The sequence below is a fragment of the Dromaius novaehollandiae genome, chromosome 2 (genome assembly GCF_036370855.1).
Source record: "Dromaius novaehollandiae isolate bDroNov1 chromosome 2, bDroNov1.hap1, whole genome shotgun sequence".
Classification (NCBI taxonomy): Eukaryota; Metazoa; Chordata; class Aves; order Casuariiformes; family Dromaiidae; genus Dromaius; species Dromaius novaehollandiae.
Genome location: NC_088099.1, coordinates 5,713,837 through 5,839,384, shown reverse-complemented (window position 1 = coordinate 5,839,384; position 125,548 = coordinate 5,713,837). Strand labels below are relative to the sequence as shown.

The 125,548-nt window shown below is 39.8% G+C and overlaps 1 protein-coding gene and 1 long non-coding RNA gene across 7 annotated transcripts; one reads left to right on the top strand and one right to left on the bottom strand.

Annotated features, from left to right (window-relative positions):
* Nucleotides 1-4,633: 4,633 nt before the first annotated feature.
* CTDSPL (CTD small phosphatase like) lies at nucleotides 4,634-89,862 on the bottom strand. Of its 3 annotated transcripts, XM_026096485.2 has the most exons (8): nucleotides 88,957-89,859; nucleotides 39,168-39,322; nucleotides 32,115-32,147; nucleotides 25,598-25,699; nucleotides 20,258-20,314; nucleotides 12,856-12,948; nucleotides 11,002-11,187; nucleotides 4,634-9,108 (listed from the first exon to the last, which is right to left on the bottom strand). In XM_026096485.2, the coding sequence occupies exons 1-8, from the start codon at nucleotides 89,030-89,032 to the stop codon at nucleotides 8,983-8,985; spliced, it is 828 nt and encodes a 275-aa protein (XP_025952270.1). In that variant the 5' UTR covers nucleotides 89,033-89,859; the 3' UTR covers nucleotides 4,634-8,982. The 3 variants fall into 3 exon arrangements, with proteins under 3 accessions (XP_025952270.1, XP_025952276.1, XP_025952283.1); XM_026096491.2 differs by lacking the exon at nucleotides 32,115-32,147 and having other exon boundaries at nucleotides 88,957-89,858; XM_026096498.2 differs by lacking the exons at nucleotides 4,634-9,108; nucleotides 11,002-11,187 and adding an exon at nucleotides 12,675-12,719 and having other exon boundaries at nucleotides 88,957-89,862.
* LOC112980718 (uncharacterized) lies at nucleotides 89,835-102,863 on the top strand. 4 transcript variants are annotated; one of them, XR_010387526.1, is made up of 6 exons: nucleotides 89,835-89,916; nucleotides 91,967-92,055; nucleotides 95,371-95,515; nucleotides 98,387-98,486; nucleotides 100,058-100,182; nucleotides 101,017-102,863. It is a non-coding gene; the product is annotated as an uncharacterized LOC112980718 (long non-coding RNA). The 4 variants fall into 4 exon arrangements; XR_010387528.1 differs by lacking the exon at nucleotides 89,835-89,916 and having other exon boundaries at nucleotides 90,256-92,055; nucleotides 98,372-98,486; XR_010387527.1 differs by lacking the exon at nucleotides 89,835-89,916 and having other exon boundaries at nucleotides 90,257-92,055; nucleotides 102,265-102,863.
* The last annotated feature ends 22,685 nt before the right edge of the window (nucleotides 102,864-125,548 follow it).

Genomic DNA, 125,548 nt, shown 5'->3' with positions numbered 1-125,548 from the left:
TGCTGGGGGCACTGCCTCCTCCTACATCTGCTAGTTTGGCACCAGATTTGTTCCCCCCGCTTCCCCCCTCCGCAGTTCAACTTTTGTCCATAATTCTTGTTATGTTCCTCAGCCAAATACCAAACAATTTGAAGTTTTCCTGCTTAAAAAAGGTCAACAGCAAAGCTTTGGAGGAGGGGAAAAGTCATGCTAGAGAAGGTAAAGCAAAACCATTTTCAACTCGAGCATTCAAGAAATACTGATATCCCCCTTTATTTTCATGGACTGATGTGCTGATTCTGCATTTCCACGGAAGAAACAGAAAGCAGTAAATAAAATGAGTCTGAATGCTTATCTATCTTGTATTCAGTTGTGGAGATACCACTTCCTTTTGGAAAAGAAACTCAGCATTCATTAAGGAAATGAAGAAATTACCTCCGAAACACTGAGAGAGATTTTCAGCTGAAGGCAGGCATTACCCATGGACCTGCGGAGTTCAGCCCAAATGGGAGACTAAGATACCAAAGTTTTGGTGACGTTCTTACTTGAGATAATGACTTTTCTTTTTACGGCGCCTTTAAAAGGCAACGCTGCACAGCTGCACCATCTCGTGGTCCGACCAAGCCCTGCACGGACAAGGCCTTTAAACCCTTCCTTCGTTTCAGCAAATCTTTAAACATGGCTGAGAAAAAAAGCCAAGCGCTGCCAGGCTGCACGGCAGCTTGTCGCACCGCAGTCCAGCGCCACAGAATCACCCTGCACCTCCAGCCATCTCCAGTACTTTCCGGCAGCTAATCCTCTTCTCCGGGATGTAATATACCAACCTTTCTCGATTTCAAATTGCAACCATCATCCCCCAGTTATTATATCAAGAGCTGTTCAACAACTTAGAGACCAGGCCCAGTGAAGCATTGCTGGTCTAAGTCTACCTTAACTGAATTACTAAGACATCTATAGAGGTTTCAGATACGATCAAGGCTCCATCGAGCTAAGCATGTACATACAGTGAGCCTCTATAGGCCTCACTACTTAGAGAAAAGCATCAGAAGGTTTAGGGATACAAAGCTATACACCCATGCTATAAAGAGCCAAGGAAAGAATCTGTACCTCCTGAATCGTAGCTCTACTGTTTTACATAGCAAGTGGCCCTACTAAGCTAGAAATGGGCTCAGCTCTTGACAAAAATCATCTTCCATTCACCTCATAAATGCATTTGCTCATGAAGAAATAAAACAGCCCAACACACCAGATGTTGCTTTTGTCAAGCAACTTTAGTTGCATAAAAATACATGCAAATTTTACATATATCCATGGTTCTGAACCTTTCACAGTTTGGCATGTAATAAACAGGTTGTTAAGCAGAGACTAGGAAAAAAAAACTTCCAAAAATATTCTTAGAATAATTTCCCTGTGAAAAACATGCATGAAAACATTATGCCAGTGTCACCAGCATTCCTGTGGGATAACCTGCTAGCATATGCCTAGTTCATACCAGCAAACATCATCAGCATAATGTCTCTTATTTTCAGACTCTTCCACATGCTACACTCTATCCAAAGGCTTTTTCTTTGCAATATTAAGATGCTAGTATTTTTGTTCATATGAAAGACAGCTCAAAGATGTGTGCCAAATGAAAAACAATCTCTCACGATCATCTTGTTCCAAATGCAACTCATGTAAAACGCTGCTCCACCACTTCCCTCCAGTTTGCTTAGGGTATAAACGTGGTTTGACTGCAAACTGGTAGTCACCAGTTAACCTAGGACCGGTAGCAGGTCCCCTGGTCAAAAATCACCATCGATGGATGGTTTTGGAATAGGAATTTCCATGCTTTTTGCCAAGTGCTGCAGAGACAGATGCCACCACAGCCTGTGAGAGAAGTGAAACAAAACATAGTGACACGCCTCCTGATCCACATCCAGGCAAGTGCTAACCAGGCGAATCCACGGTCGTCACCTGAAGAATCAACTGTCTGCTTCAGGGGGTGCCCTTGAACGCAGTACGAGAGATGCTGCACCCAGGAACTAAAACATCTGCATGGGAAACCAACATAGTCTGCATCACTTCTGTTTTTTCTTAGCACCTTAATTCCCAGAGAAGAATCCACTATCCTATTCCCTTCTCATTTCCAACTTACCCACAAGGCTTAGGTGGCTTTGGAAACAGAAAGCTTTTTTTTTTTTTTTTTTTTTTTTTTTTTTTTTTAAATTCAAATTTGCACCAAGTTAGCAAAAAAAAAAAAAAAAAAAAAAATTGAACCCACCTGCCAAACATGCTTCTAGAGGAAGAAGCCCTTGATGCTCAGCAGTCAAAGCTTTAATTTTTATTAAAGCCTAGCAAATCAAAAGACTCAAACTGGAATGGAACAAGGAGAACTTTCTGCTTTGACTAAGTAAAGTCTTTGCTTTTCCCCCCAATATTTCCCCTAAGCAGAATGGTGTGGGGAGGGGAAGGGGATTTCTGGGGGGATTTTAACTATATGCACTATCAGACATGAAGCTGATGGAAAAAACAACATACATTGTTTATTAGCAAACTGAATTCAAAGCATGAGAAAAAGATCAGTTATAGTTACACTGTAAATGAATTTTGTTTTCATCACAGAAGCTTATAAAAATATGACGAAGGAAACAGATCTTTGTGAAGCCATGAAGTCCTGAAACAAACTTCAACATCCTTGAGTATAATGTTTATTTAAATGCTGGGAATTCATAGGTGTTGTACCATTGCATTTGTAAGGATGAAATAACCAACCCTAATTATCTGGAAGAACAGTGCTTCTCAGAGGGGGAGGAGAAATGATTCTGGCTTAGAGGTGAATCATCCACGTGCCTTCAAGTAGCGACGGTCTTCTCCTAGCTGGAGTCCAACCCAAGATGACTGCTAAGGTTGACAGGGGCTTGATGAGTTTTATTTATTTATTTATTTTTTTTTGGCCAGCTAACATGAAACAAATTTCTGTGCAAGATACACAAACACTTATTTTCCAGCATTTTCATGTAATTTACATCCTGATCAAATGTGTCTACATTACTAAATCAAGAATGGTTGCAAAATTAAATGACGACAATCACAGAGAGAAGAGCAGTGGAAGATAATTGTAAGACAGGTTTCACTGCGGTCCAGGGCATACGACTAAGCTGACACAGCTACCATCTCCAAAATTCAGTTTGCTGCTGATCTAAATAATGACCAAACCTTACCTTTTTAATTGCTGTATTAGGAAGGTGTGTAATTGCAGATGCACTTCTATTCTACTGAGTCAAATCGATTCTCTATTAAGTCCACGATGCTACTGGTGTATGTCCTATGCTTCAGAAATGCTGGTTGACATGGTATCAGGCAATTACAGGACAACCTGCTCTTCCACACGGCTCCCTTCTAATTAGCACTTGCGGCAGCTTTAAATCAAACATGTTTGGAAGCTGTCCAGGTTTGAGTTTGCCAACCTGTCAAAAGCGATACATTACCCAAAGATCATTTATTTTCCAGTAGCTCCTGTAGAACCACCAGAGGAGCCCAGAAGAACTTTGCCTGGTTGCCAGTGAGCCTAGCTGGGCTGGTAGAAAACCAGGATTGCCCTGGTCTGCAGCACGAGGATTGCTTGCCAGGGAAACTGCTGGAGACTGCAGAGCCCCTGGAGCTGCAGCCCACCTGGAAGGGCCCCATCCCTTCTTGGAGGGAATTTCAGAACAGCTGGCTTTCTTTCCGAGCACAATAATAAGGGGAAAAAAAGACTGGAAGGCGTATGTACGTACAGACCATGGTGGATTCAATTTTGCAGACACTGATTTTTAATTAACCAGGATACAACAGTATCTTTTTCTTACCTACATAAAGGAGCTAACTGTTTATGAATTTTGAAATACTTGCTGTACTGAAAGAAAGGAATCTTTATGCTAAGCAGCAGCTATGGAGATTGGTGCATTTATTTTAAAAACAAACCAAAAAAAACAAAAAGACCCACCAATATGAAGTAAAGGCAGTTTATCTTGTTCTAACTGATCATAGGAATAACAAGCAGAAGTAAGAAAAAGTCTTGGGTTTTGTTTTTAATTGCAATTAATGTGCAACCTTTAGCCAGCTGCTTAGTCTAACAGGCTTAAGGTTTTCTGCTCATAGAGCATTAATAATAAGTGCCTTTTCCTAGAAAGGAAGGCTCTGCCTAAGTCTTACTGTGTCAGATTAAAAAGTCCCAAAATAGATTTTTCAACCAAATAAAGTGTTTTATTCAGATATTCATTTGGATACGGCAATGATTTTAAGAACGGCTATTCAAGTAGCTGAAGTGAGCCCTTCAAAAGTAGTCACACAGCTTTGAGACTTGAACAAATTATGGTATGATCTCATCCAAGAGATCTAAATAGCTGGAACATCTGCCAGAGTCGCCACCAATTTATTTAGCAGAGTTCATCAGTAGTTCATCAGCTCTGTTTGCACAAGCAGGTGCCAGGGCAGTCAATAAGGAGTCCTATACATGATTTAAAAAGAGGAAAGGAGGAGGAGAGTGGAATAGAGATGGGTGATTTTACTATCTAACACGGACGTGCACATAGCAGGAATAAAGTCCCTGTCAAATTACAGCAGTGACTATTACTTAAAGAAGAGGGGCAGAGATTCTTTTTCCCAGAGAAGTATTACATGCACAAGTAACTATATTGTTAAAAATTTTTATTCGTGACAGTAAAGAAACCATTCAATACCTGATTGACAACACTTCTCTCTCCTGAAAACACTCATATGGTATCTGTAGTGTTTCTCAAGTATCGCTGGATTGTTCATTGCATTAAAGTGTAAACAGCTCCATTATTAGAGGAAAAAAACAAAACAAAAAACAAGAAACATATCCATTGCTTACTCCTCCATTAAGAAGTTCCCAACAGATCTTTAACAAGAAAGAAAGAAAAAAAGAAAGTCAGCTGGATTTTTACAATATCATGTGAAACAGAAGACCGACAGCTGGTTTTGCATAGTTAGCCCAGAGATTTTTAAGCAATTCCCCCGCGCAAGTCTCACCTGCCCTCCTTGCCACACAAAGGCATACATCACAGCACCTTGGAAATCAGAGGCACAAACTTGTTCTTGTTTTACAAATAGGGCTGTGCGGTACTGTGTTTTATTAGTAAAAAGAATCCGTAAAACATAGGATTATGTGTTTGTAAATTATATAGCTACAGATTTTTTACACTGAAATTTCAAAAGCTGCAATATCAGTACACACCAGTGTCATTTAGATACTTTATTGTCCCCGACCACTCTAATCAAAATCATGCTGTGATAAAGTGATTGCACACACTGATAACCAAACCTCTTCAGGTGTTGAGTTTCTTCGATGTATAACTTTGCTGTTTAAAAAACATTAAAGGGCAAAACAATAGACAAATTATTCTTCCAAAGCTACCTAGATGAACACAGCAATATTGTACATTTGCTAAGATCTTCCATTCAAAACTTGCCACACTTCCTGGTGTTTAACAAGTATTTTGCGCACAGCCCTAGTTTACAAATGGCAATTTAATCATAACACTTCAGTTGAATTTCAAGAATCTAAGGCATTCTGCCTTACAGCTTAATTTAAAAAATACCTATACAGGCAAAAAACCTTTTTTAACCCAACATAAAACAGACAACAGAACTTCAGGTCAGGCAGCATTTCTTTAGCTGCACAGAATTATCAACTGGAAAAGACTTAATACTTCTATGATAATATCCAGAAATGTATCTGAAAACCAAGGTTTATAACAGCCCTGGTGACCTGCATGCATTAACTGCACTTTAAAATATGTAAGAGATTTAGGAAGTAATATTTTTTCCTATTTTGATTTTCAAAATCTTGTACTTAAAATACAATCAAATACCCGTATTGTAAATTTTACAAACATTCCACTCATTTATCTGGCTTTATTGTTAGAACTATATTGCTTTGTTAAAATCTAGGTATTTTAAATATATACTGTATGTATAACCAAGCAAGCTTGAAACTTGAAATTTTAGATATGACAAATAGAGCCAAAATAAACATAGTATGATAGTTTGATCCCCTGCCCAAATTAGGGATACTAAGGAAAGCCAAAACTTGACCTTAGAAGAACGCTCCCAGTTTTACATCCATGGGAATCAGGTTTAAAAAAAAAAAAAGTGTCTCATTCTGCAGTGAGAATTAACATGGTTAGAAATCTACAACAGAAACTATAGAAAATACTCTTAAAATATTAGCACGAAACACAACTGTTGCTAAGTTTGACCCCTGTGTTGTCACCAAGTATCATTTTAATGCTTTAATCAGTGAAAAAACAAGCCTTTACTGGAATTTGGAATATTTCAAGAGCCAAACCAATACAGCACAAGTATGGTTGTACAGAGTGTCACCAAAACAGTTCTTCCAGATGTTGGAACAGAAGTTCAGTTGTCCATTATATGTGAATTGTAAAACAATACAAGACACTTTAATAATCAACATTCATTCACAGACTTAAGGCAACTGGTTCATGAAATCACTGCTTTCATAAATGCAAACTAATGACATGGTTTGTCTCACATACAACAGGTCACAACCATGAAATGGTAACGTCTCAATGGGGTTATTTATTGTCTAATTGAAATATTGTTTGGTCTAATGCTAGTGAGAAAAATCTTTGAATTTTTTCAGTCATTCCTATCATACCTGCACAGCTAACTACAACCTGAATACTTCCCTGCAAACTGTATTTGAGGCCTAGAAGCAACAAATACAGTTGAAAATACTGCTCAGAGAACAACTTTTTGGCAGCTTATAGTTTCATTGCTCTGAACAAAAACAAAATCAAAGAATCTTAAACTGAACCTAAATGTTGATGGACTAACCAGAATCCATATGTCCTTTTTTCTCTTTTTCTAAACAATGTAGGGTTTATTATTTATTTGTCAGTTCTATCTTCTGTCGTGGCACAGAAATATACAGTACTAAGGTAATGCCAACTGGTAAGAAAACACGATGGCGATGCTGTACAGACTCATGAGTGTCATGGAACTGCCTGCAACACCCCCCTCGCCACGAGACCCAGCAAGCACTTGGTGCAAAGCTGCCCTGCAAGGGGGCAAGTCATCGTTCTGCTTTATACTGCACCTACGACAACCTACTCGCTGCCCGCGTAGGCTGGCCTGCCCTTCTATGAATGAATTTGTTAAGCTGCTTCACCAATGTTTTAGACAAGGGTTACACCCCAAGTCCATCACAAATTGCGTTTTGTTTTTTTTCTCCAAGTCGTCAAGACTTTTTCAAGAAAAAAGGCAAAGGGGATCAGCTATTCAGAATTTAACAGGCCAGTTAGAAGCACTGATTGCTCCGTTTAACTTTCTTTGAAGATAGCCAAATGCAGCTGTAATTTTTACATTTGTAGATTTCTGGTGCAAAAAAAAAAAAAAAAAAAATTAAAAGGTGACACTGGAAAGGAGAAAAAAAGAATGTGTGCCTTTTTCTTCAAAATGCTTAAAATAGTTAAAAGTTACACTAGGGTACCAATGACACCACAAAAGAGCAAATGCTAAGCAGACTGAGAAAAGGTTTCAGTTAGAATTTTAAACCTCTCAGAAGCAGAGACATCTATTCAACTCCAAAAACAAAGGATCACTTTAGAGAAAATTCCTGCCCTTTTAGCAAGAGTTGATACAGCTCCCAGTCTGCACCTCACACCTTAGGAAAAAGAAAAAAAACAGAGAAGGTGGAAAAACACTTTTTGCATTTTACATGCAAAAGAAAGGAGAAGGCTTTATCCCAATTGAAAAAAAAATACAACAATAAAAACTTCCTTTGCAGGTCACCTTTAACTGAGTTCTGTGGTATATCAGGTACCATCGGATTAATACATAAGGGTGGGTTATGAAGCCTGCATTTTATTTATTGCCCAAGTTTGCAGCTTACAGAAAATGTTTCATAGCACAGGCACAGTGGCAAAAACAGTATAACAGCCGATGGTCAACTCCATTTGGTGAGTATACGGTAGCAGCAATTAAAAGAAAAAAGTACTCCAAACAGCTCAATACAGATCCAGCTTACCCAGATGGGGTTTTTTTTTGTAAGAAAAGAATTTTAAACTAATAAATAGATATCCTCCCCACTCTCCCCAGATAATCATTTTCCAAATAACGATATGGCATGGCAGTTGTGCGTAAGCAGAGACAATAGAACTTCATCTGTCTAGAATAAAAGGTGCTTTAGATCTATTTGCCACCCTATTTTCTCAATTCCATCATGCCCTAATACTCAAACAACTGCAGATATGTTCAAAACTATGTCCAAAATCAGATCAGTGAAACAAACATACAATGCAAATCGCCCCTCCTACAAACTCTTAAACCTTCTGAGCATGACAAAATGTAATACAACTTAATGTCAATGTGGAGACAAGAACCCAGCATCTTTGTTTCAACTTTTTCCTTTGTTATATATTACAGTGTTCTATAAAATTTTTCCTTTTTCCTTTTAAAGCATTTAGACAATACAAGACTAAAAGATGTCTGGAAATACGTCTTATACAAAAATGAATTTTTATCTTAAAATAACATTCAAAAAGGCACTTCATTCTGTAAGAAAAAATTCAGAGTCAGGTCAACTGCTCTAAGCAGGAGGGGGTAAAATTGTCTGCATAGTGGGAGGGGAAGAAAGGGAGAGAAATTAACTGCTGAAATACAAGCTTCTTTTTTGGCATGTTTTAAGAAAAGCTGATCCAGTAAAAGGTGTCCATTTATGAAATTCATTAAAAGAGTCCCATTTAAAATAGCTTCTTTTTTTTTTTTTTTTCTCCTTAAAAAAGTAGTCTGAACACATGACCTTAGGAGTCAGGCTTCTGAAGGCTTAACAGCATCACTCGTGATTGTCCTTCGTGTACAATGTAACAGGAAGATCAAGAGTAGCACTTCTGATAGGAGTGACCTCCCCAAAGCTTACGCTTGAAAGAGCTGAAAAAGACGGAGACAGCCTCTAGCAACTGCAATCTAGTAGCAGAAGTCAGTCAAGGTTAAGGGCTACCTGTTGCAGAGTTTATGAAGCATACTGTAAACTTCTTCCTCTTTGCTTAGTCCTTCAAAGAAAGGAATAAGATCTAGCAGCTCCGTGTCTGTCATGTCATCAAACCAGGACTGCACAGGCACCTGAAACAAAGCAAGCAACAAATGCTAAGACAACTTCATGACATCAAGCAAGCACATGAGCTTTGCCCGTGCAGACGTCCCGTAACACTCACTGCCACTGCAGTAAGGAAAGCTGCTAGTCATGAGAATTCCAGTGCAGTGCCAGGTTCAGGCTCATATTTTCTCGTATGCAGCTACACATAGCGCATTAACTCCAGATGCACTGTAAAACCAGCAAGACATGCAGTCGACCTTTTTCTATATGGAATAGTCCAGGTAACCTACAGGAGACAACACCAGGCAGCTCAATTTGTTCCGTCTCCTTGATATTCAGGATAGACTGGGAGGAAGATACAGATTATGGAGCTGTATTGACACTCCGCTTGGAAAGAATTATTTACGGGCAAGTCATTTTTTCCTTTAAGTATTATCGGTGTGAGTCACTAAATACAGGCATGCAGCAACAAATCCCTCTGGCAAATGAGACTAAGGAGGAAACATTTAAACAGTTACTGCAGAGGATTAAAATCTAAGACCTTGAGAGTGGGTTCAGAGAATAACGCATATAACAACACTCCTTAAATGCACAGGCTGGATTTGGGGAAGGAGTTCTGTATATCTTCAGTATGTAAGTATAATGAGGTCTTTTAAAGACTACTTTGGATCTAGTTATGTGCTCTGGTTTCTGCATAGACTTGAATATCAGTTAGCTAGCAGCACTTTTCTATACATGACTAAACCATTCTGACAAGGCCCTTGATTTCATCTCCCGACTTTCTACAGCTCATTATTTTCTTGGCACTGAATTCTGAGACACCAAATGATGATCTGGATCAGGTTTTAATTTTAACCATGAACACTGGTTATTATAAACAGCAACTTTAAACCATGTGTGGCACCAAGCAGAAACATGTTTTCTCCTAATCATTAAGAACAACAGAGTATCGAGATCTGAATTTAAAAGCTGATTGCTGCAAGACAAAAAAGCTCACTTAAAATGCTATTTCTGTAAGAGGCAGGACCATGCAAACAGCATCCCTAATAAAAGCTTCCTATGTTAATTTTAACAGTTCACAAAAAAAGCCTAAAAGTGTCCAAGAAAACAGTACACGGCCTGGTTGTTTGAAAGTCAGTAGATCTAAGGGGATTTCCAGCTTGCTATCCTGGCAGCTACAAAACAGATGTGAGCATCCGTACTGATCTGTAGCAACTGATGGAGCAAGTGCCAGGCCACTCCATTACAGGTTCTAAGGCTCGTATGAAATACATAATGAAAGCATGCACTGCTCCTAATTATTTTAAGTACTGTTGCTTTCATTTTATCCTTACTTCTAAAACTCGATGAACTTGCTGACTAACATTTCTAATCATGAAGTGAGCTATTACAAAAATACTTAAAAGGAGAAACATAAAAGAAATACACCAGGATCTTGATTTTTTCTCCCTAAGCCATGAATACACATCAGATAGTAACTAGTAAAACTGATTATCTTGTTAAAAAAAAAAGTCATACAATGAAGGAGATTGAGTACCAAAAGCAGTTCAAATAAGCCACCCTTACTGTAATCACCACTCTGAAGATCAAAAACTGTGCTGGAGGGCGACTTTACTATTTAGAGCTAGGCCAGTTATGCAGGCTCTACACTGCTTGGTATTTTTCACGACTGATAGACTTCTCATGCCAAAAGCTAAAACTGAAAACAGATGAACAGTCACAACTATGACACACTGTCAAGATGCATTTGCTCTAGTCCTTTCACCATGTGACAGCAAACACTAGAATCTACCTGCAGCCTGAATGCAGAAACTAATACAATTAACATTTTGAAAGTGTATTTTCTGAATCAGAAAGTCTGGGCAAAGACCAGAAAGATAAAGTTACACGCGAGTACCTTAAATACTAAGAATACTTACTGCATTTTCAGGATGGAAGATGTAAGATGCAGGAGAATTATCTACTATAATAACTTTGCTCAGCTCACGTCCCAGTCGACTCAGATCCTTCACATAATTTCCTCGGTGGAAAACACAGGATTCTCTAAAGAGCCTTGCCCTGAACACACCCCAGCGATCCAGTAAGTCTGCTACTGGGTCTGCATACTTAAAAATATAAATTAGAAATCTGAAGTTAGCAATCTGCAGGTAAGACTATTTCACAGAACCAAACAAAGAAGGGATACAAAGTAATTTCAGACAAATGTTTTCTCTTCATTTTCTTCCTTCCTTAACCACCAGCAAAGCAGAAGCATTTAGTACAATGATAACACAAAAGTAGAACAGTTATCTTTCTAAAGAACATAATTTGCATGCTAATATTTTCTGTGATTTGTTGATTTGCTTTTATTTTTAGGATCATCTTATAGTTGTCCTTTCACACCTAAAAGTTGATGGACCCAGAGACCTCAACTAATATTACCATAAAACCAGTGAACACTAATAGAAAATCAATATGAAGCCAATTGCACAGCAGATTCATTTCCTTGCACCTCTGAAGAAAAAATGCAAAAAAGGCACCTGACCTTGATGTAGCATTCTCAAGTGATGCCCATGGAATGACTGAGTCAGTAAGAATCTTAAGATTATCAGACTACATAATTGGGCCATAAAAGATCAGATAAAGATGCCATTAGGAAAAATGCCCATGTACAAAACTGGGAAATTCTCAAAACAACAGTATCTCAAATACATATATCTTTCTCTATATAAAAGGATACTTTGTGTGAGGCATGACTTCGGATCCAAAATATGCTGAAAGTTGTTCAAGCAAAAGTATCTAAATAAGAAACTGGGGCATGAGTGACTATATACTTGAAAATTGTAGCCAGAACTTATTTTTGCAGGATAGGAGTTACTGTTTTTCCAATTTTTTAAACTGAGAAACAAAATTAACATTGAGGTCAATCATCTCTTGACTAAGAAAGCTGTTACACAGATAACTGCAGTAAGAAATTGTTCCATTTCTTAGGATTTTCACAGTGTGATTGAATAGACTACAATAAATAGGTTGCAGGGAAGAATCCTCTGAGTAAGGCAATCTAGCAGATCAAACAGGGTCCTGTCCCCTCCCACTGATTTCTACAGTCCTAAAGACTTGCAAAGACTTATGTTATTGTAGCATAGCAAGTTTATATTTAAAAATGATCAATATAGTTTTAAAACAAGACACCACAAATACAATACACTGAAAGAAATGAAGAATTTAAGATGTCTACTGCCGCAATGTCTACCACAAAACTACCTACAAAGTACTACAGCTACCAAGGATCAGAGGGCACAAAATATTCCTGTTAACATTTTAGGCTTTACAGTGCCTAATTTTCTAACCCCAAATTATAATTGCACCTTGACAGTACAAAAGCGTGTTCCATATTTTCATACCCAAGTAATTTCTGAATCATTGGCTGATTATGTAGATAGTGTTAAATACAGTGTATTTTATTTCATGCCCAGCTTTAATATACTGCTTTAATCGCACACTATTTGTTCTAATTTCCCACTATAACCATGGCAACTTGTAAGCCTTTCATATTGGCATTATGAGCAATGCATGGAGGCTACATTATGAGACAAGCCCATATGTGATATTGTTACCATGGTAACACTTACCCACACACTAGCAGACAAAGTACACACTGTCAGACAAAGAAGCAGAAAAGAAGGGGAAAAATTAAGATAGTGCAGACTGTGGAAATAGTTATCCATAGAAAATCCACTCAAAAGTCCACTAACCAGCATTAAAGCGTTACTGAGAGGCAGAGACTAACAAACCTTGGCTAGACTGGCTGTGAAGAGGACACATTCAAAGAGTTCTCCCATCCTCTGCAGAAACTCATCCACATGTGGTCGTTTCAATACATAAACCTGGAATGACAATGACTATTTAGGTCAAATACTGTTTAAGGTAAAACGAGAAAAAAACAACCTCCACCCCCACACTGCTGTAATCCTAACGCTTGAAGAAACAAAGTTAGCATGCAAGTAGTTCAAACAAAAAGCTGAAAGAAAAAAAAGCATACCAGATAAAAGCAGACATTCAGTAATGAGAAATCTGAATGCATGGGCTGCAGGGACCCATGCTGATTATGCAATTGCAAATACTGTGCATCTTCTGCAGTGATGCTTTCTGAAAAATTAAAGGCAAAGTGAGACAGTAGGGCTTCTCAAGAAATGAGGATTCGGATCTCTCAACTGAAATGATTTTGGTGCTGCTGCCTTCAATCCTGAGCCTTACAGAAAAAGTAAATCTGAAGAAACTGTTATGATGATAGGAACTGCACAACAGGGAACCGTTATCCTCCTGTGGCTAATTCTTTCGTTTTCTAAATTCCAGGCGCTAAGTGCCATATCGCACTACTGATAGCTATCAGTCATCTAGATCTATAGAGAGATATTCACCAAAAATTTCCATAGCACCACTCAGAATGTGCAGCAAATGCTGCTTTTAAAATTCAGTGGCAAAGCCTACATCATCTTCTACTGTAGCCTTGTCATAGGTATTCATGATATCTCTCATCTTAAATAAATATTCTCAAATTTCTCTCTTCTTAAACAGCTTGATTTCAACAAAGGAGCTATTTTGCCTATTTTCATTGACAACCATATGAGTAACTTCGTTGCTTACGCTGATTAATTAATACTGAAACCATCCCTGCCCCTCTTTTAAGAGCAAGGAAGATGCTTTGCATTCACAGAAAACACCAAGATAAGATAACTCCTGTGCAGAAAGCTTACAACTAGTTCAAAATAAACTGGGAAGCTGAAGAGGGGAGTCTGCTTGAAAAAATATTTATCTTGTTTGCAGTTAGATTAAAAGTTTGAGAAAACACTGGCAACATTTTATCTTCTTAGTTTAGCAAACAATCCATAACACTAGAAACATCAAATAGAAAAGTAATATATAACTGAATTCAAGAAGTACAAACATGATGCAACTTCAGTAATTTCATTCTTCAATATGTAGGAGAAGTGGATTAATTGTATGTATTTTACTAGATTCATAGTAATTAAAAGGCAAAGGGCATAAGGCACCCAGAGAAAGAGCCTGAAGGAGGAAAAATATGGAAATGCTAGCTTGAATTGAAGTGTAACAACTAAAGCCTTGAGTAAAAAGTTGCACAATAGGGACATGAAATGGAAAACCTAAATGTGAAAGCAAAGTTTTATTAAAAACATATATGGTGGAGCTCTACGTTAATGACTAAAGCAAAAATGTTAATTACTTTTTCACGCAGCACATAAAACAAATCTTCATGCTTGAGCTAAGTTATTTCTACTAAGTTTAGTTAAACTTTATTTCTGCCATCTCAAGAAATTCAAGCAATGCATTCAAACTTTGATATGGAGAACAATTTATAACCTAGATTTATTTTTTATATTTTTAAACAATCTCAGCAGGCACCTGACCAATCAATTAAATAAGTGCGACATTTTATGAATTAAAGTTAAAGACACTTAACAGATGTACTTCAGCACTGCTCTCTTTCCAGATAATTGCAGTGAAGTTTCCTGTATTTTACTGGGCACAAACCAAGTAATTTCCTCTCCTCTAACAGCGCAATTAATTTTTCACTTAAAACCAGCAGAACAACTTTCTTTAGTAGTATTTCCTTTCCAAATCAGTTCCTCAAACGTTTAAAGCGACAGCACACTTGCAGACATTCTCCCTTTCAGGAGCCAAAAACAGTGTATTTGGTTTGCCAGTTAAGAGGAAAGACGGTACGATGCGAGTTAATTAGTAACTCTAGAATTCATTACGAAGCTCTTAATTCTTTAACCTTAAATTCCATTCCTGTGCTTATTTTTGAGAGTGCAAAGAGCCAGGCGAAAGAATTCCCACCCCAAAGGCTTAAAACCACTCTTGGAAAGAAAGTTCTTGAACCTCATATTACTTTCCCTTTTAAAAATCAGTGTTTTCAGTCACAGCAAAAGAAGTCCTCCTTTTCCTCTCCATCCCTATCTATGTCTGTGTCAGTGAAGCATTTCCCCTTGGAGTGCAATTACTGACTCCAGGCCAAGCGTTTAGGTGTCTGCAACACAACCTGTCTCCTCCACGAAGGGTGTCTACAGTAAATCAACCCAGCAGCAAGACACAGAGCTTCTTAACCACAGACTTGTGGGCAGAAGTGGGTTTAAAAAGTAAGTATTTGGAATATGCTCTCTCTTGGTGATTCGTAGGTCTTCTGTAGCTTCAACTAGTCTGTACTAGCTGTAAATATATGGCATTTTTAAGTTGTATCGTTGCCATTCTGCAGTTCCGACCTCCTGCTCCATCACGGAGCTCCCTCTGCTTCCCAGTTTGGTATCTCTTGCTGTTTTTCCTCATCTTACCTACTGGACCCTGGCCAACAGATTTTCTCCTCCTTTAAGTGCCTCATTAATAATACACATAAACTATTAGGATGACATCTCACCACATTTCTTCTCCTCTTTCTCTAAAAAGCCCCTACTTCTATACCCCCTTCTTTTAAACACCACTGTTTTTCCAGGACAACATTTCTTAGTACTCTAGATGGATATTTCCCTTAGTGTTGCTTTGAGAAGTCACACTTAGATCCTGGAAGCAACTGCAAGTGTATTGGTATCCTGGGCTACAAGATCTCTTTGGTTTACTTCACATAAAAAGCTTTCTTCAACTGACAGTGCAGCTCTTTTCTCCTCTTCCTCATTTGGAATTTTGTCCCTTCACTTTGTTAGCTGCTGGACTTGAATCTCAATGCTGCATGGTTATTTGTGGCTTGGCTTTTTCTCTGTTGCATGACGTCTTCAGTTTAAGTCTCTAGACTAACTGGCTCCTGGCATTTTTCTGAGATTTATATACTGTCCTTGGGGCATTACAAAAAATGCTCCACTTTTTCTGAGCTATATGTGCTCACTAAATTATTCCTTATCACAGTAAGAATTCAGAGGAACACAGTCTTTTTTTGTGAACCTTACTCTGACAATTTTGAAACATGAAACAGGCACTAGGCATGTTTTCACAGGATTCTGTATTTACAACTGTTAATGGCAGAATACAAGTAATTATCTTTAATTGTTTTCAAGCAGTTCATATTTCCACATACATTTTCCATACCTCAAAGGGGTCTTAACCTGAAAAGACTTAGTATTTGCAAACCAAAAGAGAAACCCAGCCTAACTGTAATCCATTAAAAATAGGAAACAGAGAATGGCCTTTTAAAATTAACTTTAAAATAATGCAATCTTCAAGTAATGACAAAGAAATCTGCCCACGACAACTTGAGCTTCTGTGATCTCCTATTTCATGCGATAGGCGGGTCTTCTGAACAGCAAGCAGAAAGTAACGCATGCTCTTGTGTCTTGTCTTCCCGGTTCACACTGTTGTGGTTGCCTCCCAGTGCAAGTAACCAAGAATAGGCCAGTTAGAATGGATACAGCCTATCCTGGATTACTTGAACCAGGTCACAGCCTTCTGTAACAGAATTAAGGAATTCTCTCCTTTATAGGAAGAAAGTTTATTATTCAAACAGTGTTTTCCTCCACCAATGAAAAAGACATTTGTACGTTATATTCAAAGTATATATGCTAAAACATTTCCTTGTTTTTTGGGAACAAAAAATGAGTAATTATTAATTGAATATAAAACACACTTAAAATCTAGTTTTACTCAAGTACTATACAAATTACATTAAGGAATGGAATTCCAAGCAATACCGAAACAAACTCTTCCCAGCTGCGCTCTTTACTACTGACAGCTTGAGGCACAAAGTCATTGCAAGTTAATTCGAATAAAAGAAAGGACTGTTGTACCTTAAGACTCTCCAGCCATTGTGGATTACAGCTATTTTAATGCATGGTTTCTAATCCACGGGTTGTGACCACTCTGCTCTTGTTAAATGGGGATCACGTTCCAAAAGAAAGGACAAGTTTGTGCAGAAATTAAGGTACAAAACAGGCTGACCATCTTTTCTGCACCCACTATTTTCATCTGCAATAAGCTTCCTCTAAAGAGCGCTCTCAGTAGCAACACATTTCACTGGACTTCCCACAATTTCTCATTTATAATTTGGTAGAACAGGGGAACAACTTTGATTCCTTTTATTCAAAGAACCAGAGAGAAATTAGAGAACTGGCCAGAAGACTGTTAGTTCGCATTAAAAGCACCCTCTTTCTAACTGCTATAATTTCCAACATGAAACTTGGAATTAATCTGTAGCTTTAGCTGTCTTGTAGGTGGGCATAGTCTCTGCAGGCATGAAAACTTCTATAACAACAGGAAAGAGAGGCACCTCTACAATGTGATTTATTTCCTTGTAAAATAAAGTGACCATGACAAATCCATTCCAACAGACAGGTATGTTAGGCTGGAAATAGAAAGATGGGAGAGGGACAAGTGCTGCTCAGAACAGCTATTTTTTTTACCTAGGGAAACTGGTTTATACAAGCACCCTTTAAGATGATGATTTGAACTGTCCTCCCTGTAGAGGAACAAGAGTCTCTCTGACCTTTGGATTATAAAGAACATAAGGTAGAATAAACTCCCCAAACTAAAGACAGCCTTTTTGAATAACTCTGCTGCACCAGTGGAAGACTACAATGTTTACCATGAACAAAAACTCGCTAGCTAAGTCTGTCTCAAATCTCTTGCAAAAGTACAGCAATACAAGTTCCTTCATAAGCAAAGGGATTTTAATTCCTCATGTAATAGTAACTTGTATTTTTGTTATATGACATTTGAAGAAAACTTAGTCAAATTCCTTTCTGAATGGGCACTTTCAAAATAGAGTTCTCCATAGGTTTTCTATGGAGTTGGGTCTAAGGCAGAGCTTGAGTACAACAACACTCTTTCAGAAAGCCTCTTGTTTGACAAGACACCATGTTACTGATAAAACACATAGGGATGTGAACTACTGACAGTATAGCACCATATCACAGGATCTCTGACGTGTTATTTTAAACAGGTGGAAGTACTTTCCAATGCCAATTATTCTTGAGTACATAAACTCCTTAAGAAAACAGACAAACATTATATAGATGCTAAATTCTGACAGATGACAAAAGGTGCTGACATGGGTTCAGTTCACGCTCTAACTGAAAAGCTACAGGTTTCGATTGGGAACCACTTGCTAACACTCTATAGGCTGTGTTAATTCATGTCAGACTGAGCCAGAACACCCGCTTTCACTCTTCAGATTATCACACTAAAACAAAAAAAATACAGGCCATAGTTGTAGATTAGTTTGGCTGCAGAGTTGGTTAGAAACACAGGAATCCAAGACTTTGCGTGGTCTGCATACCCTATAAATTACCTTTACTTCAAGGATCTCAAAATTTCCTTACCATTTATTTCACTTTAACAGCTCAGATGGGACTGAGATATTTTACCCATTATTGAGATTAAGAACTTGAAATACAAAGGGATTAAGCAAATTCCTAAAAATTACACAGGAAATCTCCACCAGAGCACTTTTAGAGACTAACTTTACTTGACCTTCTCTATCAAGCACATCCTTCCTCCCCTTCACTTTTAGGGTATGCATGGATCTACTCCCCTTGACCAGGGTTTTACAACTACATATTTAAATAGAAATCCATGTAGTTTTCACATGCAGTCACCTTGAGTGCCTAACTGCATTAAGTTTGTTCAAGAGCTTGAAAATTTGCAGTGAAGAAGAGTGGGAAAGCACAGGCAACTGTATTTCCAGCTTGAAGTGCTTGACTGTAAAGCCTTAATAGTCTTATTATGTTTTTCTTCAATACATAAATAAATAATATTGACAAACTAAGTGATCACTTTACTAGCTATTTCAAAATCTTTAGACAGTTTATTTACTTTCAAAAACATTCTAAAAAGTTTTGGGAGAGAAAAAGTCTGCCTTACAGCACCAAACAACTAAAGCCCACATCAAATGAAGACAGACGCTATCACAACAGATAACCTTCAAAATGTCACCGATATGTTTTAAGTTTGCCAGTAATGAATGCTTAACAGCTTAAAATACCCTAAATATCAGGGTTTTTTTCCCCTACATAAAACAGGCACAGTATAGAAGCTGTCAGAGCAACTATCATTTTAGAACGTGTTTCAGTCTACTAGCTGATATTTAATAATTATTTTAACAAAGTAACAATTACATTGATGGCTTTCATAACATGACATTAAACAAAAAATACGAATTAACTTTATGGCCTACGAACTGTTCCAAGATAAAAATAACAACATACTTGTCCAAGCAAAAAATAATGTATTTACTTAAGACAAGATTTTAAAAATCAAGGTATTACAGATCTTCATTGAATCATATCCAGAGAAAATCTGCAGCTCAATAAAAATCTACAGTAACCAACATAAACAGTTCAAACAGTTTGCAAGCTTCACATATCAAAGGCTCAACTTTACATCAACTGGTGCAACATGTCTCCAGCATGAACTTTAGTGTCTGTCTGAAGAGAAAAATCTACAGTACTAGAATGTATTTCATTCAGTATTTTCAGAAATGACTACTGATCAAAGGCACCAAACTGAGATACATAAAGGGAACTGATTTTCAAATTATGGGTGTTTTGCATTTACTGAAAATCATTTCACAGCATCTTAAATAAAGTTTTGAAAGAGTCAGACAAACAATTATCCTTTTTAAATTTTGTCTGGACCACTTAAAGATGTTCAAGTACGTGAAGAGTCCTAATATGAGAAGCCTAAGTTACTTACAGGAGAAAAAGGGACAGAAGTTAAACATAGATTGGCACAAAAACAGAAGAAATGTCTTTATGCTTCTACAAAGCTGTGTTCATATGAACTACCAACACATACTGAAGCTTACTTCCACCCACTTGTCTGTGCAGGGAATGAGAAATGTAGCAGTCAAGCTGTTTTTCTGGGACTAGCAACATTTGAAAACCTTTAATTCTCTACATTTCCTGTTTGTAAATGATTTACCATTGACAAGGAGTCAAGTACTGAAATCCTGACAGGGATATTCTAGAGAACTGAAGCAGTTAAAATCAAGACTAGGAGTTGGTTAGAAGCTACGTACCTGATCAAACATGGATGCCTTTCTGAATGATATATTCCAGAGTACAGCTTTTGTATTTTGCAAAAAAAACAGCTATTAAGTGTAACGCAGCAAACAGGGAGAAAGGTAACACACGCTCTGGGATACCGAGGACAGTCCCACCACCAAGCCTGTGACGAGGGAACGGCAATGCTTACCTGATGTATGGTTCCATCAATTTCAACAGGAACAATGAAATCAGCGTTGCTAATTGGCTGCAAGAGTGACAAGAAAACAAATCGACATTAACAATAAGATCATTAGAGAAGAAATTTCGGAAGCAAAAAAGTACCTTTCAGGAATGAGCTCATAATCATTTTTGGTTACACAGATCTACTTTTTGTGCACATATCATTTATGCACAAAAGTTTAAAAAGTCTTATATCTGTATTTGCTGAATGGTGTGTTTCCCAACTTCCCTCAATTTTTGAGCTTCATATAGTCTAAAACACTTTAGTGACTACCCCTCACTACTGCTGAGTACATACTGAGCCTGCTTACCAGTATAAATATCTAGTCAGATAAATTTATGGAGTCTGGGTGGATGACAAGAAAGAAATTCAGCTATTTTCTTCAAATATCTATAAGCACAGATTCTAATTTAGATAAGCAATTACTCATTAGTTAAAAATAAAGAAGCTGATAAAAATAGCATCTGATATATTTAAACCAAGAGCTGCAACAAGGGAAGACTAAGTAATAGTCATGATTCCCAGGAACCTCAAAAACTTGCCCTGCCAATCAAACTAATCATGCAAAATTGAATTTTAATCCAAAAGAGAAGAGGAAGCACACACTATCCAAGATCTCAAATCCATTTTTCTAAACAGTTTGAGACAACCTACTACATAGACTCATTGTGAAGAATTGTCAGTCTAGGAAAACGATTCCTTGCAAAAAAGCTTAAGTAGAAAAAAGGCCTTGCAAAAAAGACTTTAAGAGAATACAGCTTGATCTTGGCTAGACAGTAGCGGCAGTTGGCGAACACAGAGCTAAGAATGTTTACTAGTTTAAGTGGACATCAAATCTGGGCAGAAACCTTCAGTGTGGCTCACGCATTACCTCCATGATGAAAAGATCGCATAAACATGTCTGGGTGAAGTTTGTAACTCACACCACGTTCCACCACTTGGAAACAGCCAAGGCACAGAGCTGTCTAATTTAGTTTTACAGGACAGATTAACAGACAATATGCTTCACAGATAACAGCCTACAATGAGGACTGGTAATAGCTTGGCTGATAGCTGGGGTGACATAATTAAGCTTACGATGGAGAACATCTTCGCTCAGCTCTATCAGACTGCTACAGGCTCTCCCATGTGATTTTCTGGATCAGCCAGAAGATTGATCTTAAGTGCCAATAAGAAGAGAGTGCCCCTGAAGAGTTTCTGAACCATTTGGCAGGGTGGTATCAAGAAAGCAGAGAAGCACTAAAGGTAGATAAAGCAGCAGATCACAAACTGAGAAGCCTAAACAGGCGCTCTAAGAAGAAACAGTAGAAAGGAAATTCTGCAATATTAATCTGATAGCATCACTTTGAACCCATTCACTGGAGAAATGAGATTCTAATTCCACTGCCACAACACCTTTTTGAGAGGACAGTAAGACCACCAGAAGAATTTACACTGAGAGCTACACCTGCGATTGCAAATACCGAAGTAATAAAAGCAGCTGGCATTATCTGACTTCTGAGAATGCTGTGTCAGAGACTAAGAAGCAACACTGAATCTACTCATACGGACAAACCAGTATGGGGAAATGAACCTTTAGAGCAGATGTTGAAAACCTCAGCCCTTTTGATGACCACTAGTGCTAGTATGACCTGAAGAACTCCTCAGACGTCTGCAGATGCAAGCCAGTTTTTTCTTTAGCTGACATCAGACAATTTCCCTCTTTCTGAGCTGTCCCTCTTTCTACCTCTGAAACAGGACAGAGGGACAGCTCAAATCTGTCATCTGCATGGAGACTCTCAGGCAGAGATGATGATATTCTGCAGCATCTCTCATTGCCAGAGAACAGGTACACAAAAGCATTCTGAAGCTTCAACTTAAAACAAATCCAAATGAACTTCCAATAAGTTTTTAAGTGGGTGCCAGCTCTGCACATACTTTGAAGGAGACTTGTACTCACTTGCAAAATCTATATATGCACGACTTCCTTAAGCAAGATAAATATTCTGTACACACACAGAAAGTAGGAATAGTTCACTGCAAGCTGCAAAGGTTTGGAAGCCCATTGATCAAAAGTCAGCTATGACTGAACTTTGTTACCAATGGGGAACAGCAAAGAGAAGTCAGAGAACACATTCTGCTTAGACAACTGAATTTTTGCTAACAAAGAAAACTTACCCTTAGACTTTGCAACACTAACCAAACCACTCAACTACATATTTGCTTCCACAACTTGTATTCTGGATACTATGCAGCTGTCCCATTGGGACAATAGATAAGGAAGAAAGCACTGACAGGGGTTCTGCGTTTCATCATCATGATGGGAAGACAGAAGAAAAGTCCTCGACAGCTTGCTAGCTCAAGGTTTCTGGGGCTGCACACACACAGCACATACATACCTCAATTGGGAACCACACAGACAAACCATGAAAGAACATAACGTATTTCTGCTGAAAAATCTTTTCTTCACTTGAAAATACTTTTATTTAATAAAAATGTTCAAAGTTTTAAACGTGCTTTAAAAATCTTCCATAGACGGTTCTGAGTATGACTACATTCCAGACTTGCATGTGGTTTAATTTATTTTATACAGAACAATGCTTACATCTCCTTGATTTAATAATTTGATTTTTGCTTCTATTGCTGTTTTATGATGGGAATCATAATTATAACGTCTATCTATTCCTTTTTACTCTTGCCAAAGCACCTCAAACTTTATTCCTTTAATACACGTTTAACATAAAAGACTAATACCTCTTAAAACTTCACAAATATGCAGGGGCATAAAAAGATGAGAATTACCCTCCTTCAGATGTTGCTGCTTTTGCAAAGAAGCACTTTAAAAACCCTGCATCTCTGGTTGTGTTAAAAAAAATTTGCATTTGAAATATGAAGCCTATTTCATAACCAAATTATGCATTCCCAAAACATACATGTGTTTTAAATAAAGCTTTTTGCACAAAAAGAGAAGTACAAATTTATGTATGCTCTTACAGCTTTTAAGTTGAACCTGCCTGAGAACAGGCTTTAAATGAGGAGAAAAAAAAAGAAAAGCACTAACGAAACTGCAAAAGGAACATAATTATTCAGGCAGAGCAGTGTAAATATAGGTATTAAAACTCCTGGTCTTCTGGAAATCATCAGAATATTTTTAATGACCACGATGGCCTTACTTCAGCTGAAGCATCTCCCTCTCTATGTCACAAAATCCAAACAGCACCACTGAGTACACTGAACAGAGTGCCAGACACTAAATACTAAAGCCATTACTCCAAAACCTGGTTTTCTGTTATGTACTACCATCCCAGTGCTTCACATTATTTGCCTGTGACAGCACTGTCTTAATTAACATGGCGCTAGTACTACAGAAATCATTGCAACTTCTGCCTAACACATTTTACTTCAAAGGAAAAAAGAACCAGCTTTCTCTTCCTAGAAGAAAATACTGCTCAGCATTCAAGACTAGAGTAGAATAATCTTTAAATTTTTCTTAGGTATCATTTAATATCCATAAATATCATTTAAATACTCATTAAATATCATTTGAATAAATGGAATGATTAACTTTAAAAAATGAGCTGCCTGAGCAAGCACTCTTGGCAATAAAGGCAAACCTCCATTTTACAAGAAAGGATTTACACTATGTCAACTACGAAATATGTATTTCCTTAAAATGGTTTAAAAAATACTTTATGAAAGACTTGAAGGGCATCTCATTTTCTTTCAAGAATCATAAAAACATAGCACAAAGTTATCCACAGCATTCAAAAAGAAACTTTCATTTTTTACATTCCAGATAGTCTAATACTTTTTTTGTAAATTTAGACTTTCACATTCAGTTTTCCCTTCCTTTTTTTGACTCTCTCTTTAATTAGAAAGGCATACTACATCCCTTTCCAATCCAGCTGTGTTTCTAATTTTCCTAAAAATTCTGAAGTGCCACTTCAGACAGGGTATAGAAGACAATGATCTGGAACCGAGGTTAAGAAACTCTTGCACACCACCACAAATTGGTATATACCGCTAGGCACAATAGAGAAAGAGAAGAATCTTAAGTTTCAGTTTGACTTGGAGGCATAGGAATATTTGTTCTAGTATCGCCATATAAGGTCATCTTTAAGTCAACAAAGACAGACTGTTGCCAAATTCTAACCACAAAATGAATTATGGTTTACATATTTAAATGCTGGCAAATAAATATTTGCCGGGTTAGACTGTTGGAGTTATGCTTGCAGTGAAAAATAAGAGTGCAACCAAAATTAGAAGACTACAAAGCTAGTGGTAACTCTGGCTTGATACTGGTAAGGAAACATACTATTGAATCTTAGTTCTCCAGCATCAGTGTATAAAACTAGAAGATGCTCTATAATGTCTGACATTTGCTGATCAGAAAGACTACTAGTACTCTGAGTCAGTTTAGGTTATTTGTATTACTGAGTTCTCCTATTCCAACTCTAGACCTATATAAACAATAGAAAAATACCACTACACCCACAACATGTAAAATTATGAAGGGGTTATAAAAGTTGCTTCTACAAGATGACTGACTCATCAGGAACAGCTAAAATGCTATTTGATTTCCTGTTATGAAAGCTCAGTACTTAAAAACAGACTTAAAAACTATGTTTGGGACAGCAGACTGACATTTACTTACCAATAATACAGAAAACAACCTTCTCTGGCAGTGGAGCATCACCAGCGCTCAAGAACTACCGGTTTAAGGTACATCTACCTAACCTAAAGCTGTGCTGAATTTCCATTCTGCTAGACTAGCTGCAGCATCATTTGAACATCAAAAACAAAACCATATATTCAGAGCAACAGTTTTTGTACCTGGTAGATACTCTACCTGCTGGAATAGCTACTACTGAAAACCATAAGGTCAGTAATCATTCAAGCCTTGTTTCAATGACTTCCTCAAAATCTGCCTCCCACCTTGCCAAAAGCAGTGATTGCATTGTTCCCCTTAAAGCCAAACTAGGATGAATAATCATAAAAGTGACACTGAAGCTGCTGCAAAAGAAGCTCATGACTAGATATAATGCTGGGTTTTAAATAATGAGCAACAGAAAAACTGAAAACTGCTGAATGCCATGAAGGAATTAAATGGCTTAAAGCTACAAACTGAAAAAAAACTAACAAGAAAGTGATCTGAAAGAGAATGTTTTCCTCTATGAGCAAAAGCAATAGTGAATCAAAAAAGAGTTACCAGGCATCCTAGGATAGTCTGCAAGACTAGGTAACGTGCTAGTGTTAAGAGGTTAAACAGTTCCTATATTGCTTGCTAAAAGAATCAGGTTGTAAGAGATCCCTTATGAATTTACATACCTTAAATGAACTGTGCACTAAAGTTTCATCTAAATCAATGACCACACACTTCTTCCCATAGTCTGATGCTGTCAGTTCTGGCAGGAGGTATTTAGCTGGTGGCTAAAGAAAAAAAGACAAGAAAAAAAAAAGTAAAATCTGTTAAAAGGGCACTTTCCACTAACATTACTATTCTGGTAGTACTCAGTGGACATTGAAATACATGAATCAAAGCTGAATGTTTTTCTGGGCTCATTGCAAGTACACATATGGAAATCAATGGCTCATGCAATACCCATACAGACTTTTCAATTTTTTAAAATGAAAGACTTGTGCAGAATAATCTCCAAAGCACTGGAAATGAAGATGGCAAAACACCACTAGTAGCAAAAAAACAACACTGAAAAATGGAACATCTTTTCCCTTTGATGTCCCTTCCAAACACCTCAGGTTTTGTTGCCATTGGCGTCCTACTCAGAGTCAATGCCAGTACTAGAAGCATACATTTCGGCCCATATCACCCATACGGACACTTACACCAATCATTATTCCTGTTTGCTATGACACATGTTAAGATGGAGAAACCAATTCTGAAGGAAGACAACATGATTAATTTTATCTTGCAAAACATGTCTCCCTGTAACCTTTACTACTTGTTAGGGTACTGACCAAGAGCTTTCACATGAATTATGTTCGGAATCAAACCATGAAAACTGCAGGAAAGAAACCTCCCTCAAAACAAGATTTTTTTTGGTTTTGTTTTGTTTTTTAAACAGTATGCTGCCCTTTAGAAAAATGGTACCAATTATACAATGTGAAGGAGGAGCTCCACAAAAATTTTTCTGAAAGCAAAGACGACTTTGGTACTGTATAGTTTCTGAAAGAACAGAAATTAGAGATAACTATCATTTGGAGCTGAAACACTGCTACACTGTCACTGGTTCAAAGAGATTTTTTGGAATGAAAAGGACTGGCTTTATAGAAAAATATGAATAAGGAGAAGCTCAGAACTGACAGGAAATTAAATATACTAAGAATATAAAAACTGGATATAGAACTCTGCTTCATTCTTTTGCTATTGTTTTATCTGTTCTATTAAGATGATGTTGCCATGATAAGGACATATCTATCACTCTTTGTTCTTTTTTGATACAATAGCCTTTTATAGAGGTATTTTCAGAGATCTGTGAGGTCACCACTTTTGCAGATAGAGGTGTGATGAATAAATATGTAGATACCTGCTGAGCACAATAAAGCAACAAGTACAGATTTTCTATTAATCACCGATTTATTTCAGATGGGTATTGGTCAATGATGCCTAATAAGTTATTGTTTAAATGAAGTAACTAGTTGTAAAACAAATAAGATTCTGGACTTAAAATCAAACAAATAAACAGTCGTGAGCCAAATTATAAGTTCTTGGGAAATTTTTAGAAGTGCTCACTGAAACTGTGGAAGCTGCTTATCTTACAAGTCACTTAATATATTTTCTCTTAGAACACCTCTATCAATGACCTTCAAGGAAAAACTACTGCTGCTTAGTGTCTGTAGAGGATGTATTGTGATGTAGAGTCCTCACAATGATCTAACTGCACCAGAATTTTTAGCATTAAATATATTCCAGCTTTACCATATCCTCTCTAGGTTATAGAGGGTCCCACATGTACATTACTACCACAAGTAGTTGAGCACTACCTATGCTTGTTTGCTAGAGAATGTATTTGCACAGTAGGTTAGGAACAAATCTAAAGAATTTAGGTGTTTCACTCTCACCTAAAAATCTAAAATGTATTTAGGCACACCATATAATTATTCCATAGCAAGAAGTATACAGACTTAAAACCTAAACAGACAACAGGCTTATTAACCATCCCTACCACCTCCAATTAAGAATGATATTCTTCAGAATCCGTACTTGGACAAAGACTTCTCTTTTCACCAACAGAGCTCTTTCCTCTGCTGCACAAATTTTTTCAAGTTATAAATATATATTTAGAAAATATAACATGGAAACAAATCTTTTTTCATTTATAAATATGTACATGAAAAAACTGTGACATTACAGTGTTCATATATCTTTGACTTTTATCTGGAAACTAGTAAGCCTGTCATCAGAAAAAAGAATGAACATAGACAGGACTATAAAGACATGAGAACCTTACAGGCAACAAATCTGGATTCCTCTAACTGTATGGTGACAGCCTATTCCTTTTTCTTCCTCATCCACCTGTAGCTCTGCTTTCTCAAAAGTAGCAGCTGGGAGAGGAAGACACTCACCTGCAATACCTATGCATACATGCTGGTTACTCCTATGGTTTCTCTCCCCTTTGAGTTTTGCTTTAGGAGACAATGTTCAAATTTCAGCCTAACTTTATCTAACATGACTACGTCTTCAGGTTTTTCTTGGGGAAAGTCACCCATTAAGGCAGGCCAAGCCTTTTACAAGCTGTGCCTTTTTGATTTCAGCCCAATTCCACTTTCAAAGTGGGATACTGAGACATCTAGTCAACAGTCTGCACGCTTGAAGATTAGAAGTAAATTTTCCCACCTCAAAAACTTCACCTATGTTGCCTTCAACCTTGAAAACACTTTTGCTCCCTGACAACCTGAGACAAGAAAACTATCCTGAAGCTGAAGTTACTACAAGCTGCGAGAATGCTAAATATCTGATGCAGAAATTTAGTGCAAGGATGAAATTTTTGAGGCTTACAGGATTTGTACATATGATATTAACCCATTTGTTTTGCCATTCGAGTTTCTGATTCTACAGCAATTTCCATCTATAAGGAGTAGCAAAGCTTTTTACGCAAAAACTGATGGTACTCAATATTATATTTTAATTCCCTCACTAAGCTGAGGGAAACTTGAGAAACATCTAGAAGAGTTGCGATCAGCAGATTTTCATCATAGCTATTTGTGAATAGTTAGGGATCTTTAATGGACTTTTCTTTTAAACATACTAGCTTTAAAGATAATTAAGATTTTTTATGTAGCCAACAGCAACTCATATTTACTACGTAATACTCTCCAAAGTACTGCAGACTTTCCATAAAATTCCCCAGAAAAATAACAAGTGGTATCTTAGCATTGCAAGACTCTGCTTGGTCTTCAATTCCAGTAAGATATAAATTGTATACAAGTTCAAGCTTTTAAACTAGTCACTGTTTGGGATTTCTGCATTCCAGCCAGGTCTATTAGCTGATCAGCTTACCGGCCTTTCCAGGGAAAGGACTGCTTCACTGCCTCAGGTTAGTGGAAACAGTATGTTCCCTGATGACCAACAAAACAACAAACCCAGCAAGCCAAACAGCAAGAAAACCAGACTTCTGTATGAAGCATAAACAGCGAGTCAACACAAACCTTTCAAAAATTTATCATATAAAACAATCACAGCCCTTCTCCCCTCCAGGTCTGCATTTCCCACAAAAACAAGCAGCAGAATTAAGTCCTCTGCATACTGAAAATGTTCCCTAGCATAAGTGCACCACATTCATTTGTGTGAAATCATCCCTTCAGTTCACACTTTCGGCTGTGCACAGCACAGCTAACGGTTTCTCCCAGCAGCCATGCATAGGAATATTCTAATAGATGATAAACTATTTCAACTTAAAACATATATATAGCTGCCAAAAGCAGCTAACTCCTGTTATGAAGCAGGCAGTACAGAAATTTTCTTCTAGAAAAAAGTTAAAAGCAAGAAAGTGGCTAGATGTAGGCAGAGATAGGTGAAAACATATCTCAATGCTGAATTTTAACTTCCACAGGGATTCTGAAGTCTGTTTTCAGTGCCACTGCTGCAATACTGAGATTTTAAACTGATCAAGAAAAAAATTGCAACTCGATCATTTAAGCAGGTGCACACGTATTGCTTTGTGTTTTCATGCACCTTTTCATTCAAAAGCATAAAAACAAGTGCTCAAGTTGCTATGGTTCTACTCTGATTTCTCTATCATATTTATTTCTAGACAGACATCACACCACTTCCACTTTCTGAAGAACCAAACTTGAAGCTGGGATGTCCCCTGATGAGCAGTTCTATCAATAAGCACATGAAAGTTCACATGGAAGTTTTTAAATTAAGCGTCATTAATACAGACAAACTCTCATTCAGTAGAAGACGTATTTCATTGCTGTTGCACATGTATGCAAAGAAAAATGGAAATTTTCAGACAGGTGATCTGAGCAGACAGCCACATTTTATGCATGCGTGATAAAACTGCAGCAAACCTCGTATTGTGACTGGAGACTTCAACTTGAGAAGTTTATGGAAGAGAGAACGCTTAGCGCTTTTCAGAATCACTCGGGAATTTTCTGAACACGTGAAGTGGTTACATTTGCAATGAACCATATAAAATAAATGTCTGCTTTAAGTGTGACCAGTCTTGTTCTGTCTGTTAAGAAGATTTTCTCCCAATACATACATTACATGTAATTCAAAGAGCCTCTTCCTCATGCATGGCTCAGTATAGCAAAGCATCAAGACTTTCTACCTTAACTGGTCTTAATCACAAGGTTAACAGCATCTCGGAGCAAATCTCTAGGCTTCGGTGCTTAGGACAAACAGCCCTGTAACGCTGGCAAAAAGCGCCACTTTAAATTTGGCATTTTCCAAATATAGTGTTGGTTTTGCATTTTTGTTCCTACCACTTGTCACAAATGCAGTGCATTTCTGTCTGTATTTAGAGGATTATGTACTAATACTTTCTTGCCTCCGACAGTGAGAAGCACTCTGATATTCTGATAGTAAATGTCACAGAATTGCCTATTAACAGTAATTCCTTGACAACACTTGTATGTCCTGCTGCGAAGAAAGCATCAGATGACACATGCAAAGAGGAATGAGCATATTTAGAGTCACCTACTCACTGAGAACCATATGTCATGAATGTTAAGATAAATTTACTACTTTAGCAAAGTGCTGGGAATATAGTTAAGCAAAATTACAGTACATCTCCCAAAACTCTTCTTGAAACTTTAGTAAAAACAATCTTCTTGAAACATTAGTATTCCTACCACTGCCCAAATCTAACAATATTGCTTTAACATCACAACTATTGTCCTAGAAAAGCATCTAATTTCATGCTTTAAGATGTTTGTATTTGAAAAAGCTGTACTGACTTGTAGCTGATAGCTTCAAAATATTTTGTTTCAACTTTTATTTCACTAAGATATTTATTCTTATTTAAAATTTTATTCTAGCTTACAGCACAGCCAGAACACCTGTTTCAAGTTCAAATGACTGCCAGTATAGCAGCTACAGTGACCAGTTGGAACTTGGCAGGTAAGTAAAAGCAAAAGCAATTTAGAAATTGATATTTTCATAGGTTTGAAGCTTGCTATTCCCAGACCTGCATATATACAAATTATATGTATGTGAATATATATCTTTTTATATACACATTTATTTTTAGACCCACAGATTTGGGAGCTACTGAGACTTCAAACCCTCACTACTCCTGTATAATTATCTTGGGGAGTGGACACTGATTCAATACTACCATATTAGAAGTAATAGTATGGAATAATGAAAAATTTATACAGTTCTTAGATCCCAGAAAAAATGGTGAAGGAGGGAAGCTATCTGCATAATCACAGTGATCTCCTGAAACTGTTACGCGGCAGCACTAGTAGGATTCTTATAAGAGGTCTTGTAATGTTAGGCTATGAGATACAGAAAGGAAAAAAAAAAGGTATCTCAGGGAGTACTCAGGTCTTTCCAGAAAGAGGGCTATGTTAGTAACTCCACATACAAGCGCTGCTACTTCCTAGAGAATCTGCAATAATAAAGTATTATAAGTGGTTAAGGAGCTCTGAAAGAAAAAGTATTTGCTGCTTTTAAAAAGCGTAAGCCCTCATCCACATTAGAAGAAAGTAGAAAATGATCAGCCTTTTGATCAAAAATGGTTACACTTAACTAAACAAACTTCAGTCGAGTAATTCTTCTTTTATTCAGCTTTGAAAAATAATTCAGATGCCAAGCTGCATTCCAGGTTTAATCCAGGTAAGATAAGCAGAAACACTAAGGCCCATAAAACAACAGCTGATAATGATAGCACTATCTTGAACAAGTGCAGTAATGCAGCTACAGTCAGTATATTTTTCATTTTCTTAAATTAAGTTGTCTCAAGACAGTTTCTAACTGCATTAGTTTCTAACTCTTCTTTTTGAATTGAAATATGTGGAAATAGAAGGAGAAAAGTTTTTGTTGTAACTCTATCCCAGATAGTGCTGATGAGTCACCTTTTGTTTCTATTTAAATAAGTAACTTCAACTTTCAGACTGCTTCACACATTTTCAAAATGATAAAAATCCAGAAACCAACTGAACTGAAACAAAAGATGAGACCTGTATAAAACAAATTCTTCTATTCCCTGTATACCACCTGTAGTTCAGTTCATCTCTGAGTATACAGTTTTGCAGATAGAACATAAAATCCTATAACATGCAACACAAAACAGACCTGTTAGACTGCAACATAAGATGAATCAAAGCAAAAGCTATGAAAATTATTAAAAGAAAAAGGGATAAAAATACATACACTTGGTATAGGCATGACCTGCATCTGGTCACCCTGGGGAAAAAGAAAAAAAAATTACTGTAAGGGTAATGGCTTTCAAAGGATAGAACAAAGGTTTGAAGCAGTAAACGTAGCACTCAAACATTTTAAACCAAAAATTCAAAGTATTCGAGAAACCAGGATAAAAAAATAAAAACAGGATTTTGCATTTTAGTTGCTAAAATGATTGGTTAGTATATTGGTATTTATGATTTTTAGGAGACAGAACTGATAAAACCCATGCTATGATTAATAAGAGATGATAATAAGAAAGTATCTGTATTAACTCTAACTTCTTTCACTTTAAGTTGCAAGATCTACTAATGAGTATATTTGGTTTTTTTGACTGCAGCAACAAGAAGCTCAACCAGACCCTGGCAACAGGCCAAAAGCCCACTTCTTGAAGTGAACGTCCCTTGAGACGATTGCCTCAGAAAGGACTGCGTTTTCATTTATGCAACAGCAGGACTCCTGAGACAGATACAAAGACCATAAACTGATCCAAGGAATCCTACTGCCTTCAGCCAGCAAGCTGAGACAGTATCAGTGCTCTTCCCACATCCTCACTTTTGTGTTGGACTTGGAAACACTGAACAAGGCAAGACGACACGACCTTGCCCAATGTGACCTTTCCTTCTCCTCCTGGGACCTGAGGAAAAAGTTCCTTCTATTTGAAGCTTCCAAACGCAGCAAGGCTGGTCACTGGGTCACCAACTCGATATGTAATATGTTTGTGGGTGTGGGATTTTCTTATCATCCATCTCTCAAAAAACAAGTGTTTGCTTTTTGGGGGACACTGCACATAAAAGAAACCCAGCCCTTCTAGCACAGATGTTACTTAGGTAGAAATTATTTTATTCTTTCTAATTACTTTGAAAACACAGGTTCTGGTTACCAGCAAACTGCTTATCCATGGAAGGAACTGTTTTTAAGATGAGAACTCTTCCAGCTGATAAGGTCCCTTGCTCACTTGTTTTGGAATCTAACACAGTGTTGACACATAACAGCCAACAAAAATAAAACTCGGTTTTTAAAGTGCTTAGATAAATTTGTGATGCTACAACAGCAGATGCTTTTACTGAAGTTTGACCAAAAATGAAAGAAGCTGATGAAGAAGTAAAAGAACAGAAACTACCATGAACTAGTAAAACATTTCCTTTAATACAAAAGTACCTATTAAAAAAAAAAGGTTAAGAATTTGAATTTTCTCAAGATAATGGCACAAAAAGAAAAGAAAAAAAGAAAAAACCAGCATGTTAATGTCCACTTAGTGGAACACCATCTGAAGCTTCTGCGTGCCATTTGACAAAGGAGCAAATTTGACTAGGTGCCAGTTGTTACCCTTGTTATCAAGGATATGGTTATGTAGGCAGAGTAACAGATTGTGAACCTGTCTTGCCTCCTCCTCCCTTTAAGTCATTTTTTTGCATTCATTGGTAGAAGAAAATACCACGAGAGCTTCTTTTCTGTCAACAGATGAAAAGAGCATATCCACAATTACAGTACAAGATTATCTTAACTGTGGAACACAAATATAGCTATGTATCACATCACATTTTCCCATACATTTCAAGGGGCATTGTTTGCAGAGTAAGTTGCTTTCTATTTTGGCGATCTTTTGCAACAAGAGCTGTACCCAACAGTATTACTGATTTCCATGAGATTGCAGAATCTAAGTTGTTAAAGGAGCTGTCTCACTGTTTGCTTTACTTTTCTTGCAGAAATTTCTAAATCAAAAACTTATTGAGGAAAACAAGTGAATTTCCTCAGTGGACCCCTACCTAAAGGACATATGCAAACATGAAAACTGTAATGATGACAATTGGGGGAAAAAGAAAGCAGAAAGATAAATCTGCAAGTATACTGGTAAAATGTAAGTGTCCATGAGCAGAGAAATGCTTTTTAAAAAAACAAGTCTGCTGTGGGAAACTTAGTTTTAAAAAGTGCCCTGCCTTATTTCCTGATGCCTTGGAACAGGAAGGGAAGTAGGTCATAATGCTACATTTTGAAATAAATGACAGACGACTGCATTTGTTAAAGCCTTTCCATGAGTTCCAGAGGCTGCTAACAGAACAAAGCTGCTCTGAATATGCCACAATTTGCCCATTGTACCCCCGAGATATCCAGGAACGGATCTTTCTAGCCACTGAAATCAGTTTTTTCAAGGCACCATATACACACAAGAAATAATAGATCTTACCTTTTCCTTAGCTACCCAATTTTAGGGTATCTAAGGGAAACATTTTCAGTACTGCATACATACATTAATACTGTCTATGGCAACATATTAAAATACATTTTGCTTGTTTGAGAACAGTCTGTATTCAAAGGGGCTCAGGTGCCTCTTACTTGGAGTTGCCCACCTACAAAGCAGGCTTACGCAACAACTAGCCTGTTTCATTTAACAGAATAACCTATTTAGAGATGATGATCAAAAGAACAGCTTTACCTCATTCAATTCTTTAGTACAAGTTTACATTAAACTATGATAGGTTCTTAAATATATATATTATATATATATATTTCTTTTTTTCCACTAGTTGATTCCTCCATTGATTGGATTATTGAGCTTTGTCTCTTCCTATAGAAGACTTTGTGTGGGAAGAGGAAAAGAGGTTAGAAAGAGTAGGCAAAGACAGAGGAAGAACCAAACATAGATATGTAGAGGATTTTTTGTTTTCTAAATAGATCTGCCATACCGCATGCTGATGCTGACCAGTGGAACCAAACACTAGGGATTTCTTGCTCTACTCAGTGAAGGTTAAGCAGGAGGAAGGGTGCTGTTATTTATATTCATCTCACTCATCCTGCTTCACAGTGGGGAGCGAGACTGGGTGCAACATCTATTCTGAAAGCAGGTCATTAACAGTCTCTCCATCAAGAGTCTGTGCTCACATAGCAGCTCTAGGTCTCCTGGAAGAAGGAGATACTAACATAGAGCTCAAGACTGTCCTCTGTAGCAACCCTGCTCCTCTCCCCCAATGAACTATATTCACATGGGATAAAGATCCCCAGCAGTTTCAGATTGTTACAAACAGAATTCCCTGGAGCAGACAGTGTTAGAGGCAATAGGTTAGATGAAAACAGGCCAACAAAACAGTTTTTCCCAGCATCACCTTGTAGCTGGCAGCACCCTGCAGAAAAAAAAACCACAAACCAAACAAAACAACAGTAGGGAGGAGGAGACCGAGCTTTTGTAGTTGCTAGGATGGGCGAGGTGGAAATCCAAAGACTTGGCCTTTCTGGCTTCGTCCATCTCACAGGGAAAACAGTGGGGGCAGCTGCTGGCCCCGGAATCACCTCTCTGTCTTCTTCCCCACTGAGGATGGATCAAGACCTTCTCCCCTAATCCAACAAATATAAAACCCTTTTCCTCATTTAGGCTTCATCTTTTTGAACACAAGCCATCTGCCTGATTTGTATCCAACCATGAATCAAAAGCAGAAATGATTCTGGTGGAACTGGGTTGTAAGTGAAATGGCAGCGTGCCTACAGACTTGTCAGAGCTCCCTCACTGACCACTACTAAAAGTGGTGGGAAGAAAGAGCCTGCTCGCATCTAGCTTTCCCTCACTTTTGTCTCTCCCCCCTAAGCCTGCTGATGAAATCAGTATCTGCAAATACTTCAGAACTCTGATAACAAACTCTCCCAGAATAAAACTTAACCCAGAGACATACCCAGGAATCACACAAATTGAGCCAAGCTGCTAAATTAGAAAACAGGAATTGAGATTTGAATTTATTCATAAGAAAACGGAAACACTCCCCCTCTCCCAACACTCCTTCCCCAAAAGGCTGGCTGGAAAGTCTTGGTGAGCTGCCTGCTGCTGAGAAAGCAGGAAAAAATTAGCAAGAATTTCAGAAGGCTGAACACCGCGCACTCCCCCTGGCGCGTCTGAATCCGCGTCCAAGCTGCCGGCAGGCTGATATACCCATTGTAACAGATACCACATATCAGAACGTAACTTTGCTGGATTAAAAAGCCATAGCATCTTAAGAAAACAAATAAGCATACAATAGTTTCAGTAAATACAGGCTACTACTGAAAAATGTCATATTGAAACTCTGGAGGCAGAATGGACCATTCATTATCAGTGTTAGAGTCACACTTGGACAAGCAGCTCCTCAGTGAGTAAATGTTCTAAAAAATGAACTTCACACTTGAAAGAATTTTATTTCCCCCCCTCTACTGGAATAGAAGTTCAGTGCTGTAAAACTCTGCTTACTCAAAATCATCTTCAGTTTGGCGATTCTTCCAATCCTATGAAAAAGTGACATGGCACTTAGCTAGCCAAGCATTATTTGGCAAACTAAAAAAATGAAGTACTGATTTAATTAGAATTTTTTTCTAATAGTGAAAAAAATCACATAGAATTACCCTGACCCCCCCCCCCGAAGTGTCGGTGTTTTAAATTGGTTTATAAAATACTCTTCTTTGCTTTCCCTCCTTCATAACAGGTTAATATAGAAGGAATTGAGATTCCTAATTACAAGAAAGCAAGCTTGTCACATCAATTTTAAGAATATGCCAGGACCAAGATAGAGCAAACACTGAGTTTCTATGAAACCAGCAGAAGCTTTCCCAGTTTCTTTCCTTTCTGTAAAAAAGTCTTTATCTCTGCCTTCCATATCACAATTCCACTGAACAGAAAGACAGAAGGAAAGTACAACCAAACCATTTTGTACTACCATTTCTAATAGCAACTATTTAACATTATTGTGCAATTTCCTTTTTCCGTTTTTGAAGGACAGAGTCACAACATATGAAAAGATCTGGACAAGACCAGAGGTCATCTGTGATGTGATAAATGCTAAGACATCAATACGAACGTGATAGCAGATATAAGCAAAGTGACTGTTTTAACAATGCTCAACAGCATTTAAATTATTCCAACCCAGTGGGCAGCTTAGTGCAACAAGAGCTTTCACTGAACAACAGAAGAGTTTAAGCAGCTTGTTGCAAGGCTCTCTTCTTCTGTACAAGGCATCTTGTCTTTCCTGACTATTCAATTTCACCAGTTTAGAACTGAAGCACAGTAAATAAAAACAGCATATAAAAACACATACAAAGCTTATTAAGCTTCAATACTGCATTTAAAATACAAGTGTTATAAACTTACTTGTACTCATTTAAGAATTACCCAAAAGCTTAGCCATACTTGTCTTGTTTTACCAAGAACTGTACACATTTGAGTATGTTTCATTCTTCATTCTACTTGTATTTGGAGAAAATGTACTCTTTAATACTTCTTTTAAACATATTCAGCAAACTTTTCTACTCAAACAGTACTTCGGTAATTCTATGAATTCTGTGATTTTTGTCTTGGGCTTTTGTACAAGTGTTTCCCAACTTCAAAATTGCCCATCAAGGTAGCACAGCATGAGGATGAAAACTTGTGAAAAGATACTCAAGGTAAAAGATATATTCAGAAAGTCTCTGTGTGTTTTACAAAATGCACTGTGAACACTTCTTATTCTAGACCATTTTAACTCATGTTTTCCATAAAAAGATAACTTTTCTTTTCCCTAGGTTTTTCATTCAAATAAACTCTCTCTCTCTCATTTGTAGTTTTGCTGTTAATATGACCTCCGTCTCTTTTCCATTCCCTAGCACAATGGAAGAGGAAATATTACTAGTTCCCTGTTCCTTTTCTTTTTCATATGAACATGTGCATATATGCTACTCACTACTCTGCTTTCCTTTCAGCAAATCAAGGCCAGATTTTCCTTATTTCTGTCAAAATGTACCTTGACTAGAAGAAGTCATCTAAAAATTCAAGTACAATTCCTCCTCTTGGCACATAATTTTTCAGTGCACTTTACCTCTGCACGAGCAATGGATCAATGTCAGCATGAACTGTTGCAGCTCAGCCTTTACTTGCTCTCATACTGTTGGTGTCTGTCACTTTAATTTGCTTTCCTTTCCTCTGCTCCCCCAAACAGTTCCCGTGCTGTTTCTCCCTGAGCTTTTTAGAATTCAAACGCGAACAGCAGAATTTCAAACAAAGTAAAAGGTAGTAAAAGGTAGCAGACAAGATGAGTAAGAAACCAGCTGCATCAAATATGAAAAATTACAGTGTGAAGAGCAGAAGGGTGAAGAGACAGAGGGTCCTTTATCCCTACCATTATTCCCCATCACGGTACATCTATACTTGCAGTCCCTTCAAGTCCTGGGAGCGGGGAAGGGAACGGCATTTCAATTAGCACTAACAGAGTTCTGAAAATTCTGAAAACCAGAACATGGTATAGAGAAGATGGTATTTCCTGTGTTCGCTACATCAAACTGCAATCCTTCAGTAACACAAGGCAAATCCACTCAGTTATCAGATTTTAAGAAAACAAGTAAAATTGTATTTGTGTTATGATTTTATGAATGTCACAGCAATGACCAGAACTCGATGAAAGTAATGCACTGCTTTCACACACAATGCTTCAAAGTACTAAGAGTTCATTTAAATTAATTTGACTTACATTCAGCAATTTCAAACCTAAAATTAGGTAAACAAAACTATTAATAAGCTGGCAAAATAACCAAAAGCTGTTATGTCTCAACTTAATCTGCATTAAATATAAGGGAACCACTTAAAAAAAAGTTAAAATAGGAGAGAACCACCATTGCTTTGAAAGGGCTTTGTCACTAAAAACTCTTTCAACTGATATTCAAAGCAGTTCCACTATGCTCCAGTATGAGCCACTTTAACCTTCCTGTATTTGGGGAAAAAAAAAATCAAAGCTAGGAGGTAAGTCAGGATCTAAAACACTATGAGAATTCTGTATTTTGAGATGACTTACTCAGGATTTAAATATTGTTTGCATATAAAACATATACTGCCAATATCTTCCAAGGAAAAGTTTGTTTTAAACTGCAGTTGAATAGATAATATTAGCAATTCACCAACAAAATATTCATTTTTTCAGTAACACACAGAACATGTTCCCTATGAGGGAAAGCTGTTGAGAAAAACCATTAGAAGCACAGAGTTAACCCTTGGTTATAAAAGGTCTATATGACAGCAAAATAAGATAAAAGCCTGACCTTCTGAAGTCCTCCATTCTCCTCCACCAAAGGAGGAAGAGCACTGGTGCTGTTGGTAGATGGTGGGTCGACATTGTAGTCACGAAAGCAGCAGAATAAGGTGCTAAAGATACTTCGACTCCTCTGCTTCTTCAAGCTGATATTACATTGGGACACTAGGAAAAAAATTAAAAATAAATAAATAAACAGAGAAATCAACTCATGTAATAACAGAGTTGGTTTTCCAGACATACAATGACTGAATTTAACATGCGTGGCTACTACCTCAGAAGTCCTTCTTGAATCTTAAGATAACCTCACAGTAATTTTCAGTCAACCTGAGACCTCTCCTATTTCAGCACATTCTTTGCTCAAACTTACACGAAGATGCTAATGTATTACTAACCAACCTGGATCTCTGGATAATCAAAGCTCTTGCCATATCGTTCTAAGCCACTATTTTGAGAGTCTCCTAGAAATATCCAAAGTAGATACTACAAACTACATGAACTAACTTGCTGCTAAAATATATCTTGGACTGAAGGAGTGAACGGGACAGAAAACCGAAGAAACTCCACAGATGCCTGCTGATGCCTGGGCATATTTTCTAGCAAAATATGTCATTGTGTGGGGAACATTTAAACTTCTGCTACAGTGAGAAAAAGATCTGAGATGCTTCTGTGTTTTTCTGTTGCTCACTGTTTGACAGGGTTGCTGGAGGACAGAGAATACACAGGCAGTACTGCGAGCTGCAACATTTGTTCAAGGATCAGCTTTAATAGGATGCCGCGAAATGAAAAGGAAGGCTACTGCTCTCATCTAACTTGCTTATTGGTCTAGCAGCATAAAACCAGGTAAAAATTCACTTATAGCTCAATAAAAGTGTAGCATTTTCAAGGACTAAAGCAAATGCAGACAGAAGTAATAGTTTGCAGAAAAGAAGTATGCAGAAGACAAGCGATTCCCTTAAGTTTTAACCTCCCCACAGACCTTAAACATATATTAAAATAAAAAAGGAGTTAAAAAAAGTTAGAACAAACAACATTGTAGAACGTTTTAAACAACACTATTTGACGACCAAATATTTTAATAGGCTCTCGCTAGTTAGAAGCGTCTGTTTACTGCTGTTGAACACACCAGCCGATCGATTTAGCGCTCTCTCCAGCTACAGGCAGGTAGCTGTACGGATTTGATCACATGCCTTTCATGCAGCCGTATTTCTTTGATGTTTATCTATACCACGGCAACATACGGTACTGAACGTTATCGTTACTAAACTTCTATCACCCCACGGTAACACGACGAAAGATAACCACGTCAAAGGTGCCCTACCACAACTACTGCTGCGGATACCATGCAAAACCAGACTGAACACCACACGCTCCCGAGCTGTGCAGCTCCTCCTCGGTATACTGCCTTCACGGCCATCTCACCCTTTCCATCAAGCAGGGAAGTACCTTAGACTGCAGAGATTAACTGCTTCAGTTTTAGAGTCTACAAATGATTGCATTTAAAATATATGCAAACAAGCCCAAACAAGTCACTATTTCATTCTTGCTTCACGGCAGTGCACCTACAGCTGGCTGAAGGGATGCAGAAAGCAGACAACCAATTCAGCCTTCTCCCTAAGGGACACATAAAGGTATATATTGCAGCAGTGGCAGCCTACCAGAAGCTGATTAATCCTGTTCAATTTACTCCTGTTAATCGTGCTGAGACAAACGACGGCAGAGGAGGAAGACTGCTCACAGTTAGGATTTTAATTCCGCACTTTAAGTCCTCTAACAAGTATAGGACTTCTGAGGTTGGTATGTGAACAAAAAAATTGATGTGAGCAAAAAAAGGTTGATTAAATTGAGGAAAAAAAGATGCTATGAGAGTTGTACCAGCAAGCAGACCGTCAATGACCTATACACCAGAGGGTGGTGTGTTTTTCTTTTTTGTTTTGTTTTGGGTTTTTTTAATGTTCTAGAGTAGAAGAAACTCAAAAACAAAACAGCCCCGTCCCCAAAGTCGGAGGGTAAGGGAAGATCTTAACAAGCGCCACTACAAAGACACATTGGTAAAAGCGATATATTAACTCCGTTTTTCCTCCTCTCCCAGATTATTAGAGAGCTGCCACATAGGTTTATTTTCCTCTTGATATTACAAAGATATCGAGTGCAAGAAAAGCAACTGGTAAATTCGAATACCTAAATTCGAAAAGAAAATTTTGGTGGGAGAACGGAGAAAGATTGAGGAACACCACCAGTGTCTGAAACCAAAGAGTGCGCAGGTAGACATGCGTGTTTTGACAAGAAAGCATTGCGATACAGGTTTTGAATGAACTTGCAAGTACTCTCTGAAAACAGAAATAAATCTTCCCGTTTTGCAGAGTCAGTATATTGGCTGGATGTCAACCTTTTCACCTCTCAAAACACTCGCAATGTGTCTAACAGGTCTAACAGTAATATTCTGTTCTCCACAGAGCTTTTATTTCTGTGTTTGCTAAAAAACATTTCACTTTACAGGGGCGGGGGAAGGCTCAAGTTCACTTATTTATTGGTACTGAAATGGGATCACTGCCAGTATCAAAAAAATAAGTGGATTTATACATTTTCATCATTTTAAAATGAGATAGTGCTTGGCTAACAGAATTAAGTTAGAACTGTCCATAGATACTGTGTGTGCGCATGTGTTTTAAAAGGAAGTGTTTCATCACATTTAAAACGTGTAAACCAAAAACATTTTTCAACAGAAGATATTTTTCAACTAAACTGAACGCTGTATTTTAATACTAAAGTTGAACAGAAAAAAACACATGCAAAACGCTAACCATTGACAATGCATACAGGTGACAACATACACGTTACAGTGAAAGGCTCATTCTCAAAATACCACATTCTGTTTGCGTCAAATTTGCAGAAATACATGTTTAGACCTTCCCAAAGGACATCTACGGAGCTATGAACGACTTTTGCAAAACAGCACTCAGGAAAATTTGCATCACAAGCATGAAGAACAACTTTGTTGCAATATCACGAAGGCAATGAAAACTCCTCTCCCACCGAAATGCTGCAAAACGCTGAAATTAGAAGGGGAATCGCAATCCCTGCATCCTGTTATCCACAGCTACTGTCACAGAAACCTTCCTAATCTTTTGTATTTTGTTTACATCTCTCTTCTCTATATCAATACATTTAAATTTGTGGGTGATATATTAATCTCAGTTTCACAGGAATAAATTGGATTTTCCACACTCGTGAGCTCTTTCCAGCCACTCACTGTTAGTTTTATTATCTGCTTCTCCGATCTGGCAGTTCAACCTCTACTTAAAAATGTGACAGCAAATAATTTGAATGCTTAAAACAGAAATGCTCTTACACAGCATTCTTCATACACCATTTGTTTTCTGGACTTTGTAAAGTAAAGAAATGCAACATGAAACATTATTCTGAAAATAGTTTTTATGCATAACGTAGTCCTCCTGAAGCTGAAACTGCATGTTGTAATGAAACCCAGTTTACATTCTAGGGCTGGGACTGAAGTAGATCTTCAGTGGAGGATCCACTTCTATGAAGTGCAATAAAAAGTCAGTGTTAAGCAAGAGAAAGTTACCAAACGTCTGCGCAAGAATGTCGCCGAATGCTTCCAAGCTTAGTCTCGACGAGTTTACCGAACACAAACAGGATGCAAGGCAAAAACTTCACTGAACCACATCGTGTTAGTCCCCAAACCTCGCATGCTAGAGATCGGTCGTAGGATGGTCTGGATGCAAATTGTGCAATATTAAGAAATTACAGGATGGGGTCCCAGGTTTGCAGGAGAAATTCTGCCCAATATTAACTAGGGCACTTAAATTAGAACACTGAAGCTCTGACCAAAAGCAGTGGCTTTGGCTTTATAAACATGTATGTGGCCAAGAGACTCTCGAGTTCCTCACCTCTAGGATACTTTAGGTCTGTTAACATCTTGCTGCTCTCAGAGCTTCTACTTGGAGCAAGTTTTTCAATGCAATATGAATTCCAGTAACATCTTTAAATTAGTACTAACTGCCTCGGCTGAGCAGATCAGCAGGAACAGCATAAACGTGTAAGAACTAATATTTTTGTCTTTTCTACGTAGAGGACAGAAGATGCAATAATATTCAGAATATTTTATATTCACTCTGAAACATTCAAAAATCTAAAGACAAAAGCTACTGATCTGTCTAACCCATTTAAGAATACTTTTCTTGATCAAATTATACATTTTAACATTTTCCTGCTTTTTTTTTTTTTTTTTTGCTTTGAGGTTGAACATCTGAAAACAGAAGATGTACTGAAGTACACACAGTACCCTAAAAAACACATTTCCTGACATGAGACGCCCCCCACAAAATCTGCTTATTCAAAATACATGCTTAAAACTAAATATCACCATTGTCATTCATCAAAAAAAAAAAAAAAAAAAAAAAAACTGAGGTGACAAAATGAGACTAGCCTGAAATTAAGAACCATTAAAAAAATGTGCCCCTTTTTTCCAGATTTCTCAAAGACTCACTTCATAATCACTAGCTTGTTCCACTGAAAAATGAAACGAGCTCTAAATACAAACTAAAATTTGATGAAATGTCTTCATTGTAACAACCCGCTATCACAAAACCCACAAAAGTTAATAATGCCTGAGGAGCTTATGGTAATTTTGGAAAGTGAAATATTTTAGTACGAATTTTTCTTAATATTGTTTTGAATTATGTTTTTCATCTTGGCAATTTTGCAATTCATAATACAATGGTGCTTCAAATAGATGTCTACACTAATTTAGATATTATTTTAAAGAAACCTATTTTTGTAATATGCTGTAGAGGCTCTACTGTGACTTAATAAATTTTAATTTCTCATGCAATAATGGAGAGGTGCTCAAATGGCTTGCGCATGACATGTAGTACAACATACACAGATGTTACATATGTAGAAGAGATCTGAACCATATTTTACTTCAAGAAACCATAACAGTGTCATGCATCACATACAATAGTTTTTGTTTTCTTAGTTATACTGGACGAAATGCAAATACTGTGCTATTTGCTTGAGTTGCTTTTTTTTTTTTTTTTTTTTTTTTTTGAAGAGTGACAGCACACATGGGTAACAGCTATAACACTGAAGACATGAGGAAGCATTAATATTCAGTCAGTACCATATATTTAGCTACTCTGGATGCCAGCTAATTTTAAAGAGAAAAGAAACTGCAGAGGCCCAAAACTGGCATTCTTTAAAAGCCTACAGGTAAGACCAATCAATAAAGAAAAAGTTGTATGCTTAGTTTCCTAAATTGCAAGTTTAAGCAGTAACCAGCATACGGAATTTAAAGAATATATTTTCCCCCACCTTTGGGGAGTTACAACCCTGATTTCTGGAAGTGATTTCCTATGGCATCCACTGAAATACTATACTCATTACCACTATCACCACTAAACGCTGAAAACAATTTTAAGTGACCTTTCACAACCTTAAATATTGCATAGTCATACCCCCAAAAAGCCCAAGCAAAGTAACTTCAAAATAAGACAGCTTGTTTTCAGTGAAAGCAGAGAAGACTGTCATCAAAACATATCTGCAGAAGACCGGAAGAACAAAACAATGCAAGACAGGAGCGATGCTTCCCCAGAACCACACGTCTAGGTGCTAAATACTGCAGTTTAAGGACGTCCTTAGCTAAAGGCAGCCACTTTGTACCTAACAGTCCTCAGGTTTGTTTCATGAATTTGCCCCATCACTTCTTGAATGTGCATCAGCTCTCAGTGCTGAGAGCATCCCGTGGCAAGAGGTTCCACAGCTCAGCCAACAACTTAGTTATCAGGTAACTCTGATCCACCATGTTACTTTACTTAGTACCTTCTCTAATCCATCTTTTTGAACAGAAGCAGACGGACTAGAACTGCACACAACAGCCAGAATGAAAGGAGAGCACCATGAGCTTACATAGACTAACATAATGCCTTGTTCTCTTACTTTTTTCATAATTCCTAACATTTTATTTGCATTTTTGTTATAACAGAGCATTGAACTGATGTGATTTTCAGAGAAAAGCTTATTATAACATCAAGATGTCATTATTAATAGCTATTTCAGAGACATTACTGCAAATAAGTTAAGAATTCTTGTCTCTTCCCATGCAGAAAATTTCACAGGCATCTGCACACTTAATTTCATCTGCTATTTTAGAGGACAGTCATTCAAATTCACAAAATCTTCCAGCAACACTTCACAGCATCTAGTTTTAATTCTAAATATACACACGTATATATACGTGCAGGCAGGCACACACAAACACACATACACACACACCTCCCTCACAAAGTTTAAGTCATTTCCTTATTCCCTTTCCAAACAGTTTAAGCAGAACAGCAGACTGCACAGATCGCTGTGTAACTTCACTGGTGACCGTCCATTGAGAGAAAAAAAAACCCAAAACAAAAAAACCCACATACTACCTCTTTTTATACCCCCTCCCCAAAAAGCCACACTCATCCCCCACCGATCTCACAGCAGTCTAGAAGAGTCTTCAGTGCGGCACTTTGACAAAAGTGTCTGAATTGTAAAAGATTAACCAGATCTCTCATTAATTCAAATTCAGTCAACCAAGTAAATTGTCAAACATGAAATCCTCCTTTCTTGATGAAAATTAAGATCTACTGCCATTCTCCTGAGGTGCCAGGAAAACAGAACTACACACGGCCTATGCTTTGCAGAGCGGGCTGGAAGTGGAAGCACAGCTCCTTCTGCCAGAAGAGGAGTCACTCTGGCGCAGATCTTCCGTGGCTTCAAAGCGCAATGTATCGTCTACAACTTCTAGGTGCTCCACTGCACTGCTTTTGATGAAAAGTCTCACTGCTGCTAACCTGTGTGCTATACCCTGCTTGTGGTAAAGTTAATTGCATGGGAAATTTCTTGAACCGCCTGCACGTTTCTGGAAGTCACAGATCGTCCACAGAACTGTGCTCATCAAGGTCTTCTGGCAACTTCTGACACAGCCACAGCACTACTAAACATGGGAAGGGGGTTCAAGGAAAGATGAAGGCAAGTTTTAAAATAAGTTACTGCAATCATGCAAGTTTAATCAGAAGATATGGATCCATACTGGGTGGGTATACAAAGCGAAGGGGAAGAAAAACCCACAACAGGCAAACTTCAAAATATGAATTACTATACCAGCCTGCCCATAGAGGCAAGTGACAGCATCTTCCCAAACTTCCTGTGACTCAAACTATCCTTTAAATGCAGAAAGCTTACGCTCCTCTCCTCTTAACAAGACAGTTCCAGTAGCAAGGTACATGGCAAATTAAAAAAAAAAAAAACATTTCCATCATACACTGTATTCTGCAAAGTTTAATCCCAGGCTTCTCTGATACACAGCCAACTCATGCTTTGACAGCTGAAGTCAGAATACAATTAAATAGAAAAATAGATCGTTGTGCAGCAGCCGCACAAGAAACCCCTCACCGCTACAGGAAGCCACTGTGGGCAGACTGCAGAACTATTAATCGAGTCCATCCCTTGGCAGCATATGAGTGATTTAATTACTGCTGCATTTTTCCTAATGAAATGAATGCAATAGCCAGTCCTCCTGAATAATATACTCTGGTAATGAAGAGACTTGCAGTGTGTTTAGAGATGAACTTGCTAAATGCAATAAAATGAACATCTATGCATCATGATCTTTCCATTTATAAACTTATATGAGCTTTCCATACAAAGTACAAAGATTTAAATAAGAAAAAAATGGTATTAAATCTGCAAAATGAAATTGTTTCTAAATTAAGAAATTATACATCTCTAATACTATCTAAATTAATCTGCTAAAGAGGCTTTACCTGACCTTACAAGAAAAAACAAATTTTACATCCTACAGGACTCAAGCTAGAAGCAGCTACCTTAGCAGAAAACTGTCTACTTCGCACACTTATACAAATCCTGATTTTGTGAGGTATTGACCAGGACAGAAATTATTTTATAATACTTGATGCCAAATCTGCACAGGATGCCCAGGTTACTTTGGTTTTAAATGCCACTTACAGTTTATGTTGAAAGATTTAACTTTCCATGTGAGCCTTGCAGAAAATATAGCAGTAACAGCGAATAGTTTCACATACCTGAAACAACCACCCACAACTGTTTAACCTTCAAACAGGTAAAACCCAAGCAAATTGCTCTGTTTACTTCCAGTATGACATACTCGAGAATAATTTTCATTTCAGCTAAAGCTGGCAACCTCTTTCCCCCTCAAATGTTATTAAAAAAACTTAAGGTTTGAGTTTTTCAGTTGAAGATATTTCTTTGAAGGGAGGCATCACAGACCAGTAGAAGAAAAAAATCTTTCCCAAACATTTAACTCCCTAAGAAGTAGGGAGAGGAAGGAAGGAAAGAAAAAAAAGAAAGAAAATCCACACACCTTATAATTGGTGGATTTGTCTTCATCATTTAACTCCTTTGTCTGCTCTGGATGGAGCTGAACCTATGGCTAGGGGCAAGAAAGGCCAGCTAAATACCTAAGACAGATGAGGAGATGGTAGAAGAATAACCAAATCACTTTATTTTCTAGGATAGATAGATGACCGTGGGACAGAGAAGAAGAGGTTAAGACAGGTCACTGACTTCTTTTTCCCCAATCTGAGTGCGATATGTTTTATGAACCTTTAGGAATTTTAAAAAGAAATAAGCACTGCTGTTTTTATTAACCTATTGCATGCCATTTTGGAAAACAGGCTTAGAAGCTGCACCTGTACCCTGAGCTGGACTGGTTACACAAGAGCCGCTTATCTCACTCCGAGAAGAAGGAGCTGTTATCTAGGTGATACATCAATCAGAACACAAAAGTTTGCTTTCCAGCCGTAAAGAATTCCTGTAAATACAAAGTTTCATGCAGTACCTAGGACAAAAGGAGAAAACTCATCAGGACAAATATTAATTGTGATACAGCTAAAGCCATGTGAAGAAAACAGTCTTCTATCTAACCAAACAATGCTTTGAAAGCATTTTAATTGTGGCAGCTTAAAGCAAAAAAACCATCTTTTGCACTACATAAATTACTAATTACATTCCTCAAATCTGGGTGGGTTAAATACCTGTCATCGTTGTTTGATGCTCATTTTCTAAGGAACAAAAGCAGGGACTTTCTGAATACATGATTGAGAGCTTGACACCAGTTTCTCTGTGCAATGCTCTGATACATCATGAGACACAGCTAATAACCATTAAAAACAACAACTGCATATACAAGCCTCTTAACTGACAACGAGGGATGAGAAACTATGAAAAGGCTCAAAACTTCTGACAAGCTCTAATATGAAACAATAAAACAGTGTGATATGCTTCAGCCTGCATACCAAAGTTAGGTTGGAAATAGATGTGTGCATATATATATATATGTGTGTGTGTGTGTGTGTGTGTGTGTGTGTGTGTGTGTGTGTGTATACATTTATATAAATATATATATACATATAAAAAACTTTCATACCCTGAGTGCTAGCTTTTCATATATGCCATCATTTAAAGATAAACACCCATGCTGCCTTGCAGTGCTGTAGCATTCAAAAAATTTATAGGCTCATTACTCGGTAATGCTGTATTAAAAGGAATGTATGCACCAAAGCCCAACTCTTTGCACTTTACAGGCTTTATGAGCACAGACTCACTGCTTCAGGGGCATCAACATTTGATAATGAGGCTGAAAAGTTAAGAACAGCTTCCAAAACCTAATTAACTTGTGGAACTATTATGCTCTGAGTGAAGTACCTTCAAGTTCATTATTTAGGCTGACATTAAACAGCACAGAGCTTGGCTGGCTCCTTTACTACTCCAGCGCTTGGAGTGAACTTGTTAACTACAGGTTAACAGGACTACACTGCGACCACCTCCAGTTTCAAAGAGCAAAGACCCGTATCTCTAAAGGACTGAAACCTGGACCTGGTGATCCAGGAAGGAACTAACACCTAGCACCTACTCATGCATGTATACGTATCGCTTGCCACAGGACAGACAGGAGAAGAAGCTGGGTACCATCTTCTACTCTACCAGGAAGATAGGCAAGGGAGCTGCTGTGCCTTTGCTTCCTAAGTAAATAGCTCCATAATGCAGAAATAGGAGAGCTGAATATGCCCCGTCTTTCCTCTGTAGCTCCTCTTTTGCACCACAGAAGAGCCTGAACCGCAGTTACTGATACCAATCTGCCTTGTCAGTGCGTGGTGTCCTGACAGATGGTATCAGGGAACAACGGCCCGTAACTATGTTCCCTGAACTTAAAGGTTAACCTGTGTAAGGTTACTTCCCTTTCACATGTGATTAAGTAGTCACTGAATATACTGACAGAGGCACTACAGGGACATATAAAATCTTTTTTCGTGTTTTGTATGTACACAGACATTTCACAGGAGAACCTTTACCTAGTATTGCTCTTTTTTCAGAAGAGCCGCTGCCACTTCATACCACTCCAGAGGAGCCTGTGCTTATAAAGTCTCAAAACATATCCGTTAAAAGGAAAAAGGGGGAAAAAAATTGAAGTTGCTCTTCCATTTGCACAGTCAGCTGGAAGCCTGAAGTAGTAACAGAGTTGCCACATGCACAAATGACTGAAAATAGTTTTATTTTTATATTAAAAAAATTGTAAAAACCTATCATCTCACTTTCACACTAGTTGCAGCACTGGAGTTTCAGGTCCCTTGGCAGAGGTGACAGTACTCAAAATGTCTTTTTTGATTTTGCTGTCACAAAACAAAATACTTGACTTCCGAGTAAGATTCACACACTGCAAAGGTGATACTTCAAAACAGTTAAGGGCAGCATAAAATAAGGAGGGTGGATAATGCAAAAAATAACTAGTGACAAAAATTACTGCCATTTTTAACTGGAAGGAAAACGAAGCTATCCATGAGCTACACAGGAAACATTATGAAGGCATAACATAACCTAACACAACTTTTTGCACTGCTATTATCAAGCCATCTCTCTGTCGGGACAGTGCTTCAGTAACAGGTCAACATTTTGTCTCAGTCACAGTAACCTATAAATAGTGTAGAAGTGGAATAGAGACGATCTGTCGCATTTAAAACAGAAGCACACCAAAGATTCAGTTTTAAAAATGTATTTCCTACAAAAATCTAGGTATTTCAGAAGATGCCTCCTTTCTTCATTTTTCGGAGGAGGACGAAGCTGCCCGTCTTGGAGCTTTTCCCAGCGCAGAGGTTTGGAATGGCAGTGGAGCAGGAAATACTGCGCAGGCTGTGCATGCATTACATTCCTTTCCCGCCCTGAGCGAGCAGCCAACAAACAAACCTTTCTTCTAGTAAAAGGGGAAAAAAAAGCAGACTGCACAAAGTTCAACAGCAGATGTGGCCTGCGAATCCAAACGGCCCTTTCTGTTGATAAGAAGAATTCAATGCATGTGCAACGCTAGTGTAACACCGTGGTTTCATGAAGGCGGACGAGTAAAGACCTGGCATTTTAAAGGTGCAAAATCCGTAACTATAAGCTCCTTCGAGGTGCTAAAAACTGAGCAGTAATCACACATATGTCAGAGTTTTTTGTTTTTTTTTTTTAAAGAAGGTTTTGCCATATATTAGTAGCAGCTCGCAATTAAAGCGCAACAATCAATCACAATTGAGAAAACTCTACGGTTCAAAAAGACACGTTTGCAGAAAGAGAATTTCTTGTTTTTATCCCAAGTGTAATGTATGCAGCACTAAAAAACCAACACTCAACACTTAATTTTGTCTTTAACCGTACAGTAACAAACAGAATAACTAACTGGAACATATGTTCGTGTATCTAGACTCTTTCAGACTGCTCCCAGGTTGGCCTCTTAACTTCTGGAAGATATTTAATAATCATTTGTTAAATACTTGAGAGGAAAGGCAAAGGAGAAACAAACACATGGAAATATGAGCAGCACATGGGGTCAAAATGCCAGTATCTCAAAGTTTGTTAGTCACTGCTGATACCCCCTGGCATCAGACTAGGATTACAGTCAAAACGGCAGTGAAACAAATGTAAACAAGCATGTGTTTATAGAACAAAAATATGTACAGTATCTGATCTGCTCTGCTTTGGATTACATTTAAATGTAACACTGTGGGAAAGGCAGTAAACAACTCACTCAACTCCGAAGTAACTTAAATACAGGAAAAATAGATACAAATAAACAACGTACAGACATCTGAAGTGATCATACAAGCGAGACAAGTTAACCCCCCCCCCGCCTCCCAAAAAAATTACTTAATTCAAAGTTGGTATAAAAGCGAAAAACAGTCTTTAAAGCAACACTACCTAAAACAAAAGCAAGTGAAAAACAAGCTAAAGAAAAACACTGCTGTAGAAAGTATTTTATTATAAACTGTGTGAATGTACAAATAGATAGATACTTGTGTACGTAACAGATATTCACATCTCCCCTCTGTAACATACAGCCCCTGGTGACTACACTTTCCTTGATAAGTCGTGTCGTGAGGTCACTACGAAGCTACTGAAGAGTGGTAAAAGCCGTCTTTTCTGTGTCCCACACTCGTTGCACAGCGCTTAATACCCACCCAGCCACCTGCCGCACGCTGCATTCGACCACTGAGCTTTTCAAGCCAAGGCGCGATCCTATCCTAAAACAGACTGCAGCGAGAATATTGCTGAGCACGGTACTTGTGACCCGCTTATGTCCTTATCAAATCTGTTCAGCCTAATACATGCATTTAATTTTTTTTTCTCCTAACCACCAAATCGAAAGCCTGAGGTTCAGCTCTGAAAGTTAAACTAAGGTTCTTTCCATTTCAGACTGCAAACTAGCCGACTCCATCACAGGTTACAGGTTTTGGTGCCCCCTTTTTTTTTCTGGACTTGAAAAACATCAGACAAGTGATAAAGTCACTGACCTCCACAAGGAGGAATAAATCCTTCTGGCCTCTTTTCCCTCAAAAACAATACTCCTCCATCCAAACTCTCACCAAAACCTTGCTCATCTTAATTTACTTTCCCTAAATATAGCAGTAAGCCATGTTCCCATAGAGACAGCTACTTTCCCAACTGTACTTTATACAGCAAATACTTCAGCAAGTCATCAAATCTAAAAAGTATTAGTCTATTTCTGCTAGCCTTCCCATCTCCTCCCTAGGAACACCTCTTTTCCAAGAGATTAATCCAGCAAAATTGCTGTTACAGGGTCCTCCCTCGGACGAAAAGGTTTTGTTCCTTCATTTACCCTTACAAATTCCTGTCCCTCCCTGGGGATATCTCAGAACAGGCTACATGCCTCCTTCCTTCCAGTGAAATTGCTCATCCAAAGTTTGCTCCCCAAAAGAAAGATACATTTCTAATAGAAGCAGTCAAACTAGGACATCCTTCTTAGTAGCTCCTGGGATCCCTATTTCAAAATCACCATTTGTTTCTCTCCACTTACCGCTGTTTTATGGCTATTGCATGCAGTTCTCAGAAAACGTCCGCTTTGCAAGAAAGCACACGTTTACAAAGATGCTTCTAGTAACATGCTTTAAAGATTGAAGGCCAGAGTAATCCTGCTATTTCTGGAAAATACTCCATCGTAATGGAGGAACGAACACACACGACTATTTTATAAGGTTACCTTCTTTCTTAAAAATAAATAAATAAAGTTGTATAATTCCAAAGACTTTATTAGAGATGTAATTATTTAGAGCAGTTATTGTTTTTCCACATTCCCCTGCCCAAATTTGTTCACATTATAAAATCCACGGAGAAAGGAAGAAAGAGGAACTGCACTCATTTGAAAGAGGCAACTAGCTTTCTCTAAATCACTGTATCATTTGTGCCTTTGGTATTAATATAATCTAAAAGTAGTAACTGTTTTCAACAACTGAAAATATTCTCAGAAGTTACGGCCAGCATACAGCTAGCATCACTTTAGCAGGTAACAAGAATCTAGTACTTCTGGGAACAAAATTAAACCATTAGGTTTTGATTATAAACTTAAATTAGTTACGTATTTATTTGCTTTCTCAAGGAATAGTCTGCACCACACGTCAGCCTATCTGTTCTGACAGAATCTGACTTGGAAGGAATTGCTGAGAGTCATTTCTCCTCCAGCTTTTGCTTCAGTGGAGTAGCTTTACCAAGCCTTAGAGTATCTTTAATAAATTTATTTTCAAAATATTTGCATTATTTATGGACATGCAATAAAAATACATTTTATATATAGAAAAAAAATCATCTTCAAAGCTTGTTTTTTTGCCTTTTTTCCTTCAAGCTGTTACATTCTGCTGACTCCAGTTAAGCAAGAACTCATTTTGATATAGGTTTCCAGTAAGATTACACATACTCAGGAACAATATTAAATCTAAAGTAATTATAACTTTGACCACTGCAGATTTTCAATTCAATGCAAATGTGATCTGCAGTAGAACAGCATTCAGTATCTCATATGAAAACTGTCTAAGCTGTAGTCTGTCTCTCTACAACAAAGCATCTATTGTTATACACCAAGAGTTAAGCCATTAAGCCACAGAAGAGTACGGCAGACTCGCTTCCATAATCTGCTAAACACATAGCATTGCACTGCAGAAGCATGAGACCTCTCTCCTTGGCTTTCAAACACCATCTCCCTGGGCTGTATTTTAAAAGGCCAGTAGAATACATACTGTCATTTTTGAAAGGCAGGCGTAATGTACCCATATTAAGTTTAAAACATCTAAATGTCTATGTGAATCCCAATCAACTACAGAAAAACTGACTGCAGAGGAAGGAACAGCCAAAACCAATACACATCTGACATTTTTAAAGAATGATTAGGAGTCTGATGTAGAGATTTGTATTTCCTTACTGACTGATTGCGTATGTTGCACCAAAACACTTAACTGAACAAAAGACCAAAACCACCTTTAAGAAAATGTTCAGCTGACTCACCTCATTCAGTAAGTCCGTAATACGCACAAAAGACCTGTATGCAATATTCTACATTAAGAATTAAAGCCTGAAGTGGGAACTATCAACAGTCTACAAGGTAATTCAATCAATGACAGCAACCATTTGAACAGAACGGCATGCGGATACTGCTTAATATTAACGGTATTTTCAACCGATCGCAAGAAATAAGTTCCAAAATAAAAATTTCTAGCTCTTCCGACCATCTACTTTGGAGTGAAGATTATCACAGCCATTTGGAAGAAATGGGAAGCTACATGCTTTGCATGATAGAGTTACAGTTTTGACCCCCCCCCCCCCCAAGGAGCAGAACTTGTTCAACTTCCAGAAATTCCTCTCTAGAACAAAGCCATGTTTCATTACTTCTCTGGAAAAATCATATAATCAAAAATGAAAAAAAAAAAAAAAAAGATTTTTCTTATTCCGTAAGGCTTAAAAGGAGGGATTTTTTAAAAAACAACAACATTTTGATATCTTAAACAAGTATTTAGATGCCTCTATCAAGCTGACAGTTCAGCTGCAGGTTAGAACAGCTGCAAACATGTTTTAACTGCTTCTCCAAACACCCAGAACACCAAGTACTTTTGACCTATTTGAAATATCCTCATCTTTGTACTAAAAGGAATGCACGCAGTTTAATACCAATGCTTTGACTTTACTATTTGCAAAAAGCAGAAGGCTAGCCACTTGCTGCTTTACATATGTAAGTCATGAGAAAATATGAAAAGCCAGCAGTTATACAATAACTAAAGATGTTAACTGGTGTCATCAGTACCACAACTCTGGAGAAGTTAAAGATAACGTTTTTCCTTAATTCTATCAGAAGGAAAAAAAAAATTAGAATGGTGCAACTTTTTGTTGTTTAATGGAGCAAAAATCTGTAAATAATTACATGGATGGGCACATTTTACAAAAAAAAATCCTGTTATTTCCAAATAAAGGCCATACATTAATTTTATCAGAGTAAAATAAAAGGAGGTAAAACAGCACCTGCTCCCATTAACAAAATTAAAACCGTTTCCTAGCTTACTTCTGCAGGAAGCATCTTTGAGCTAATTGTAAGAGGAAACAAAGGTATGATGCAACAGAAACTATTCTAATTTTAAAGCTATTATTCTCACAGAACTCCTTCTCAGGTCTCTGTCTCTCTCAGCCTACGTTATTGCCCAATCTATTTATGTAAAACACATCCAGATCAGCTGGCCTGTGTCAGATTGGGTGAGGAGGAGAAAAAAAAACTGTTTTCTTGCATAGCTAATGTGGCGGCAATGGTTATTAGTTTATTTGGTACCTACTGACACAAGACTACTATCCCCACCACTTAATTGCATCCTTTTCTTTCTTAGGATAAAGGACAGAGCTAGAGCTTTTTTCACTTCCACTAAATGAATTTATTGTCCTGTTGTTCTTGGCATGGAAGAAGCCCAGGTCTTGTGTAACATTTATTCTTCATCTGCTGGACAGGTACTATCCCTCGTCTTATTACCACCGCTTCTAATAGCAGAGGTCCCGATTAAGCTCAGAGGAGAGAAGCAGCTGTGGACCTCACGCAGAAGCTCAGAAACAGATGACTGAACCAGGACACTTACCGTACTCGGCTCAGATGGAAAATCCCAGGCTTAAGGACCCGTAAGAGTTAAATCGTTAAGTCTACATCTGAAGTCTATGCTCAAGCACTGAGAAGGCCATCTTCAGGATTTGCCCCTTCTCCTCCTCCCTCCCAGAATAAAAACAAGTCCTACCTTACAGAGCACCAGTCAGCACTGACATTCAGAATTATTACTGTGCATTTCAGTTATTTCACGCTTTCTGCACTTTGCTGAACTGCCTCAGCGTTTGCCAGTTTACAGTTCGGATTCCTACACCAGCTTTTAAAGCAGGTGTTCACACAACAAACCCCATGCAACGCGGGTCGTAAGTCAAACCGACTACGACGGAAGACAGGGACAGCAACAACAATTTCTAACTGACAACGGTGCGGTTGCAGCAGGGATACCCAGCTATACACAGCAAAATTTCATTGAGAAAGTGTTATATAAAATAGTCACACCTGCCACAGCTGTGTGTGCTGTTTATCCTAACAGCTTTAAAAACCCCTTCTGGCCTCAATGGATTTCCACTAATAACTATTATGTCCTGTACTATAATATGGCACTTGCAATATAAAAAGCTTTCTTCTGGCTACCGGCTGAATGATATAGGTTTGGGCAGAGCCTCTCCCTACCCTTTTAGCTCCCTTTGCCCAGTCCCAGCATATTCAATGAATTGCTACACTCAAAACAGACTTTGGCATTTGAATTAATCTCTGGAAGCTACAGAAATTTCAAGCAGAAAGTGTTGTATGTGATTGTATGTGTGCTGCAAAACTAGATAAATATCTGGTATCTCTCCCTCTCCTGCAAAACACCCTCCGCCGCCCCCCCCAAAAAGGACAAATAGTACTTCTGCACAGCTGCTTCATTACTGCCTTTCTGTACGACTTTCTTTGCTTCTTGCAGACATAGGAAAACATTACAAGATAAAGGCATGACAAAACACAACTTTCCCAACCCAAAAATTAACAAAGATCAACAGCATAAATCTGCAGCTAAGTCTCGCAATACCACGGGGACGTCCTCCTTTCCGCCGAGGCGCTCGGCCTAGCGATGTGTGTGTGCACAAGGGGCGGCGCGGTCCCCTCCCACGGCCCCAGCGCAGGCGAGGGATTCCAGCCGTGCTAAATAAACAAGGCAGGGCCCAATGTGTTTAAGATACGCACTGTCAGAAACCTCCTGTCAAGATCCAGACAGCTAATGGTGGGAAGTTTATGGTGGCAACGGGTCTCCACACTGAAAGGAACTGATTTTTTTTTGGGGGGGGGTATCATTACAGTTCCAAAGAAATGTGTATAGACATTTTCCTTAGATCCTTAGCCCCCTGGTAGCTCAGTCATCAGTCTGGCTAACCACAAGTAGCATTCACAAAAATAGATCAGAACTATTTCATCTGATTTGCTTGTCTACATTGGAACCCACCCCCAAAATGCCCATTTTCCCCACTAAGAGAGCCCATGATGAATAGCTCAGCTGTTTATATTGCAGCCATCTACAGTTAGGGGAAGGAATACCATCCCCCCACATCACTCCTTTCCTGTAAGTCAGCGGAGTTGGCCACGACCAGAAACGATCCATCAAACGCGCTTATTCTGAAAATGCCACCACGTAACCCCTTAACTCAACCCTTCTCCTCCTCTACCCGTATCAACGCAACTATTCCCTAATCATTCCAAGCTATTGATCTGGAAGGCCAAACCACAACTGGAAAAAATTGTTAACATGAAAAACAAAACAGCAGCGACAGAAAAACAGGATTAGGACACAGTATGAGGTTCTTCTGCAAGCCTGAGTCAGGACGACCTGCCAGGTTACTGCAGACATCAAACGCAGCCTCCCACAGCCGTGTTGGCTTCACCCCACTTTTTAGAAATCCTGAGGAATCCCGTGAGCAACCTAGGACATGTTTGACGAAAAACACCATAGTACATAAGGCCTGATGACAGGATATTTTATGGTAGATTTGCCTGCCCAGAATGCCACACAACATGATAAAAATGCACCAGCTCGAAGACCCCAAGATAATTCACAAGGGAAACAGTTTATGTAAACAGGACAAAGCTTCTGGATGGTCTTTTAGGGTAGTTTTTTTCTTCACTTTCCCTTCTTCCTTTTGCCAAAGGGGGAAAGTGAAAAAATTTTTCATATACAGGATGCTTTGGACACTATGAGTTATATAGCACTTAAGGCAGCACATTAGCTATGAATCATGAGGGGGGTTCTCAGTTGAGAAAAATCAAGTACTAAAGGGATCTTCTTTAATAAACTGGTGTATATTTATAGGAGAGCACAAATACTGAAGAAGTTGTTTCGTCCTTTATAATGAAAGATGAGCAGAATTTCCAAATACCTTTGACAAGCTACATGCTAAAACAGGCTTTAACATCATCTGATAACAACGAAAAATAATTACAACATCAACACAATGTTTGTGCCTGCTTTCTGGCTAAACATTTTAAGTTTCTCACCACTATCCTCAGTCTTCCGCTCAAGCCTAGAAGAGTTGTATTTTTATAAATAATGTTAAACACCACAAGCTCTCAATTCTATGTCTGCGACACGCTCTCTTGCTTATGGCACAAAACAGCTGTATCAGCATGTGTCTGTATTTTACATCTTCGACAAATCACAGCAAACTTTAAGGAGGATGGCTGGAAGGGAGTAAGTAAAAAAGAGCGAGAAATATGAAGTTTCTATTGCAACTGTCAGTTTTGGATACTCCTACTACAATGAAAGATCCAAGTAATGCTAAAAGGTACCAACTGCTCCAAATAACAACTGAGGACAAAGGACTGTGGTTTCTTTAAAAATCTCATTTCTTAAGAGCAAGTGACAAAATATAATACTGTATTGCACTTCTTAATAGGAAATATGCATTGTGAAACAAAGAGAAAAAGGTCAGCTCCACCAATTAAGACAACTAGTTTAAGTCTAAAGAGAACTAAATTCAATTTTCTGCTCTATTCCAAATTTTCATGTGAAGCCACGAGTGGCTTCATGTATTTTGTGTCTTGGTTCCTTATTTGTTGAACCATTTTTTAAACCTATTATAAAAAATGGCTACGAAACACATCTTGCTTCACTTTTAATCAGAGGTAAGATATACACACACAGCCTTAGACTTGCTTCAGCTTGAGGCTGAATATATATTAAAAATTGAGATGTGCTCATATGATTTGATAGTGAGGCCAGAAAACTACTTGGTGTGTAACACCCTAGCTCTGTTCTCCCATCAAAGGTAGCACAAAATCCTGTAGAAAAATCTGCACAATCTATCATACACTATTTTGTTCATTGTGTTCTAGAGCCTGTACTGAACATACACAGAAACTACTTGGGGTCCTTAATGTTGAAATACCAATTTAAGTTATGGCTTCCACAAAACATGATTGTGGTGTTTAGCATTTGGATATTACTAATTGCAGATATTTCTCCTATTAATAAACTTTAATTGCTGCATGAGATTTTAGTAAGGCAACAGCAAAACATCTCTTGAGATCTCCTTGTCTGAACATGCAACTTGGCATTTTTTTCCTTGAGTCACTTCAGGCAACTAAATCAAGCATGATCTAGAAATGAGAAAGTATATTAAATAAGAAAAAGATCACTAACTATGATGTCACATGGCCTATACTCCCTGTTTACAGCAATACTACAGCAGAAAATATAATTACAAACACAAGTTTGCACCAGTTTAAATGCATTTCATATTGAAAAAATTTATTGTACTACATAACGCTACATAGCTCTAAACACTTTTCCAAGTTCTGTTTACAAGCCAAAGGTAGAAGAGGTTACAAATATTTTGCCTGCCTTAATAAACTAAATATAAAAATATGTATACATTACCTGCATACACACACATTTTGAAAAGCTAGCTGAAAACTGGTACAAATAACACAAAAACATGTACCCCAACCCTGTTTCCAAACCAGAGAGATAATCCTTGTTAGACAAGTTTAAAGCAACTTCAGTAAACAGCAACTTACTCATTTTAAAAAGCATATTCTAACTTTACCTATCCTGACTTTTTCGTATGAATTATTCAATCAACCCATATCATATCAGAATTTCAACAAAATCCCATTTCTTCTACCCTGAGGAAATTCCAAGAGTACTTGCAAGCACCACTCAAGTATCAGTAAGAGCTGAAGTTATAAATGATTCTTTAATTTTTTTTCTATACAGATAATGTATTCAAGTTCATTTCTACTGAGGGAGAGGAAAAAAAAAAGCTTTCAGCTTTAGTTTCCTCATGAATAATACATTAAAAAAAACAGTATTAAAGAACAAATTTTATTTTTACGTCTCCAGTAGCAGAACTATATTTGCCCCATTACTTTGAAAAGAGTCGTGCAGACATTTAAATAACGGTAAATTCTAAACTAACAGTTTCAAAAATCATGCCATAACAAAATATTTTACTATTTATCATACCAATTCTAAAACTAAAATACACAGCTTTAAAAGTGCTGTCAAAAGAGACAACCACTTACCGCGTCCACACTACGGGAGTTTAATACTTTTTGCTCCATAACTCAACGTTATAATCTGAGGGGAAACAAGTTTTCTCAGCCACTCGCAAAGACTGGCTTGTTTACGTGGAGACAAGAGAATCCTGATTTCAAGGTAGGCATCTATCGTCCACATTACTAATAGAATATCTAACTAAAAGCAGTTATCACAAACAAAACCATTTACAGCAAGAAAAATCATTTAACTGAGCAGCTGGAACAAAATAACTGTTGAAAGGATGAAAGTTTCCAGGAAGACGAGAGTCCTTCTAAGAATGCCAGCTGCATCGATCTCGCGTACTCGCCTAGGCGTTGGTTCTGCCGTCTGATGGCTACGCTGCAGCCTCAAGCTTTCTACTCCTTCTTACGGATGTGTAAAAATAAACAAACTGTGGAATATGAACCCAGGAGTTTCAGGAAACAGCAAGCAAGAATCCAAATATGCTGCTTCCATAAAAGTATTTTTAAGTGCCTGTATCTGGCCACACTGCGTCAGACTTCAGCATCATGAAGTTCAATCCCCAGGAGCCTTCAAGTATCTTTTCCAAGAAGTCACCAGAAAGTTAGCAACACTTGAAGAACTGGACAAGGTGTCCTCAAAAAAGAAGCGTATGTACTACAATCTAAATACTATGCAGAATAAAGGACAAATGTAATACAAACTTCCTTGTGTATATTCCTATGTACTGCTTATGCTGTAAGAATTAGTAGAATAGAGGGTATAAATGGCAAAAAAGAGAGTCATTTTTGTTCAGGTGCTAAGAGGAAGTTCATTACAGACTTGACCATACTGGCTGCAACTAGAGGACTAAGTCACCTTTCAGCCCAGTCACCCGTTAAAGATATCTTTTCAGATATCTTTTCATTTCTCTTCTTTAAAGTACCACCTTCCAGAAAAGCTGGGATATTCTACTCTATCATAGCAAAAGAATAGGGAAAAAAAAAATTATCATTTACCTAATTTACTCAAATGCTTTTAAAATTATTAAGTGAAATGCTGGCATACAAAATTTTCATTCTGGGTTGGAATTTCAGCTGGCTCTTCACATTCCCTAAAAAAAAAGATAAATATAAGGTACAAGACATCTGAAGATGGAGACTGGAGTGCCTGCTTGGCAATAACTTAATTTGTAAACATGTTTTGATCACCAATTTCCCACATCTGAGACCATGGGAGCTAGCTGTCACCCCATCAAGCTCAAACTGTGCATTTCTTAACAAAAGTAGAGCTGTCAACAAGAAGCGGGATCCCAGCAAATTTCCGGGAACAGCACTCCTAAGTTGCTTGGCTTTAGCTGTGCTCAAGAGACATCGGGTTGGAAGCCTCTTTCCACAAACCTGTGGATCTTAAACTAAAAAGCTGTCAACTGGTGTTTCATTTTTCCAGGACCTTCCATTTTCCTACTTTTCAAAATTTGCTTTGGTGTTAAATAATAATATGCATGTGAGGAGCAATTTTACCTCCGCCCTCACAGAAATAAAAACCTACTGCTTTCTGCTAAGAAACACGAGAAGCTGTCAGTCTTATTAGCTGGCCTCGTCTAACTCTTGTTTTCAGTATAGTTAAAGGGCAGCTTTGCATAGACAGTGACTGCTCGAAATGTCAATCTTGTCCCACAGCAGGAAGTCCACGCAGCAGTAGCTGGCAAACGCCGCAGCAAACCACACAGTCTATGTTTGTCCATTACCCTTTTTCCTTTTGGCGAGCGTCTGATGTTCGCAAACGCTCTTCTTCCCTCATACAGGAAGTTGGGGCCTCAACTTAATCCTGCACATTCAGTTCTGTTCTGTTCCAGCCACCGCTACAAATGTATTCTCCTAGCAAAAAGCGCCGAAAGCTCTTGCAATCGAGGCTTGAAAACCTCCTCATTTGAGAGGCGAATTTCAGAGAAACGGCTTGGGCTTGCACAGATCAGACGGTGTTACAGAATCCCAATCGAACGGCCAGGTGAATTTAAAACACAGTCAGATCGGGGTTGTGCAGTCTTTGCTGAGCTTCTCCACACCAAAATTATTTCTCCTTCACTTTTCTCCCAGAAAAAGGGAAAGATCAAAAAGTCCCAAGAGTTTAACAAAAAAAAGCAAAACATTTATTCATCATGGCAGAAAGCTGATAATGCAAATGCAAAGGTACAAAGTGCAACACCACTAAACCAGATAACTAAGCAGTCCTAATATCCTTCAGCCACTTTCTGCAAGCAAGATGGAGCTGCACTAGAGCTCTTTCCCTGGACTTTGTGAGGGGCTGGGGAAGTGGCAATGGTAGCAAACCTGTGGGAGAAGGGTAGAAACACGAGGAAGATCTCCTTTATTTTCCCTTGGACATTGCAATGTGACCAGGACTCCCCCAGCATCTTCTGGGGCAAAAGAAAAAAGACCCACCAAATTTCTCTATCTTGCAGTGTAGCCGTTTGTAATGAGATGTGTCTTCCCACCCTCTCAGCAACTTCTTTAATGCACCTCCTTGAACCTTGCGGCCTAATGTTGGGGGTGGGGGGGAAAACCCTTCTGTCATCATTTCAATTATTTGGGTACTTTCTCAATTACTAGCTCTAACTCAAGGTAAAACTACATACTGCATGTAAAAACATCTATAATTTGCTTAATTGTATACATGGCCCTTTTAAGAAGGGTAAGACTGCCCAGTTCCAAGACTCGCCAATCCTTCAGTTGCCACCTAAGGTCAGTGACCAAGCAGCAAACTTCACTACAGTCTTCACTGGTTTTACTCTAAATGATTTTATTGCATTTAATATGTAGACCAAACAGCAATAAATTACTGTTTACTTCAGCACCAGCTGCCGTATCAAGAGCCTCAAAGAGGACTTAGATATCTTCTGTGACCTGTGGTCAGCTGCGTAACTCCAGCTGCCTCCCCAGAACTACCGCAGGGCAGGTGAAGGGCACCACAAATCTAGAAGATATCAGAACACCTTCCTCAGTCACTCAGGCCTAAACATCATTCCTGCAAGGTATTCTGCATTTGATAGGGCTAAGAGAAGAGGCAGTTACTGCTATTGCTTTAAATGACAGCTGACTTAATTTCTCTCCTGAAGACCACACAACGCCTGCTGATTCAAGAAGCTTCTAGTGCTGTGAACAAACCTAATGCTTTTAAAAGCTCATGGGTTAATTTGCGTTTAACTGCAAAGATCTCTTAACCATTTATATGTAATTCAATAGCAATGAGAGGAGAGAAAGGAAAAGAAGTGTGAATAGATTAACTATATGCAGAATTAACCACACACTCATATTTATTCCTTAATAAAAAATGTGTCAATATGAGCACTATTTGTGATTCCTGTCAGCAACCTAACTATTGCGATGTTCCAGTCACATCAGCCCCAGAAAATACAAGCAGAAAACACTGAGATCTAACCCATCCTCCCCCACCTAGGTGAAAAGCAACTTCACATGCCACTTCCAGCAGGATTTGTCTAATCCAGTATTTTTTAAAACCTTTAAAGGCTGGGACTCTGCAATCCCTGCAGACATTGAAAATGGGCTGCTTTATACCTCTATTGTTAGATAAGATTTCTAATGGCAAACAGCAGTAAAGGAGATACACATTAAAGCCTATTATTTCTTGTCCTATCCCACAGATGTATGAGTATCAGATTATTTTTTTAAAGTAGCATTTCATTTATTTCGGGACTGTCACAGCCCCCTCAGCCTCCTCTGGACCAAAAAAATCCCTCAATCCATTCAAGCCTTTCACTTCAGGTCATACTTTCTAGTCCAATTTCTTTCTCCCTGCTCCTTGGGATGCTCTCAAATCCAAATTCAGGGCTCAAAGCTTTACACAGCACTTCAGATGAAGCCTTACCAAAGAATGATACAGCACGACTACTTCAACCTTTCCTACAAACCATTCCACATTGGCATGAGTAAATAAAAATATATCTTCTTTTACTGCCACGTGACAAATCTGATTATAACAAAAACCTGAATATATTCTATAGACTAGTGACACAACTAGTTTTTCCTTATTCCCAGCTTTTATGGTGAGTTAATCCACAGAATCTTGAAACAGTCTGATCAAGTTGTAGGGAAAAGACAGGATACACATTTAGTTCATTCAGTAAGCATGTTCTCCATTGCATCATCCAAGTTAATGACTGACTAGCATGAGACCTAGGACAAACCTCTTCAGTCTCACTAAACATATCCTTGAAAGCTCCTGAGCTACTGATTTACTGTGCCAAGACTTTTGCACCTATTTTACAGCAGTTTTTAAGCAGACATTTTTTTTTAGCTTAGAGTCTTAAAAGCTTCACCGCAATCATGATATATCCATTACTTCTCCCCTTGCCTTATTACCAAGTTACAGAAATAAGTTCAGTTGGTTTAAGGTGATTTATTCTTGGAAAGAAAATCTGTTGGATATTGTAGGTTTCCTTGTTTTCTTGTAAGAGTTCTTATTTCTCCCCGTTCCTTTTTTTGGAAACTTAAATGAGACTGCCTGATTCATAATTTCGAAGTATTATGTTCATTGTTCTCTGGGGTTTTTTTAGAACCTTATTTATTCTATGCACGTTCTCAAAGATAACAGCTCATGGCTCTGAAGTTGCATAGTTTCACACCAGTCACTAAGCATCCAATTATTTAATTTGCCATCTGCTCCCAATTAAATTTTTAGTCAGACTGATGCATACTCCCCCTCCCATTTTAATATTTTTAATAAAATGTTTTAGTATCAGGAGTTAGTAACTTCCTCCTCGTGTTGAGCAGCAGACCATATCTTTCGTCTTCCTTTTAATACTAAAATATTACTTGCCGATTGTTCGCCTTCCCCACAGCTATCCGTAACCTCTGCTAGGTGCACATGCTGGCAAGCACGAAGCACGGAGGGGGAGTGGGGGGAATAAAATAAAAAAAGAAGCCAAAATATCCTTCTATACTTATCCTTATTCCTGCTCAAATCATCCCTACTGGAAACTAGGTCAGACTTTCTGTAGGCTTCCTTCTTGTGTCAGAGAAACTTAACAGGTTAGTTGCTCACTATATTTTCTGTCCTTCATCTGAACTGGGACGATTCGTGCTCATCTCTGTAACAATAACTCTGTTAAAAAACTGCCACCTTATCTTAAGGCTTTTTTTCTTTTAGGCTTGTAAGGACTGAGTTACATCTCTCAGCTCTCAGTTTTGTGAGGTTTGCCCTGTTGGAGCCCACCGATTTTAATGTTTTTGCTCTCTTTCTCCCTCCCCTTCTCCTCCTAAGGCCTATGAATTCCGTTATTTCACACAGTCAGCCTTTCCAATCCGCCTTACACTTCTGTGCTTTTGGCACATTACCAGCTACAATACAGAATCACACCTGAAAGCGTCTCTCTCAGCTGCACTTCACACACCAAAAGACCTATTAACACGCTCTGAGAACGTGCTGGACAATCCGTCCCTCTGTATTCCTTCCCCAAGTGTCTAGTTTCAAAAATCACATCATCAGTCATTTCTGTGGGTTGAATCACTCTGAAACTCTTATACAACATATAAAGCTATTGCTAATTGCAAGATTATGTCAAGTACTTGAGTGAAAGCAAGTAAAGACGCAAAGATGTCCAAGAAAAACTATCTACAAAAATGTAACTATATCAACATTATGAGCAGTATTCACTTGTACAACATAAAGCACTAGAGGCATGTATTTTTGTGAAATTTCGCTACTACAGCAGCTTTCCAGTGCTATTATTTTACTATAAATTTTAGTATAAATAGTATCACTAAACTATTTATAACGTTTGGTCTCAGCCACTCCTTCTTGATAACCCCATAAATGAAGTTCAATATTTGTCTCACATGTCGAAGGCGTATCACCCATCGTAAGGCTGTCAGATGCTTCACTACTTAACAGGGTAAGAGAGCTGATGAAATCGCCAAGGAACTGTACTTTCAAGGAGCTTCACCTCCACGATGATGGTACACTGGTACGATGTACCACAATGTAGTGCAACAGCCTTCAAACAGTGAGCATAAACACCACTGACATACTTGCTATCATTTTCACTCTTCCTGTTCATATGACATACGTCTTAGTTCACCTTACAAAACACAAATTGTGTGAACGTGACTGTAGGCAGCCTCTTTCTACACTAAAAGGCAACTTACACCTCTCCAAAACTCTTCCTGATGGCCGCTTTAAAGAAGTATCATGGGTCATCAGTGATGCAGTCTTCCCAAACTAAAATTCCCTACTGCAACAATCTTTGCATTTGCCCACCCTTTCCTTCCTTTGCAGGTCTCTTTCCCTTACCACCTCCCAGCTTTTATCAGCAGCCTGCTGCTATACGTACATAGTACTGATATTTTCATAAAACAAATTGTGAAAGTTTAATTACTGTATCAAGTCTTCGTATGTCTAAATACAGTACATAAGTTATTTTAAGAGATGCACCTTAATCTTCGAGAGATGCTTCTTATGAAGACTATTTCAGGTTTTATTTTCAAATTCTAAAGAGTACTAGATAGGCAGACTGACCTGTAATTCTGCAGAAATCCTTATACAAGTACCTCTCAACAGGGCATGTTTCCACTTTTGATCAAATGAGGATCTGACTACACTCTTTTCTGCCCGAGTTGCAAAGCTGCGCAGCACCCTTCAGGAAGCCTGTCACCGAGATCAATGTTTTCACTCCATGACTAACCGCATGGAAATAAAAGCCTTTTTTCCTATTTTTTTTTCTTTTTTAAAAAGAAATCTAAATTAAATCTGAACTAAATGCCTGGCAAAGAGGGAGAAAGAAACCAAAAATGCTTAGCGCAATTTTCTACTGTTCCTTAATTCACCTTTGAAGACAATCTGGAGCATAAGTTAAAAACACAGACCCACAAAATAAATATTATCATGGAATATTTCAGCAGTTAGTGAAATGCCTATGCATTTCCTTAAAGTTTTCGTTATATGTAGAACATTAACTGACCACCAACACTTTAACCAGTGTTACACATCCTTGAAAGGACAGAAAAATTACACTATGATTGTCATTAGTGATTTTTTAAAACGCACGCCACTTCTGATCAGCATTGTAAGTGTCCAAATGTCCACAGTAATGGAAAACTTAAAACATTAAAATATAATTTGACTACCAGCAGACTTGAAGGAGTCCCAATAAAATCTGTAAGAAAAGACAGAATGGATGTTCAGGCCAATGCCTCTTCTTGCATACTTCAAGATGCTTTCTTCTTGCATACTTCAAGATGCTTAGAGCGCAAATTGCCACCAATACATTCCCATCACATTTCAAGCAATAACCATCACCTCCATACAATGATGCTAATGAAGGAGCTCCTCAAACTTATAATAATCTCTTATAACAAGAAATGTTTCCACCACCTTGCTAAATTCAGACTACGGCTTGACACATGCATGCTTAAATCTGTTTAGTGGTTCTGCATATATACATGCATGCCAAGCAGATGAACAGTCACACTTGTAGTGATGAATGAAATGACCATAGGCACATTTCTAAGGTTTCACTCAATGGTGACATGTTCATACATTAGGTTTTCAACATGTACAACCATCTCCCCATCCTGAGATTTCTAGTACATACTCCAGTAAAACAACCATGACAATTAACAATCTGTTCGGTGCATTCCTCTCTACAGGCAGCTCAGGGAGTCAAAAAGATAGTGGGAAGGATGAATTATAAATAAAAATAGTATTGTTTATGAAGATGACAGTTAAGAGATCAGATCCCTTTTTTTAAGGAACAGAGATGCAATCTTGTTTTATAAGAAGTACCTGCACACTAAGAATGCAGTTTTTATGGACAACATCAGAAACAAATGTTAATCGCATTTCAAACAACGTTTTTCAGGAAACGAGGGGCCAACAAACAGTCATTGCCAGATCAGGATGTCTACCTATGAGGACCACATCCCAAGTTTCCATGCCAAAAGAGACTCAGCCGTCGCAGCAGCTCCTCTCAGCATTCAGAACTACCTCAGAGTACGAGATTTCCAAACGCTTTTACTCTAAGCACTCCTCTGCAGAGCACTGCTAGCAGACAGCCCAGGGTCTTACAGTCTTCTCACAGGCTGCCAGTCAGGGAAGTCATTGAGAAGAATTATAGTGTTGATGAAAGAATGGACAGAAGGGAAACAACCATGATCTATCCTACATGGAATCACATTTTAAAAGGCACAACCGAATGAAGCATGAAGAAACACTACCCTAATTCCACCTAATATTATATTGTAACTTACGTCCAGAAACAGAGCCAAACACACGCCAGGAAACAATCAGATAAGATGGGCCTGCAGCAGCTTGTCACATTGTATTTGAAAGACTTTTTGATAAATATCTTTCCATTTAAGTCAAGCACTTAACGCCACGGATAGAGCACACATTGATCAGCTGTTATTTCTGTTCAACAAGGCTATCATTGACAGCAGTTTTTCAGAAAAGAGCCCCACAACAAACACCGGTAACGGTTTGAATAGCAGAGCTAATGTACAAAATGATTTTCTATAATACTTCAAAAATATGCTGTCAAAGATTAACTGCTTGCCTCAAAAAGCAAAGACACTCTTTGAAAGGTTAATCTACCAAATTTCAGTTTTCAAAAAGATCACTAGTTACCTATATCTGTGGCAAACAGCACAATATATTATTAAAGTATACCAAATACTGCTTGAAAAGACTCAGGAAAGCCCTGCACTCAAACTGTGCAAAAACCAGCTGTATGGATTACTGCTGTTGCTAAAATTCAGTGTTTTACAACTTTCAGCCAAGATAGAAAAATAATGCATTTCTATGAACATGAATATTACTGTATATGTTTCAGTTTGGGCCCTGCTATCCCATTACAGAGTGTTAATTAACTGGCTGATCCACTTTCAGATTTTTTTTTTAACTTCTGTTCAATAAACCAATCAAAAGCTGTTGTAAAAAAATATGCCCTGCATTCTCCTGCTATTTCACTGCAAGAGAATAGAGATTGTATCTTATTATAGTGCTTAATGATATGTTAATCTTAAAGCAGAACATTGGAATGAAACATTAATATTGTCCCGCAAGAATATCAGAAAATGTGCCACTGATTGTAATGTAGATGAACACCTGAATAATGTGGGAAGCCTAACCAGAAATTAAAACATCAAATTGTTTATAAGACAGAATATAAAAAACCTGCTATCATGATGCAGTTTTTTAAAAAAAATAATAAGCAGAGAGTGAGTTTCTTAAGAATTTGCTGGTATGACAGTAATAAAACTAAGGACACTGCCACAAGTAAAGCTGAAGTTAAGGGAAAGATAAATGCACTGTCAGAATTTTACTGGGAGCTACATATAGATTTTTATATTTTTTTTCTTCAAAAACAGGATTCAGAGGTTGTTTTTAATGAGACAGAGACTTCCGTACAGGAAAACCTACCCCTGTAAGTTTCTACCCTGAAAATTAAGGTTCATGGTATTCTGATGAAATGCTAATAAAATAATTAAAATATATATATGATATACATTCTTCCTGAGGCTGTGTGTACCTTAAGCTGTATGAAGCAATAAACTGTTTCACTTCTGCAGGTTCTGTGCTAAAATAAAAAAATTATGCCAAAAACTAGTACCTAAAATGTATTTGTTCTGTATGTCTTGGGAATGCTATACTCAAGCAGCAGAGAAAGATCATATCCTCTACAGTTAAAACAAAACAAAAACAACACTTATACCACCAGAAAATCCCAACTTAGTCTTAACAATTGTTTTCTATAATTTCTAAAAAAGGGCATTTTGCAAATAAGGGACAAGTTCTCTCCTGTTGCAATCTTTAACCCATGTGCTTCGTACACCTTTGTGCAGTTATGACTTAATAGTTCATTTTAATAAGTGAGGGCTCAGGAAAAGAAGGGAAGCATTAGTATTGCTAAGACAGCACTTATGCCAGCTGCAAATAATTTTTGGAGTAAAGAAGAAAGTGTTGAAGGATACTGGCTTCTGTCTGACATTCACATCTCCTGTGACCTGTAGGATTGCCGGCAACATAAAACAAGTTGGTTAAGATGGTAAGAGTAGGCAGAACGAAAGAAAGGTTAAAGCAGTGCCCCAAGTTGTCAGTCTTCAGATGGTGCCGCCAGTCTTTCAAAACCCCAACTTTCTCCCTCTCTGCATGAAGTCCCACAAATATATTGCCCTACATTATAATCCTATTATCAATTTTAAATCATTATGCATTTGAAAATAATTTAAACAACACACACAAGAAAAGAAAAAAACGTTAAAATGGTAATTTATTTAAAAGTGACCCAATATTTAAGCTTGCTGTTCAGGAACAGAGCTGTTAATGGATCATCATGCCATTTCTGGAAGGAGATCATAACTACCTGGTGCCATTAGTCCTCAGCATAATTTTCAGTAGTGCAGCGATAAAACCCCAACAGTTTGATCACATTCACACTACAGTGTATAACAGCCATTACCATAATTACTACCCACTGTGGTTCTGTAGGATCAGCTGCATGTTTTACAGAAAATATATACTAAACTGCCATGCAAAATTGCTGTAGAATATTAAAACCTGCCAAGTTTCACACCAAAGAAAGTTGAATTTTCAAGGCAAAGGATGTTATGTAAAAGTTTAAATCTGGACACCCATAAGGTGATTTTAGGATTGAGTATAAATTTATACTCAATAAGACCAACAAACTTCTCAAGAGTGAGATCACTACATAGTTAGGACCATGTCTGTCAAACAGGAGTGAAAAAATGCTTAACAAATGGAACGATAACGAACTCACTCTTTCCCCTTTCATCTTTAAAGCAGTGAAGTGATAGAACTATTACATAAAAGTAGCTTTTCTACAACCACAGTTAAGCATCTCAAGCTATTCTGTAGGATGGCCTCAAACAGTAGATAAAAAAAGCTGTGAAGTCTGCCCCCCACCCCCAGCTTTTTCCTTTTGTTTTAAAAGGAAAAAAAATACATACTGTTGCTTTATTTGAGATAGAAATCAATGGGACATTCCTACCAACTACATCCTTTAAGCTTATCTGTTTCTAGTTTTCCTGAGAGACTATGCTTTCAAACTGCCCAGGCTTTTGCTGTAACAGACAGACAGAAGCATGACTCCTGAAAAAGTTTGCTTCCTATTGATCAACCTCAAGCCTGAAAAATGGGAAAGGACTTCTATGCTGCAGCTATCATCCTAACCCACAACCAGGTAGTCCTTACCCTACTGTGTTCAGGATGTAAAACTGCAATTACACCATCAGTTAAGTTTGGCAGAACTCTGTACTACTGTAAAAAGTTATAGTCCTTACTCATTCCCTTGCCACTGACCACCTATTCCCATCTTTTCTCTTGTGAGAATATTAACCCAATTAAAAAGGTGTCTGTGAGAGGGAGGGGTTTAACTATGCCACTAAAAAAATAAAAACAAAAAGAATCTTAGATGAATATATGCAATCCTAAAAATTCTATTATTCCATACAATGAGGTACCTTTAGCTACAGTATCTTCAGATTTTCAGGAAAAATATAACCAAGGCAAGTGGGGATACAGAATGAAGTACACTGTTTTTAAACTGAAAATTAGTTCAAATGTAATGGAAGAAAAATCTCTTTGCAGAGATTATATTCAGATAAACAGAGAACTGTTTGATGAAGAGGGAGACACTGGACAAAAAAGAGGAATTTATTATTCCTTAGTATGCTTAAAAATGCTACACCTATACAGATACAGCTACCTAATGGGAGGTCACAGAAGATGGAGAGAGACTCTTGGCGGTGCACAGCACTAGGACGTGAGGCAACGGACATGAGTTGCAACAGGAGAAATCCCTGCTAAATATTAGGAAATTTTTTTTCACAATGACAGTGATCAAACACTGGAAGAGGGGCCAAGAGAGACTGTGAAATCTCTGTCAGTCCTTGCAGATAGTAAAAACTTGGCTGGACAAGGCCCTGAGCAACCCAACTAAGTGAGCCCTGCTCTGAACAAGCTCCAGAGGTTCCCTCCAGCCTGAATTACTGTATGATATTATGAGTTTAAACAACACCTGACACATCAACAAACTCAGTTACCTAAAGGTGAATAAAGGCATCTACATGCAGAAAATAGTCTGTGCTCCTGTATACATACATAAAAAACTAATTCTCAGGGTTTTTTTAAAGAATCATACAACAGTATTTACATCAGCTGAAATACCACTAATGGGTTAAGAAAATATCACTTTAAAAAGCACACAATTCTTTTCTAACATTAGTCTACCAGCCTTGTAGGAACAATCAGTCTTTTCTTTTAAATTCTTTTATGTAGCAGAAAATTAAAGCTTAGTATTTTTATCTTGGAAAATGATACTGCCAAATCAGAAAACTTAACAAATGCTTGTGTGACACCTGAAAAAGGTTTTTTCTTTTTTTTTTTAATTAAACTTTCACATTGGACAGGATTTCTTTAAAAGCTTTCTTCTCTCTTTCCCCAGTTCTATGCTAGCTACCTTAACTCTCCTTTTTTTTAGTCTTGCATTTACTCCCAGAAATATCAGCCTCTACTCTTTTCCCAGATCCTTGCTATTTAGGTATCCCCATTCCCTTAAATTACTTCACAGGGCATTAATAGCAGAGGTAGTGCAATACTATAGCCTGCCAGTAGCAATAAAATACCACCTTGTTAATCATTTATCACAGAAAAAAAAGGGGGAAAGCGTTAGCACCTCACTGATTGCTAAATGCCTTGTAAATATTTACTAAATTGCCGGCTTCCATCATTAATCTTCGCGTGTCTAACTCCAGCAGGGAGCTAAGTTGTATCCTTAATACCACAGCATCATTAAAGTCAGGCCACTGAACATATAGCTGGGTTTACAGATTGATTTAATCCTGCAGCCATTTGCTCTATGTACAGTGTTCTAACGCAGAATGTCAAAAATTTAAGTTGGCTGTAAATTCAGAAAGAACATGCAGCAGGTACCTGCAGTAAAATGATTCCTCCTGAACGTGAGCTTAAGCTCATGCAAGCACGAAGTGCTGTACAAGCGCCAAGCCAGGCATATCTGCAGGATGAGACAAAATTCCAAAACATTATCGCTTCAATTTCATAAAAGGAGGAAGATGTGTACTTGGAAGATGAAGTAAGATTCCAGAAGGCAGCCTGTCAACCATTGATCTTACCAAAGTGGTTTCTAAAATGATAAAGTCAACACAACTGAAGTTATGACTGTTTTACATTCTTACGTCCAACTTTATAGTGGCACTTTCTGCTAGACCTTGTGGTGACGTCTAAAGAAAAGTAATTTATACCTTTATCATCCCAAACATTTTCCTTTAATAGAATGTGTTTAACAAACTAAAATATGATATCAACCCTTAAAGTGTCACTAAAAATTTAACACAATGGTAGCCTCAAATTATCTCCCAGATTTCTGCTTCAAGCAGAGCTCTGGTGTAGAGAAGTACTTAAAGAACATCTACCGTAGGCACGACTGAATAGTTCTGTGAAAGCTTCTCTATCACTACCATCTCTCACTCCACTGATGACAGCAAACAAACTGAGACCCAAATCACTGAAAGAACAAGTCAAACAAAATTTATTTTATATATACATATAATATTATGCACATAAACCAAAATCTTAGTTCTAAAGAACAAAGATTTAATTTTGCTACAGACTCAGTAAATTTATATTTCCATAATATAAATGTTAAAGTAGAAGTATCTTAATTCTTATCTATCATTCTAATGAAACACTAAAAATATCTTTTCCATTATTAGCTATTATAGACACTAATGTATCACACTTACTTAGGTAAGCAATGTAGTAGCATGCCACGTACAGGGGGACTGGCCCAATCATTATTCACAATGACAAATCTGGTATTTCACAAAGATGCATCTGTGACCCAGTCCTGAAGAATCTGCAATCTAAATTATATTTATAGGACAAGGTGCTATAATCAGAGTAAATAAATGCTGAAGAAGGAAGTAGAAGTAAAATGGTCAAATGTTCAAACTCTGCGGATCTCCAGCAAAGGTCTATACTTCCACTTTGGAAATACTATTTTCATCACAAAAATCTATGCCGGTATTTGAACTTTTTTTTTCTTGGCAGTACCCTGGACTATCAAAAAGTGTATATCCAATCAGAATCTCACTCAAAATATTCCTGTAAGCCTGTTCCCTCCCTTTCTTCCACAACCGAACCACATTTCCTTCCATACAGTGAGCTTTAGCGGTCATCCTAGATGAGGCTCTTTCCCTTTCCATAAATGAGTACCAATTTCCCTTCAACACTGCAGATTTCAGAAAAGCAGGAAACTAAAAATTGGTTAAAACAGCTTTTCATGAATACCATGCCAAAATAGAAATCCTCGATGTAAAGGATCGTGATCTTGCAAGCACAGTAATTTAATTTGGAAACAGACAATTAAAATAGGTTTTTAAGCTTTTGTGGAAATGCTGAAGGATGGGCACAGGAAAATGCTGGTGCTATTTACTCAAGAAGCCATCTGACAAAATATTTCAAGGAAGGAACTAGAAGAGGTGACATTTTATCAAATTCATTTGCAGTTCTTTGCAATGGCAGATTCGTTAACTACCTGCAGTACCTGTGAAAACCATGGCAAAGGCCGCCGGCATAACACAGCCTTTCCATAGCACTCTATTGTTCTGCTCTCTACGTAACAGACACAAGGAGAAGTTTCTCTATAGTGGCAAAACAACAAGCCCCTGCTGATGCTGGGTTTGCTTCAATGAAGTAAAGTGATACACAAAAGCATGGTACAAAACTTCCAAAAATGGTAATTTAAATACACTGTCCAAAGTTTATCAGCAAGCAAACGCCACAAATTCTTTTCGATAGGAGGTGAATTCTGTAAATACCTTCCATTTTTACTAAAGTACCAATTAACTTTGGTGAAGGAGTTCAGCTCTGGCAGCTTTCACGTAGATGGACTTCCAGCATTTTGAAGCACCACATTACCTAATCCTGTTCAGAACGCAGCGTTTCAGAATCTGAAAGCCCATTTTAACTACCACCCCCGATGCTGCTAAACTTAGAGAAGCAGAACGCCACCAATAACAGTTGAAAATTTTTGCCGAGTTTTCCTCTTCTTTCCTCCTCCTCTGGAGGAACGGCTAAAGATAAACTCTGGAACTCTGCAGCCAAAAATCCAATGCTGTATGTGTCATATGCAGAGCTGATGACAAAATTGTCAAATTAGGATTTTGAATCCCATTTTGACCATCTCTACACACAGTCAAACACAGATGTCACAGACAAACTCCACATCCTCCCTTCATTGCTCATGGAGTCTCCAGGACATGATTTATCTCATCCTAAAGCAGATGTGTGCAACAGGCGAAATCAATCGCATCCTACAAGTGCCTGTCTTTCTGCACCAACTTATTTGTGTGCCTACAAGACAAAAGTCCCATGTTCATCGCATCCAAGCATAAAAGAATTTCATGAAGTAATGTTTAAGATCCTTAATTCTGTAATGTTAACTAGTCATCTTCTGGTCACCTCCCACAGTTCTTTCCTACTCTCTTCAAACTGGCATTTTCCAAGTCCATTAACAAAAAAAAAAAAAAAAAAAAAAAAGCAACATATTGAACAAAATGGAAGATATAAATTTAATCAACCAAATCCAGGAAAACCCTCTGACTTCTGTTCCTGACCACCTGTAAGGCACAGCAAAAGCACAGATACTGCATGTAAACCTAACATTTCCATTTTTCCACCATCAAAAAGATTCCAGCATTGCTAGCAACAGCTTGGCTATTAGACTGAACAAACTTCTACCAGATATTTAAGCGTAACACTAGTTAGGACTCCTCTAAGCAAGGTAAATGACAGTACTTCAAACACTGTGGACGGCCTAAAACCTTGTTCCTGCAAGGACATTACAAATGAACAGCATGAGATGAGCAGGACATCATTTCTTTCAGTCATGCATCCTCCTTTGGCAGCGAAACATTTGGCACAGCTTTCCTCGAAAAGCATCGGTACTAAAACACTTAAATCAATACCAACAGCCTCAGGAATAAACTGAATAAAATCCATACTATGTAGGTCTGTGTCAGCTCTCCTGAGGTCCACATACACTAGACAATGTGTTGGTAGCATAACCATATACTTAACTGTGCAACTGAGCTGGTCGGGGAATAGAAGTGTTTGGAAACAGGCGATCCCTGAGAGCTGTGTGTGGGGCTGGGGGCGGGCGAGACAGTCAGCGGGCAAAGGAGACAGCAAAGGGCAGCGATTGCCCAGGCCCCGACACGGTTCCTGGAATATCCTCCCGGCACCTCCCGGCTGCCATCCATTCTGCCCAGGAGTAATTACATGCAGTCCTCGCAGCAATCAAGAAAAGTGGTATATTGGGCCACTTAGACCAAAAGGCAGGTCATGGTTTACAAACACATTGATAATATTTCCTGTAACTGTTCCAAAGACTGCATTTAACCTCTGGGAAGTGATATGAATAAAAGTGATGCTTTCCAGAGGGAAGGGTGCCAGTGTTAAAAGTAAAATTTTATGCTACACATTGCCAAAGCAGTATCTTCAGGTTAAGCATATGAATTCTCATGTTGTTGATGCAGTTGATATGTATTTTGACACCTTTTCTAGGAGTTAAAAAGTGGCTCCTCTATTAAATACTGATTGTTCCCTTTCACTAGAACGCATTAGTGACATGCTCATGTTCGATACTCTTGCTCGATTCATTTTTAGTACTGTTAAACAGGCAAGCCAATAGTTTTACACAGAAGATAATCCATGCAGACTTTGCAAAGATAACATAGAAACTAACACGTTTTGCCACTTAAACATTTAACACTTTTTATATCCGATCAAATTACTTTGGAAGAAGTTTTCAGAAACCTTTTTTTTCTTTTTTTAATAAAGCTTTAGTTTATTACATTGCAGCAGGAGACAATCAAATTTGAAGAAACACTGGGTTGCCAACTACGATGAAACAGAAGACAAAACCAAAACTGCTTTCGTAGACATCTGCTTTCTAGACTTGATATTCCTTTCTACAACTACAGCATTTTATCAGCTATTTAACTGAAAATATAAGATACAGATTCCCAGAGAATCACAATTACTGTACACATATGGTCTTAATTAAAAGTAAGAAAGTCTGTTTACTCCTGTAAAATACTCCATAACAGCAGGCTAGCTGACTATCACCTAAATCAGCTATTAAAAAGGTGAAAATTGTGAACCTGTTATCCAATCAAAATGATTAACCATTCAAAACTGCAAACTTATTATCAAAAACAGAAGTCTTTACTGAACTTATTAGCAGAATATAAGATAAAGGCATTTATTACTTGAGGGCTATCATACAAAGACTACCCACACTGGGACTTAGAGAACATCTTCACAATAAAAAACTGCAGTTTTTTTTTTAAACAGTATTCACTGGGCTAACAATTACTTGAAGATATTTTTAGGAAACAAAACTAATTTTTTGTATATAAAACAAGTTCCAATTTCCACTCCAACTGATAATTTAAAGTGACTGTTAGAAGCATTTTATTTCAACCTTGCAGTATTAGGAAAGGAAAAAACAAGAGCCTTCTGGTTAAGCCGTAGGTGCATTACTGTTTGCTGGATAATTAATGCATTTTTACCAATGGGCTTCTAAAAATCATGCAGAGATGTGAATTCCAACGCTTCTCCACCCCCAGGATAACCAGAGCCTAAACTCACTAGATAATAACCTTACCACATTGAATTTCAGACTGCCTCATACATCCTGCCATGAGTCAGCCTAGTTGTATTTCATCTTTCATACACGTTGAAGACCATTTTCAAAACAAAACCAGTACCGTTATGTTTCAGACAAACTTTATTCAAATAAATGTATCTCTTGTACCTTAACATCCCATGTTCTCAAGGTGTCGGCAGGTGTTTTGTACAGACTGACTGCCAGGTTACCTGTGCTAAAGCTGTATTGTTATGCCCTTCTAGTCACCACTACTACGTTGCCTTCCTAGTTTTTCTCCCTTAGTTTCTCTTTCACAGCTTATAACCATGCTGATAATACTAAGGTTTTCTCTTTTTTTAGGAGCAGAAGGGAATTATGTTTTGTGTCACAAAGCTCCCCAAAAATATTTTTAGATATACAATTTAGGAGGCCCGCAAGTGTTACCTGAACAGAGCTCGGCAAAAGAATTGTTTTTGGGTAGCGGGGTGGGACTCAGAACCATCTTGCGCAAGAATTCAAAGCCACTCTGGAAACTGTACTTGAACAAAGCCACAATAATGCAAAGTCAACGTTAAGTTTTGCACTTCAGGGCTTATTCTAGCACAGTACACATTGCAAAATGAAGTGGCATACTTTCATTCTTTCTATTTAGGACATTTCCTGAAAGGACACTTTGAACAGAAATTATAAAGCAAAGCCTCCTTTTGATCTCATTTTCTTGAAAGGTGGTATTATAGTTACTGAGTACCACTTTGTATCTAACGGAAATTGTCCTTTATTTATGAATCTAGGGGCATTTGGTCCTCGGGAATCTCTGAAAGTTCTATTTCTTGCATCTGGGGCAGTTTTTTCCTGTAACAGCAATCATTTCTTTTCCTCCTTTTGATAATACTATAGTTTTATAATACGAAATACAAACAGTATTTAGTTATTACAGCTAAACTAAATAGCTGTTTGATTTAAAAGTACAAAAAATAATCCATCTTTACCAAAACGACCGAGGTAGTGACATTTTTAAAAACAATATGCTCTCTGCACACGCTTGCCTTGATCAGACTGATGTTAAAAGGGTAATTTATAAAGAAATGCAGCAGTAGTAGTACAACATGTAAATACAGGAATGAGACCTGAACAGATTCCAGTTTTAAAACTGCCATTTAATTTCCTGTTTTGTTCAAATTTTTTACTCTTGTTCCTGTCATGACATGTTTACTAAAGAAAAACAGGCAGCAAGTGTAGAGTAACATGTTGGGCACCAACACGTCTGCTAATTTTTTTCCCCTATAAGCCTGTCATAATACTAAAAATGAATGCTATTTGTATTAGAACTAATTAACGTTGGACAGGCAGTGTAATTAAGTTGTTAGCATCCTTTTCAACACAGAGTGCAAAAATTTGTTGAAGTGTTTCAAGTTTCTTACAGGGCAGAAAAAGGCATTTGAATTTCAGGGAAGAGCCTGCACGAAAATGTCAGTTTTTTCATCATAATTAGGAGCCAAAAACATTTAAATATTAAATCCACCCTAAAATTAGGAAAGACATGTCCTGCTTTCTTGAGGTTTCACTTTCATTCTTCATTAAATTGATCCATACTTGCTTCCTAGGCATCTTTAATCCCAAAACAAGAGGGAATCTTCCAGAAAGACAAGGGATCCTGAAATGTGAGAGAAAGGAGTCCCACAACTATGTACTCACGATAAACCCGATTAAGCAAATCCACTTAAAATCTCATTCCTTTGTGGATAAGCACTTTACAGACCTCTACACAGATGCAAATTGTTTTACAGTTATGCCGTAAAACCCCCTCCTTCTGGGACTTTTCAATTTATGTCAATGTGTAATTAGCAAATGAATTGCACTAAAGATCACATTCGGTACTTTCTTCCTTTTCTTTTTTAATTCCCCGACCAAGGTAACCTCCCTCCCACCCCCAAACTTTAAGTCATTTTTGACTAACTGATTCTCCACAATAACAGTTTCATACTCTCAGAATCATACGAGTTGGCAGCTATCCAACAAGCGACTTAGCGGAAAGAATCATCTTCTATCACATATGTTTATATGTGCTTTTATCTATCATAGGATAACTGTTGCCCAGAGTTTACAACAAGTTTAATTCCAGATACTTGTCATACTCAGGCGGTAACTACACAAAGGGGGTTTTCCCCCCTTCTCTCCTTACTAAGAGGTGGCACCCAACTCAGATGCTGAAATACAACCAGTACCTTTATAATTTTATTTTTGCTAGTATAAATGCGAATGAAGTCAGTTAATCCCGCTGAAGAATTCCCAGGTAAACTATTTTGGCAACAATATCCTCTCAAGGATTACGCAGGTTAGCTGTATGGTGCTTAAGCAAACACTTCCTTTTAGCCAAATCAGACATTCTGCCTTTAATTCTGAAGGCCATGTTATATTATGGGAAAAGCCCAGGCACGCTTATTCTATTTTAATTGTTACCTTTCATGTATCTCCTCCTTTTCAATACAGCATGATATCCACTCAAGGTTTTTGACAATTGCCACAAAGGAAACAGAAGGCAAAAATTTCTCAGCTTTCTTAAAAACCAAAGCATTCCTGTTACATTGCAATGGTGATCTTGCCTCAGAAGCAAGACCTCTATCATTATTTTATTAATTTTATTAGGGAGACAACAAAAGAGAGGAATCTCTCTCCTTATCAGATAGCTCCTATGCCATTTTGGCCAACTGGCTAGGGGCCATCTGTCCACACAGTATCATTCAGGGTTCCTCATGACCATACCATTTCACTCCCCAAGCATCTCCCATACTTTCTCACACCAAAACCATCCCAGCACACAAACAGCCACCAGTACCCAGCACCTCTGAGCATCATGGGAGGACGAAGAAGCAGCCGTTAAGAGTCCACCAACTTAAGATTAGAGGAGAGAAAGGCAAGACAACAACATACATCAAGGAAGAGAACAAAAAATATAGAAGCCTACAGGTTCACTCCAAAAGTCTCTGTAAAATATTTGTTTAAACTGTTTCTCCTGAAAAAAATACTACATTCCATTAATCAAATTGTTTATGTATATATCTTTTATCAATTTTCACTTTGCTGTTCTTTACTAGAAGTCTCATAAGCCTCTCTAAAATTTGTAACCCTTTTGTGACAGCTTTTGGAGATTCTTTGTAATCTTAAAATATCCCTTCTCCTCCAGGTGGTAAATACTAGATCTTCCAAAGTGCTTGGCTGAAGCAAGTACAAAATATTATATATCTTCTACGAATACGTCAGTACTGACCATTCCTTTGCAGAGTACCTTCATCTTAACTATTAGTAGGAAAAATTGCCAAATGCACCAACTTTACAAGTCAAGCAAATTTTAGACTGCAAAAGGACTTCAAAACCCATATCCACCATTTTAACCCTACCAGAGCATTCTGACAGCTAGAAAGATCCCAGATAACCACATGTATGTGCATGCATGTGTATCCAAAGCAAGCATGTAAATATTCTGACATATATGCAAACCAAAGATTTGTGGACAGAAGAAAAGCAGCACTGCATGCAAATTCTTAAATGAATTCTTGGAACAATTACATATAAAATGCATACATATAGAAGAGTTCTTCAAATATTTCTTCAGAGAAACATGCCTAGATTCTTCCACACGTGCTCACTGTAATAGCATCTGTTGTAGTAGTAGAATTCCTTTCTAACAGCTATGAAGATTTAAACTGAAGTCCATCTACCCCGAAATGTCCTGCAAGGCTAGGAGTTCATTCCCGAACCCTGGGCACGTCTCCCTTTTTCTCCTTCTTCCTCCCAGAGGCCAGGGGAGGAGTGTTACACAAGAGGGAGATGACGGATTTGCAAAGCTCCATCCTGAAATAAACAAGGAAGTTTAAAATTTTACTGCTGATTACAGTAGACAAGGAAACAACAAGAACCATTTTTCTGCTAGTTCTGCTGGGAATCCTGAATTACAACTCAGGAAACAAGAGACCTCAGCAGGCAGGGGAGAGCACAGGGGTGAATAAAAATCAATACAGCACTTTCTACCAAGAAAATAAGGAGGCCCTGCCACAGTAGCAGACAAAAAAAGATGACAGAACTGACTGACCAGTATGAGAGAGGACATTATTTTAACAAAACCACTGATACACATACTGGAACATCAGGTTGAGATTCATCAGGTACTTGTTTCTTACAGGACACTGCTGTGAAGTTTTACAAACATTTTAAAAGGTAACATACATAGGTTCTGATAGATCAGACAACCTTCATTTGCAGTTCCTCTTCTGCACAAAATAGAGCCCGCATTATCTTATTTGCCCTTGCCCCTTCAGGCTTTAATTACACTAATCAATGTTCAGAAGAGAAGTAATAGGGTTTTTTTTTTCCTGCAAAGAGAGGAATAGGAAAACAAACACCCTCATTTTAAATAAACAAGTTCTTTAGAATCCAAGTCTGCCATATATTTATTCAGATTTAAGTCACAATAAACTTTCTGAATAAAGGAATTCTAGTTCTCAGCACAGCCAATCACTTATAATAATATGGTTTTCTCTTTTATAAAGCATATTTTATTATCTTGCACAAAAAGAATAAACTGTGGCACTTCTGTGCAAGTGATAGTTGCTATAAAACACCTTATAAAGCCTACAAGCTTTCTGTAGGCCAAACACCACAAACAGAACATTTTCTGCCCATTTGTCTAAAGTTGTTATTTTTACCACTAATATATCACAAAGTAATAACTGGTACTGAAAGGCATGGACTGTACATGACTGGTTTACCAATTCTTTTAGTCTTGCAGCAAGCATTTTAGAAATATAAAAAGGCCAAATTATATCACAGTACACCGCTTAGAACAGAATTTTACTCTGATCTACTTAGATGCTACTCATGCTTTCCTTATTTGTCACATCTGTGTCAACTTTATGCCCTAACCTTCCCAAGTAAAAATCAAAAAGCTCCCATCAATCCCCAGCAAAAGTAGAATTTACAGAAGATTAATATTTCTAATGCTGAACTCTTACAAATGACTGACTACACTGCAGCGCAAATGACATCTTTCCTCCGTGCCTGTCCCCAGTCCCTCACAAAAAAGCTTTGGAAGTTCAGCAAGACTTCAAAAACCGCGGTTACACTGCTTTTCCATGCACGACCGCATCATTCCATCTAAGCCCCCTGACCAGGAAGACCAGCACTGAAAATTCTTGTTTCAACATCATTCAACAGAATAGCCACGTGATGACTTCAGAGACGATACGGAGCATTTCCGTGAGATTTTTCAGCCAGGTCTCCTCCAGTGAGGGGACTCTAACAGTAGTCAGTCCTCATTAACAATTCAGACTTAGTCTTTAAACATCTAAATAGGCTCACGTAGTAGTTCTACTAGCAGTTCTCCATATATCCCCTCAACCACACTCCTAGCTTCTCTCCCAGCAATATACAACCTCAGGCTAGGGAGGCGGTGGACAAGGGATCTAGCCACATCTTCCACTCTTGATCCACACAGTGGGAAAAAATTTAAGGTAGGATTTACAGAGTTAGACTCTAGGAACTGTGATATGTCCATCTACTATCTCTGCTTTTCCTATTAAAAAAAAAAGTTGAAGTCTGTGGACAGAAACACTTCAAATATAACCCAAAGTATTCCATGGGAATTACCTCAAACAAATTCTTCATAAGGTAGGGATGAGTAATGGGCAAATTCAGTCCCAGAGTTAACATTTACAATCCAGGCCTGCAACTGAGCCTTCAATGGCAACTGTAATGCTGCTCTACAGAGAAAGCACCAACCACGGCGGTCATGGCCAATGACTCTGATAATCAGAAATTAAAGCTTTACTTGCTTACAGAGTGAATATTTAAGATCTGACATATATAAAATGTGTGGGCTTGTATTAATTTGGAGCCATTTTCATATTGGAAAAATGACTTCTACAAGACTGTAAAATTCATAAATTAAGCTTTCCACAATGGAAAAATAAGCATCTCATAGTTTTATCTACCTACTATAAACTGTAATGTGCACAATTTCTTTCAACAACACGGACCAAAACAAGTGAGTTTCATTTCTACCAACTTTCACTTCCTCAGCATTTTAGTGTTTGTTTGTTTGTTTTGTTAAGAACCAAATGTACACAAGTTATCTGGGAGCTTATTTGCAACATTCAGACTAAATTCTGAAAGATGAAGCGTAACATCGATTGCGCTACACTGTACTGATTATCTCAGAAAAGGGTGTTGCCATTTGCATTGCTGAATACTCAATTGACAACATATGGGTCAACTTTTTTTTTTTTTTAAGGCGTATTAAACTTCTGAACACTTAGGTTAAATCACTGCATTAAAACAAATATAAAGTCAAGATGACATGTGCAGCTAGGAAGAAATGATAATGCTGCAGCTTACAGATACTGCCTGAATATTAGATATTCATGCAAATTATTATTCACTTTACTGCCAGTACACTTTAGCTTGTTAACTACCACCTTAAATCAAATCTTAGGTTACCATAGGTTACTACAGTCACCCTGGAACGTGAAACCAGAGTAACCATACAGTAGGTTTTATGTAACAACTATGTCATTAGTTAATGATTTAAAACTTTACCCTCTGCAAGGAATCCACATTCCAATGTAGCGCTGGAGTGGTTTCCACATTCCACATTTTTAACCTTACTTTTAAAGTACAAATATTGTAGCTAATATTATAAAAATGTGCTGAGACAATGTCTCAAGAATATTAATGCATCCTCAAATGTTCAAGTCATGAATTAATGACAAAGAAAAGACTATTCTAAATACTTCTGTGTATTTTCAGAATGCGTTTTATTGAAGATACCATTAAAGACACTTATTTTTGATTGCATTCTAGAGATAGGCTTTTAACTTAAGATCCTAAGTACTTCTAACTTCAAATAATTATAAACACTGTTCCTATTTTTGTGTTTTTTAATTTTGTTTCCAAGAGGGGAAGACAAAAAAGTTTGCCTCTTTGTGAAAGTATCCTTGAGGAATTACACTATTAAAATACTGGTAACAGCTCAGGTTCCATTTTTAACCTTTTTTCAGACGTGTTACTGCACAAGGAAGTACATTTTTATAGCGACAATAAACATACACTTATTCCAAATAAGTGAAGATAGGTGCTCAGCTGACAGTCAGATTTTACAGACAGTTAGGAAAGATGTATCTGAAGAGAGAAAACTAAGCACCACAATCTTGAGTATTTGTTAACTCTGAAAGGACTAGAATATTATTACACTACAACTTAGTTATGAACTTGCAAACAGCACAGAATTTGTATGAGTTATGATGATCAAAATAAAGCACGTAGGTCAAAAAAGAAAACATACTTCTTTGGACTGATTACCTATTACACATCAGTTACTATACTGTCTACATTATGCTCAGTGCAGAGACTTGTCATTGTTTATTCTGTTTTCAAGAGAGCTAACTGGTACATTAGAGGTCACTGTTCAACTGATTAATAAGAAGTAATTTCATTATAAAACAAACAGTTGATTTTATCTGTAAAAATGATTATGCTGAGATTCAGATTTTTTTTTTTAATTGCTCACATCTATCACTGGTACAAGAAATCCCTTTTGGCATACTTGTGTCTCCATTTTAATTTCAAGTTACAAATCTTGTTAATGCTTCAAATTTCCAAAAGTGACAAATGACCATAACATAAAATATTTCTGTGAAGAACTGCTATTTTCCTTACTTAGAAACTAACAGGGAATCAAAGTCTCTGTTAAATTAATGCTTAAAATATTGTATTAGCTATATAGTGTTTCCAAGTAGTACAGTGTGAGTAAGTTTCTATTTCCCAGCACTAACTCAACAACATAGGCAGGGTCCAAAATCATCAAGGAGCATAAGCACCACACACATTTCAGAACAAACACAGCAATAACAACAAAATGCGATTATATCAACTTTCCATGCTCAACCTTCACATTGACAGACAACTAAATACAGTGCACCACCATGTGGCAACATGCTAAGGAATAGCTCATACAGCAAGATGGGGTGTTTTCCTTCCCCACCTTCTGAATTTTTAACTATTTGTTAAAAATAAATTCATTAACAATTCCATCTTAGTATTACTAGCTAGTCCCTTAATAAGTTGTCACAGCTTCATTTATCTCAATAGTGCATTTTAAATATATCCGGATTAGCAAGAAAATATTTGGACAATATTTTTATTTATAAAGCACAATATTTACCTGAAAACATAACTGCCCCATGACTATGAGAAAACAGGCCTTATTTCTTGCCAGATATGCATCTTTGCATAGTAATTGGGTAAAAGCATGGACTGTATATTAAGCTCCTTCACAGCATAAATACCTCCAAAAAACAGGACAAATGCTCAACTCTCAGTTGATTAAGAGCTTCAAAAAATCTTAAAAAAAAAAAAATACATGCACACATTACTTTGCAGTTGCTCAGCTACTGTAAAGCTGCTTTTCTTTAGCTTAAAAACAAGAAAAAGTCCAAATTACACAAGAAACACTGACAGAAGCCTCCCCAAAATCTTAAGAAAACCCCAAGGCCTGACACCACTACATGATATTTGGTATTTTTGAACATGTTTTTGCAGCCAGATCCTAAACTCAGAGGGAAAAGCAGGTTTTCATTAAACTGGACAGCCTTTGCTCACATAGCATAGTGCTGTTGTAATTTATTACGTTACAAAATTATGTGAGAACATAAACCCAAGTAACACTTGTATTAGTCAAATCGCGAGCTAATTTGTCCTAATATTTGTTAGCCATTTTGTATGAATACATTCAGTTTAATCAAAATTAGTGGCAAATACTCTAAACATCACAGTCTTCCATTAAGAACCTTAAAATCCCTGCCATCACTGTATTCACCATCTCAGCTTTGGGCTCATTTATAGCACACGGTAACCAAAAGCTTTGCTAGAACTCTTAGGAAATCTAAGAGAAAAGTGAATGACATGATATGCAGTCACAAAAGTAAGGTAGGTACAAAACGTATTTTCTACAAGCTCCGTATCTTGAGCAGAGGGAAAACCTGTAGCGGAAGAGGTACGAACAGCCAGCGTCCTCATTCCAGAGCCCAGGAAGCAAGAGATTTACAATTCTCCTTCTGTGAAAGTTGCTCTGGAATGACTTGAGAGAGTCTCAACACAGAGCATGTATTATCACGTTATGAAATAAGAAAGTCGATCTAAAACATGTACTTTAATTAAAAAAAAAGAAAAAGCCTTGCACAAAAAAAAAAAAAACTACCTTCTACATTAAGATTATGCTGGGTTTTTCCTCTTGTTTTTTAAACCCTAACTCCCCTTCTTCCACCCTTCCCCAGCCCATCCCTGCTTATATGCAGCTTAAAAAGTCCCTACTATGCAATTAAGACCATTGTGATTTTCTCCCTAACACAGACAGACCAATAGCAAGAATACAATGCACATTATGCAAGTTACTGCATAGTTATGCAAGTTATATGCATATTTCTTCTACACTGTGGCTCAATGTACTGAGGATTTGGAGACACTTGTTTGATGTGGATGCTTACACTTGAACTGTGAGATTTTCCTCCATTTGTGCCAATTAGCTTTTTTACAGTAAATTTTCAACCAACTGCTAACAGTACTAATGAAGCACTTCACAGTATAGGCCTTTAAGACCATAGCAACATCTGAGTGCTGTACCATGTAAATCTGCTCCAAAACAGGTCTTAGAAGACATCATGCGAACAGCATCGGTACCTTATTTACTGTAGCCTACCCAGTGTTTGATGTTGCCAAAACAGAGAAAAACATCAGAAATCTCTTGAGATGAACAAGGCCTCATGGTGGATGTATCACTCCGTAAATGATATGCGATATAACAGATTTGTGTGAGCACTCCTACATCAAATGAGAAAAATAATCTTTTGTTGAAATAACCCCCCCCACGCCTTACTAGCACAATTTTTTTTAATCCATCTCCACAGTTCTTCAGCAGTTAGCATTCATGAGATCAGAAGACAGTCATTTTACGTGCAGAATTTCATTTGAAAGTGATGGTTATAATCAAACAGGGACCAACTTCTCTAACTATCCAGCCTCCCCTCACTATTTACAAGACGAGCTACAAAAAAATTGAAGTTGTTTTCTGGATATTAAAAGCACTAAATTTAAGGGGAGAGATATCAGTCTGATTGTGAGAAGATCATTTGGAGGTCTGTTACCGTATCTACTAGACAACATCACCACACACAGCCTGCTTTCACACACAAGCAATTTTTGCTCTTTCTTCCTTTTCCTTAAACCAACACTGCCCACAACAAAGCAGACAAGCCAACATACAAATAGCTTCGAAAAATCTATGAACAATCACAAACGACTCCCAAGAACTTGAACCCCATCACTTACGTGGTACCCTCTACTCACGCAGCACTGCTCACCGCTGTCCACAGGGACACAGCCACCTACAGTCCCAGACCCCTCTCACCTTCCAAAGGGAAACGAGGCTAAGGGCAACTGTCAGTGGCTAGACTCTCCAGAAGCAGCAGCAGCGCCTTTGGCCAGCCTTAACCCATCTGATTTTGGAGTAAGCAAAACACAAGCAAAAATGCAGCGTTAGCGCAAGCAGCAACTATTCATCTGCAGAGTAGTTTCCACTTCCTACTTTTAAAAGTAGCCCGCATTTCCTTCAGAGTCTCAATCCTTCAACAGGGACTAAAAGCTACACGGTCCGATTTTTAAATGGGCAGCAGGGAAAACAGAGAAGGAGAGAGAGAAAGAGAGAAATCAGGAATCCTTTTTTTTTTCCCAAAGGACAAGGAAGAAAAACATTCTTCAAAGCTGAGATTTCAAAACCTTCTAGCAAATCCAGCACAGGTATCCTTCCTCTGGAGCAGGGTACCAGCTGCAAAGTGACAACCTTACAGAAGTAACATCAACGGTCCTCAGACACATTATATATTAAGTTTGTCCCGGTTAAACTTAATATTTAAACACTGTAACAAGTTCCCAGTTGCATCCAGCAAGCAGTTTCAGAGATCTTCATGCAAATCTCCTCATCCCTCGAAATACAAGCCCTGCTCTATGCCCAGCAGCCTAGCGAGAGGATTATAGGGCAGCCAAAGAATGCAAGTTGTTATTGTACGCGTTTTTAAGCGCTGATTTCTAGAGAAGGACCGGAGAAGGCGGCTCACCTTTATCCTGAGTGCAGGACAGGATCTCCTCCTCTTTGGGGTTAGTCACCTGGGTGATAATGGACGGGTTGTCCATGGAAACCGAGTGAGATTTCACCTGGCTGTTTCCCTCCCAGAGGCAGGCTCGTGTGCGCGGGTTTGTTTGTTTGTTTGTTTAAAAAAAATCAACACGCAGACTTGCATTAAAAAAAAAAAGGGGGAGAAAAAAAGTCCTCCAGGAACGAAGCCACGGGGGGGGGGGGGAAGGGGGGGGCGCTGAGGCCCCTCCGGTAGCGCCGCTGCTGCTGCTGCTGCCTCCAGGCGCCGAGTCTCCGCGGAGCAGGGGGGGAAGGGGGGGGACGGCGGCCCCCGAAACAACGCGCCCCCCCTGCGCAGCGCGGCCCCCTGCGGCCCGAAAAACGCCCCGCAGGAGCCGCTGCCGCTCCCCGGGGCGGGGGAAGTGCCCGCGCCGCTCCGCGCTTCTTCCTCCGCCCGCCGCCGCCTCACGCCGCCCCCCGCATCCACCTGGGCCGCCCCGCGGGGCCTTCCCCGAGCGCGTCCCCCCGGCGCGGCGCGGCCCCGCTCCCTACATACCCCCCGGCAGCGCCAGGCACCGACCCGCCGCCGCCCCCCCACCGCCGCCGCGCTTATCTCATCCCCGCGCCCCCCCCGCACCTCCGCCCCGGCCCGCCCTCCCCCCACCCCCCTCCGGCGGGCTCCGCGCGGCGACACCCGGCCCCCCCCGCCGCGCAGTCACGGGCTGCCGCCGCCGCCGCGCGCGGACGAGGAGGGAAGCGAGCGGCGGAAGGGAGGGGAAAGGGGCCGCGCTCCCCGCGCTGCGCCACAGCCCGCCGCCGCCGCCGCCGCGCTCGCCGCCTGTCAGCCCGCCCGGCGCCGCGGCCCCGCCCCCCGCGCGCCCCGCCCCGCGGGACGCTCCAACATGGAGGCGGGCGCGCGGGCAGCGCCCGGGCCCGCCGCGCGGTAAACAAGGGGGCGGGGCCGCGCCAGCCCGGGGAGTGGGCGGGGCAGCCGGCGCCTGAGGAGACGGGGCCGGGGGGAGGGGGACGCGCTATTGTTGCCTCTTACAAAAGGCTTCTCGGTTGCCCCGCGGGCTGCTTATATAGGGCAGGCGGGTGGGCGGGGCCAACGGAAACGGGGCGGGGCCCGCAGGTGAGGGGGCGGGGCCAACTGCCGCTTCCGAGGGCCGTTGGGGCGCTGAGGGGCCGCGGCTGCGGCCTGTGGGGCTGGGTGGGCCTCGGTGGGGCGCGGGAGCGGCGGGAGCGGGGTGTCCCCGCCACGTCCCCCTTTCTCAGCCCTCCGCGTCCAGGCGAGGCTCATCCCACCGCTCTCCTTGTGGAGCGGGTATGAGCGCCCTGGGGGCAAGATGTGGCGCGTGGGGGCAGGGATGTTTTCACAGGTGCCCCGGAGCGTTTTCATGCGTTCATAGCACGACAAACGTCGAAGGCGGTCATTCCGGGCAGCTTCTCTCAGAAAAAGCACTTTCTTTTCTTTCTGGAGCATCGTGAGGGCATCCAGTGCTGCTGATTGCTGGCCGCCGGGAGGATGCATCGGGGAGAGGGTTGCCATGTGTCTGCCCCACTTGTCGTGGTCTTCCCCCGCAGCCGGAGTCAGCGGCACGGTACTGGGGAGCATCGGAGTGTGAATCTGCCCAGAATAATGGCCCTTTTGTGCATCTGTCAGAGTGCAAAATTGGAAGAGAAACCCTCTAAGAAAGCGTATTACCTGTTTGATAGAACCAAGGAGCTGCAACCCCCATTTGTCTCCTGGATAAAGATATTTCTCATGTACCTTAAAAGTCTGTGTTATGACCCTGCTGCAGAGAAGGCAGATATCCTTTTGAAGTCCACTAACTAATTGGAGAAAAATGTATTGTGATTGGCATAGACCCAGGCAATATGAATTTGTGTAATACTGGCTACAACTATCTCTTTTCCCCTAAACATATATATTTATACATACATATAGTGTCTCATATATGTAACTGAATAGTTTCAAGTAACAGTGGCAAACGTTTGCCAATTTATCTGCCAAGCCAGGCTACAGAAACGACCACTGTGTTTAGTTCTAGCAACAGCTAGTAGCTGTTCTCGTTGTGGTGCTTTACTGTAAAAAGAAAGAACAGGCCCTGCCTTGGGGAGTTTTTAATCTGTGGTAGTGCCACCAGTAGTTCCTGGGGAAAAGTATTTAAAACTCCAGAGCCTTGTTTCCCTCTCAGTAAGTATATTCCTACAGTCAACATATATTTAAACATTTTGCTGTGTGTCTGCAAATTGTTGCATTCATCTTAGTGCAAAAAAAAAAAAAATCCTTCCTTCGAAATCTAGATGTGTTTTCTCTCACAAAACTAACACTCCCTAAGCAGCAGTACATGCAGAGATACCAGTATTGCAGGTTTCTTGGACTTGTATTTTAGGTTTGCCCGTCCTAGTCTTATGACAAACCATTGCACAGGGAATGAGTGCAATGCCACCGCTTGCATTTCATTCAATTGTGCAAGTTTGAACCTGCTGTTAGCTTTGGCTTCTCCAAACAAGAGTCTTGAAATTGCAGACAGCTCCTTGCAGGTTAGATCGGGCCTAGATGAATAGGAGTTAGTACATGCTGGCTGATGGAATTGGTCCTGTTACCTGAAAAGGTTGTGAGCTCCTGCTCTAAGCCATTAGGAAGCTTTATCACAGCACTAGCTATGTTGTAACTCAGCGAGTGTTTGATCTTTTGCCCACCCAGGCACTGGAGGCATTTTTAATTATCTGAAGGTTAATTTGCATAGAAACTTTTGCTGAAACAATAAATTCATACCTTTGTTATTTTTTGGTAGGAGTTTCCATATCAACATTTATATCGGGATAAAAACAAAGTAACTTCCTACTAGCATTAAAACAAAGGTGTTGATTCAGAGTAAGTTTGAGAATCGTCCAGCACTAAAAACATCTTTCATATCTGTGCAGGGAAAGAGCAATTATAGTCTGTGCTAGGAAAACGTGAGCTCTAATGCTTCTTTCCTGTGCAGGGATAAGGAGATATAAACATCTTGTCAGACAAAAAACGTGTTTTGCAAGGCTCAGCAAATACGATATTCAACCGGAACTAATGTGTTATGTAAGTTTTAAATATTGGTAAGATTTACTTTCCAACTTACATTGTAAAACTCCATCCCAACAACTAGCTGTTTATTCATTTTTATTAAGGAATTTGATACTTATTTCAGTGTAGGGCGGAAACCGCCGTTTATGGTGGTAATAAGGTGGAAATAGGGTCAGAGACTGTGCCAGGAGCAGATAACTCTCCCTGTGATTGTGCCTTTGCTGCTGTCATGTCCTTCTCCTTTACCGGTCCAGTCTAAGGTGGGGAGCAAGAAAAGGAGGATACCAATAGCAGACTAGGAGGTGGAGAAGGTATGCGCTCAGCTGTACTTGTGCTGGCAGCACCACAGTAACATAGGAAACAGGTCTCTTCCTCTAACCAGTGCTGTGCAGCCTCCCTCCTCTCACTCCCATTTCTGAACTGGTTACAGGACTGATGTTACAGAATTAAGAGCAGTCTGTGTTGTCTCCTTTCTGCTTTTACTTTAGAGATACTCTGAAGTGTGTACAGTATCTTCTATCTATGATTCCTTATATTATGTGTAATAAATCCTAAATAATCCAGTAGAATAAGTGAATGGTTTCATCTCCATTTTAAAGATCAGGGGTTAGAGGCACAGAAAAAACAGTACTTTGCTCAAAATTGCTGTTCAAGCTAGTAGGAGATCCAGATTTTCATCATGACTCCTGACATTTGTCCTTGCCACTAGAACGTGTCCCCCTTTCAATGCCATGGGATGTTTTATAATAGGAAAAAAAAAGTTTTTAGCAGAACTGTTGTACATTAAAAGGAAGCATTTATTTTCATTGATATCAGCTTAGTGAAGGCTCGGCCCTGGGCCGACAATGGGAGTTTTACCCTTGACTTTAATGGAAGAACAATCAAGGTCTCATGATATTACATCCTAAAGAAAGGAAAATAGTGCAGTTCATATCAATAAGATAAATGCTTCATAGTTAGTGTAAGCCACTACATTCTTGCAATAAATGGTTTATTAGATTGATTAAATGCCTCAACTTCACTTCAGCTATTAATCAGTTTTGGCAGCTGTTTATTGCTTTGTATACTTCACAGCGATGGAGATTATCCCTTAATTATATCATTGCAGTCCGTTCACTGTTTCCTAAATAGTGCCATTACAATGGTAAATTGCAGTAGTAAAACAGTGTCAATAGAAAGTTATGGAGTTCCCATTTTATGATGTGTTCATAAAGTTAGCCCAATCTACTTGAAACATAACTGTGATTTCAGCACGGTGACCTATCTGATATGGCTTGAGAGATTTTGGTGAGAAAACAGTATAGCATAAGTGTGCTGGGGCTCTACTTTCTCCAAAGTGGAATGTAGCTATTCCCTTTTGAAATATATGTGCATGTAAGAATCAGAACTTGTTAAACTAGTACTTATTGATCCATTCCAGTTTCACCAAATGTTGTGAGTTCCAAAGATTTTGTGCCTTTGAATACAATGTGTTTATTTCTTCATGTAGAGACAAAAATAAATGCGGAAACACCAGAAATGCTATCATTTAGGGCATACTATTGTCCTGCCACAGAAGGATTAAAAAAGTACCCAAATCAATCATAAGAAAGCAGCTGCTTTTAGTATTATCATCAGATCTGGCAGCAATTCATAAAGTAGCAGTTGCATAACAATTTCTGTTCTAAGTACCTTTTTTTTCAGTCAACTATAACTATACCTAACTTTAACATTACGAGTTGTCCGTGTCAGGCTGAGTTGTTTTGGAGGAATCAGTAGTGCTGTGAACCCCAGAAAGATCAAAACCATGAAACTCACCTTCAGAAACTGTAACACAAATTGTCTCCCTCCCTGCTCCCTACTAAAGGGTTTGGGGGAAAAAACTACATTGCAAATTTTGGTTTCTCATTTTGTTTATTCTCCTTGCCATTCTCTGTACATATGAGTGCAGAAAAGGTATGTCCTTAACTTGGGTTAAATTAGCACCGAACACAAGGTAACTGGGCTTTCTTTTACTAGCATTAATAGTTTATGTTCAACCCAGATTCCCTGTACGCTCTTATTCCACAAACTTTGATTAAGGGACCTGACTAAGATGAGGCCTGATTGTGCCAGATGCTAGACACCCACATGAGAAGCAATACCTGAAAAGCATTCAACCTAATGTGAAGCAAACATATAATTGAAAGGCCTGCCTATAGTTTTAGTGTTGGGTTGGATTCAGTTGCTGAGCTACACGTAGAAGCGTCTGTATAGCTCATCACCTGCTGACCTACAAGTGACATATCCAGTCTTCCCTAATTGATGATATGCCTTTGCAAGTGAGGCTGCTTTTTTAGCAAACAATTGAATTGTGTTCTGGCCTTTTCAATGAAAGCCTCCCATTCACTGGGTATGCTAGTCACATCTTCTGCTTCAGACGTTCAAGTTTAAACGGTCTCCTACTGCCCTAAAGTACTCATCAACATCTTAGAGCTGGAGGTGAGCCGCCACCAGAATTCAGCTGGCAGAGAGGTTTGTAAGGGAACTCCCACTCAGTCAGGACCAGCTGACTCAAGGTACCTGTTTAAATTCTTTCACCTAAGTAATTTGGCCTAAAACAGATTAGGGCTTACTCCTCTGAATCTTTCAAACTACAAAGGCAATAATCTCAGCCAGAAGGCCAGCTACAACCATTTAGGAGGCAACAGCAACTTCAAGTAGCGTAATTGCTTGTCTGTCTACAGCCTTATAGAGATGATATCCATGCTATATGAGTATCCATATCCATACTGCTTTCTGCTGATACAGCTGTTGGTCAGAGACGAGAGGTGGGAACTCAGTGTCATCAAGAGATCACAGTGGATGCATAACAGTAGCAAGACCTCACTGTTGCATGTATGTTTTGTTTCATAAGAGCACAGCAATAGAATAGGCTAAAATATGACTTTGCCCTTAAAAGCTGTATACCCATTATGAGCACTCTGTTCTTCAGTATCCTGCAGCAATGCTCCTGCTGATACGGCTGTAGAGACCTGGTTTCCATTTCAGTTCTAGTAGCTGTCAGATAGTTTATCTGTGAAACAGGTATAATAACACCTAATCTCATGTTATGGTTCCTTGGCTGTTTATAAGTCCTATTAATAGCAACTGTGGAAGGCCTGGGACTAGATTTTATAGGGCACTGGGGTAACCAGTTACTGTACTTTCCCCTGAGGCTATGTGACATCAAATGTAGTAGCTTGTCCTTTCCAGACTTGGTTGTGATCACCTTAACTCTGGCATTCCCTAACTGTAAAGGATTTGACTTTGCACTCTTGATATCCTTTCTATGAAATGATTGATAAACTATTGATTTTCTTTGTGATTTAGACTCGAGACTGTTCCAAGAGATTTCTATGAAAAGGCTCCATAACTAAGTTCTGCCTAATACATCAGCTCAGGTGCATATTTCTTCCCAGTACTTCAAAGCAATCTGCTGAACTGGCTGGACTTTCCCTGGAGGGATAAAGTACAGGTACATGATGTTTCCATACTTCAAAGTTCATACTTTTAAATGCTTCTGTATGTTCATACTGACAGTTCTGAATTCTTAATTCAATTGCTGAACTTGAAAGTTTATATTTTATCCCCAAAATGTGGGGAATGTTGATGTGATATGATTCAGTGAGCCACTGACCAGCACAACCATAAGCACATATAAAACTTGCCTCCTTGAAACATCATAATGAATACCGTTCTTACCGATACATGCCTGATGGGATTGCTAAAGTAATCACAGCAAAGACAGGTGCATGTCTTGTTAGTGACAAAGTTATGCTTTCCCTTTAAGCACAGTAAACATGGACAGATTTCTGTCTAGATTCTGGGAGAACTGGCTGATGAGCTGTGCAAAAGTGCTTGCTTGTGGTATAATGAAATCATGGGTAAGCAATACATCACAGAGGCCTGAAACAGCCTTAAGCAAGATCTTAAGCAGGTCATCATGGCACACTGAAGTAGGAATTTATTCTAGGAGTCACTGTATTGAAACCATCAGTGTAGCTATGAAATAAAGCAATAGTGTGAATAAAAGTAATAGAATTTGGCCTTACTGAGTAACAGAAAAGGAGGAGTTAGGAACACGAAAGGTGCTGTAAATGCTAATGTCCAATCATCTGAATAAACTGATAGTCATGGTAAGTAGCTGTCTAATTTAAAAAGAAAAAGCACTTCTCAGAAGAAAAACCTGCTGACTGTTGGAAAAATAAAGTCAAAACAATTAAGAATTGCAATGAGAAATTCCAGTCAGTGCATAATTTTATGCCGTTCATTTCAAATTGCATATATAGTAACTGAGCTTTTGGCTTTGTGCCTAGAAAAGCACCTGAGAACACCTTATTGCAGCATCATTGAGAGCCTGTTGGGCCTTCTTATTTAATTGTGGGCTGGCTTCTGAAAGTGAAGTGGCTTGATTGGTTAAGACCATTGTTAGACCTAACTCACAGTGAATGACTACCACAGAAATTGCTAGCATGAAAACCACAAATTCTCTTTGAAGTCTGTGGACTCTGCTTACTTGCCATTCTGTGACCATTTGTGTTGTCAAAATTTTGTTCACATGGCTGCTAGTGGAACATCAGAGTGTCAAGAATGTGTAAGAACATTTATGATCTTTGGGGACGGTCCATATGGCTTCGAGTACAGAAGAGGGAATCAAAGTAGGTAGGCTTGAGTGAGGAAAAAGAGGAGAGAGTATCTGCAGACATAACAAAAGGGAGCCTTAGGCACATATGAATTCTGTACACAAGCCAAGAGGGAGAAGGGTAGATGGAGGAAGCAGTAAGGTAAAGGAAAGGAAAATGTACAACAGAAAAGGTAGGAAATAGAAAATCCTTAAAGAAAAGCTTCTAACAACTGTCAGCATTTCAGTCCTGGCATCTGGCCTCTAGAGAAGTGCATTTAAAATGTGAGGTAATCTTCAGCACCTTGTTGCTGGAGAGCTGCAAACAAACGTAGTGGCATTCATTGGGGAAGGAGCTTTAGGTATTGGAAAAGCATAGAAAATTTAAAGAGGTTCAATGGCTGTGCTTGGAAATAGTATTGTTCTCTTCCCCAGTTGTCCTTTCTGCCATGTGCATAATGAAGCGGAGTCCACTGGACACCAGGAGTTCCACATAACTTTGCTTTCATGAGTATGCAAAGCTGAGTAGGTGCTGCTGCTTGACTGGTTCCTGGCAGCTCCCAAACCAGGAGACACTAACCATCCCCAAATAGTTTGAAGGAGTAATATCCTACTCTTTTACCCTATAGAAGTTGTATTCCAGTAGGAAGGCCACAAAACAAGTTGCATGATAAATATCTGTAACAGAAAGGTCTGTGCATCAGGAAGATGCATTTAAGTGCAACAGCTAGGAAAGGGATGCATTTGAGGTTAATAAAAATATCTGTGAGATCAAGATGCTTAAAAATCCCTGTTAAAATTAGAGTCACACTGTGCTAAACTCTGTATAAATAAATAGTAAGAACTGTTCCACAGATGAAAGATTTACAGTGTAAGTAGAAAAGCTGGATTAAGCATCGGAGAAAGAAAATATAATTCCATGTGGAAAACTGAACACAAAGAGACTAATTTAACCATGGTTACACAGGCAATTTCTGGCAGGGCTGGGATTACCCAGTCTGCTACCTCTCCAGTTTGAGATAAAGTTGCCCTCTGAGATCTTGAAAGTCGGCCCAGTAACATCACAAGAAGGGGTATTGTGTGAAAAGTTGTGTTCTGCTCCCAGAAGATGGACAAAGTCCACGATTTCTGGCCCTATTACCCACCCATCAGAAACAGAAGCACTGAACTGCCCACTGGGATGCAAAACTCAGCATTGTAAGCAGACGCAAAGGACTCACAGAGTGTATACTCTTGCCTCATGCAACTGCAGTGCAAAGTTTTGTTAACAAGGAGCCAAGTGTAAAAATGTAACTGATGCTGTTTCACTGCGACAGTGGGAAGTCTCTGCTTGTTTATTTTGAAGCCACCATCCCAGCAGAGTACTGTTGAACTGGGATTCTTGCATTCTTTGAATAAGCCGTTCCCAACCTGAAGGCTGTCCCAAGCCACCAATTTAATGACTGCCATTGCTGTCATTTACAGCTAACGAAGACGTGGCTGTAAATGGAAGCAAGTAGATTGTGGAATTACTTGCTGAAGACATGTAGGCAGGCCTACCAGAGGGACAGAGTTCACACAATTGCAGGGTGTAGATCACTCTGGAGGCTGACATGCCCCATTAATTCAATTAATTGTTTCTTCAGCTTAGTTGAAAGATCAACCCGTGAAGTCCAGACATCTCAAGCCAATGAAATTCTTCTTGCCTGTCATGGGTAAAGTGCTGTGCAGATGTTTGTCTTTCAGATGTTCAGCTGCAACGTGAGCATCTTGAAGTTCTCTGACAATTTCCCCTCCACAGGGCAAGCTCCACTTGAAAGCTATTCTACATTTCCCTTTCCCTCAGGTCAGTAAATGAAACATTTTCCTTGCATACTTGCATTAAGTTCAATTGGGGAAATATATTACTGGGTACAAGCCAAACTGGTGTCCAGAGACTGTGATTAAATGGGAAAATGCTGTCACAATACTTGCTTGGTCCAAGCATCATTTGCAATGCTTTGACCCTGGCTAGTCATCCTGCAGCTCTGTGTAGCAGAAGTGTACTCTGCTCCCATCTGCACACAGAGAAGACTTTGAACTGCCTGGCATTTTTTGTGAAATTTCCCCTTGGCTGGAGGCCCTGTCCAAAATCCATGCACCATTTAAGTTCTTTATGCATTAGCTTTTACCAGAATAGTTAAATAATTAAGACAGCATGTTGGCCACTATATTGATAAATGACTTACTTGGCTTCCATTGGCTGCTGTTCATGTGACCATGTGGGTTGTTATTTGGAAGCGTTCGTGCAACTCCAACTACATGTGGAAGTGTCTGGGTCATGGGGTGGTACTGCCTCTTGGGAGAGGTGGGTTTTGACTTCCCCAGGAACTTCTCAGTTGCCTCCGTAAGGAGGAGTTTGAGGCTGACAAGGTTGGGTTGTATTTGCAGACTGCCTGGTCCTGAGAGCAAACCAGCAAGCAGCTCTAGGAGAGACATCTGCTTGACCCATACTGCTTTGATTTAGAGAAATAAAATTCTACCCCACAGAGTAAGGGCTGAAATCCTGCTGCTCTTGGGAATGTTATTTCAATGTACTTGTTCAGTGAGTTGGCCTGGTAGTTTACAATTCAGAAACCCTAGAGCATTTGTGAATTGTGAGGGAAGTACACTATTCATTATCTGCTGTCAGGCATTCATCATTCCAGTGTAGGCTTCAATCCTCTCATCAAGATGCAGTACATTACTTATGACCAGTCACAGGCCGTGAATAATGGCTTAACGAAATGAACAGTTCTCTAACAATTCAGACTCTGGTTTGTTAATCAAAACTATTCAGAGCCAGATTCTGGCATCCCTTCACACACACACTGAATAACACCTTTCCCTAGTGCAGTCCCCTGCTTTTAATTGCATTTATGGTTTAACAAACACTATTTTTTCATCCAGCTGACCTCACCTAACTAGCTCAGAGGAAAAGCTGGAGTTTGTCTCTCCCAGAATAAGTAGTTCTTGTCTCGTTCTGCGTTAGCACTTGCTTGCACAAAATCACTTTGGCAGTGATGACAAAGCTACGTGTCTTTTCTTTAGCTCCATCAGATAGGATATCCACACTGGTCAGCAGCTAACTGCTGCTTAAAGCTAAGCAATGATTTAAACATTTCTTTCATTATTTATGTGGGAAACTTAACTCAAGTGGCATTCTTTATGGTACGTTATGCATGGCAATAAAATAATGTGACCGTATTCATCCATGTGTAGGATTATGCACTGCTCTAGTCAACCTACCAACTGAGGCTTCACACTAACAGCAGTTCTCCTGTATATTGCCAAACATACTTTTGGAAAATAGAATATATCGGTATATTTGCAATCCAGTCCCCAAGTATTCCTCTACAAATGCTCAGAGCAGCTGGTAGCTCTAGCTGTCTTCCCCAGTCGTAGGAGGCGTCTTACATTTTTGCTGTCCTGAACTGTGCCAAGGAAGCTGATGCTGAATTTCCAGAAGCAGAAATTGATGAAGTTGATATTTCATTTACAGAGAGACTTTCTGGGTAGTGGAGGTAAGGTAAAGTCCTGGAAATATTTTACTGAAGCTTTTGTATTCAATAATATGTTTGTATTATAAAGTCCAGCCTTGGCTGTCATTCCATATACTGGGTAAGACATCTGAAAGTGGTCCCCCCGCACTATTTTCCTGGGATTATTTAGCCAATGTGCAGGTAGTAGGATATCCGCAAAATCTGCAGTGTGTTCCTACACTCACTAATATTTCTTGGCTGAGACTCTCAACAGTCTCAACAGAGACTCTTAGGGATGTAGGTACCCAACATCCATTGCAATCAGACTCCATTATGACTTTGAACAGAAGTCTGCATTTTTTTTCTATGTATTCACTTTTTTGAAAATCATTTTCAAACCTTCTTTCATAACCTTCTTTAACCAGTTTCTTCCTTGAGATTGTATTTTGGGAAGCAGTAACAGTAGTTTCTTCCATGGAATGTATTTCCACATATGATTAAATGTCAGACCATTTGTATGGGTAAATAAGTGCTCAAAACAAGAAAAAAACCCTCTAGATTCATGTCACAGGATCTCTCTATCAGCAACGGCTGGTGCAGGGGAGGCGCAGCTTGTTCTGGGTTTTTTCCATCAGATTACAGTCTGAACACTAGCTGCAATGAGTGGGAAGGGAGGAGCAGGGAGAAGATGCAGAGAAAAGGCCCTCATTTAGAGGGAAGCCTCTCTCTCCCTCATCTGCCTTGCATTTGCTGCTGCAAGCTCTTCCTGCCCTTAGGCCTATAAATGTGGGCATCTGAGGGAGAATAACCTGATATATGGTATTGACTCCTAAAAGTTTTCAGCAAATTTTCATTTTGGTCATTTCTTTTCTTCAGGCATTGCATGTTCTTTATTAAAGAAAAGGAAAAATACAACCAGAACAACATTTCGGCTTCTCCAGCAAAGTTTCTATTTTGATTTATTGAAAACTTGTCCAACCAGTTATTTATATTTTATCTGTGAAAGACTCAAAAAAGTTCAACTGAAACAGATATTTCCATGGAAACATCCATCTTTGATGAGATGTCGTTCCTCAGATGTTTCAGCTGAAGAATTTTGTCAGTTCTGGCAGGGAAAAGAGTGGGGGCAGAACAAAGACCAAGCTCACGGTAAAACATGCAATGCTTCAAGTTAATGGGCTAGAATGTCAGCTGGTAAACTGCCATAAAGCCAGTGAAGTCAACCAGTCAACCCGAGTCAATGGAGCTATGCTAATTTACACAGAGGATCTGGCCTTACATTTTAAAAGAACCAGCCTAGCAAGCTGTTTCCCTGCTTACCCATCCTCCTCCCTTTTAATAAGCTCTCGGTTGTACTTGGCCTATCCTTTGACAATTCATCCTTCTGTCCTCATGATCCTTCTTCCTTCTCTGGAGATACTGAGATGGGATTTTCTACTTGCAGTCCTCACAGAAACACCATAGACAGGTTAGACTCTACACAGGTGGCAATACTGGCTACTGGCTACTGACACATTCCTTGTGCCTGTTTCTGGACTCTTGTGTCCATCCTCTATTTTGTCTTTATTTAACCAGTACAAAACAACTTCAGTGGTACTTGCTATATATTATGATATAGTATATTATATTGTAATGTATAGATCCTGAAATACTGAAGTATCAAGCTCCTAGAGCCGCTTTAATAGGTGTTTTAATAGGTGTTTTACTTTAATAGGAGTTTTGTTTGTCTAGCCACAATTCTGGAATTAAGATCTGTAAGATATTTCTAGGACACAATCCAGCCTGTGGAACAAGAAACTTCTCTGCAGTAGAAGTTAGCATTTCTTTTTCCTGCAAAGGGCCAAATAGGTATTTCAAACACAGTTGGCAAGATGCATATTAATGCATTCGCATTTTTTTTTGTTGTTGCGTGTAACTACAGTATGTAATGATTCTGTGTAACTGCTCAGTCCTATGTAGCCTGTAACTATATGAAGTAAATGCTTGGACGATATCCAGCTCTAAAGTTCCAAGTTTCTTACCCCTTTCCTCTGAAGACAAGGTCCAAAGTACTATGTCAGACCCACCAGACTACTTTTCTTGAACTAGTTCTAGTATCTTGGTGACCATGTCCTTCTCTCTCAGCTATGTATTAAATAGAATGGAGAAGGAAGTGTTGACACAGAAAATCTCCCCTGCAGACCTTAAAAGGCTTCTGTGTCCTTTTTTTGGAAGATCCTCATGGAAAAAGGAAGGATGCCCGATTATCACCTGTAGAAACAAATAGTTTTGAGTCTCCAGAGAACGTGAGGCCATGCTTTCAGTGATGTATTTCAAGTGCTTAGGTTCACTGTACCTGATCTTGTTCACAAGGAGGATTGAAGACACCATGCAATGTCTGGGACATCATCTCTGTTGATTCTCAGAAGCGCATTATATGGAGCAACTCTTTGCTCACCTTTTTCCACAGTATCTGAGAAGCTGTTTGATTGTTCCACGTACTGAGCTGATAACTGCAGCTTCCAGAGAAATAAAAGGTGTGTGAATAGTTCCCTTACTGAAAACCTGCAGACTTCATATTGATTAAGTCAAGCCTTTGAAACACCAGAAGCATGACTGATATCATTTCAATTTCAGCTCAGCGTCCTGATTGGCATGCTCGTTTAATGCCTTCTCCTTATTTGTTAAATTTAATTGATGATTATTGCATTTATTTCTAAATAAAATTGTTTTAATTAAAAAAATCTCTGCTCTACAGAAATTATTATTCACTATGTATACGGCACAAAAGGTTTGTGGTGAACATAGAGAATAATTAGTAGCTGTAGGAGGAGAACTTACGAGAAGATGATTATGAATATGTAATAGAGGAAATAGACTACAAGGAAATTAAACTGAGGAATTTATGAGTGAATAATTGACCTCTGAGTAAATACAAGCATTCTCTCAACAGCCATTTGAAGTATTGTTAACCACTCCGTATTTCAGACAGTTAACTACCCTTTTAACTAACCCGTTCTTTGCTATTGGCAATGACTTACTTTCTGGAGTTGCTTTCCTATTTTACAGGATGATTGCTTATTACATTCATAATGCTATAAATACATATCGTGTCAAGCATTGGAGAAGATGGGAGAAAGCTCATAATCTGTTACATATGTGTAAATCTAAAGTTATGCCCTCAACCAAAGAGAAATTGTAGGGACTAACTAAATTTGCATCCAGATTTACCCTGCTATTAAATGAGATCACAGTTTTATCGCTAGAATCAAATGAATATGGATCTTTTTCCACCCTGAGGACATCAGTCTAAAGTTGAGATTTTTGGAATTGATGGTGAAGTTTGTTTTTCAAAGTTTTCAAAGTTTACATTTTCCCTTAAATTTGGTGACTAATTAGGAATTCCTCCAGTGGCTTTGAAGACAGTAGGCTAGAAGTGCCAGCTCATTCCCAAGTCCATTCACATTATATTTCAAATGAGACGCTGGATGAATATGATCAGATAGGTGAGTCAAAGCTGGTGGTGGCCATGTTTGAGAGGTAGGTCCTGAGAAACATGGAACATCCGTGAACATTAGTAAGGGCTAGACCTTTGACCTGAATTATGTGACTGAGTAAGTGAAGTCAAAGATTTTGTGAAGGAAGGCTAGGTTCAAATTTTGAGGACTCAGAAGTCATAATGACAAAAAATAAGGTGGTGAAGTTGGTTCACTTGGAAGCTTTTGTATCATAATGGGCCATGGGGAATGAGGTATGATGGCTATATATTGAGAATAAAGAAAATGTTTTATTTCTAGAGAGAATTTTTATTCCTGTTGGTTATGGACCAGACACATTGGTAAATTGTTGCCAGTTTTACATCAATGAAGCCAATAAGAAAGATATGGTGTCACTGGAGTTTGGGATAAGAAGAAGCTTTACGTTTTCTCCTTCTTCCCATTAACACTGGTGCAGCAAACATTTCACATCACGGAAAAGTGGGCAAGTAGTTATCTAGAATATGTAATGATCAACTACAATATGTGACTGATTGAATCAGATGAGTAGTGTGAAAGATGAGGTTCAGTTGCTGGCCTTGCCCTATTTGTTTGGCAGAGAGATAAGCAGACAAAGCTCTGTTTCATCAGAAGTTAACAAACGACTATGTAGATGAGACTCTCAGACCAACTCTTTATTTCCATGAGATCCAGGTAATTAATGGAGTATGCTTGGAGGCTGTTAAAAAAACAAACATAATACCTTAGCTATCCTGCCCTTCATCTATGCTGGAACATAGAGTGATGCTGTTTGGAGATACTGCATCAATGTGGGTCAGGTAGAGCCTTTGGGTTTGAAGAGAGTTGGGCACTTAGTTCCTTAGCTGCCTTAAAAAGTCCTAATCTATCTAGCTGTAGTTTACATGAGTCCATACTCATAGTCCCAAGTCCCACCTTTGGCTGTCCTGCTGAAAGTCAGCAGGTTTGGGGAACTAAGGTTACAGGTGATAGGTATGAAATCATAAGCTTAACCCAAAGGAAAGCCATGTGGATGTGCTCCACTTCAGCACAGCTTTTATAAGTAGTGAACATTTTTCTTTCTTTCTGGGAAAAGGAAAACAGCTCGTAGGACAAAAGCAAGCAGTACAGAAAAAATTGGTACAAGTCTTTTCTTTGTGTTGATAGGAGGTTTTACAGGATACATTGATACTAGTGCAAGAAGCCTTGCCGGGCCCCTGGAATTTGCCTTCTATTTTGTTCAATTGTAAGAATGATCCTTGGCACACTTTTGACCCAGGCCACCTAGGACTGTCCCACTCTCCAGCCACAGTTTGGAAGTTCACACAGATGAGAAACCATTCTCCACATGCAGTTTGGATGAGGTCGTCCTCTTCTGGAGCCTGAAGGACTCAGACAGACTATTCTAGTTGGCCTGAGGATCACAAAATGTGCCCTGGCACATGAGAGGTGTTGCCAAAACTTGTTAGGCTATTTTCAGGCGTTCAGGAGATACCCTTCCTCAATGACCTCTTCACCTAAGAATAGCTGAGATAAGCTGTAAGAAGAAGAGGGAATATATGAGCTAATTTATACAAATCATCCACATTAAATATGGCAAGACTGTTTGGAAGAACTGATACTACTTGTATTGCAGTTTTGTACTCTTGGAGCATGCTACTTTTTTGGAGAAGGTTTTTGGTGTTTGTGGAAGGTAGAGGACATGGTGGAAAATTTGGATACAAGAAGAAAGGGTATATTTTGAGCTTCTGTGGATGTGCCCAATTTCAAACCAAATAGCAGCAGAGACATAAAGGCCAAAGTTCAGAAAGGAGTCCCGCAGTTCAAAGAGTGGGCTAAGACTAAGATGTTTGGGGAGGGAGCTACAGTGCAAACTCCAAGACAGCATCCTTATACACCACATAGTTTCTTACAAGCAAACACTTGCATATTATCTGAATAGGTGGATGTGTGCTTAAATGCTTTATAGAGAGGAGAACAGGGACATGCAGAACTTGAAATCTGATGCTGGATGAGTTTGATTCCGAAGTTCCTGAGAAGCCAGTTCTAGGGAGGTGGTTTTAGCTGCATGGACAAGGAAGGAATTAGAAACTGGGTGGTTACAGAAACCAAAAGATGTAAAGAGATTATCCATAGGAAGAAATTTGGAGAAGCAGAGGTTAGCTTTGTTTAATCAGAATTAATATTTTTTAAGTGTTTAGATACCGTCTTAAATGTTCTACATTTTAAAGCAATGTTAAAGATAGTGGGCCCATTTCATTTATACTGACATAAATGAGAAATAAACCTCTCCACTCACTTGAGCTTCTAGTGCATGTGAGATCAAGATCAGAGCCAGAGGCATTTGGAGTTTCAAAGAAATGTTTTTTTGTTTTTGATGTCTATTTTTGCTGCCTCTATTTAGAGCAGACATAGGGTTGGAAGTGAATACAATGTCTCTGAAGAGGTGAATTATTCCCAGCCAATCTGTAGTGGCAGAAGTGTGGTACCTTATGGGCTTGAAATAGACCATCCTCATTAACCACATGTTGGGCCAAACTCCATTAATTTCTACAGCCCCTCAGGGCTGAATTTAGCCCATTATAACAGAGAGATAATATTGCAGGATGCTATTTTTGTGCCCTGTGCTGTCAGTTGGATACTAAAGCTACAATATAAACTAGGTAAAGCCAAGATATTTTAGGCTTTTTGGCATTAAGTAGTTTCTCAGTATTTGTCCATGCCTTTCTCAGTAGTTCCCAATAGTACTAATTAGTGGAGATTAATGATGGTTGCAATTAAAGGAGCACTAATACAGTGAGAGTGTTGGGTACCTTGTGGTGTCTTAAGAGTCATGTCCTTCCAAATGTTTTTGAAGAGATCTGTATGATATGGCAGTGTGTTGGCCAGTGATTGATTGGTGGGACTTTACGACTGGCAGTGACTGTAGGAGTTCCAGTGATGTGGAGTGAAGGAAACTCTAGGCAAGTTTTTTACTGAAGCCCATAGTGTGGCCAAGCTAGGGCTGTTGGGTTGCAAGTGGCTCATCTGCATCTCTTCTCCCGGTGTAGGTTATGTGGATGGCAATGGGGCTTTGCTGGTGTGGGGGCTGCTGCGTGATCTAAGCCTCCATCTGAAGAAAGCGTGGAGGTGGCAAGGATGCTCAGGCTGACATCAGCAGTCCATCCTGGGACTAAAATGAATGGTCAGACCCGTTCCCATGAGGGACAGTGGGAAGGTAAGAAGCAATTGTCATCTCCGGTCTATGTGCTACTCATTGAGCCCTCTCCTCTGTTTGTCTCTCCGTTTGTCACATGCCTTGTGGCTCTTGGCCATTGCAAGCTTTTGGTACATAACTCATGAGCTCAGGAATATCAGTCACTGTTAGGGTTTAGCAGTGCAAATAGACTCATCGAGTTTATTTGAAAACTTCTCCCAGATGCCTAGCATACACAGCACAGTTGTCATTGTCTCAGAATCACAGTCCCCTTCTCCAGCTGAGGTGAAGAGGGTGAAGGTGGATGCCGTGCTAACATGTGACAGCTTTGCCCTGATGTGTTCCGATGCTGTTCTCCTGTGTTGTTATTCCCTTGGCAACGACAACAATAATTTGACACATCATCCTGCCTGACAGATGCCTGAACTGCAGTGTACTGGCGTTAGCTGGCTTTACACCTGCTGAATAATTGTGTTCTCAACTGGCTTCAAGATCAGGCATGTGAACTTCAGCCATTTTGAGAAGAGCTTAACCAGAGCAAAAAATCCAGTTAAAGAGAGAGCCCTAACAGGCAGCAAGCTGCTGAGTCATTACACAGCACTCCTTGGATAGTCTTACACCGACGCAGAAGATCAAAGGTGAGATGACCTTGTGCATCTGAGGTGAGGTAAAGTCCTTTGCACAGTCTGGAATGTGCATTAACTCTGGAATGCAGACAGACAAACAAGGCTGAGAGCCCCACGCGATTATTAGCTCTTGTAGGCATGGGTCTAAGATCATCCACATCTAGGAGGAAAAAGCTCCATGTGCGTCCAAAGCCCAGAGAAGTCAATGGAAAGATTCCCATAAATTTTGGATCAGATGCTCAGACAGCATATTCTCAGATCTATTTTTCTGACTACGATTGTGATTAATCTGAGTGGCATTTATTTTTGGTCTGCTCTGTTTGGAAGCTGACTAGGTCATTCTGGAAAGCCTAAAAACCTCTCTTTAACTTGCTAAATAGGAAATTTACATCCAGCCTGTAATTTCACAATTCTCATTATAAGCTCCAAAGCAACATAAAAACAGGTCATGTTTTAAAGATTAATGTTTTTCATCCCATCTCCATCCCACCCTCCTTATTTCAGTGGTCTGAATATCAAGATTGTTATTTCCGGATATATCTGAACCAGTGGTTCTCCAATGGATGATTTCTATACCAACTTCTGGACTAGGTAATTAAACTAGGCACACTCTTGATTATTTTTAGAGGGGCTGTCTGGCCAGGCCTGTTTTACTATGGATCCAAAGCAACAAAGAGCCCAGTGCTGTTTATCAGTTCTCCTCCATTGCTCTGAAAGATGTATTACTGAGAACACAAAAGTGCTGGTCAAGGTGAAAGCAGGACTGTACTGTTTCTTGTTTAGATGCTTTGCTCTGTGCTAGAATCACAGGTGTTACTGCAAGGTACAAACCAATGGGATTCCTCTCTCCTAACTTTAGACACCTGCAGTGTGAATATTCACTTCTAAGTAGTCATCTTGGAATCTCTTTATAGTCCAACAATTTATTTCGTCCTAAAGTAGATATCTGCAACACATGCCCTACTGAGTTATGCCCTAAAAGAGCCTATTTTTCTTCATTGACCATAATGGAGTCCAGCCAATTAGCTCAGGGTTAGACATCTACATCTGAGGTGTCTAGATTTGGTTAGCGAGTCTCAGATTTCCAATCTTCCTTTCACTGAATCTCAGAATATTAAGGTCAAACTGCTGTTCAGTCTATCTTCACTTTAGTCAGTCATCTCTGGAGATAGAATTTCTCTCTTTCCAAGATGTAATATGCATTTGGTCCCCAAAACATGTGGAAGGCCCCACATATGGGCCTTCACAGAAGTCATGCTTTTATGAACTTCTTGCCTTGGGACATCTCTCTCTTTCAAACCATCTTCTGGGAAGTGTTCTGTAACAGAGGAACCTTAATAGGATGGTGAAGAAGATGTTTAATGGAGGGAATGCTTGTGCCCCTTTCCGTTACTGTTTGGAAAACCACTACTGACCAGAACATCCGGGGGGGGGGGGGGGGGAACATGAAGGCTGAAACATGATGGATACAGCCCATCATGATGTCTTCTGTGGACCAGTCTACTTGCATAATACGAGTACCGCTTCTGGATCATGCCTCATAACAAATGTCGGATCCTTAGGATGAAAGAAGCTATAAAAACATAAATTATCTCTATTGGTTAGAAATGACTGAGAAAAGGATATGTGTGATTTAAAGTAGTGTCAGCTCTGGTCTAATATCAGATAAACAGTTGAGATGGTTGGTTAAATAGTGTTATCTGCTCTTCATCACTCATGTTGAGGCAAACTGAGGGGGAAGGATAATTTTTTTCTATCAGCCCCACAAAGATCTGCATGTTCCAGTGTGCCTTTCCCACAGAGATAAAGACATGGACACTGCTGACATGTTACATTCGCCTTATCTCAGGAGACTGTGTAATCTTACTGGTGTAAATTGCATGCTTCCTAGTGTGATGCAAGTGAGTTCTGCCGGCGGGAGGAGGAGGGAGGACGGACTGGAAGGTGCTTTCTCCCAAAGTGAGAGGCATGACTTGTCAGCATAAAAATCATGGAAGTGATTATACGGAAGGTGACAAAAGGCTGAAAGTTAATGCAGGGAGCTTCCAAGAAAGCACTGTACAATCTACACAGCAATTCCTTCTCTCACCATGTGTGTTATGTAAGGTAACAAGAGACTGACTCAGTATGCTGGATAACCTCCTGAAAATCTGGGCATGACTGTCACACTGCAGGCTGCTGTTACATGATCTATCTTTGGAAATGCAGTCCCATCAGCAGCACCTGTAGATTGTGTTTTTGCAAAGCTTGCCATCTTGAGGACTCTGGGAGTGACATTCATCTTAAGCAACTTTAAGGGAATGAATCAGGCATTGAGTGCCATTTTAGATGTCCCAAGTTATGAAGTATGGGGCTGGCACATAGGAGACAGGACCTATGGGACCTTCTTGAGCTGCAGCTGGAAGCCAGGTGAGATACACCGGGGCATCTCAAAAGTCATGAGATAGATAGCTATATTTAGGCACCTGTGTTCCTTCCTACACATCTACACCACCAGTGTCTCCCTCTGAGCTGGCCAGCCCAGGTTGTTTTTATAGTCAATGTAGAGACATAAGTATTTTCAAGATGCAGTTTAGCCAGACTGCTTTAGACACCTACTTTAGGAGGAGGTGAATTGTTCCTCAGGCTCCACTAATTGTCATTACCAGACTCCACTAATTGCCATTACCAGATTTCTGTGACTACGAAGGGAGTGTAGAGTCGCTAACTCAAATGTGGGCATTTACATCCAATCAGATGAATCTCATCCTGGATCTGGTCTGTCTCTCATTAACATTAGTTTTATACCAAGAAAATAGCAATTGACGGATCTGATTTTACTTCTAATTACAGCAGTGTGGATCAGATTAGATTCAGAACCACCATTTGGCAGTTTTGTCCCCCAAAGTAAGCTCTGATGGATTTTCATTACAGTAATGTTTTCATGTCATCTTTTGGAAGAACAGGAGTTTAATTTAAGAGTTATTTGTTTGAATTCAAACCAATTGCAAACTGCTTCTATTTTAACGAGGGTGTCCCAAGACACTTTCAATTACAATGAGGTGAGCAAGAGATGTTTTCGTTTGTTGGCAATTTTGAAAGATAATTGCATGCATCTATATTGTTCCTGATCTAATAAAAAGTTTCACTCAATCCCAGAGAAAACCTTTCAGTTCGCTTCTAAGCATTTTTCATATTAAAAAAACAGTGAAAGCAAATCTCTCAACAGAAAGACATTTTGTAGCAAAATCTTTCTCTAGACACTTTTTTTTTTAATTGTAAATGAATTCATTTGGCAAAACTGACAGAAATTCATACAGTTTTTCTGCTTTCTTCACCAGAAAGAACATTTAGCCAAAAAAATACGCCCACACTGTTTCAACTGCTTCGAAAAGCCACAAGGCTTTGGGCTCTTGCTGGCAGGCTAGGAGGGAACTGAAACAGTCCCTGCAGGTTGGTGACAGAAGGTTAGCAAAGGGCCCTTGGAAATCTTCCCTCTTACAATACTTCCCCAAGGTAAATGTTCCCTGTATTATTTGCAACCCGGTCATATGTCACAGCAAATACCAGGTACAATAAGACCCAGACAGTGTAACTGAGTACAAATAAATGATGGAATTCCTGGCGTTATTTCTAGAGCTCTTTGGGACTGGAACCAGTGAAAAATGCAACTTCTGTAAAAAAGAGGTTTCCTGTGAGGAAAAGCCTGATTTTCCCCATTTCTACCCCTTTTTCTCTACAGATTCTAATTTTTCATTGAGGAGAATCCAACTGTATCAAATCAGTTCAACCGGAATTTCATTCTGTTGAACTGACCTGATTTGGGATGCAAACCGACCTCTGAAATGTTGAAATTTCCCATGAGAGCAGAAATTCTGAATTTTGCTCAGCTCTAGTTACTCCTCACATGGAAATGGCCTAAAGCAAACAAACCGCCACACTCCTAGCGCAGATAGGAGAACCGCTTGGTAAGTAGGTTAATATGGATGGGGTTCCCTGGTGACGGCTCCTCTTCCTCTCTTCTGCCTAGGGAAACCTGTGCAGTGATCAGTGCTATAGGCAGGGCAGTGACAAGCTACCCTTCTAGGCTAAAATAAACTTATACATTATAAACTCAGACATCCTTCCCTACAGGAGTCATTTACACCCCAGGGTAAGCTGATGTGGTCTGAAACAGCTCCACTGACCTCAACAGAGCATCCCGGCTAAAGGATCACCACGTTCTGTGTGTGAATATATACAATTTTCCAGCAAAGCTAATGCCCTGTAGGATTTTGTTATAGGGTCCCCAAAGTAACTGATAGCCCAGATGGGATTTTGTAGCTCCGGCTGGGTGTTGAATAGCTGCCTGCTTGTGGTGCATCCCCATTGGTGAGATACAGGCACATTACCAGTGAGCTTCAGCAACCGTCCCAAAACTGTGAGCTTGGAGGAATGCAAGATGGACACATCCAAGTGGCTCTGGGTGGAGACAGCTGGTTCCTTCTAATTACCTCAGTCTCCGTGACAACTAAGTGACATGGCTGCAAAGAAGACATCCACTCCCAAAGCTGATGAAAGCCCAGGGTAGGGCAATGTTGGGGCAGGAGTGCAAGGGGAGAGACGGATCCCTGAGGTGCAGAGCACTGCTGGTTTTGTTGCCTGTGGCTCAACTAAGGAAAGTGGCTAACTGTATGTTTAGGGCATAGGTTGCACAGCTGAGCTGTTCTGCCTCCAGTCAGGAGATGACAAAGTCAGGTGTGTCCTCTAATCACTACAGTCTTGCACTCCTCAAGTATTCATGGGTTTCCATGTTGAGCTTCAGCCCTTCTGTGGCTATTGTATAGTAACGGTCCTTTACATCTCATTTGAGGATAGCAAAGTGCCCTGCAAACAATTAAGTCTCACAATCCCCTAATGAGCTGGGGAAGAATTATCTCCTCATTTTTACCTGTCTGGAAGATGACACAGAAATTAATTGACTTCTTCAAGGTCACTCAGTGAATCAGTGGCAGATTTGAAAAAGGGACCCAGGAGTCCTGACTCCTGGTCTTTTCTAACCACTAGGTACCTAACAGCAATTGTTAGAGAACCTGCTCTTAGGCTTTACAATTTTGATTAAAGATTTAAAAAATATTGGAGCTTTAAAGGAAAAAAAGATCACTACAACTTTACCAAGTGATGCATGACCAGGCACAACTCTTCTGGGAATACAAGCACTGTTTAAGAAGAGCTGATCTGCTGTATGCTCTGAATACGCATGAGGTCCTAGGCTTGGTGCCAAGTGACACCGTCTGCAGGTTGGGCTGTGACGTTGGGGGCAGCTCAGGTGATAGGAAGGGCTTTACACATCCACGGGTGACCAAAAGACGAAGCCCTGAACTGAAGAAGCCATATGCTGTGGGCTTACATCTTACATCAGGCTCCTATTGCATTATATATTTAAAAACATAAAATTTAACTGCTAAATACGAGCAGTCTGTGCTTTAAGAGTAACATGTGGAGGTTAGTGCATGTGTCTCCTGCTCTGCATGTGCAGATAGAAGTTGGCTGGTTCCTTCCCCAAGATCATCCAGCATGGGGCAGAAAGCTCCTTCCACTGGCCTCCTCTCCACTCTCTCCTGGGCTCTGGGCCCACGGCCATGTGCTCCTGCAAAGCTCAGTGACCTGCTCCTGATACCATCTCATTTCTTCTGCTCCCATCAGTGCATGAGGAGACCTTCCCAGTGCACCCACTGCTCTCTCCTTGGTGCAGCCCAGCTGCACGACTGCTTCTTATGGGAGGTGCAGTGATGGTGAGGGAAGCACAGCCTCGCCCTTCCGTCACTCTTACCTGCAGTGACTTCTCTCTGGGATCCCCACTTCCAAATGCTCTGTCTCCTACAGCAAAACTTGGCCCAGCCATATGGCTTTCCCGAGCTTGACTCACTGTTACCCTCTAGTGCTGGACCAAGCGGGCTACAGGCCTTTCCCCAGTGAAAGCAGTTTCTGCAGGCAGCAATAGGTTGTGCTCTTATATCCAAGCCACCCCAAGTCCAAGTCTTGGCCCTGGCAACGCATCTTAGGGTGCTGTGTTTCAACCCCAAAAATGTTTCGCTGAGTCACTTGCTCTTCCTCTCTGAGTTGTACCTCAGTGAGGCAGATTTGTCAGCCAGATGTTGGTAGTGTAGACAGTCATTTTGGTTCACTTGATTATGTGCCTGCCATGTTTTTTTCTTTCTTCCTTCTTTTTTTTTTTTAAGGCTTTCCCTGTCATGTTGAGTTTGGCCCTTCAAACCTTGTTTGCTCTGGTTTCAGTTGAGGGACCAGGTACCAGTTTGTCCACAGCCTCTCGGCTGACTCTAAAACACGTGCCAGGAATGATTAGGGAAACTTGTTCTATGGGAAACTCCCTCTGTTTTCATAGGGAAAGCAGTGCTGGCAAGAGGGGCCAGAATTTGCTCCCAGTCTGCACCAGTGAAAGCCTGGACACAGGAAGACAGGGGAACTGCTGAACCCCTCTCCTATTTACCCTGCAATCTTGGAGAATATTGCCACCGGTTTCAAAACAGCCAGGATTTTCCCTCTCTGCCTGGGAAAGAGGGGTTGAACATCTTAAGAGCAGCCCTTATGGAAGGGGCTGAAGACAGCCCCCCAGTAGACTGTTGTTGGAGTGGAATAGTCACAAAAAGTGGGGCTAAGCCCCAAAGGGGAAGGAACAGGGGATGCCCACGGGACCAGGAGCAAAGTGCTGGGATCCAGCTGGGGGGTGCGAGGGGGGAGCTACTGTGTGGCTGTGAAAGGATATGTTTTTCTGGGGGAGTTGGAGACTGGGAATCTCGCCCTTGCAGCAGCTGAGTTTTAACCCTCTTTTCCTCCCCTGCTTCCAGGGGAAGTGGGTTAGCACAGAGACTTAACGTCCTGCAGTATCAGTGGTGAACACATACAGGGAGGATTTCTCCCTTCAGTAGGCTGAACAGGGCCTTGAGAAGATGCTTGGATGCTAGAGGCTGCTTCCAGCTACTGCAAACACCTCTTCCTCGCTCTTTCGCTGCAGATCTGCAGCCATGGGTCCGTCCCTGCACAGAGGAAGCAGCCAAGGGCCATGGAGATCAATTTTCCCTAGCCGGACTAGTCTGTGCTAGGCACCTAGATCACCTTCTTACCTTAGCCTGGCCACAGCCCTGAATGCCAATGATTAAATGCTGGAAGAACTAGTAAAGCTACTTCCTTTTTCAAGTATTTTTTTGTTCTTTTCTTTTTCAATGAGTGCCACCAATTCTTCATTTCACGCATGCCGACATGCATTACAATTTGCTCATCTGGAAAGAGTCTAATAGTTGCATTGGCTATGGACACCAAGCTGTGTAATTGAGAGCTTGCTTTGGCCCCCTTACACATTGGTTCCTGTTTTTCTGATAAGCTTAGCTTGTTTATGGATGTGCATGAAATGCAGCTTGTGGTTTTCAGTTCTGGTGCATCTTGTTTGACTGTGTTTTAACTTTATGCAATGTTCCTATTGATGGAATAAACATCACTATTCATATAAATCATTTACACTTTGAGATTCAGTGACAAAGCACTGTGAAAGTGCCTTGCGTGCACTAATGAACTGAGCAAAACAAACATCCTGAAAGATAGATGAGGGGCATTTAGAAATTTTATGGCCAGAAGCACCATTTTACCTTTGAGTCTTTGCACACAGACCATAAAAATTCATCCACTTTTTTCTGCATTGTGTTCAGTAATGCATTGTTGACTAATGCACCTATTCCTGGAAAACATACAGGGTACTTTTCAGTTGCCTAAGTGGAGGTGTCTGGTGTTTTCTGAAGTTCCCTAGGAATCTGACACATCCACACAGGGCCAGGGCTGGTAGGAAATGACACAGGAGGGACTCTATCCTTGGAGCAGCCACTGGAAGGCAGGCAAGACACCTGTGGCACTTATCAACACCCAAGGCATCTCTAGAGTTGTGAGACATCTATGCGTGGTCAGCTGAGCTGAACCCAACACATTGATACAAAGGGTAGAGTTCAGCTCACTGACAGAGACAGCTAAATTCAAGTGTGCGCAGAATGGTGTCAACATAAGCACTGAGTGTCTGAGCTCCCATTACAGCCAGCAGAGATCTAGTCCATACAGTCCATGGAGCCCAGAGAATGGTTCAGTACGTTTGGTCAGATGATCAGCTTAGTAGGCTCCGTTAGTTGGGAGTCAGTTGTCTAAACGTAGGTACCCTGTGCCATGTGAGATGCTCCAGAGTATCCCAGACAGCTGATGCACAAGATACATATGGCACCTGCAATGGCAGACATTACCTGGGTCTCTCATTACGGGAGACCCAGTTCTAGATGACACCAAATTCCAGAAAGGTGGAGCTCTCCATACATCTTTCATCATACTTGCCAGATATGTGTGCAGATACCTATCATATTCCAAAGAGCACTAGACATCTCTGTCTGAGGTGAGCACCAGAGGTGGAGTTCTTATTTGCTAACTACACATACAGAATGTAGATGATTATGTCTCAGGTGGTCACTCTTGGCTCCCTTGATCATGTGTGGAGGGAAATGGGCACTTTTAGGGCATGATTCATCTGCCCTATTTTAAGTGTCTACTTTAGGAATGCAAGAACCACCCCTTTGTTCCACTGACCACATAGACTAGGTCTCTACAGGGTTTAAAAGATGCATAGCAAGATAACATCATCTTTTCACTGTAGATATTGTCATTTAATCAGAAGAATCACACCTTCAAAAAATGGACACTCCACTAGCTCTCTTGAAAGATTTTCCCTGTAGCTAGTAACCCTCTCATTTGCCTAGCTTAAACTTCTGGCCTCAGTTTTTGTTCTGCTTCTCTTCAGTATTCTGAAGAGCACTTTAGCACCCCAGTGAGTCACTTACATGTTCTGGTCAACCCATTGGTAAAACAAACAGCTGGAGCTGTTCAAGGTCTTGCAAGATTGCATAATACTCTTAGGAACTGAGATAACATATGGTTGAAAACACTCTGTGAATGAGGACAAAAGGATAAAAACTATTAAATCATTCTGTGTAATGAGATGGCTGACTAATATCATGACGATAGAGCGATCTATCACAAATCAAAGCAAAGGTAGGTGCAAAGCATATATGGATGGGAGAGTTTAACTGTGTATAGACGTGTATATGTCCATGGAAGAGACTCAGAAAGACCAGAAAACTACAAAGAGAATATCCAGGTCAGATAGTCACAGAAACACTGTCAGCATTTGCTGAGAAAGTAGAGAGAAGGAGAGTGATAACTTTCATGTCTTGAGCAGTCTGGAAAGTGGCTTGGACTTGTTAAGTCAGAAACTACTTTCTGTTCTTTTTCAACATTTCTAGAGAGAAAAAGGGCATTGTCAGTTAATCGGATTGCATTGCAGATATCTTGATCCAACAATAGTTTCTTCTAGAAGGAGCCTTAAATTTTGACAACTGCTTGACTAAGACACAGAACAGAGGCCTTTGTTGCAGTGTTCTGAATTCTTTCTTCAGAAAAATGTTTTGTCCCAGATTTTGGAACAGGACGTTGGTTTTTCTCTGTCTCCCCCTTTGAAGCTGCACAGCAGCTTAGAAGAGGCCATGGGGAGGAACAATGCACACCTGGGAAAGTTCAGAGGAGGGAAGGCTGAATGTAATTACATAGCTGACAGGAGGTCTCATCTTCAGAATGGGTCACAACACCTTGACTGACTTGGATGGTCATGACCTTGGCCTCACATTGTTAGTTTATGTGGTAAAAAAGCTTATCTCCACAAGTACAGAAGAGCACAGAGGTACAACGGCAGGTGGGAGAACCAAAATTACCTGCTCAGAGGAACGGACACCCTATCCAGCTCCTCTGGAGCATCAGCACCACAGTCCATGTGTGAGACCCAGCAAGGTGATTCAACAGGGGCAGCTCTCTGGAGCACCTTTTGGACTGAGGGGGTCACTCCTTGGGGGAATGGGACACAGCGTGGGATACAGGGGAAGAGCATTTTGGGGTTGCACAAGACTTATTTTGGGATGTGTAGAGGAGGAACCAAAGGCAAAGAAAGGGAGGGATCTGGGTGATTTGGGGAGGAACAAACTTGGGAAACAAGAAGAATAAAGGGACAAAAAGGGGCCAGTTGCATGTAAACGGGGCTGGTCAGTATGCTCATCTGGCCATACCCTGTGGCTGATCAGTGTGGTCTGTCTTATCTTCTTTATTAAACCCTTTTTAAACTATTTTGCTGGGTGAGGGACTCTATTCTGTGTGCATGCGTGTGTGCAGTCTGAGTGCCAGCAACTGGAGTCAGACTGGGGACCACAGAGGCCTGTGTGCAGCAACTGGGGAGAGCGGAGTGAGTGAAGCCAAGTGCCAGCAACCAGAGTGGGACCGCAGGCAAGAGGGCCTGTGTGCCTGTGCTCCCAGCAGCTGGGGTGAGCGAGGGTGTGCACGTGAACATGCAATCACTAGCAGACATCAAGCTGGACTAGGCGGTGAGTAGGTGAAGTGACCTGGGAGCCAGGTGTGTGTGTGTGTGTGTCTCTAGGGGCAAGACCACAGGGTAGATGGTAATGGGGGAACTAGGGAGTCCCAGCCCACTTCTAGTGAGACTGTAGGGTCTGGTGGTTGACTGGGAGACCCACCTGTGTGTGTATGTGTGTGTTGTATATGTGTTTTTGTGTGGGTGCCTACTGGGAATACATTCTCAGCCTTGCAACTGGTTGGGTCTGGGGACATGGCACTGTGGCAGCATGACTCCACTGAGTGATCGGGTTTGGCCTCCTGACCTAACACACATCTCATCTGCTATGAACATATGATACAGGATACCTCAAGTCAGTAGGATGCAGTGCTGGGTGAGAGAGGTCCCAGTACCGTTTCTCAGTGGCCATGTTATAAATGCAGGGGCTGCAAAACAGGCCATGCACTGGGTGAGGAAGCCAGGCCTGGTTGCCAGGCTTATCAAGCTGGATTAGCAAGCACTGAATTATTCAATGTTCAGCTGGGGCAAAAAGTTGATATTTAATCTGTGGCTGTTTTTCACGTACGTCATTGGTGCCTAAAGCAGGATTGAGCCCTGCGTCGGAAGCCTTTCAAAAGGATTATGTACCACTGTACCATCGCATAGGCATGGCTGGGAAGCCCAACCTGTTGCACAAAGGCAGCGTCCTCCTTGCATCACTCCCAGTGCCTGCTGAAGTGAATCCCACTTCCTCCACCCTCCTCACATGAACTGTCTTCATATTGCCTCTCTTTTCCACATGGCTATATTTTTGAGCAGTACTTAGCACAGTTGCCTGTAGTAAAACTTTGTGCACATAAAACACTGAGTCTTTCTCAAGTTCGCGTGGTATTTTTTGGACTGCAGTAGCATCTGGCAGCTCCTTCCACCTAGGTGTCCCTTGATGCTGGGCATAGCACGGGTAATCTTTAGCCGATAACCTCTGCTCCCTAAAATCATGGCAACTAGTGCCCATGACCCCAGACTTCCTTTGGGTCCCCACCTTGCAGAGTCTCTGAGACCTATCTGTTGTTATCAAAGAAGGAAAAAGGAGCAACCCTACACTGTGGGAGTTTGTACCACAAAGGCACTTAATGTAAGCTCAGCATTGCAGTTAAATAGTTAAATCTTCAGGGGCCAAAAATAGGAAAATTGATAGTATTGCCTGCTGGCTACAGCTTTCATGTGGGAGACTAAGGTTCAAACCCCTACTCCAATTAACAAGTAATTAATGTACCAAGCAGAATTACATTTTACTGTAACCATTCAGGAACCTCTACAGCATAATCTGTGTCCCATGAATTAGGGTATTCTCCTGGGAAGGGAGAAAGGCAGGTTTCCATCTTTGCTCCACATCAAGCAAAGAAAACATTTGAATGACATCCCCGAAGGGAGTGCTAACACTCCCCTGTTTACAACCACATAGTGCCTCTGATCCCAGCTGAAGCCTCTGTGCATGGCCATCATTTCTTTTGTCACAGGTGTTACAGGTAATGCAGGAGAGGAGGCAGATGCCATTATAGCTGAAGCAAACAAAAGCAGGAGATCTGCAGTCTGACTCCTGTGTGCACTGGAAGGGCACATGGAGTCACTGTGCCTCAGTTTCTCCATCTTTAAAACAGAGCTAGTAAGATGTATCTGCTGAGTGTTTCTTTCTGTGTAACTAACTGGTCTAACTCATACCCTCTGATGGTGTAAATCAGTTCCTATGGTGCTTACTAAATAGCCAGGCAGGCTGATCTGGAGCTTGTAAAGCAGCCAGAGATTCACAATTACTCACACCAAGATGTAACATATGAATCCCATCCCTGGGGCAAAATTCACTGCCAGTTCTGGGAGCAGGAGATGGATTCCCTTACTAGAAAGGTCTCTATGGTGTTACCCTGGGGAGTAAAAAAGAAAAGAAGACAACATACCAACCTCTTTCCAGGCAGAGTTTAGTTGAATTTTAAACAGCTTCCCTCAAACCTCCCCCCATGACAGCAAATGTCACTTTTAAAGTATGTAATTTGCGCCTGCAGGCTTGTGTCACCGAGGTCACATACAGACATGTACTCCCTGCTGTTTCCTTCTCATCTTTGAACGCGCGTGGTCTCAGCGTCGCCTGGAATCCCAATGAGGTGCCCGCAGTGCCAGGACCCACCGTAGCACACGTGCTGGTGGAGTTTGGGGAGGTGACAAAAGTCCCCCCAGCGGGGTGGCCACCCTGGGACAGCTCAGCCAGGTGTGGCTCTCTTTGGATGGCCTAGGGCACTGCCAGCACAGAGATTTCTGGATAGTCTGAACTGCCAGCTGTTAGAGGATGTGAGCCAGCAGGGTATTGCTTCATCTTGGGCAGATATCCCTGCTTTTGGCCTTTGGGCTCGCGTTCTTCCTGGGTGGCTGCGAAGCCTGGAGAGAAGACGAAACACCCATTTGGGCAAACACGTCTCCCCAGCAGCTCGTCCAGCTCCTTATCATCGCACATGGAGGGGGTTTGCTGGCCCAGGCAGCACTCCTTGCTGGCTCGAGGGTCTCTGCTTTCAAGCACTCGGTGGGGTGGGCTGATACACTGCTTCTCGCTCCCTCAGCATCACTGCGTTTGCAACACAGATGGTGCTCGCAGCTCCCTGCTAGGTGTGAGCACCCTGCTTTCCCAGCCTGGTGCTGCAGCAATCTCTTTCTCTAGCTAGAAAGCTGACATCGCGAGCTGCTCTGCCTCCCACAAACCCAGCCCAGCCTGGAAGGAAGCCGTGGGACCCTTGGTAAGCTGTCGTCACTTCCCTGCTGTGATCTATTCCTGGAGCCCCTTTGCCGCTCTCGGAGGCTGATGGTGGCAGAGTGAACGGCTGCTGGGCTCAGCACACTGCGCTTCAGTCCTGCACCGGCCCTGATTCATCCCAGCATTAGGCACGTGCAGTCCTCAGTGGAATTACTTACATTTAAATCCTGGAAAAAATAGTCATACAACTATTTTATCTTTTTTCATAATAGCAAGAGAAACCTTGGCAGGGTTAAATAAGTTCATAGCACCATCCAGCCAAACAAGTGCTAAACATGGGCTTTGTCATTTTGGGAAGTGAAACTTGAGCCTCTCCAAAGTGCCAGCCCAGCAGACGCCTGCTGAAGCTTGTTTGTAAATGAAGCAGGTGTTTGGCTCTCCTGGAGGTCAGGGAGATACGTGTGTGAAAGCGCTCTGATGAATGAGAGCCATGAACCACCCATGTCCCTCAGCCCCGGATAATCCTACACGGTGATTCAGTTGCTAACTGTATTTCACAGAGAACACTGGATGAAAGGCCCCAGACTCGTGCACTGTGGTAGTCTCCAGACACTCCTGCCAAGGTTAAGCCCCAGATGTCAACGAGGGATAATGGAATTTTGCACCTTTTACAAAGCGCTTCAAGATCTGCTTATGAAACGTGCTTTACAGAGACCAAATATTGCTATTATTATTTATACCAGTGTCAGGATGGTAGCGATGCCTAGGAGGAGATGGACGCCATCACAGAGACCTTTCAATCACATCAACTAAATGATGGTCGAATAGGAGTATCCTTACCTCCCCAGCATACAGTGGGCCTCTAAGGGAGGTTACGTGGCCCGATCAAGGTTGCTCAGCACAGTGTGGAAGACCTGGGCCTGATCGCTGTGTGACACCTCTTGAGGCTGTGCCTTCAGTAAAAATCAGGGTAGCAGTGCAAAGCAGTTCTTACAAAGAAAGAGCCCCAGTCCCTCCTGGTCTCCGTGCAGAGCTGTGGTCGTGCTGGTTAATGAGGACGTGGGAGGTAAGCCTCCTTCTGCATTAATAGTAAGAATGTTTTGTTGTTTCTTCAGCCCACTCAGAAACACAGCTATTGAATCCCTGCTGAAACCCAGCACATTGGTACTAACACCTGTGCTAGAGAGAAACTTTCTGCTAAAATATTTTTGGCCATCAGAAGATCGGCTTAATTCCTAGATTCCTGCCTACCCTCAACTTTTAGATGAAATATACACCTTGAGCTTTTGTTGGAAAAGGAAGAAAACATTTCTGTTTGAAAGCTTGCTATTGGGCAAGGGACATTAAAGTCATTTGCCCAGCCAGAGAGCGTATGAACGGAACAAGCACTGGGTGAGTCCTCTCTCCCCGCCAGATCTCACTGCTGTCCTTAATTGGACGTGCTTTAATCTGTAGTGATTAAGTAAATTAGAGTTCAGCGTGAACAGAGAAGGTGCTCAGCACCTTGGTGAGTCATATCCTCGGTGGTTCCATCATCAGGGCCTGACAGAAGAGCCTGGAGACTGAGCAGACAAGAAGAGTGGATGCTCCTACGTGTAGTCTTCTGAGGCAGGACTGAGACAAGCTGACAGAGCAGTCTAGAAAAGCTCGTTTTGTCAAGATTTCGGTCAGAGATCAAGAGAGGACCTCAATTTTCAGACACGTCAGCCTCATGCTTTCTATGGACAGCAACGAAAATAAGTTTCATATCCCAGGGCTAAGCTCGGCTCTGTGGTCCCATCATTGAACTCAGGTGCACTGAACCTTGCAAATTCCCTGGCGGGTCTGCTCCTGCTCTCGCTGAAGACCTTTGACACCAGCTCCACTGAGAACAAAACCGGATTTATAAAGAGATGCCATTTCCCCCCTTTTGGTGTGTGTGGGGAAGTCTTTCTTCCTACAACTACTTTTTTTTCAAGTGATTTTCATTTTGTTATTGCCTTGCTGAGGGCCTCTTTCAAAAACAGACAGACGTGTGTGCTAAGCAGTGATCCCTTTTGCAATGTTTTGTTCTGTTCTTTTCATTCTCCTCTTTGTGCCACAGAAATGCTTCTCAACGTGTGTCATCGATAAACAAATGATTCCTTTGTCCCCTCCTCCAGTAAGCCAAACCAAGGGAATTAGATAACACTTTAACAAGTCATTATTAAAGTGATGGTAAATATAAACCCTTGATGGAGAGCTGTGGCATAGGAACAGATTGCCCAATTTTCTCAGAGCGATGGAGACATGCATGTCATTAATAAAACATCTTGTTATATGGTTTTTAATTATTTTTCTCATCTCAGTTAAGATTATTACCCCTGCTTACATGAAAAAGCAGATAGCTTGATGAAGGTTCTTGTAATAAGCATTGTTGGAGCCATCATCTGCCAGAATATCTTGGTAATTAATGGTTTGTTTAAATTCCAGTGCATAATTGTCTTTGCATTCTTAACTGTGACTGTTGCTTAGATCCTAATGGAACATTTGTAGAAAATGGGAGGGCAGTGGGAGTTTAATTCATCACAAATGCTCATCAGCCAGGTGTGCCTCACTAGCGGTGTGTCCCCACGTGGGTAGACTCAGACTTTATGGTACCACTCTGAGAAAGGCTGACTCATACAGGAAGACAATGTCTATCTCCTGGGCATCTGGGCTGGTATTCGCCAGAAATTTGCCGTACCTAATGTTGACACATGGCTTTATGAATAGGACTATGTACGTTGTGGGCCTGATCAGCGAAGATCATCAGGAGCCTCTTCTCTTGGGTGCTCCGAGCTCTGAGCACCATCTTGTGTGACGGCACACGCTTGAGGGACACCAGCTGTCTGTAACAGTAGCACCAGGATACTATTAAATGCTGATGCCATTAAATCTTTTGGGGATGTCTTTCTTGGTCCCTATGGGCTAATGGGACCATACTAGGCACCTCGCCTTTCTGGTTTTCAGTCCATCTGGGTCTGCACTCAACCCACTGCACTCATCAGACTCATTCCCCTCTACGAAGTGAAATGAGGAATCCTCTCTCCCTGTCCTTACTACAACCCTCTAGCTTATTCATGCTGCACTCTCACCAGATTTTATTGTGAGACCTGAAATACCTGGCCCTTTCGTTCTCCACATCCAATCTCAGTGCTGCTTTGGAACCTCAGTGAAATAAATATATACATTAAAAGAAAGGGTTTTCTGGCCTTGTAAGTATAGAAGAGAATTTGAAAACATAATCCAATTGCACCTCTGAAAGGCTCAGGAACTAGAAAGCAAGAAAAGTATCCCGTTAAAAAAAAATCATTGTGACATACATCTCAGTAGATGCAAATCCTGAGGAGCTGAAAGAACTAAAAGGTCTGCTCACACTGCTTTGAAGCCAATGGGCCATGTCACCAACTTCATTGGGGCTGTCACTTTCTTCACAGTAAAGCATTTAATAAAATTGCAATTTGACAAATTCTGAAGTGCAAGGCTAATTTCAGTCAATGACATCCCTCTAAGACTGGTAGATGAGTGCACATCCTCACTGAAGAGGTTAACACTGTCAGAGCCTGTCAATGGAATGAGGAATAAAAACATTGCTGAAAACATCTCCCCCGTCCCTTGAAAATAAACAGTGGGAAATTCCTCCTCTGGGATGTCTGTCTGTGGAAGCAACGATTAGGAGGCAATGATTAGAGCTGGGATTTCAAACAGTAAATAAAGGTTTTTATACCTCAATGACTTTATGACCCACAATAGCTTTCATGGTTCTGCACTCTAATCAGATCTCATGCTTCAGGACAGAAATCAATTGCTTCTGGCATTGGGAAGGAATCTGTTCTCCATGGACCACAGATGACCAATGGCAAGGTGCATGGCATAAAACTTCCCTCTGAAGCATCCACTGGTACCTAACAGTCTTCAGCCAAGATGTTAAGTAGCTGCTAGTTACAAGGCGACAAGCGAGGTACTCATAGTCATATTAGTGATTGTTTTTGAGAGGTCCTCTGTTACTACAGTGATAGCCTTGAAGGAGAGACTAAGCTGGGCGTGCAGTGTTAGTGCCTTTGGGCAGTTTCCTCTGTGTGCTCCCAGCTCTGCTGACATCAGCTGGAAAGGCTGCTTGCATTTTTGGGCCAGTGAAGCAGCACAAAATGGTTACAAGCAGTGATAGGGACAGGGGAGAACAGTTCCCAGGGCTTGGCTGGCTGATGATGACGGTGGGCAAAGGACTCGCCGGTCAGGTCGGAGGTTTGGAAAATATCCAACTTGTCTGAGTTACTTTAGCCAAGAAGTTGTGGAAATTCCCAGAGAAAGGGGAGTTCCCAGAACGATAGCCCTGCCGTGTCAGGATGGTGGGAACCCAGAGCATGGGAGGTCCCCTCTTCCCAAGACCTAGTCTCAGGCCTTTGACAAACCATCAAGCAAGACTCCCTTAGCAAGTTACCATGGGTGGGAGTCAGCTTGCAGACTGAGACCTAAATTTAGCTGCTTTTATGTAGATGCCTTCATGTGAGCCAGGTGTCTAAGCTCCCACTATAGTCTATGGTGGGGGAGTCTGCTGCCTAAACATAGCTACCTCCTGGTGCCTGTAACTGCATTTAGATCTTGGACCTTTGACTTGCACGAGAAGGTCTGGAGAGGGAGGAGAGACATTTGGTGTGAGGCAAACCCGAGCAATAGGACTGGAACCATACTGGTTTTTGCCGAAACTGTTAGGAACAAGAGCATCGCTCTCTCTCTCTTTCAAGCACCCACGACTTTTCTCTTGTGTTAACTGTCATCCTCCTCCTGTTTCTGCAAATGCTGTAATTCAAAAATAGAAAAAGGAGAAGAATGAAACAAAACAACTGCTTAAAACGCCCCGTAAAAAAAAGGGAACCTAAGATATAATTATGCTTTTTGGATGATATTTTCCCCTGATAATACTGGAAAAATACTAAACATGTTCATGTGATGTTCTGGTGTACAAGCATC

Excerpts from the sequence above, each read along its gene's own strand:
- CTDSPL (XM_026096485.2), bottom strand. The coding sequence starts at position 89,032 with ATGGACAACCCGTCCATTATCACCCAGGTGACTAACCCCAAAGAGGAG. Across the intron at positions 39,323-88,956 it reads GTCCTGCACTCAGGATAAAG|TGTCCCAATGTAATATCAGC; the intron begins GTGAGCCGCCTT and ends TTTTTTTCCTAG. Across the intron at positions 20,315-25,597 it reads TAGTGCACAGTTCATTTAAG|CCAATTAGCAACGCTGATTT; the intron begins GTATGTAAATTC and ends TCACTCTTGCAG.